The sequence below is a fragment of the Coturnix japonica genome, chromosome 1 (genome assembly GCF_001577835.2).
Source record: "Coturnix japonica isolate 7356 chromosome 1, Coturnix japonica 2.1, whole genome shotgun sequence".
NCBI classification, from domain to species: Eukaryota; Metazoa; Chordata; class Aves; order Galliformes; family Phasianidae; genus Coturnix; species Coturnix japonica.
Genome location: NC_029516.1, coordinates 24,099,556 through 24,243,734, shown reverse-complemented (window position 1 = coordinate 24,243,734; position 144,179 = coordinate 24,099,556). Strand labels below are relative to the sequence as shown.

Below are 144,179 nucleotides of genomic sequence, written 5' to 3'. Positions count from 1 at the left end.
GTGAATGAGAAAGAAACCGTTTTCCTGTAAGTTTTTATTCAGGTCAATCTTTTTGTACCTAAGTGTGGGAACAAGACATGCTAGCCAAATGCTATGGAACTGAATTATTTGTTTTACTCACAATGTCCTGTAGAACTGCTAGGAAGTCTGGGACAGTGTGTGGTGTGGGTCAGCAAAAGAAAGGAAGCAGAACTTTAGTCTGAATGATGAATGTCAGTTTGGCACAGTGTGACCAACACCATTCACCACTGCCAGTGTTGCTGGACCCAGAGTTGGTGTACACACTTCTCAGTGTAATACAGAACGTTATAAAAGGCCTAAATTTAAATTCAAAGAGTATGAAGGCTTTTCACATTACTTCTCAGTTTTCCCTTGAAGCCTTTGCCATTGCCCCATCTTTTAAAAGGTATCAGAGTCTGATTGCATTGTAGTCAATAGCCAAAGCCCTCCTGTTCAGGAGGGAATTAGTTAGGTTTATGATTTATAATTTTGTTGCAAATCTAGTAGTGAACACCCAGAGATCCTGCCTCTATCGCAGCTGCCACCAGCACATTCTTCAATTGCTAAGGTGTGTGTACTTCTAGTATATTTGGCTCCAGGACAAAATCTTCAGGTAATCTGTCCTGCGGTACTTTTTATTCCCAGGTTTCCTGGTTTTGTAGTAGCTGCTGAAATGAAATACTTCATACTGAACAGCCTGAATAAAGTTTCAGATTGGCTGCAAATGTCCTCATTTCTAGATGCTGTAATTTCTCTGTAATAGTAACCTTTGTTACCTAATCAGTCCAGTCTGAAGTTTATATGTTATTTTCTGTTAGCATTCCAAATATTGATTTATTTTTTATTTTTTATTTCTATTTTTTTTACAATTCTGAAATTGACTCATCTTTGTGGCTTAGTATTGTGATAAGTTAGCGGCACTCAGCATTATAAGGTCTCCTTGCTTATTAGAAGGACTGAAGACACTATGATATGAAATAATAAAATAGATCTCACATTGGCAGCAAGTGTTTTTGTTCGCTAACCAGTGTTCAAAGCGCTAGATCTTCAGCTCCTGCAAAGTGGCCTATTTCCATTAAGTCTTGTACAGAAGGCTGCTAAGAACCCATCCTCATAGGATCGCTGCACAGGAAAAAGAGTAGAATTAATTTTCACTACAATAAAATGAACTTAACCAAGACTAAAACTACAAAAAATGATTTGTAATTCTAATCATATGTTTCAGATATTTGAAACTTACTGTCACTTCACTGTTGCCTTGCAAAAACAGGGTTGCCATGAAGAGGCTTTAGATGAGCTCACTAAAGCAACAGCAGCTCCATCGATCCCTCAGGTACATCTGCAGAGGAATTTTACGGTGTGTGCATTGCTTAATATCCCACTCTTTTGTAGAGAGAAAAATATTGTAGGTTTAGTGAACTGGTACATTTTTTATCAGGGAGTACATCAAAACTGTGATTTTTAATACACATTGCCCTGTGCTGTCTTGTAGTTTTTTATCACACTAAATCTATTCTAAACTAAGTGACTGCTGCATCTTAGAATGTAATTACAGCACAGCAAAATCAGATCAGTGAATGCAACAAACAATGCTACTCTTGGAGGCTCAGATCAGACTAAGCTACAAATAATCCATCTTCTGAATATATTAGGTTATCTTCTGTTTGCACATTGCATTAAGCATATTAAAAGTTGACTTGTGAAGGTTTTTAAAATTCTTTTTATAAGGTATTTTGTAAGATAATGGTAAGGAAAGGCTGAATTTCCCTGATATTCTGTCCAAAAGAATCCTGTCATTAGCTTTTGTCCGTAGTGGTCAGTGTTTGTGAAATCATGGCTTATTCCTTGATCCTTCTGATATACTTGGATCCTTTAGAATTAGATAATTAGGAAATTATTTCCACTGTTAATATTCGGTTTATCTTACGCAGTTCTGAAAGCTCTTGTGAAATGTTGTACAACACTTACGGTGTTCACCATCTTCTAGTATTGAGTCTTTGCCATAAAATCCCATTTCTCCAACTTTGTGATTAATGTCTATTGAAGTCAACAACATCAAATAATTTCTACATTCTACAAATGTAGAAATGGATCCCTATTTACGCGTACATTTCCAGAATTCATCTGTGATGTATTTATACTCTCTGATTAAACACACCAATAATGGTAACCTTGCATTGGCTTTGCAATTTGTTTCTATCCTGTAATCTTATTAACTTCTTTTTTCATTTTTTTTTTTCCCTCTGAAGGAGTAAATTGATTTACATGAGCAAGCTGTTAACGTTATAACTCCTTGTCTAGCCCCTTGGGCTCTAATGTTTTTTAAACACAGTACAATTATGGGAAACATTATATTGGAATGACAACATAAATCATCCCCATAGGAATCTGAGCAGTCTGGGGAGTGATCGTGTAGAACCCTGCTGAGGTAAATAAAAAGAGTAATTTGAAATAAATAAAAGACCAATGGTGCTAATGTGGATGTCTCAAGAATAACATTAAATTTGTAATGACAGTGTTTATTTGGTGTAACGATACTGGATGTAGTGTAATGCCTCTGTTTAAATCACAACTTTATAATTCATGATCTTGTTTCTTTTTCTTTGGAGAACATGTCAAGTTGGCTGTTTCCACATCTTTCCTCCAAACACCAACATTTTTTCAAACAGCACATGCACATGTAAAGTGGTAAGATTCCAGGGATGAAATGGGGATATATTTGTTCTTTATTTCTTCTTATTACATTTACCACAGTCAAGATGTTCGAAAAGTAGGGAAATAAGATAATACAAATACTTTATTTGGCATTTATTCACATATGGTGGTGTAGTTTAGGTCTTGGAGGAATCTTAGCCCACATACTCTGAGGATAGCACAAATTGAATAGCTGGGCAGCTTGGGCAGCTGACTGACTTTGCAGTACCCATTTACCAGTAATTAATTCTCATTGATGCTTCCAGATATTGTTTCTCTAGTGACCTGCAGGGAAACTGAAGCATGGGTTTAGGATACAAAAGAAATGAATAAATCCAACAAAGAGATGCTGTAAGGATTTTTATCAGTCCTTAGGCTTTTAATGTGTGCAGATTTACATAATAGAAAATACTTCACATCTATGACTTTTTTCATTAAAAAAACTAGTCCTGCAAAGTAAATTCAGCAAAATCATACAATAAAAGTATTCTGCCCATTATAATATTGAAGAAATACTGTTAGATGTTGCCTTTGTTTTATGTACCACTTAATTCCAACATAGCATAATAAAATCTTACTGTCTTAGAAGATCACTTGACAATACTTCAGATTTTGTCAGATATTTTTTAATATCCTGAGGAACAGACAAGATAGCTTTCAGATGAGTGATGTAACGTTCTTCTAAAGGAGGTTAGTATTCTGTATACTGACTGTTTCACTTTCAAATAGTGTTCTGCAGTACTCTTAGGCCAAAACACAGTTTCTGGGACTATACCAAGCTAAGACTAAGCAGTATGTAGACATTTTTGGTGCCTATCCAAAAAGCTCTGCTTTTCTTCCCAGGAATAATGCGGCCTTTACTAACCACTGTCATTCATCCAAAACTGTATACTTTCTCTCATTACTTTTCCTTTTTAGACTATTGTCTCTTGAACAGAACTAACTTACTGAGCCTTTGGGGATATTTGTCAAGAGATTTGCACCTATTCAGCCATGAAGTGTATGTTTCATCCATCTGTGGTGGCTTCCTAACTAGGTCATGGCTTCCTGCAATGGAACAGTTGTGAAGTTTCATCTTCATCCTACCTCTGGCTGTGGAGTAATATCAGAAGCACAGACATTTCTGAAAGCAGGCCTTTAGAACTGTCATCACTACTTTCTCTTCACATAGGCTATGCTGCAACAAGGAATTTTTCTCCCATCCTGCTTTTAAGAAGAAAATACCTGTCCGTCTCTTGTTATTTTTACAATTTCTTTATTATTATCATTTTTTATAACCAGATATTTCTCTTTGTAGACAACAATTCCTGCATATTTTGATTCATGCTTGCATTTGACAAGTCAGTCTCATAAGACATTTGAAGTGCTTCAGTCACAGATATATCATCTTCCAAGGAAATTTAGAATTTCTGATTATCATCTCTGTGCATTTCATTCAAATATGTTTGATCCTGTAGAGGGCTATGGTGGACACTGATATTCAATTTACACTTTTGAAACAAAAAGAAACAATTTTATCAATACTAAGAAAGGCTTACCTCAAAGTGTTATTAGAAGCCTAAGATTTTAGACAGAAATACTCCATAGCAGTCACTTTGGAATGTGATTACTGGAAAATACCTTATTTACATATCATTTAATTTAGAACATCCCTCGGTAATTTCACAAGTCTGGGCTGCAAGGCTAGAATGGCAGTTCTTTAGTATACACACTACTTGAGTTCTACCTTGAAATTTCCTCTGAGTGTCCAGCAAGAAAGAAAGGTGAGGAAGAAAGTCCTTTTGGAAGAATAATTGACTTATGGAGTCTCTTCTCTGGAGATATTCAAGATCCATTTGGATGCCCACCTGTGCAACATGCTGTAGGGAGCCTGCTTTAGAAGGGGGTTGGACATGATCTCTTGAGGTCCCTTCCAACCCCTGCGATGCCATGATTCTATGATTTGAAAGGATCACATGAGGTAGCATTTAGTCAGCTCACCTGAGGCTTCTAAGAATATACACACAATTTCAGAGTATTCAGATACTGTAAAGATAATGTAAAAGTGTGAGTATTGCATACGCACCCCATTTATATTAGATGCTCTGGTTTCATTGTGAAATGTGTCTAACCATAAGAGAGATATCCATACTTCTATTTGTTGCTTTACCTCATTTGTCCTGGAATCCTGGAAGGAAGCAATACAAGATGCTTGTAAGATAAGGCTGTCCAACTGGACCCTGCAAACTCTGTCTCTGTGATATGAACTCAGTGTTCCAATATTCAGCTTCTATGAGTGTTTAATTTTATTCATTTATCTATTACTGATTCCTAGAAATCATTTATTTACTCTGCTGTATTTATTACAGGAGAGCAACACTCACTTTTAAATATTACTACTAAAATTGAAACAATTCTACATATATTTCTATAAAACATATTATTAAAATATTTTGAAATGGAAGGAAATGACCTTTTAATAGAGAAATATTTGCAGATTTACATTTTTATACCTCAAAATTGTCTATCTTAATGGAACCCTTTTAAGTATGTCAACATGGTTGTGTAGGGTATATCTGTCAAAGCCACTTTCAAGCTACTTAGTTTGAGTACTGGAAAAAAGCATAAAGAATCCTGAGTTTGCCATGAGCTCAGATATTGAGTACTTTATTGCATGAAGACTATACTGAGCATGGAATTGCACAGCTTACTTTCTTATAGCACTTGAACTAGCTGAAGAGAAGCTGTGCGTACAGCTGTGTGTGTGCAGAATGCTGTGGTGCAGACAGACCTTGAGTGATACCAGGTATAAGAAATGAGATTACTGATGTAAACTTACTAATAGTGGCACAGTTACATGGGGAGTACTATCACTGCTTGAAGAGTTATGGCTAGAAACAGTGGGATTTCACAAAATACAAAGCAACCAGAATTGGTCTGGAGTGTCAAACATCAAGCAAAAATGTTGTAAAAGATATTCTTCATATTGGAAATACATTTCTGTATTTCTTGGCACATGCTGATGAGATATATAATGTTTTTTACCAGAGCTGGCTCTGCTAACAAGTAGTTGCTTGATGGTGCTCTTTAAGTCTTCTGTGTACTTCAGAGGCATCTATAAAATCTCAGTCTGCACTCCAGGAAGGTGTAAAATAATCATTAGCTTCAGGATGGAGAAAACTGTGTCTGAGTTGATGCTTTTTTTTACAGGGCACATCCTACCTGAGCTCTTGTGTGGAGTAGTGTAAAGTAAAATCCAAGAGCCTGTTTAGGCTGAATCCTTCTTGTGTCTGTGCTTTAATCATAACAATGCCATCACAACTGATCAGGGCAAAATATGGACTGCAGATTAAAAAAAAAAGCAACAAAATACCATGGCAAGGCAGAGACATTGAGTTTGTTTGGTTTCTTATGCCATGTTTAAAAAAAACACAACACCAAATAAGGCTTTAGTTTAAGCACTTGCATATCTTATCTCAACCACTGTTTATGCTGAAACTGAGATGGACCTCCCATGCTTTTCTTTCTTGAGTTTTTATTCTCATACCATAGGATGCTGGAGGAAAAGCTTTATTTCTGGATAACTTTTAGTTATGACTCCATGTCTTTCCTGTTCTTGGTTAGAAAAGATCAAGCTAAAGCAGAATGCTCCTCAGAACGTACAGCCCTCCCCAGGGGGAAGGTAAGGGAGCAATAACACCTGCCAGAGGTTAGTCACAGTGCTGTGTGTACTACTGTAAGGTATCAAGATACTACTGTGATAAATGTGAAAAAGCTTGTATGGAATAAACTGAGGAGGCAAAATGTAGCAATTGGGGAAGAACTGTACAGAATTATCTGACTGCTGACCATCAGTGTCTGCTTGTTGAACCCCGTTTTATCCACTGTGATCTGCCTGCTTAACAAGGGCTTTCCCTACCAAAGCAGTTCTCTGAAAACAGCTGTCCTTCAGAGGAGAGACACCAGTGCATATTTTACAGTGAACGCAGCCTTAAAGGGACTGAAGGAACAATTACTATGGCTTGAAATCAATAGGAAGATTCCAGTGATCTCCCAGGATGTACCAATATGACTGAGATGCAGAAATTTGAGTTGATCATCCTCTGAGAAGTTTGTATGATGTAAATGAATACCTGCCCAGCAAAATACCCAGCCATTCTACCAACCCCCACTATGGCAGACAAGGTTTTCTAAAATTGTTTTAGACTTCATTTACAGCATGCTTGTACGATGAGAATGGGAGTAAGTTGATCCCGAAGAACCAGGAATGTCTTTTGTTTCTGTCAGCTAAATCCTGTTTTGGTTTCGAGGAGATAAAGAAAGGGTTACAGGTAGGGGTAACAATATCGCTGAAGTTAAAATTAAAAGCACTAAGTAAGTATAAAGACTCGGGTCTACTGAGCAGAATGGGTGTGCACATAATAATGTGCTCCATTGGAGCAGTTCCAGACATTCTTCCAGTTCACAGAGTAAAGCAAGTATCTAACCTGGGTAAGTTTCAACATCTCCTGGCACATCTCAGTATCAGTAAAGAAATAATGCATTCAAGTATCAGAAGATTAATCAATATTAGATTTTATTCTACTTTCTTTTGTATTTTAGGAAGTAGTCACAGGACTTTTCAGCTCTGTATTTGATGCAAATTACTTGGCGTGGGACAACACTGTAACATCATAAGGATTTTTGCAGGTAAGAAACCTGAGCTGCATCCATATGAAACAGAGAACATAAAAATGTAGGAAATGCCTCAGGCAAACCTCAGGCTGGTTTACTGAAGGTTACACTTCTTTTACTACATAAATAATTGATTTATGGAATATTTCTACAAGCAAACCTTAGATATGGCATTCAAATAACAAGATAAAACTTTTCTGCCAGAAATTAGTTTTATGCAGTATCTACACTATTATGTCATATCTTTGGGTAGATAAAACATCAGTTTCTATGGTACCAACATGGTCAATGTTGATGGAGCATATGAAATGTAATTAATCACTCTACAAAGCTAAAGTAATGAAATAATCTTTCTGGCTGGGAACTGAGAATATGATTTTGAAGAGTCTTGCTAAATAAACTGGATGATTAGACTTCAAGAAAAAGAAAACCTGAAGAATATGCGTAATTATAAGAACAAAGGCAATGTGATAGAATTCTGTCTGATTTCAAATTGAAGATACACTACCTGAAACCCATGTTTGAACTTGTGCAAATACACTGGACTGTTTTGCATTCATTTGCTAGGTGGCTTGCAATTTCCATATACTACTGTGTACTGTATAGGATTTTGTTGCAAATCCATGTGTAATGGTGGTTAAAAACACACACAATAAAGAACAGTGAGAAAAACTAAGATGTTCAGTCAACAATCTGCTGCTTTATCAACATGACTGCTCGCTTTGTGTCAGTAGTTCCAGTTAGAGCACTGCTTTGTGATTAAACAAGTAAAATCGGAGTCACAGAAACACAGAATGGCTTGTGTTGGAAGGGACATAAAAGACCCCTGTCCAGCTCATGTCCCCAGCTGCAGTGTTGCAGGTCAGTGTGTTTTAGGCCGGTAAGAGGCTGTGCCGGGGTGCTTCAATGATGGAGTTGGTATTGTTGCAGTTAGGCAATGAGTATGGTGGCAAGTACACGCCTTCTATGAAGGAATTAGCTGCCATAGGGTCCTGGTTAGAGCAGAAAGGGGTGTTGGGTGACCCCGGTGATATTTTGAATCCCCAGAGGTGGGATGAATTTATTTTGGTGCTTGTGCACCACATTATGAGCGTGCTGTTGGGTGCAGAGCTTGAGGCATGGGGGTTAATGTTAGGAGTGTTTAAGGTAGTGAAGAAGGAAGGGAAGGTCATGAGCACAGCCCGACAGCTTTTAGGGCTCCCCATCCCATCGATGCCAATTGAACACTACTGATCCCCGGGGGAGTAGGGAGAGGGGTGGAAGCGATGTCGTGGTAAGACCGCAGTCGCCACCGCCACTCTCCACATCCCGTCCGCTGCCAACCGCTCCTGCGTCCGAGGGATCGATGGTCCCGGCTGAACCTGGTGGAGGCGAGAGACCAAAAGCTGGCAGCAACAGCTCCGAAAGACCAAAAAATGGCGGTGGTCGCTCTCTGACTCATTCCCCCCTTCCCTGAAGGTTCCTCTCCTGCTGTGAGAGCTCCTGTTTTCTTTGGGTGTTATCTTTTGGCCTTGCAGATGGAGCACCCCCGCACATGGGTGTCATCTTGTCCTGTGAATATCTAATCGCCTTTCTGCCAGATGGCCTTCTTCCCCTTGTTTTCCCAGACTCGGTGTCGGCAATTCCCCCTCTCTCTGCCCCCCTTAACATAAACTATCTGTAACTACCCTTTGCCTTGGTTTGCCCTGTGTGTTCTCTTGTCTTCCCTTGTGACCAATTTCCATGAAGTGCTGGAGGGTGTAATGGCGTGTCCATCTGGGTGTGCACCCACCTGTCAGCTTGCTCTCTTCCCTTCTAAGTCATTCATTCGACTCCTGTCCTCCTTAGAATATTTTACAGGTTTTGACTTGGGGTCAGAGATTTTAAGCTAAATATCTATAATTGAAGCCATCTTCAACTGCTTGTTTTGCCACCTGATCGTATTTTCTGTTTTCTGTACAGTGTTACATTTCTGATGTTCTTTACAACATATAATAGCCATTGGTAGATTTACATCATTATGTTTTCCTTGTGTGCCCAGGCAGGAATGTGAAGGGGAGGGGGCGAGCAGATGGGAGGTCTGGGGAGAGAGTGAATGGGATCCGGAAAGAGTGGTTGGGTCAGAGGATGGCTCCAGTGAGTCCTAGTCTTTACCACAGCGGCAGGATCCGTTAAAGAGATGGTAAAGATTTTAAAAGTGCTGGCAAAGGTCGCTGGGGGCACATTGTCCTCTAATAGCACAGGGGTTCATCCAATGGATGATTCAGGGGGGGCTGATTGATTCAGTCACACAGGCTATGGGCCTGGATAAGGTTCAAGCTGCAGGGATAGAGTTACTATCAGCTGCTGGAGCAGGTAATAAATCTGCTCCTCAGCATATCCCTGCTTGGGGGGTGCTACGAGCTTGCCTTCCCAAACTTTTCATGTCGTGGGGTGTGTGGATGGTGGCTGTGGGTACTGTCTGTGGCTTGCCGAAAGCGGCAGAGCCAAGGAATTCGAGCTCTAATAGCTCGGGGGAGAGTTTTCAGCTGCTCTCTGTTCCATCTCAGGAATGCGAAGGGGAGATAAAGGGAGAGAAGAAGGGGGAGGACGGTGTTGATTCTCTGGAGTCAGCACAGGCCTTTTCAGTTACTGAGGGAAAAGCCTTGGAATCCTTGTTTGCAGAGGGGGATGATTTGCCTGAGAGGCTGTTAAAAGAATTTAGGTGGCTTTCGGTTAACTCTAGGTCATTAGCTCAGGCAGTTCAAATTCAGGCTGCACAACAGCAGTAGGAGTGTGGTTTAGCAAAGCCCCTTAAAGATCCAGTGGAGGATTGATATATGACCGTTAAGAACTGTGCACTTCAAGGAGATCTTATCTTTCAACCATTAGAGGGGGGAGGGCCGCTTGTACACCCTGTGGTATGGCATCTTCAGGGACAGCCTGCTTGGGTGATTTTTGAAAGTAAATGGAAGTTGTCAGGACTGGCCCATGGGTTCCAGTACGATATGTTCGGCCTCATCTCAAGGCAGAAACTAGTATCCAGCTTTCATAGTAACTGGGATTGTGTGTTTCTTACTTTCTGGTATTGCTGTGTAACCTGTTATACTGCAGATAACATTGGTGTGACATAATGGGAGAACTTCCAGCATTTCCAGTGCAGTCTCAGGAATTTAAATTATTAGGCATTACATGCGTCATTGTGTGTTTCTTCTATTTTAGTAATAGATTGGGTGTGAATCAAATAGGATCTAATGTTACCAATGCTGGAATCTATAGGAATAAACATTGAATGTATTAGTAATGCTCAGTCATGATGTTATTAGCTATCAATTAGCCTTTTCTTAATTTGAGAAGATGATACCTGGTTCACAGATGTGAGAGGTATGGAAAACCTAACTGCGAGAGAAGACTGAGGCAAAGAACCCACTGAGTACCTCAGCCACATCTGTTGTAGTCAGTTCTCCCCTCTCATTTGTCAAAGGGGGTACACTATCCTTGGCCATTCTCTTCTGACAGATGTACCTATAGAATTAATTCCTGCTGTTTTTCACAACCCTCAACTAGTTTAGTTCTACCTATGCCTTGGCCAGGCCACCCATCCCTGCTTTCACTGCCTGTGCATTTCCTTCTTATCCCTCAGTTTGACCAGCAGGTCCTCACTCAGCCATGAGAGCTTGCTGACTGTTCTCCTTTGATTTCTTGTACTGGGGGATGCAGAACTCAGAAAGGCATCCATTAAGAGCTGCCTGCTCTGCTCCACTCCTTTGTCCCTTAGAGTAGTTTCCCAAGGGATCTCATCCAATAATTCCTTAAACATGGAATTTTGCTCTTCTGAAGTTCAGTGTCCTGACTCTGCTCTTTGTCAGGCCCATATTCTTCAAGACCATGAACTCAGACAGGTCATGGTCACAACAGTGCAGGCTGTCTCCAATTAACTTCTTTAATGAGCTCCTCTGCATTGGTGAGCTCTGGGTCTAGTAACACTTCTCTGGTTGTTTTGTAGCGATTGGTGAAATAAGACTGTGAACCTCTTTTGTTCTCTTAACAGATCAGATCTCTGAATTTTTGAGATCTGAGTTCTGCTCCACAGGAGGTTTATGCGCAACTGGCTAATGGAGTAAAATGCTTTATGAAAGAGTTTATTTCTTTGAGCACATTCTTTGACAAAAAGCTGCTTAATTGATCACTTAAAATGAAAGTTCAGAAACTGAATAATTGTTAATACTCCTGGTAATCCTCTTTTGCATAAAAAGGCCATGAACAATACTGCAAAACAGAACAACGAGTAGTTCTGATCTCCCACAGGAACAGCATTACTAAAAAGCCCAGCCAGGCTGTTACATTAGCAAGGTTTAAGAATCAGCTCGTTTATGCCAGAGAATGGTAACAAGTCATTCTATAAAGCTGGGTACAAATATTGTTCTTTTGTGCCTTGAGAACAGTTCTGGAAACAGTTCTGTTTAAGCTGAAACTCATTTTCATGCTTCTCATATCTGAAAGTTTCTGTTCAGAAAATTGAATGTTTATAGTAAAACTAAATCAACCACTATGCAGGCCTTACGGATAGTCATATATCGTCCAAACCGAAATTGCAGCACTTGTTTATTCAGAACAGAATGAGGTAAGAACAGTTTTATGGTGGTTTTTTATTATTTTTTAGATGTCATGTGTATTATTTTATGTATATTTGACAGTGCTTTTATGTAAGTAAGATTAATTTTTAGTAAAATGGTCACTTGGTGGAGACAGATGCTGTTTCGTCCTGCAGCAATCTTTAATTAAAGGAAGCTGTGCAACTCTGCTGTTATCCTTTGTTGTAGAGAGTTGTTCTCAGGTCTGAATCTTGATCATCAGACTAACGGGTTGCAACAGTTCCTTATGCATAAAACATAATCTGCCAAGGTAATGTGGATGAATTCAGTTTCCTATCATGACAAGTTCAATACACAAATACTCCTCAGCTGTTATTTTTATTACTTTTTAAATTTTTTATTATTTTTCTCAGCTCAGTACTAACATTTTCGTGTATGGTAGATGGATTATATACTGATTTCTATCTGATATGTGATACGTGGTTGCCATGGCTACCATTTTATCTAGAAACTATGGGAAGATCGTGAACAGTTGAAATGAAGCTAAATTATGGATGAGAATTCTGTAGTTTTAATGTTAATCCAAAGAAACACTCTTGTTTACCTCCTAGTATTTGAGAAACATTTATAAAAAAGACTCTTCTGAAAAATGCATAAACACAAGTATCATTTTTGGGGACAACAAAACCAACATTAAAATGCAGTTCACATAGTGTTGTGCAAAACATATAGTTAAAATTTAGCTGTATCAGTACGTGAATCATCTCTATTACTTAGGTTTCAATCTCATGGTTTACCACTGCCTTCTTTCTATTGTTATGGTACAAATATATTTTGTTTCATCGTTAAAAAATATGCTACAAGTAAGAAAAATAGGTCCAGACCACAGCTTGTTATTCTTGGATGCTGTGGTCACCATTGGCACAGGACTTCCAGCAGTGCTATTCTCACTCTTGAAGCTGAACCTACAAATAACACACCTTTCTTGGTGGTACCTCCAGTGAATGCTGGGTCTTTGAACCAAGAATGCCCCAATTCCTTTGAATTCAGGGCTTGGAGCAAATTCAAATTGTCGAGATACTTTTTGTATCTGACTGTGGGAAGGCCAAGACTCAGATGGATCAGTTGTCTGTTCTTTGGCATTGCCAAATTAAATCAAATTATTTTGTTCCCCCTCTCTGGTTTTCAAGTTTCGATGCCTTGGAACAGCTGCTAGAATATGCTGAGAGACATTCAGATTTGGGAAAGCAGTAATTTATGTACACTGTAAGACCTCTCATGATTTAATAATGGGAAGCAAAGCAAGTGAATTCAGTCTAAATGGCTAATTGAATCTAAATCCATTTGCCAGCACAGATTGCTCCTTGCTTAGCGTGCACTCAGCTCAGTGCAAGTCTCATCGGCCATGACGGCTTTTAAAAGGAAGCTTAATTGTGGCTGTGTAGTAAAGCTGCTCATATTGAGGGGGAGTATCTCCAAGGTGTTTTCCCAGTGTTCTGTAAAGAGGATTCTTACACAGTTTTCCATGTAATGGCCATGGGAAACAAGGATTTGAATAGTGGATTCTTCCTTCTTTATCAACTATGACAGAAATTAATTTACCCCTTTGCTTTAACTGTTCAGTTTTTACAAGTGTTGGATTAAGATGGGCACCAGGAATATAGGCAGTGCTGCAGTGAACAAAGGGCACATCGAAGGTGTTTTCACACAGAGGGTGGTGATGCACTGGAACAGGTTGCCCAAGGAGGTTGTGGATGCCCCAGCCTTGGGGGCATTCAAGGCCAGGCTGGATGTGGCTCTGGGCAGCCTGGTCTGGTGGTTGGTGACCCTGCACATAGCAGGGGAGATGAAACTCAATGATCGTTGTGGTCCTTTTCAACCCAGGCCATTCTGTGATTCTATGATTCTGTGATTCTATGATTTTATGATTCTATGATTCTATCTTTCTATGATTTATTAACATTTTACTTGAGGGCCAATGTACATTGTCAGACATGATGATCAATTCTTTGTGATCTTGGTGATATTTTTCCAGTGGTTGTGTTGTAGTACTCCAGATGTTTTTAGCTGCAGTGGGAGAAATGCACAGCAACAGACCGTTCAGAGGCTGGTGATTTATTTAAGTGTGGAAAAATATCTACAGGGGCCTCACTGTTTGTTTTATGCTTAATTTGAATCCATTTGTGCTGCTCCATAGAACTTGACGTTTTTGTTGTTTTGTAGATTTTATGATGAAAATGAGTAACTGTAGCAACACTGTTGTCAGCCAGAGATGAAGATTTAGCAGCTTGGCTAGGATAAAGGTTTGCCTCCTGGGCAAGTGACGGAGAGACTGATGGTGCTGCTGAAGTTTGTCACTGATTAGATGGTTCTAATTCTTGGTAACAAAGCAGGGAGATTAGTTGAAGTGAACGTTCAAAACAAAGGATTGTCTGATTTGATATAAACTGGTGGAATTCCTTGAAACACAGAAAACTCTGCAGGTCCATACTTTGCAGCTTGCTTTCTATTGAATAAGTTGATTTATGAATTAAGTTGTAGGGAAATACTTCTTCATTTTAAACAGTTATGAACATGTGTGAAAAGCAGGCACTTCTTTAAAAGCCAGTAAAATATTTCAACCCTGACAGGCTTTGCAGCAGTACCTCCAAGACTGCCTACAGGAAAGTTAATCAGATTTGCAGTGGATGCAAACACGTTTTAGAAATGAATATCTTAGATCTATGGCTTATCAGGCAGACAACACCTGAGAAAACACAGCTGTTTTATCCCAGCAACATAATGAAGAAGGGGGGCAGGCAGAACAGTGGTGTCTTTTTTTTTTTTTTTTCAATTGATAGTTGTTAGTAAATTTAAAGAAGTAAAAAGGGAACATGAACAAAATAAACCTCAGACCCTTCAGTGTGAGCGAATATGAGAACAACCCGTCTCCCTATTGCCTTCATTGAAACCTGGGAATACTGACTCTCTATAACGACCCTGTGAAGTGTGATACATTTCTTATACAGCCTTAGGAGGCTGCCTGCCGACCTCCTGCCTGCTGCTAGGCCAGACCACACTGCTTTATTTATCTGCAAATAACAAAATACACTATAACCTGCTCTCTATCTCCTATAACAAACGGTACCTTCTGATTTGTGTTGGTATGACTAACCCTTCTCTTTGTTGTCTGTGTGAAACACTGTGGCCATATCATTCTGTCTGTTGGGAAAAATACCTGCTCATGCCCATCCCTTGGGAGAGCAGTAATAGACACAGCAAAACTGTAGTATAGGGTCTTGCTATGAATTAAATAAGGTAAGCAGCGTGAAGAGCTGCAGACCAGTGCTTGAGACTGTCCGAGTCCTGTTGAATTCTCTTATATTGACAGAGATTTTGAGTCTTTCAGTAGGCAGAGGATGCTGCCTCCTGTGCTCAGACTTCACCTTAAGGTATGGATTGTGAATAACAGAAATAAGGATTTTTTGACTGACTGTTTTTAATATTACACCTTAAAATGGTGAAATGTTCCTCACTGACTTGTAACAAAGGATACAGCTGCATTCTTTCCTTCCATTGAGGTGGAGAAATTTGTGCTTTCTGAATATGAACAGATAGGACCAAAAATATGAACTTAAGACTGAAAGGGGAAGACTTGGGTCACTGAATTAGGATCCTTGCAATTGCAGTTATCCACAGCATGTAACCTTTTCATTGGTTGTCGCATTTTTTTCCCAGGATTCCTAATATACACATAAATGTGCATATATGTACATTTCATTATTCTTTCTTTGAATGTAAAACTTTTCTTCTTTACCTTTATTTTTTTTGTTCCTCCAGAGAACACCCCCTCACTGTTTTAAATTCAGGTGTCGCTGCAGTGTATAAGCAGACATCCCTCTTCCTATTGTAAGTAGGTTGTGTGCTGTACTTTTAGTGCCTTTGTTGTGTAACAGTCACCTTCTCTCTGTGACTGCAGAGGAGTCACTTTGCTCAGGTGCCTTTTACTAAAGAGCACTGTGCATACAGAACAATCCAAGTCAAATGCAGAAGGCAGCTTACATTTATCAAGGCTAAACCATATAGAAGATCACTGGGATTAATGAGGTACTTGGCTCACCACCCCACTAAGGTGCCTGAAGAGCGTCTGCTGGCCAAGAAAGGTATCCGACAAGTGGGGAAAGAACTGCTCCTTGCTGGAATGGATGCTTCATAGTGCTGCATTGTCATCTTCTCACTCCTTGTAGTTTCGTTTGTATGTTTTGATTTTTCTTTTTGTTTTCCTGAAAGACTTTATATATTTTTATGATGATTTTTAACTCAAACTTCTAAGGACCCCGATATCAGCAATTCTCTACTTGCAGTTTTGCCCTTCTCATCTTGCCTGGCTTTATTCTGCAGATATTCTTATTCTCAGTTTGCAGTTTCCTCAGCAGTCAGAGTGCAGGTTACAGCAGCAGCACTGGGCCCCGTATCTGCTGCCCTGGTCAGCTCTGGCAGTGGGAAGCAGTCAAAGAGAGAATTACAGCTGTGTCAACACACAGTCCCATTGCATATATGGTAATCAACATTTTCTATGTATATAAATGTTTATATTCTCGGATTCATATTTAGAATTATTTGCATACAAGTCACTGTTCTAAACACATCGAAGATATGCAGATGAACAGCTTCTCCACCAGGAAGTTCAGCCATTTGTGTACGGTACTCCAACAGGTTATCATCTGGCTGGAACTGCCTTCCTAAGGAGAATGTCAGTTGCAGAGACAGAGAAGGAATTGGAAAGAACATCAAATGGTAATAGTGCATCCATTCTTACTGACTGAAAACATGTCCCAGAGGCCTCTTTCTCTTCCTCTGGAATATTCTCTTTACTCATTTTTATTGAGAAGAATCTCTATGGACATACAGAAGTACAAAGTGCTTTTATGGAACATGAAATAGTGCCGCACCCTATCCTAAGGTGTTGGCTGCCTTTGTACTTTATTTATTCATTTATGTTAATTAAAAATACAGGAGGGGAAAATATGGACAGGTAAGCACAGAAAGGCTCAATGTGGTGGAGTTTGGAGGCAGGCACATACATCTGATTGCTAATTCATCATTCAAATGCTGAAACATAAGACAGAGAAGAATTTAAAAACTAATCAGAGTGCAAATGTAAGGTCATTTCTGACGGCTGTTTCTCTGTACTTTGTCTTATTGTGTTTATTTAAGCACTTATGTGGAGGTAAACTGAGATTTTCTTTTTCATAAGACCAGAATATATGAACTCGTGAATGCAAACAAATAGTGAGAAGTGGTGATATTGAAATGTGCCCAGAGGAGGGAATGGCAGTGTTGGCATAAGCCATTTTAGAGGTTTCCTTCTCACTGTTTCCTCTGTATTTTACTGTCATGAAATAAGAAAGAATATGAAACTTTTGGCCATACTAAAACGTGCCAGTCTGTTCAGATTTATGCAGAGCTCTGTAGATAATGGGGATCCTTTCAGGAAACCCAGACAGACAAACTTCAGGATTGCCTCCCTATCCCCCTGCTGCCACTGATTCTATGCTGACAGACCATAGAGGTAACAGCAGATGTGAACTTTTCATTGGAGCAAATACTAATCAGTTAAATTGTTACCTTTGATAAGAGAAATTTATAGATCATGAACACCCTACAGCTTCATCAGTGAGCCAAAATAAATTCTCATCGTCTCATTGGGTGTCTTCCCATTCAGGACCTGATAGAAAATGCTTCTTCTTTTAAATACAGGTTACATTTTGACCAAATTTATTGTAATAGTATTTTGAAACAACTTTCTAAATCATGAATATGAACAGCAATTGCATTTGTAAGAAAATGGGGAATGTAAGTATTTATGTTATTTGAAATGAAAGATTTAAATAACAGTCTACAGATTTCAGGAGTGGTGACAAGCTCCACTATGCAGTGTTTTCATAATGGTTCCTTTAAGAAGGTAAATCACAGCAAAGATAACAAAATAGCATAGATTTTGTAGAAATGTCAAGAATTACGTAAGTATATTTTGAAATGTAGAGTTGCATGAAGAGGAGGACAATGGGTGGACCAAAAATTATTAGAGAAATGCAGGGGTGGGAAGAAGTAGCAGCTTAAGATGGCAATGTGAGATGAAGAGGTGTGATTTCTGGTAATCACTCAGTAAGCTTTTGTTTAACTTGACAAGACAGATTGTTTGGAAGCTGAGTTACAATGGCACGGCATCCCTAAGCAGTAAGTGGGGAACAGAAAAGATAGGTGATTTAGATTCTTAGCTTGAACAGCTTTGGTGAACACTGTTTTTGGTGTTTCTTTAACCAGATCTTCAAAGTAAGTCTTGAGGTACTGAAACGCCAGGTATTCTTCTCCTGACGGAGTTCAGGATTTGATCTACAGGCAGTCTACTCAGTAAGATATTTGACCTTATTAGCTCCATTTCATATTCCAGAAATAAAAAAATGCTGATTTCCTGCTGCCAGCATTTCATCAGATTTACATGAAAGATGGTGAAAAAAAGAGTATTTCCTTGTGCTCAGTCTTTCTTTGTGTAGTAATGCTGGATCCTAAAGAATATTAATGGTGTGTCAACCATCTACTTTATCCTTTAGTGATAGCATTTTCTAGGATATTTAGCATTGATTTGTCTCTTGCTGCGACTTCCTACAGGAGAAGGATAGAGGACACTGAGAGGGCAGAGAGCAGGCTGGAGAACCCAGTGCAACCAGAGGTGGCTGTGCAGGAACTACCAGGCAAGAGTAAAATAGTGGCATAGGTATTGATGCTGCTTCTTATTTGTGTTACTGAGAGGAGTAAGATCGAGGGTGATGAGGCATTTTATTTAATGACTGAGAAAAATTGTTGCTGTCTATGGGAGTAAAAAGACATAATGTGTAGCTGGAGTATCAGCATGTTTTTCCACTGGTAATAAATTTCACCCAGGAGTCATGCCAACTAATTAAATTTCCTTTCAAGTGAAGTTCCACATTTTTATGTTGGAGGAGAGTGGAGAGAATTTTCCAGCTTCATGTTACTCAAAACTAAAATCTTCTTTAAAAAATGCCACAGAAGGTGATTTCCCCCCTACTTTATTTTCTGTAATGATATTTTTGTGACTTTCCTTATTGCTTTTTAGCAATTTCAATCAGAGCAAAAAGTTTAGTGGCCAGTTTGCACATGTACCCATCTATACACATAGATGGACAAATGTGTGTTGTTTTGTTGTGAAGCAAAATGCCTCACACCCAGGAGGAAGAGGAGTTTAATATTCAGATGAAAGGCAAATGATGGCCAAGCATTGGTCCTTGTGCCACAGTCACTAGTTCAGTGATGGCAGATTCTGTTTGACACCAATGACTGTGAGATATATGCTTTCCGAAAGTAATTATGACATCAGAAAATGGAAAGTGCTCCATGGTTTTAAATTCATCATTTGCCTTTCATTGTAATTGACTGAGCCACAACACTTGACATGTAACACTTAAAGTGATACAAAAATGCTTTCTTGTGATTTTAATATTGAAATAGGTTCGCATTTCATACAAAGATGTGCTGTGAGTTCTGAGTTCTTGGAGAAATGTTTAAATTATCCTTTTTTTTCCCTCCTCCATTCACTCTTTCTCCATTTAAAATAATCCAATGCCAAAGCATTTCTGAATGCTCACAGAAGAAGGCTAAATTAAACTGCCTTTGCCAAGAAATTTGTGTTTTTCTCTGTTTTTCTGTCAGCGAGGTGCCCCTCTTTGTTGCTTTATATACTATGTATTTGTATTCTTGATCATTCCCAGGAGAGATCTGAAGAATCCATTTTTCCAACACATTGCATTTGAGATGCTTTTCCAGGCATGGTATACAATTGCACAGAAGGAAAGGAATCCAAACCATGATGTTTTAACAATAGTGAAAAACTCGCAACTAATTACATCACCCTTTGCATGAAACCTGTTTAGTGAATCTTTAGTGTGCAGGCTATTCCAATTTACAGAATAGCTAAAAGCAAAACCAAGTAGCATTCTTCCATCTCCAACTCATCTTGTTCAGTAGAGGTGATGAATGCGTTCAGAAGCTGTGTTGGCAGACAGTGTTGTTTCAGTCCTTAACTTTACCAGTTATTGTTAAGAGCACAGATGTCTAACACACAGCAGCTGAAATGAAGCACCTTAGAAGTGAGTTCAAAGAAGTTTCAAGGATGAGAAAAGAAATACAGAGAAGTTAGAAATATAGGTAAGAGAAATAAGGTTTGAACTTCAACTCTCAAAGGCACTTGCTTCCAATTGGGATTCTTAGGTCCTAATTTTCTTTCTGCTGAAGTAGCTTCATTGTAGTGTGCCTAGAAAGAACTGCAAGGTAACCTTAAAAATGGTGCTGGCTTGTTTACACTGTGCTGTGCTGTGTAAGGCAAACTATAGTCCATTTTCTGTAGTTAAAAACAGACAAGAAAAAAAAAGAACTCTGTTTCTCCAGGAATAAGCACTTTTATAGCTACATGCTTGTTTTCTATTCTTCAGACAGAGTCGTAGAAATACTGGTTGGAATAGATCTTTTTACGCCATCTGATCTAACTTATGACTTGTAGTAGGACTGTTACTAATCCAAATCGTGCCGGCTGTGGCTTCCTCTGGCTGGGCCTTAAAAATCTCCAAGGGTGGAGATGCTATGACCTTTCTGGCTAACCTGTCCCAGAGCTCAGTATCATTCTGGTGAAGAAGTTTTTTCTAATGCCCATTATGAACCTTATGATCTACAAGTTGAGAACTTTTTCTGAACAGTTTAACACAGTTGTTGCTTTTTGTAACTTCCCTTCAATGAGTTCTTCTGTGCCAAGCCTTCATCTCCTCTGTCAAACTAAACAAGACTGCTTTCCTCTACTTGTTGGCCAGGCATCCTCTGCCTTGAGAGCCCACTCTAATACTCTCTCTAGCCTCTTAATTTTCTACTTTAATTTGGAGGCATAGAGCTGGATACACTATTCCAGGCATGCTTTACTAATGTAAAGAAGAAAAAAACGTAGTATCCTGAAGTTTGCTGGCTGTAGTCATTTTAATGTATGTCTGGTTTGCTTTATGCAGGGCCAGACTATTGATTTATATGTAAGTTGAGATCCACCACCATGAGATCCACCACCACAATCCAAGAAGTTTTTCAGCAGGTTTGTTCTTCAGATAGTTGGTTTCCATCTGTCTCAATGCATCTGAGCATTCTGTCCTGGGTGCTGAGCATGGCACTCCTCATTGAACTACATGAGATTTCCACTGGCTTGATCCCCAAGACCTCTCTGAACTAAATGTGACATCTTTCAGGACAGAGTATTTCATTCAGTGTCTGAACTCTAGTTTTATATTTGAAAGGTCTGAAGTACTTCTAGTGGCAAATAACTTTATAAAAGGTGTTTCCAAACTAAATTATTTACTGAGTCAAGCCAGAATTTGCTGCTGTATTGTAATTGTTTTATTGCCTTACAAGTTAGGTCTCATTTGCAGAAATGGTGTAATATAAGAATGAGCAAGTCTTAAAACTTAATTGTAACTTCATTTTCTCAAGTCTTAGAACTATTAGGATTGAATTTGCCTGATCCTAAAAGAAATTTTGCAGAGAGCTGAAGTGATTCAAGGTATCCGAGTCAGACCTAGAACAGTGAACAGTGACAGATGTTTGCAGTTCTGTGAAGAGATTCCATATAAATCAAAAGTGTTCAAATTCAGATTACCAAATTTAATCTCTGTTCATTTCATGTGAGTTCAACAACTTGTGAAGGAGGAGAGGAGAATAAAAGTAACATTCTGGCTTTTTTAGAAAGGTACCAGTGTGGACTGAATCATCACTTCATTGCTAACTAACGTCATTTACCAGCTGGTAGGTAGTATGCCAAAGACTTTGCCTATTGCTCTTTCACAGCATGGTTACAACTTTGTAAAGAAATCACGGATTCATAGAGGCAAAAAAAGCAGCTGTTTAAACTTGTACAATAAGAGGTTTACAAGGAAAAGCATAATTGGGAGTACCAACTATTTTGTCAATTATATATTAACAACAGAGAAATAGAAAACTATGCCTATTTGACAAGACACTGCTTTTAAGGTGTTACGTTTGCATAATGCTTGTCTTTTCTCACTATAGAAAGCAAGAAGACATCATGAAAGAGATACATCCATTATTCATGAATTTAAATAATCTGACTTGCATGCAGAAAACAATTCCCATCCTGATTTCATATTGTTGTAGTGGCCTTCTAAAAAATTACAGGCAATTATTGTTTGTTGTTTTCTTAAACTAATCTTATTTCCTTGGAGGCTGATCCATTGTATGATCCCGCAGTTAGGAAATTAAATATTTTCTTATTAACTTCAGTATAATTGACACCTAGTATGACTCAGAGTGCTGAGAGTAAACAATTCAGGCAGAATTATCCTGTCACATCTGCGGGGCTGATTAGATGCAATCATCGGTCATGGCAATTTAGATTTGCTGTGGAACACGTGGCTTCTCCAGATGCTTCTATACCATACGTGTGGATGTCCACTCAGGCTGCTTACCTCATCTGTGTTTGGAAAAAAGAGATAAGCCACTTGGAGGAAGAGCCATCTTCTTTATTGCTTCATCTTTTATTTTAGGAAAGAACAGCTTATCTCAGCACGGAATTAGTGACCAGGTGTAATCATCAATGGGAGAAGCATAAGCAGACAGCTCTGTATTTGTTTACCAAATAATGTATAAAAGAACCATACTAGAGAAAATAACACCTCAGATTTGTTCAGCTCAGATTGCTTGAATCTCTCTTCTTATCAGCTGCCCTGAATGTGTTTCAGAAACACTTTTTTGTGGACTTCATACTTGTCTCCTGGACATGGACACTTCTCTTTTTTCCAGTAAAAAACTGCCTTGAAGCAGCCTCGCTGTTCACTGCAACAACTCTACATTTGCAATGTGCAACTCTGTGATGCGGATGACCTTCAGTTGCATCAGTTCTAAAGCTCAGCCTTCTCCCTCCTGCAGCCACCCCATGAGAAGTTTGAGCATTTCTTACTCTCTGTATTCAGGCTTTTTTCTTTCCAAATATTAAAGGCACATTTTCAGCTTGACAAAACTCCCTTCGTATTTCTAACTCTGTGACTTCATACTCTCTAAAGATGACGATGTATTTTGAACCATTGTTTCTTCACTTCTTATTTATTCTATTTTGTCCTTCCTTCATTGAGAGTGTTTTTTTCTAGTAGTAGTGTCACTGTAGTTGTGATAGCTTCAGGTTATAAGACAAGAAAATTCATAGGTCTAAGTAAAATCTCATAATTTCTTTATTAGCTGAAATATTCTATAAAGAAAACAAGACTTCTCTGACACTGGTCCAAGGCAGAATGAGAGATGCTGACACAGGACTTGATAAATACATAGTTAAAGGAGGAATATATATTGTCAATTAACATAGCTTTACTGTATGTCATCAGCTAGAAAAGAGTCTTCCTCACCAGTTCCATATTTTTGTGTCTCAGGGATGATTTTCTTTAATCCTTACTTACACCATAGATTAACTTTCTCATTTAATTTGACTAAACTCAATTTGAACCAGGAAAACAGAGAGTTTCTAACTGGTGATGTGATCAGGGTTCTTTAGTACAATCTATACAGCATAGTACCCTTAAGAACTTACTTTTGTTTTGTGGCAGTTACAAATGGATTAGAGATTTAAAGACTGTTTAAATGCCTGCCTTCAGTAGATTCTACAATATGAATGAAGTTTTGAATTTGCCCTGAAAATACCCAGACTTGAATGGCAGTTTTGCATCCACTCCCCGCCAATCTTGGAATCAACACAAGAGTTACCTTGAAAAAGAAAGAATAAGTAGGTAGTTTACAGAAACAGTGACTCAAGTCATGTTGTTGGTATGGATGGCCAAGACAACTTTTCTTTGTAATTCTGTGGGGAATTATATACTGGAAGAAAAACAGGACTGCTTTAGAATCGGGCATTCAGGATTCAGCTGAGGCTTCTCATAACTGCTGCAAGACAGAGAGTATCAAGCATTTAGAGTACACTGAACTGGAATTCCTGCAGAATATATATTAATATATAAAATATATAATATTTCTTGTATTTAAAGAACAAGTATAAGTGTTTGTTTTTCCTTCTTCATTTCATCATCATCTTCTTCCTGTCTCTTTATACTGTTTTTAGTCACATCTGAATTGAAGTATAACAACATTTGTTGTCTTCAATTATCAGTGCATCTCCCAACTTTGTTTTTTAATCAGTTGCCTGACTATCTGTGTAAATGCTTGTTCTTTTTGTGTTTTTTCACTTAGTGAGTCCAGAAAAGCATTGTAGGAGGACACTCCAGTAATTATTAAAAAAATCTTGAAAAACACTCTTACATTTTCCTATTATCTTCATGGTTTCTGACACAGTTTGCATGCATGTCATAGTACATTAAATTGTGTTTTTATTTGCAAGTTTTAAGAACTTCTTGTTCTTTGTTAAGAGCTACACTTAGTTAAAAAATTGACACATTGTTCCTTCTTTTATGCATTACCTTGCATTTGCCAACACTTTACTTTGTCTTTTTGACATGCCATCACTTGAATTACTTTCAGGTCCTCTGGACCTTCTCACATTGAACCTCTGCATTGACTTGAGATTTCATGCTGCGTTTCTCAGTTTAGATGGAATAGAGGTTATGGCTGTTGTTTTAAAGCAGCTTTATTGTTTCTGTGTGAAACACACTCTAATTTATTCAGTTCTGAAGACTTCAGTGTTTTCTCAAAAATAATACCTATTCTGAGAACTGGTGAGTATAAGCTTACATTTATTTAACGTCGTGTTTTTCTCTGAGAGGAAGAAATTGATATGTTTGGGAATCTTCCAAGAAGTGCTCTGGTAAAAAACTTTTCTTCTCAGAAATGTCTAATGTTGTATTTTATATACAGGGCTATGCACATCATAGAGTACTGGGGAGCAGTTTTAGATCATCCTTTTCCCTGATAAGAATTAGAGCTCGTAGGACCTAAGTCCTCAAGAAGACAATTTTGGCTCAGTGAAAGGGCACTCTTAACCCTGTAGGAATTTCTCATTGAAATATCTCCACTTCTAAATGACATATTTAAATATCCTTTGGGTAAGAGTGTATGTTGTGAGGCAAGAATACTACTTACTAAGCAGCCTAATCAAAAATGGAGAATGTTTTAATCACCAATCATGCAATTGTTTAAGTGTCTTATAACAAGATCAAACTTGTACATCTCTTCATTGTGTGAAAATGTCAGAACCTCTGCTCTGACCATTAGTGCCAGATTTCAGTGCAAGATTTAGCTTCCACTCTTGGCACTTAAATCATCACTTAAAACAAAAACATCCCTGAGTTTCTGCATGGTAAAGATGCATCTCAGCACTCCTCTCTGTTCTTTCAATTCCTTGAATGGAGGTCACTGTGAAAATGTTTTATATTCCAGTACAGCAGCCTTAGTATATAGTATACTTCCATATGGAAAATGAAGCTGTCCTACTTCATACTTCTGATTCTAAATTGAGCTGACTCCCTCAGGTTTCTGCAACTCTCAGGTTTTGTTCCTGGAGTAGGAATATCTTTCACCAGAATGTTATTTCCTGTCAGGGTGACTGTAACTTCTGACAACGCTTCAGCTGAGGGCTCGTTGTCCCGTATTTGCCAGTTACTTGGCATCTTAACTCGTATGTGTATCTAAAGTTGTGACTCCAAAATGAGACTACCTGCTGAAAGAAAACACTGTGTGGGTGCTACAGAGCTGGTAGCAGACAGCATCCTCTGGGAGGAGCTGGTGCTTTGTAGTACCACTTTCCCAGTTCATATGCTGTGGGGCGTACCTTTCTAGGGAGGTACCAAATGCTTTTTGTTCTTACTGAACTTGGGAGAGCAGTCTTGGAAAAGAGAAGAACCATCCATTTTGCTTCTATCAAATGAGTTCTCTGAGTGGCACTTTTAGCATTTTCAAACTATGGCTTATTGAAAAATTTTATAGAATCTTTGCAAAATTCACTTTCCAGTACAGAGTGAAAGACTTCAACTAGAAAAACAGCACTGTTTCTGCATTTAAGTCCCTGTGGTAGCACATTAATCTACAGGGATACTAAGCAAGAAAAAATACCTCGGCCACTTGTTTTCATCCAAGTGCAGTTGCAGATATGTTGTTCTAACTACCACAACTATGATTGAAGCACAGCAAAGCCTGGGGGTAATCCTCTATGACTTTGGAAAATAAATAATGTAAAGAGAACAGACTTCTCAAGGCCATACAAATAAACTTAGTGCCTTCATAGTTTTCCTGTCGGCCTTTCAGGTTCTTATTGAATTCCTCCCTGTAGGTACTTCAGACAGCTACTCAGGCTCCCTCTGTACCTGCTTTGGATCCCACACAGGGACAGCTGCTCTTTGTAGGGCTGAGGACCTGTGACCGGTCTGTGCTCTCCCTGCTCCAGACGGCTCTCATGCTGCCTTTGCTCTCCAGGTGCAGTTCCTTCTCCAGCTCCTCTTTCATGTCTCTCATCTCGACCTTAAAAAGCTCCTGCTGTCTTCGATGCACAGTTTAGAAACTACTGTCTGCACAGTTCTTCTCCTCACTGTGGTAATTGCACCAGTTTGGTTTGTGTGGCAATCCCGTATTAGAAGGAAAAAGGAAAGAACAAAACAAACAAAAAAAAAAGACACAGATTAAATTGAATTTTGGCGTAGTTCCCTGTGTCATGCTTTACAGAATGGCACAGCAGGGTGAGACAGTGCTACTCCGCCATAACTGAACATGCCTTGATGTATAAGGCACATTTCAGGAAGCAGAATTAAAACAATCCATATCTGAATCCTCTCAAGAAAAAAAAGATAAAGAGAATTTTATTACACCTGTAGCATTCAGGCTTTGAATCATAGAATCATAGAATCACAAGGTTGGAAAGGACCTACAAGATCATTTAGTCCAGCTGTCCTCCTATTACCATAGCTACAGCAAACTACTAAACCATATCTCGTAGCTCCTCATCCAGACGCCTCTTGAACACTGCCAGTGATGGCGACTCCACCACCTCCCTGGGCAGCCATTCCAGTGCCTGACCACTCCCTGAGAGAGTCTGATGTGGCAGGGAGACACGGAACTACTTGTGACTAATGAGTTCAGGAGCAGCTTTGGCCAGGTACAATTACTAAAAACATTTTAATCCAACGTATTGATGACTTAATAGCTGTGCAATTTTCCTTATCGGCTTTAACAGACAGTTGTGTGTACTCCAGAAAAGTCTGTGACTGAGTGTTATTTACTTCATTATGCAGTGAGTTGTGCCTTTAAACAAAAAGAGAATACTCTGAGGTCAGGCAGAACTGCTCTCAGTACATTATGCCAGCTCTACAAAAAGTCATCTTTAAAATGCATGTATCTCTTTGGTCAGTGTCATCCATTTTTGCCATTGCAATGGAGAGAAATTGCCATACTCCCATTAGATATGTGTCTGCGCTTGCAAGCAATGTAAAATATGTCCAAAATTATCAGGAAAGGGTCTGGAAGTGCTGGGACTTATGTCCCTTTATTTGATTTTTTTCTTCTGGCTGAGGTCTTTTGTTTGTGCTGTTACTTGGTGTGGTTCCAGAGGAGAGCCACAAAGATGCTCAGAGGGCAGGAATAGCTCTCTTATGAAGACAGGCTGAGAGAGCTGAGCTTGTTCAGCCTGGAGAAGAGAAGGCTTCAGGGGGATCTCATTGCAGTCTGCCGGTACTCAAGTGGGACTTACAAACAGGAGGGGATCGACTTTTTACACAATCTGGTAGTGATAGGACAAGTGGGAATGGCTTTGTACTAAAACAGGAGAAACTTAGGTTAGATGTTAAGAAGAAATTCTTTACTCAGAGAGTGGTAAGGTGCTGGAACAGGATCTCTAGAGAAGCTGTGGAGGCCCCATCCCTGGAAGTGTTCAAGACCAGGTTGGATGGGGCCCTGGGCAGCTTGACCTGGTGGGTGGCAGCCCTGCCCATGGCAGGAGGTTGGAACTGGGTGGGCTTTGAAGTCCCTCCCTAATTAATCCATTCTATAATTCTGTGATTCTACCTGAGCTACAAGAACCCACAAGCTCCTAGCTTTTACTCCAATGTTATTGCCTTCTCAGGTGAGTATGTAACAGCAGGAGAAACACTCCAGCTCAACAGGTCACCTAAGATTGTTGTAAATGTTAAGGAAACTTATTTCTATGTTTCTGTGGTTACTGTTTGGCAATTTCAGAAAAAAAATGCAATGTGGCCCTTTGTCAGGGCCAACAACTACATGAGAGAAAATTAGGGAAGGAAAAATCTGGAGCAGCAATGAAAAGAAAAGGAAATTATGGGGAAAAGTAAAGTAAAGTAAAGTTCAGGTAGGGTGTTTGAGGAGAGAAGAGTAGTGGACAGTAGGAGAAGCAGTTTGCAGAGGGAAGGAGTCCACAGCCTCTTACTGTGCAGCAGGATTTTGGAACAGCTGAGATGAGAACTGTACATTAAGGGCAAGGAAAGCCTCCTGTCCAAATCCCCATCTGAGCAAGGTGAGAACAGCATTAGACAAGACAGAGCAGCCTTCAGCTTTTGCCAGCCCCTTCTTTTTTTTTGTTGGTAAGGAATAATGCTGGCAGGCTGCAGCTTCCTGCTTCCTTTGCAGGTGCTCAACATAAAAGCACACAGCCCGCTGTGGGAGCTGCTGCCGGGCTACTGGGGCTGTTCTGTGCTCACCTACGTCCAAACCATCATCCTGCATTACCCATTCTGGGAAAATTCCTGATCATTCCATGTTTGAGGGTATCCGTTTTGTTCTGGTGGAGTCATTGCACTGGGTGCCATTAACTGCCTCACAAAAGTGTCTTGAAGATTGCTTTACCAAACAGATCAAGAGTATGGCATAGCAAATAAATGTCCAGAAGAGCCATCTGTCACCTTGAAACATCCATTTTCCTGTGGCTCTGCAGTGCTTGGATGAGATGGCAATTTCAAATCTGAAAAAGCTTCTTCGCAGGAGTATTTATTTCACATTAAGCTTAGCTCTGCTCACAAAAGCAGCTGCAATAACAATGCAATAATTAGAGTGTGCAGAGTGCCAAGATGGTGTTTGTTCCTCTCTCTCTTTTGAAGGTGCTTGAAGTTCACTGCTTATTGATGCAGTGCAGACAAAAATACGCCTTTAATGTATGACAGTCCTTCAGTTTTGCCTCACAGTGGGACCAAGTTGTCCTTTTGCCTTCAGCCATTACCTAGCTGTGAATGAAACTGTGGGCATTACCTCGACATTCCTGCCATTATCACCCCAGAATTCAGAGGTAATACTCTAGTGCTGTGTTAGCCAAGGAGATCTCCTTGATTTTGGGCAAGATAGAGAGGATGAGAAGGAGCTCAAGAGATATTCTCTGGAAGGGAAACTGAACTGGGATACATCTGGGCTAGCCAGCAATTGTTTTGTTAACACAATGAGGTAAAGGCAACTCACTGAAAAACCCAAACAAAATAAGATCAACAGTTTTTGTGAGCAGCAAAAAACCAAAGGAATTGAGTTACTTGTGGATTTGAACCTTCTCCTTTAAATCTCCTTTTAAGGATGGATTTACTCTCCATTAGTAAGGGCATTCAGGATGTATTCGCTCCTGTTCAGCCCTTCACTCAACAGTGATGCTTGCCAATGGGATGTCTCTGTCCATCTCCTCTGCATAATTTCATGATACTTGTAGGGACCAAATATATTTACCATCAATATCTTGGTGTGAAATGAGATTTATACAGGCCACTGTGTTCAAAATTTAGTGGGAACATATGCAGGCACACAGAGGGTTGTTTTACACCATCTCCTTAGGAAACTGGCCCAAACCCAGACCACCTGCAGTCTTTTATCATATCCATGTACTGACAAGCTGGGTGGAATTTTATCAGAGAGCAACCAGCAGAAGATGCTCTGAGCTGACAACAAAGCCAGGCCCTCAAGGGTGAGTGCAGCTGCTGGGTCACAGGATTGATAAGAGAGAGGTCAAGAGAATTCTGGAATCAGCAGCCAACCTGCCTCTGTCTTAGTGACATTTTTAGTGTGCCACATGCTAGGTTTGGGGGTAATAAAACCTTACAATGAAATGAGTTTCTGGAGCAGCCTGGAAGCAAGGCATCAGTTGAGGTGCATTTGTTCAGTTTTATCACTGGGTTGTTGAGTCGTTACTTGCAGTGGATGACTCACAGGATTATGTCATGATGATAGAGCATTTAATTGCCCAGCTCCACAAGGATTATTATACCCAGCAAGTGAACTTCATACATATCTGCAGGTTACACAAAAGGTACAGCTGTAACACTGCCAGGCACCATTCCCTTCTCATCTGCTCCAGCACATGAGATGATTCTCATCTACGCCAGCAGCATTTTGTGATGGATCAGTCTGCCTGTGTCTTGCTGAGTTCCCATTTACCCTCTGAAACAAGCACATCTGTGCTTTTGAATACTTGATTCAGTCTGCCAATGGAAGCTGCTGCACAGTAATCAGCTTACTCCATTCTAAGAATGCTATTTCTTTCATGGCTTTCCCAAGTATTTACTTGTCAAGACCCTCCAACAGCTCTTCTTCCCATCCCCACTATGATGATGGAAAGAACAAATTCTGACCGATCTTCTTGGTTCTTCTTCTATCCCACAGATGAAGAGGAGATGAAAGAGTCTTCTTTGGAAAGAAGATAGCAACAAGGTTTGGCTTTTTTTTTTTTTCCTTTCTCCTTCCTACCACAGATTATTTTCTGCATAGGTCGTAGCACATTGCATTAAGAACTGAAGGTTGGGTTTGGAGGCCATTCTAAGACAGGATGCCAGCTGAGGGCTCTCTCTCACATGGGATCTTGGTTCTCAAACATACCAGAAACAAAGTATGCAGCAAACTGTAAAACTGGAAACCTGAGATCTCTTAGACATGAAATAATTTCTATAAGCACCACCGTTTAATGGATTACAGTTTTTATGTTTGCAAACTTTCCCCTCCAGTGAGGTTTATCACAGCAAAATGGCTCCTATTTCTATATACTTTTGAAAAGGAGTGTTTCGTATTTCATCTGCATAACTGACAGAGGTTCTACTCAAGATTAGCTTTCAGCCAAAGAAGTTCTACTTTCATACTCAGCAATTTTCATGAGCTACCTAAAGCAAGAAACTCCCTGAAATTTTCATGAAATATAAACGCCAGTGGATAAAGAAATGAATTAAGATCTCACTGAAATACATTGTAAGTTGGGAAGAGTCCAAGACAATACATGCCCACTTTTCATGAAATTGTATGTGTTGCATTGCATGAATTCTTTAGACCACGTGTTTTACAATATTAATTAAGTTTCACAGCAATATCCATGATATTTAATAGCAAGGTTCATGCAATACTAAAGGAAACATTAAAAAAAAATCACAACGATGAGCTTGTGAGCACAAAATTTCTCCTGAGAGGTAAGAGAACAGTCACACCACTTCACTGGTCTTATAGTTCATTAAAGAAAGACAGGCAGCATTTGTTGACAGACTCACAAAATAGGTCTTAAAGTTCTCAGCAGCCATTCATATGTATGAAGACAGCAGAGACACAGCTGAGATGGAATTCATTTTAAACCGTTAATAACAACAAAAAAATGGCTCCTTCCTGCCATGACAGCTTTCATCTGAGGCCACGCAGCCTCCTGCAGAGATTGTCTTTCTAGCTGCTCAGAATTCCTTCCTCTGTCCTTGAAGCAGATAATTTTACCCCTCACAGTCTTGCAGATTGCCTTCAAGTTTTCCCAGTTCATACTTCATCCTCACCTTGCAGCTCATTAGAGCAGCTGAAGAGCAGGATTTGTTGATCAGAGAAGCTATGGAGGAATGAAGTGGGGCTCCAAGAGGAAGATCACCAGCTCTATCAATTACAGCAACTGTGCAAGTAATGGATGCCCTACAGCAGCATTGATGCTGTCAAACTGATCACCGAGATAATACATTTTGGACTAGCAAGACTCCATCATTCCTCAGTGTGGGAAATGGAAAGGCTTCCCTCTAAGGGACATGGTTAGTGGGCACAGTGAGGATTGGTTGCGTTGGTCTCGATGATCATAGAAGTCTTTTCCAACATTAGTGATTCTATGATTCTGATTCTGATGAAAGAAAGGCACAATTAAAAAGAGGAAGCAGTGAGTTTCTTTAATTGTGTCCAGAATCTATCCCTCCCTGCCTATCCAGCTGCAGGCTTTACACCATGGAGCACAAGGCTGTCACCCCCAGACAAGGCCTGGCTTGGAGCCTCTATCTGAGCCCTGACATCCCAGTAGGTGCATCTGTACCAGGCTGTGTGGGTGCTGGCAGTGCTGTGGAGTGGATCTCAGTGTCTGCCACAAGCTCCATGTAAGCTATACTGTGAGTAGGGAAGTGTGGCCTCAGGGTCATTGCTTTGCTTTCTCACTATTTGGCTGTACTTGCCTATCAGTGCCTGAGGATGGCAATACTACATGAAGTGTGTGAAACCACTCTAGGGTATTTTAAATGCTCTGTAATGTTGGAAGCTTCAGTCAGTAAAGGTTTGCTATGGAAGGGAAGAGGTGTATGGGGCAAACAAGGGAGATATGTACTGGAACTGTTTCTGGAATTTGTTCAATTATTACTTTAGGAAATGTTCCTCTATAGGAGTTTGTAAGAAATGAGCTTGTAACTTGGCTCACAATGAACAAAGGGGGAAAGAGAAGGCAGTGCTTTGATCTAGCTTCTTTGGTTGCTCCGTAAAGGAACCCACTTACTTGTCAGGAGTGGCTTCCAAATATCCTTATGCCCTCACTATGCCACTGGGTGAAGCCTTCAGCTTCTCCAGAGGCAAAGACTGTTTGGGCAAGCCAAGGCAGAGCAACATCTGTGGAATAATTCATGTGAGTAGGATGCAATTGAATCCCACACTGTTTTACTACTTTCTGTGTATGAATGAGAGCTCTACTGTTGACATTTGTGACTCAGACTCCAGCACTGACCGCTTTCTCTATCAACAGCAGAACCGCTTCTCTATAAATATTTAATAGTAGTGTTTAATATTTCCAGACATGACAGAGCTGAAGTACGATGTACAGCAGTGACCTGCTTTTTTAATGCGTGTGGTGGCTGAGAGAGGAAAATCTCCTACTTACTACTTGGAAAACAGCAGAACAAAATAACAACCACATGGGCAGGTGGGGAGAAATAGAGTTGTCATAAGGCACCAGAAATGCCTGGAAAGCACAGCTAACAGTAGGATGTTCCTGTGAAGCCATCCTGTGCCAGCTCATTAGAGGGCTCTGGCAAGGATATCTGGCATAAAATAGATTTTATTTAGAATTAGGAACTCCGCTGCCCCGCTCTTGGCAAGAAATGAACTTGCAAATTAAAATGTCTTGTAAAGTAATGACGTTACCTTGTATTATGAATTGTTGTAGAGCTGGAAACATAAGAAATGAAACTTGTGATGTGGAGAAGCATGAACAACTAACATTCAGGGAGCGCAAGTGATGCACACACTGCATGCTATCATAGCACAAAAGCAGTGCTCAAGGACCAGGCCTGTGTTGAACGTTTAGATCCTTTTTGCTAAGGCTTTCAGTTGCTCAGTGGTTGCTTCCATGGTTATCTTTTTTCAGGTTCAATCTCTTTAAAATTTTTTCTTCTTCACTGGACATCTCAGGTGGCTTAGTATTAAAATTTCATACTTGCCAGGGGCTTACTTTTCAATTAGAACACGTTTGGAAAGTCTGGGTGAGGTGGAAGGAAGTTTTAAAAGCAGGAAGGTTGTGGCTGGGCATGTGATGCCTCTCTAAATGTTTGATGAAGCGCAGGGCTCAGTTCTTGCTCCCCATGGGAAAAAGACCCACAAGGATGGTAATGCGTTTTTGAAGCAGCTCACTGCGTGCAGGTATGGCTTATTTCCTAAAGTGGATTCAATGCTTTTGAAACAAAACAGCAAAAAGCCTAAGTCAGTCTTCAGGGTTGGTGTAATGATTATAAGAAATTGATACATTTTAGGTAAGATCAGTTCATTTCCCTCAGCACAACTCAAACTCACAAAGTTACAAGTGGAGAGAGTTTCTTTGATATTTCCTTGTGATTATTGCTCTCTCAGATCAAAGACAGCATCCAATCACCTGAAGAAAGCCAGGTCATGGAGCACTGCAGCTATTTTCCTCCAACCTGAGCATACAGGATTGAAGTACGCTTCCCAGCATGTGTTGTGCCTCAGCATTCACGAGCATCCTCATGAAGCCAAGCTGTGAGTCAACGCAGTGTCAAACTACAGGGAAGAAGAATATCAGTCATATGGCATTCTTAATCACGAGGAGAAATGGATCTGACTAAATGAATATGTAAATGCCAGTTTACAATTAAATCATGAGCTCTCCCTGATGTGCAAAATGCCCTGGTGAAAAATATGTTACTGTATCGGATCTGTGGTGCTTGACCTCAGGAGGCTGTCCTTAATGAAAAGAAGAACAAAGCAGGGGGGGGGAAACCATAGCAAGAAAATGCACGTAATTTAATTTCTTCTTACGTAGTATCATTCTCAAAGCTGCTGGTATTTTTCTATTTTGAAGCAGTGCAATCGACACAAAGCTTTTACAGCACACTTTGACATTTAAAACACAGCTTCCTGCGCTTGCATTCATGCGTGGTTTCCTGAATGAAGGGTGGTAAGTAAACGCTCACTGCTGTTCTCCTGCGCACAGGATGGGATTTGTTATACACAAGGGCAGGTTGCTTCTTGAACCTGAAAACCCCTTGCCCTAACACGTCAGCAGGTGCTGGGAAAGGAGGCAGGGCTTTTCCTTCTGACCCAGATTTGGTATTTAGAGCTATTGGCCATGGTATGGGAGGGGATGGCTTATGTCCTGCCACTCGCTCAATGAGAATGCCCCCTCCAGTGTCGGAGCAGTGCTCAGTGGAGCACTTGCCTTGCTCTGCAGCTCAGTGTTTCATTTTGGTGTGGTGGGATGGGCTGGCTCAGAGAAGGATGCCATGCTGTACTCCAGATTACCACTATTTCCAAAGCGGGGAAGGCAAAACTTGAACAGCTTTAAACTCTGTGCTGAAGGAACTGAGATTGCACAGCTGAGACCAGACTTCCACCATCCTTAGTGAGCACTTGAACCAGTCACGTAGTTAGATGGAAACACATTATTTCATCTCTTACCGGAGCATGTGTTTGGAGATCTTGTCTAATCACAAGGCCAAGCACTGCAAGGAGGAAAAGGTTCAGACCCCAAGGGGTGCTTGTGAGGCTGAGCAGGGTGGTCCACAGGCAGAGCTGCACTTCTTCCATGGAACTTCCAGCCATGACAGCAGCAGAATGGAAGGGGACATAAATCCCTTTAACAAATGCAGGCCTTGTCAGAGTTCAGATCTCAGGAAAGATGAGGTGTAAGCACCAGATCTGCATCAGTGAACTGGGCGTTGTGCGTGTTCACAGCAACCTGCTCTGACTGCTACCCTTGCACCCATAGCTGCCTCATGGCTAACAGTCCCACTGTTCTTGTCTTCTCCTCCTTAACTCAGTATGTTTTAAAAACACTATTTTAATGGTGAGGCGAGACTCCAGAGGTTAACTCAGATGTTCAGCTTCAGACAAACTTCACAGTAACAGTCTGAAGCTGTGTACCTGCCTATGCATGGGCTTTCTGCCCTTCCTCATGCTTCATGACTGGTGCCCTGCCTGGCCTGCAAGCCCTGCTGAGGAACTTTGCTTTCTTCTGGGTCTGGAAATTCAGAATCAGGGCACCACCAAATACTCCTGCTATAGCAGGAAGTGGTAGCAGCAGGGGGGCCTTCACCTGGCCTCTTGCTCACAGAGGCAGGGCTGTGTTAAGCAGAGCCTAGGCTGGCTGCACAAAGCATCCAAGGTTGGCAGATAGCTCTGGCCATGGAAGTTGTTCTTTCTGTGCATGGAAGAAAGCCTAACTGAGGGCTTCAAGCTGGGCTGGACGTGCTTAGATGGCAGAACGATGTTGGGTGAAGTGCTAGCTGCATCCTGCTACCTATCTTCTAAAATCCTGAGTTCTAAAGTATGTTACAGCTGTCCTTTGGCACAGCTTTTTGGTAGAAAGCCAGTAGGCAGAGCTGTAGGACACATGGATTGTTTGGCAGAAACAGCAGCAGGGCTGTGCAAAGCTGCGATGACACGGAGTCCTACATTCATACATCCCATGGGTGCTGAGGTGCTCCCAGCTGCAGCTGTCAGCTCGTTGTTGTACCCCAGCCCATCACCCTGCCATCGAGTGGGTTTGGGGAGAGCCCAGTGCCGTGATAGAGGAGCTGTAGCTGAGCCAAGAACTCAGACCAAGAATTCCTGCTGCAGAGATGACAAGCAGAGAAACAAATGAAAAGTGAAAGATGGATGAGCCGGAATGAGCTGTGAAGTGACAGCTTTGTGGCTGGTTCCGCCTTATTTCCTTTTTGCCATCCAAAGCTGAGTGCCTCATAAATTCTAAAGACATCAAAACTGTGACTAACATATCAGAAACCATCCTAGATCTCTGGAAATTTAAGGAACGGTGACTGTAACCAGAAAGGAAGAGACAGCGAACATGGAATGAGTCCCTTCACTGGTGTGTTCTTTGGGGTATTTATTTCAGCTTTGACGCTGGAGGCTGAGCCAGCACACTGACACACTTGTGAGCTCTGGGGATCACCCAGAGACTGTAGTAAATTCTAACATGGACCTACAACTGAAAGCCAACCCACAGTGCGTGACTGGATGTTACAGATGGCTCTTCAAACCCCCGTGATCCTCAGGCAGATGGTTGGCACGGCCCTCATGCTCCACAGCCATAGGCACATGGTACCCTGGTTTGGCAGAGGGCTGCAGGCCGTTATGGGGGAACTTAAACTGAGAGCAGCTGTGGCAAGGCCTGCAGGGGAGCCCACCTAGAGCCATGCGGTGCTGCTGAGTGCCTAAAGCTGGGAGAACAGTGCCAGGAGGGTTGTAGGCCAGGGGCTCCTGTATCTCCTTAATTCATGCCAGCATCTGCAACAGGTCCTGGCAGAGCTGGTGATGCTGCAGAGCAGCTCCTGTGCACGGGGTAGAACTGATGAGCTGAGGAGCCCCTCTCTGTCCCAGCTCTGTGAAACCTGCTCCTGGCCACAGCCCTGGGCTGGGCCTGGCTGTTAGCATTGCTTTTCCTCCAGGCTTGTGGGGGTTTTTTTTCAGCCCTTTCCTTCCTGGAAAAAAAGTAACCTTTCTCTAAGGATAAAATGTTTATACTCACTTGCAAGGCGGGGCTTTCAGCTATATAAACTCATTTCTCAGTTCCCCTCCCACCCCCAACCCCCCGTTATATCTTAATGGATCTCATATGCATTTATAATGCACTCAGTACCACAGTACCTAGGGACCTTATGCACAATTCATGAGGCAAACCTTATTTTTTTTGCAAAAAGTTTCAGCTTCTTTTCTGTCTGTTGCCGATCTCCACCAGGCAGCTCTCCTCAATTTGCAAAGGATGCCCACAGCCCGTGTCACAGGCTGACAGATTGCCTTCCAGCATCCTGGCCTTGTTTGTGGGATGGCTTTGTTAGCAGCTATTACCTATCGAACAGCCTGTCATCAGCAGAACTTGACACATTTCTCTGCCAGCATTGACATGGGCAGCACTGGCAGCTCCCTTGCTCAGCAGAGTGGTGTCTGAGGTAAGAATCCAAAGTGTTTCAGTGCGCCTTGAGGCGGTGATACTATTGTTGTGGAGAAGATAACCACTAGTTAACGAGGATTGAAATTGCCATTTTTCCATGCCAATGGCAGCATGCAGCTGCATGCATGGATTTGGAATAGCTTTCTGCTTGGAGCTGAACAGTGCGCCAGCCCTTCCCAAGGCCTGAGTTGTGCACCTGGCTGTGTGAGGAGCTGTGCTCACGCTGGCCCTGAACTCCAGAGGTGAGCTCTGTAGGACTGGCAGCCTTCTTTTGGATCCAGTTTTCCCACCTGTAGGTTGACACTGTGCTGAGAACACGTCTGTATTTCACTCCATGGTGGTAACCGCTCAACATATTCAACAGCAAAGGGACCTCATCTGAGGGCTGCTCCATAGCAAGGAATCAGGATCCAAATTAATGTGCCTGATCTTCTTCCACTAAGAAGTGGTTTTGTTCATTTTTTTGAGGTTTAGATTGGATATCAGGAAAAACTTCTATACAGAAAGGGTTGTTAAGCACTGGGATAGGCTCATCATGGAGGTGGCTGAGTCACCACCCCTGGATGTGTTTAAAAACTGCCTGGATGTGGTGCTCAGGGACATGACTTAGCGGAGGGCTATTAGGGTAGTATGGTTGGGCTGTGGTTGGACTCCATCATCTTTAAGGTCTTCTCTAACCTGAGCAATTCTACGATTCTATTTCTCATCCTACAACTAGACAAGTGTAATCAAATCCTGTCTCTTCCACAAGCCTGTTTCATCTTTGCTAATCAACAACTGCATCACTTGAACCACTGAAGGTTTTTTGAGAACCAGACAATTTTCAGACCACTTAATTTGCAAAGTGTTTTAAACTGTAGCACAGTAATGGCCTCTGTAAAACCTCTTTAGTAAGTATGCTTAGGTTATACTTATTTTCCAGCCCAAGTATGTAACAGCACTCAAGGAGGATTGGTTTTTGAACATTCATACTGACTCTATACAGCTCTGCTTCTCCTGCACTTCCCCTGCAGTCTCCACTCTGCAGTTCACCGCCCAGCCCCAGCTTAAGAGAAACACTGAGACTGCTTCAAGAGGAGCGAGCACAAGAACCTCCCCAGCAGCTTTTGAGAGGAATAACTGTGCAGATTTGACCTCTTCAGCATTACACGGTATCACAGTTTCTCTCTGCTTTGTAATCCCAGGCTTCATCTAGCTCAGACAGGAACCTTCATTACCTTTAGAGTCAGATCTTATTGAAAAGGACAAGGGGAAAGGTGTGTTAATAATTTAAGCAAACATTTATCCTTACAATTAAACCGTTAAACTACAGATAATCCTCAGAGTGTTTTTAGGAATCGCTGCTCTATCTTCTAACTAAAGAAACACCTTAAAACAAGCTGCAGGCACACAGACGTAATTCAAGAGGGCACGGAGATTCTGGAAAGTTCTGGAAGTGATCAAAGAAGCACAAAATGGAAATGAGCATCCAAATCAGCAAAATATATTTAAGTAATGTCGCAAATATGCACACACACACAACATCTATTTACAGATCTAAAATCAGCATGTCCAGTAAAAATCCTCCCACAGAAAGGTATTTAGAAACAAGAACTCTAACCCAGTTACATCGTCCACTGCTGGTGACAGAGATGCTTACAGCTCGCACAGTGGTCAGCAGGATTCAGCAAAGTAATGGGAAAACTTCCTGAAATGGATGAAGTTATTTCTAGGAAAACCCTGACCTGAAGGTCAGGACAATGACAACCACAAGGCATAAAAAGCACAATGAGCTGCAAATACTTAACTCTGGTAGTGCAAAAAAATACAGACGATGGCCTCAGCCCCACACTCATTCAGAGAAAAACATTGTGAAGTTCTGATGTGAACTCTCTTAAAGATTCATGTTTGTAGGATTTAGTGCATTTCTATGTTTGAGCAATGTCGATCCTGTACAGGAGGTAAATGAAGAGAAGTCAACAAAAAATTACTGCTGTGATACAAACTTACGGCAACCTTTATAACAAAATTTCTGACAAGCACCTCAAAAAACCCAACAAAGTTCAGCTTAGACCACAAGTTAACCTGCTCAACCCATATAATAAATTCTTGAGCCTGTCCCCCCCAATAAAAACAACCTGTATGCAAATGACAACATAGGTAACATTCTTTGGAACTGGGTTTAAGTTTCTCTCACTCCACGCAGGGCACAGCACAGAGATGATGCCCACCGCCATGTGGAGCTGCTGGTGTGTTCTCAAGGTGCAGAGAGCAGCGATGTGCATCAGCAGAGGCAGCTGCACAGAGTTCTGCCCACACCTGGCCCTCACCTGGGAACATGGGCCATGGTGTACAGGTGGTGAGTTAATACTGCTGAGATCCTGAGGCTCATCAACCCGCACCCTGGGTTTTGAATCATAAAATACAGTCTCTTTGTCCAATAAAAGGCCTCATAGTTTTAAATGGCTGTAAACATATCTTTTCGATTGAAGTGGCATTTGTACCATGCCTTTGCTGTCAAAAACAATTAATACAAGTCAAAAGAAGGAATACCTTGATATTAAAAGTGTTACAAATTCAAGAAAACCAGAAATCTGAGGATGCATGATCTGTTTTGTGAAGAATCTTGTAGCAGACCAAAGAGCTGACTCCTCATTTACTATACAACAAACTGCTAACAACCGCCCAGTCTGTCCTATAGAAAATCTAAGTCTGATAAACATCCTGGAAACCATTTAATAAACTGAGGCAAGAGATCAGCACCAAATGTTTTTTGTTCTGTACAAGAATAGATGTGTGATCGCACTGCAAAACACACCATTCGCATTAGGATGCTCAAAGATTCAGAACAGGTCTGAAATCCCAAGCTTTCCCATTCCTCTCATAGAAAGATACAGGTTAACAGTCGTAACAGTGTGACAGTGGTACAAACAAAACAGGATGCACCTGTTGCAATTAGCAGAAACGCCAGTGTTCAAAACCTTTCCAAAATAAAAAGGAGAAACGTTTTGATTTTCAGATGCTTACAGGCCAACTATCAACTATTACAGTACTGCTGGAAAGGAACTTTGTTAAAACTTCATCTTAATTAGCGCTCCACTCGGAACAGTTTATGATATAATCAGATCAATTTTACTGAAATAATGATAGTTTACAGGCCAAGCAGTTGCCTTATTGCAAACTTCTTTTCTCCGCACTCAGAGGTATGGTTGAGAAAGGCTTCTGCAGAAGAGGTAGTGCCGGTCCTTGATGGTTGCTGTTCAGCCTAACTGTAAGTATCCAAGTTAGGTGCATGAGTGAGGAGCTTACATACCCAACGAAGCTCCTGAGGATGACCTACAACAGAAGAGCTCTAAAGTTATTTAACGCAAGTAAAGGATTTGTCTGCTTGACCTTTGGCATGTGAAAGTAAAAACAAGACAAAACCATTAGGCACAACCAGTGGAAATTTTGCTTCATCCTAAAACAGATCAAATGAGTCTTTCTCCAGGAACATTTATTCCTCATTGCTAATGAGCAATGGAGCAGTGCAGGTCGCAAGTCTAATTTTCAGGCAACTTAAATAAGACAATACATACCCCAGAGTCTCCCTTTAGGAACTTAAATGGCATACATGAAGCGAGATGGTGCCATTACTCTCCATTCACCCCTCTGCGTTCGGTGACAGAGTACCAGTGGCTCAAAGAAGTAGAACTGAGCCTTAGTAGGATGTCAAATTTCACATCTCATTCCTTTATCCACTTTCCACTTTTTCAGAGATGGAGAAGCAGAAAAGGGGGGTGGGTGCAAATTACTGTGGCTACTTCAGATCTCATCATTTGATAAAACTTTATTTTCATGAGTTACTAACAGATATCAGTTAGCAGAATCTCAGCCTAAGAAGGTCAAATGGAATGAGGAAAGCCCTTCAAAACAAAGACTTACAGAACTCCTAAAAATATGTGTTTAATTTAAAATACGATTGCTGTGCCATCTACCACCTGAAAGTTCTAATAAAATACTGATGGAAAAAAAACAAGTTATTCTGGATTGTGCATGTGTGTAACAGCACCAATTTTACTGTCTTAGTGGCTTAGTCCTTTAACTCCTGACTTACTGTACTTATGCAAACAAGACAAAAAAGCTACGCAGCTTCTCTGAAAAGCATTGGGACAGGCTTTCTGGAGTCCCATCCAACTTAACAGGAAGGATTAAGACCAGCACCTTGTGGCTGGGAAAGCAGAGTTAAAGAATATTCAAGGTTCAGTGCTAGCTTAAGAGAATAATCTTTCTGATAAACTGCTTGCTCATGGCTTTGATAGGTTTTGGGGTGAGCTCACTGGTCTAATCCTGGATTCAACATTTTACAGGACTGAGGATTTAGGTGCAGATAAATGAGGAAGCAAGGCAGCACTTGTACTTCCACTTATTATCTATAGACTATTTTCTTGGTTAAATTCCTTGGGGTTTGCTTCCTCCCCAGTCTTAGTTTCTTCAGAACAAAAATACCACTAAGTATGAACCTGAAAAACACAGAATCACCCTGACCACTGAGGAAAGAACTCTCTATGCACTTTTTATTCCATCAAATACCACGTGGTTATCCGATTTCCTCTGACAAATTTCTTCCACTGATGGCAGTAGAGAATGAGGTGGGAGCTGAAGACGTAAAAAAAGAAAACTATAAAGACTCTTGCAACTTATCTACAATGATTTTTTCATTCTTCTCTTTTAATTTTGGCTCAGTGCTATAATATCCTTGAACCCGCCAAATAACTCCAAGGACATATATTTTGATTTAAATATTAGCTTGCTTCCTTTCCTGTATTTGGATCCTACAGTGATATAAATGACAGACAGGCATTCTCTAACATTCTTATGAGCTGTTGTCTTTCACGCTGTTCATTCTGAACAAAGGCTGCTTTAAATAGCACATATGAACATGCAAACTGTTGCCAAGATGCATGGTCTTGTTAAATCTCTTACATATGTATATACAGTCCAGTAACAAAACACAAATATTATAGTCCTACCCTCTTCTGTTTAAGACTGCAGTTTCTAACTGTTGCATATACTGTAGCTGCTCAAAGAGCCGAACAAAGTGAGTGCAGCAGATTTATTCAAAGAAAACAGTCATATAAAATAAAACTGTGAGGAAGTTCCCAGAGCCCTCACTTCATTTTCTCTTTGGTTCCTAATTAGGATTTGACAAGTTTGAAGCCCTGTCCTGTGTCCAACACTGTGGGAAGAAACCAACTCATTTTCAATCTTTTCAAGCACCTAAAACATGCTTTACAGACCCAGAACATATTGAGACCGCAAAACCAGTTTGCCAAATGCACTAATGGATAGGTAACACGTGGGAAATATATCATCCAGTGTTTGGCAACATCACTTCCTGTTGGCAAGTGCAGAGTATAATCACTCCAGCGCTTCGACACGCCATACACTGCTTTCACTGTACGTCCCTTTTCTGACCAGCTGATGTTACTGTCAGGGTTACAGTTGTACTCAACCCATTGCCTGGTGAAGTCTCCAAGCTGTGGTGGGTCTGCTTCCTCAACATCTACAACTTTGGCCATCTCTGCTCCTTGCACTGCGACATATTGGTCGTTTACTTTTCTTACTTCTTTGACCCAAGGCTGGGAGTTCTCACAGTCTAGAACAATGATGAGTCGAGAACAAAAGGTGCCGTTCTTTTCTCTCCACCACTCCAAAAGTGTGTCAAGTCGCAAAGCATCACCTCCTGCCACAAGGAAAACACATTTAGTATCAGCACGAAGAAACAGCAAATTCTGCAGGACGTTATCTGTGGATTCTGACACACCCGCAACTCAAGTGTCACAACTTCTCACGTTCCATCTCAGCTTATGCTCCAGCTTTGCTTTGAAAGAGCACATCTGTATTAAATAAAGTTACCTATGATGGGGATTCCTTCTGCCTAAGTGTAAGGGGTACTGCAGGATCTATGTACCTTTGAAAACTGAACTACTTACTCAAGTGTTTAAGGGAAACATCTTGCAAACAAGTGAATAAAACTCCACTGGCTCCACAGTGATTATTAATGAAAGGAACTGATGTCTACATGTTGGAGGTTGGAACTACAGATTTACAACAAAAACACTCTGATTTGAAAGCATTTGCTTTAAAAAAAATAATTAAGATGACTTACAAGAGAAAAGTAGGAAAATATGATTTAAAATAGCAGTATTTCAATTCCAGAGTGATTTTCATTGTGTAGCATAAGTACATTTAGCAAACTTTAAAATCTTGTTAACAGGAATTGAACTGCACAAATGAATCTCAAACACAATAGCTGCATATTCCAGCATTCACATTTCTGTCTGTAAGGGGTGACAAAAGAAGTAATTCAAGTTAATAGCCTGGAGTTCAAGCTTTGAGCACGACACTGCAGTTAAAGTAAAATCAAAATTAAAGGGCTACAACTTTCACTAAAATGAATGCAAACTTGGCAAGAAAATAGTACCAAAGAAAACCTTAAGAGTTTACAACAGTAATTTAACCTTGGTACACGATCCCCAGATTGCTGTATTTCAGTGTATTTACAATAGAGACTTGTGTAGAAGCCAGCTTCCTTTTGTTTTTCCTAGGTAAGCCCCCTCTGCCAGCTATCAGTAAAAATTTATTTGTTAACATTTGGAAGGCTTATAAATAAACTTTACTTCAATGTAACTGTGCACGGAAACAGGAGATTTAAAAACAATATAATTGTTACAACTGTCTGAAGAAAACCACCTTATCCTTCATCCATAAACACACCTTCCCCTTCCAGTCCTACTAACCTCAACAACACAGACTGATGTCCAGCACAAGATTCAGGCACCAAACTGTGAGAGAAATCTATGCATCTGGCCACATCTGGCTCAGGCAGGTTTCACAAGCAGCTGGGCTGACAGTTTTAGCAGCAGAGATGAAGTCTGATTAGCCCAGCTCTTGCCTTGCATTCACTAGGAAGAACATGACCTCCCAGGTCGTCTGACTGCTCATGCCTTATGCATGACTAGTTAACAGGTTTTTTTATACACCACTGTGCTACATCCCACCTTCCAACTACAGAGAAACATCATTACTGAATAAATTCAGAAAGGCTTCTTTTAAAGATGTCATTAGAAAGCACAGACTACACTGCTACTGCTGTGCATTATTGCTGCATAAGTCAAGAGAAAGACATTGCTTTTTCTATTAGATGCAAATGATGTATTTCCTTGTTACCATCTTTTTAATCCTCTCCAGAGGTCAGAGGATGGTACACATTACAGGAGCTAATGACCAAATGTTCCATCTGTCACAAAATGCCACTGCCCAGTACAAAGTACGTGCTGTACCACCGTATAACCAAACACCCTTCATCTTTTCAGTTTATACTCCAGGTTACTCACAGAAGCAGTGCTGTCTGAATGGACTATCGAGTTGCACCCCATAATTTATCTAACTCTCACAATAGGAAACTAATCCCAAAGTGTATTCAAGGCAAGTTCTAACTGTCTGTTCCCTTTCTTTATATGACTACACATTATCTTCAAGTAGAAACTGAAGATGTGCTTGGAAAGATAACTGAAAAGGAACTGGTTAAAAGGGCTGAAAATCACTGCATTTACATATTGCAGAAAACTTTATTGCAACTGTTACCTTGTCTGTTTTCCAGAAAGTAAAGACAGAGTTTGGTACTGGCTACAGCTACCTGAACAGGTGCACAGACAGCCTAGCTCCTTGCTCCATGCCAGCCAAATGTAAGTCATGATCTAGATGCTGTTAAATTTCTACATCAGTGTTTGGTCATATATACCCTAGTAAACTAATGGTACCTATGCTGCTGGCTGGAGCACTGGCAGGAGGCAGAGCTGTGCAGTTTGCAGGCTCCACACAGTGTGTGGACAGGCTTGGCAATCATATGGGGTGGCAGCTGCTCTCCTGAATGCAGCCACCTTATTCTCAGAGAAGTAATTCTGCCATGCTGGCACACACCATGTTACATCACTCAGTGACTATTACTGCGGCTTTTTTATTTTATTTACTGATACAGATGAAGCCTTTGAGAAAAAAATACGCACTGCTCTTCAGCAGGTGTAATAGTTCAGGAGTGGAATTGCACCAAAACAGGTGTCTGGCCTCAGAAAGAAGACTGACCTGTATCTGAACAGCTTATCATGCCCGTACGCCAAGCTCAAACCTGTCTACTCTGTTCAAGAGCCCATATCCTGGTAGATGGCTGATGAGCAGCCAGCAGCTCACAGGCACAGTGCTGTCCATGAAAACTAATTCTGAAAGCTGTTTTCTCCCTGGGTCAGAGCTATCATTACAAGATCCACATTTTGCACACAGAATTATCAGAAGGCCAGTTCCATACAGCAAGAGAACAAGGCTAAGCCTACCACCAATGTGAGAGATTCACAGGTTTACTTTACAATCATTTTTAGACAGCTGATGTAGAACAGCACAAATCAGAGAGATCAAAAAAGGGACAAAAGGGAGGAAAATGGTTTGTAATCTTGAGGCTACACTTTACCTACAATGACTCCCAAGCTTTAGGACCACAGCAAACCTTCATTTTTTTCAGGATACAAGGCTTCCTTAGTGTTTGAAGGGCTGCTTTTCTAGTGTGGTTGTATCAGCTTTTATTAATTTTCTATTTCATAAGACACAGAATATATCTTAAGGACACACGCAGTCCTTCGTGACAGCCTAGCTGTCACAGTGACACACAGAACACTGTATGATTCACTTGTAAGTATGCTGGCTCTGCCATGTCCAGGAAATGAGAAGAGATTATGTTTGTTCAGTACAGTGAGCAAATATTCATCAAAGTACAGGGGAAAACTGTAGTTAAAGCAGGAGGCTGTCTTTTCCACATTAATTTGCTGGAATAAAAAGAAGTGATCTTTAAAGGTTACTCTTCAAATTGTAAGTGGAATAAGAAACTATTTAAACTTGTAAGCATACATTTAGGGCCAACAATTGCAAGAACAGATAGATGCAAAAAGGTTTTTATCAAATTGACAAAATACTAAAAATGACAGAAGATGATCAGGGGGCTGGAGCACCTCCCCTACAAAGACAGACTCAGGGATCAGGGCTTGTTCAGCCTGGAGAAAAGAAGGCTGTGGGGTGACCTCATTGCAGCCTTTCAGTGCCTAAAGGGAGCCTATAAATAGGAGGGGAGTCAACCCTTTACAAGGGTAGATAATGGCAGGACAAGGGGAAATGATTTGAAATTGAAGGAGGGAAGATTTAGGTTGGACGTTCTTTACTATGAGTGGTGAGGTGCTGGAACAGGCTGCCCAGAGAGTTGTGGATCACAGAATCATAGAATCATACAGGTTGGAAGAGATCTTAGGGATCACTGAGTCTAACCATGACCTAACGATACTACTCTAACAGCCCCCTGCTAAATCATGTCCCTGAGCACCATATCCAAATGGTTTTTAAACACACCCAGGGATGGTGACTCCACCACCTCCCTGGGGAGCCTGTTCCAGGGCTTAATAATGCTTTCTGTAGAGAAGTTTTTCTTATCCAACCTAGACTTACCCTGCTGCAACTTGAGGCCATTTCCCCTCATCCTATCACCTGTCAAGAGTGAGAAGAGACTAACCCCGCTCTTGCTGTAATCACCTTTCAGGTATTGGAAGAGTCCCTAGAGGTGTTCAAGGCCAGGCTGGATGGGCCTTAGGCAGCCTGGTCTAGTAATAAATGTGGAGGTTGTTGGCCCTGCATGTGGTGGGGGATGTTAGACATTCACGATCCTTGTGGCCCCCTCCAACTGAGGCCATTCTGTGTGATTCACTGTGTGTGTGATTCTTTCCTGCTAGGAGCTCACATGAACTTGTACTTTAAAGATGTGTTTCTTTGCTATTCTGGGCTATAAGATCATGTGACTTCAAAGTTTTGCAACATATTATGAATTTTTTAAAGCAAGAATTCAATGATATATCAATGCCAAAATTACCAACAGAAATGCACAGAAGTTACCTGCCAGTGCCCATTCACCAGAGCCATGTGAGTGACCACTGTAATATAAAATATATGTATCATGTCTGGGTCCATCTGCAGTCCGAAGTTCAAGAAAAGACTTGATCTTGGAGTGAAGGGTATCAAAGGACAGTCCACTTGTAGAGTAGTCACAGCCATATGTCTCAATCATGTGATATGCAAAAAATCTTTGGATGGCATTAAGCATGCCTGTAGACCTCAGGTTTAACTCTTGCACATGATCAGGTGGAAGAAGAGTTGGCTGGCCATCGGGACTAAAGAGAAGAAAACACCAGTTCCGATCAATAATTACCTCAGGTTTAGCAGACTTTCAGCAATTGGCAATTTCTTTTCTTCCTGTGGCATATTTTCTCTGCAATGAAGTTCCACTATTGTAAATCCAAATTAACTTGAAAAACAGTTTACAAACAATACGAAACCCTGTGTTTCAGTGAGGAGCCATTATCTTCCCCTCCCTTTTGTCACACTTTCTCCACTTCAAAGTATGAGCCTTTACTCAGCCCCACGCAGCTGACCAGCAGGGAGAAAGAGAGATAGTGTCTCTGGACTTAGATTCACTCTTGCCCGCACTCTGAACTTGCTGGGTAAAGACAAGCAGTGATGTGAACATGTCAGGCTCCAGCTATTTCATCAAGTCCCACTGAGAGAGCCCTGCCTTCAGAAAGGCACTTCTTCACAGACAGCTGGGTGCAGGAAAAATGAGTGCTGGTTTGCACAAAAAATATCAAGCAAACTAGTTTTCAGCAACAGACTAGAAGAAATGCAAGTCACAGTTTACTCTGGTATTTTGAATTCACGTATCTCTGTTCCAAAATAGTCCTTATGCAATATGGTACTCCCTTATGCAGATATAATAACCCACTTGCGTGTGCTGGTTGAATGCTCATCTTTCAGCCTAAGAAGTAAATTTCAGACAACAGTGCTCACAGCTTAGAAAATGAAAGTTCTAAGAAAATGATGAACTGTACCTGGAACAAGCCAAGTATATTCAAACGTGTGGGTATATGTACCTGAATAGGTAATGCAAGAGCCTCAGGATTCCAAAATGGAAGCTATTCATTAATTGTAACAGCAAGATATTTGGTCCTTCAAGATACCCAGTGGAGTTAGTTACTCGTTCTTTTAGAAGGAATACAAAAGTACCTAAGTAACAGCACTGGACTGCCTCTATTTTCTAACAATTCAGTTACACCACTGTGAAGTTGAAGCACACAGTAACTATACCTGCAGAAGTTGGTGGGAATCACAACAGCGTACCCGACACACGTTCCCCCCAGGCAGTTTCCCAACTCGTGGAACAGCCCATGAGCCATGGACTCCAGGGGCAGAACAATGAGAAATACACTCATGAAGATCCCATTGGTTGGCTAGAAAGAAAATAGATAGATTTAGGTATTGCATGAAAAGTTCTTCCTGTACACAGTTTTAATGTATTTTCCCTGTATTTGATCAAACATAACATGGAATGAGAGTTATTCTATGCAATGAATACTTAGATCTTTACACATACATTAAACAGTGTGTACACTAAAGACAAAGGAAAGGTCAATTTGGAGGTCTGGGAAGAAGGCTGGTGGTAAGCAGGGATCACTCTTCTGAAAAGAATGCATTTGAAATCACCGATAGCATAGGATTTAGGTTTGAAAGCCCTAATCATAGCTTAAGCTTTACCCATTTACGTAGTGATATCAGATGCCACAAAATTAATGTGTACAAAAGAAATACTTCTGTAAATATCAGCAGGATTGGGACTTGATCAGTAAAATATTGCACACAATATTATACACCTAGCACAAGATGACAATGTACTATAATGCAGCATTGAAAATATCTGTTACACTATTCTTACTTTTTAATCCTAAATAAATATATATATAAAATCCCTTATTCATATGTATCTCCACAGCAGGGTACAATTTAACGTGTTGCGCAAAGACACATTAAGAACATTACTGCAATTATTACATACTGTATTATTGTCTTTTGAAGACAATTCTTTATGTATCTTGATACATAGGTATCACAAGAAAATCTACTACAGGACTTCATAGGATTCACACAGCTGATATTCTACATGAAATTTTCCTGTTTTGTAGCTAAAAAGCAGTTTTGGAAAGGATTACTTCAGTAACAGTGAAAAGTAGATCACTTCAATGAAATAGGTACGGTTCCAAAACTCAGCTGCAGCCACTAGTATCAGAACAATAAAAACAGTCTGCTGAAATGTCAGGTATCAGCAAGGGGCAGATCAGCCTCAGGTTTCCCTTATTTATTTAAATATGATGTGACTGGCTTTAATAAGGCATAAAATGCTTTAGGAAAGGTAGAACGATATAACACATAACCAACCAAGAACATTAATGCTCACGTTAAAATTATCAAGTACTCGTGTTCATTTTGCAGCAAAGGAAATAAATTCATGCCAACAGCCTCCTGTCTACGGCCTCCCATCACATTTATTGTATGTGTGCTCTCTGCATAAATGTACAGCATTAATATTTGCTTTAAACCTGGGTTGTGCTTTTCTATTTAACGTTTTCAGTGATATAACTGGTAGTTCAGCTTAACACGCAGAAAAAAATTAAAAAAAATCACAATTTGGAATATAAATCAAACTGAAAAAATGAAATTCAAAACCAACTCCATTCTCACTGGTGCACAGTGCTTGTGCAACAATATTCAGTTTTAAAGAACACTGAATAACTTCCAAAGAAAAGCTTTACTCATCTCCCGTGCTTCCAGCCCTAAGATACTGAGGTTTCTGAATGTCCCAGTTTTAAATAGTGGTCCATTGTAATTCTGATAGGATTTCACCAGAGTCCTTGAAATGGTGACAGCAATACACCTACCACAAATAAACACCAGAATCTGATATGACCTGATAACTAACTGATAACATTATTAACTGATAGTTGATAGCACTGCTCTCAAATAACTGATAACTGTCAACTGATAACATCGTTCTCAAATTCCACCACCTGAAACCACTATAAAATTGTATCCAGATCTGACTAAGCTTTAAAGAATTTGTTACCAATGAGAAGTTTATTTACCTAGTTTCTAGCGCTGAAGAGCGAGGCCATGACGCTGAGCAGACATTCTACCATGCCATCAGTAACCAAGGAGAGCTTCCCTTTACCTGCAGCACTGCACACCTCATCAGAAAAGTGTGTAATATGCTGTGACTGACTAACATTTGAGCAAGAAAATCAGTATAGAGGCTGTAAAAGGTGATAATTCTCTTGATAATAAAGCTATCAGATTCCGCGTGGTGTAATGTGATCTTATATCTGGTGCTAATAATTTGAATCCATAAGGAGCAATGCCTGCCTACTGAATGCACGTACGTTATAGGAGATTCATAATCACTTTTATGTGTGCCATTTTCTCAGCCATCTCAGGAGATATCTCCATCATCCCAGAAACATTCCTTACCAATTATGCCTATTGCTCAGCAGGTCAGGATCACCGGGTGAGTTAGGAGGTGGGAAGTACTCACAGCAAGTACACCAAAGCACCTATGAAGCAACTCTCAAATTCTGTGTCAGATCATAAGGATTTTCAGAGTAATTTCCCCAAACCACAGTGTAACAATTATAGCATAACCTCAACTTGCATTGTTGAAAATAAGGAGAAAAAAATAAATCTAATTAAGTAATTATTGTTATGTAAGTCTTAAGGTGGGTCCCTGTTTTAAGATAGCAGCTCAGATGCCAAGAGGAGACTAACTAAATCCAAAGGTTTTGATGACTGCCCTTAAAGGAGCAGATGGCTGTGGGCTCACAGGTGGGGCCAGAAAGGGATTTTGTTCTTTCAGTAGTTCAGCCTGTTCTCACTCTGCTGCTGACGGCTCAAGCAATCTCAGCCCAAAGCAGCTCTCTGTACTGCAAGTGCCCACTGCCCCCAGACAGTGCAAAAAGCAAGCAGAGGACAGGGACCATCTCTGCACTACCACTGAAATCATAAGAAGCTTTTTTATCTCTTGGCTTTTGGTGGTTTTGTTTGGTTTTTGCATTTGTCTTCGTTCTTCTCTAGAATATTTAGTAAATATATAGTGCATTCTCCTTTCAAATAATGCAGAGAAGTGTTTAAAAATACTTCTTGCCTTTGGCTACTAAAATGACAGACAGTGAAAGATGAGTGAGACTTGCTAGGAGCACAATCCTCTGCCTTCATTTAGCTTTTAAAGCAATTTTATGGTTAAATGTAACTCTGTTGAAACACCAGAAATTATAGGTACCTTGTATCCAAAGTATCCTATTTTATATTTGTGGATAGGACGACTCCATTCCCAAGGAGAAAACCACCACTGAAACAATTCCAATAAAGCATTTCACAACTGAGCATTAGTGACATACAACTGATGAAAACAACAAGGAAGAAGAAAAAAAATAAAGAAGCATTAAATTAAATCGGAAGCCAGTTACAAAGACTCATCGAAAAGCCTTTCTGATTAAATAGAAATTCATAAGCAGATGTCAGCTCAGATTATCACAGAGCTGCCAAATGGTGAGGCTGGCAGGGTCCTCTAGAGGTTATGTGCTCCAGCACCCTGCTTGGGAAGGGCCACCCAGAGCAGGCAGCCCGGGATTACCTGCACCAGAGAGACACAACCGAGGAGGCTTACAAAGATGGATTTGTAGATTTGTAAGGAAAAACCCTGCTCTGCATTTCAGTATCCAAGATGAATAGTAGCTCTCTGGTTTTACCTATCCCTTTTGTGCATGTTCTTACAGGGAAATAAACAAGTAATGCTGCTGAGCTCCTCTCCAGTGGTTCTGCAGACACAAAACCAGATACACTCCAGGAGAAAAAGAATAACTTGATAACTCAACTATGAAGGAAAGCTTATTCCAAATGAAAACATGAGGTACTCTATTGGAAAGAGAGAAAACTTAAAAGACAGAATTTGTGAAGTTCAGCTACCAGAAGTAACAGCTTTACAACAAACTATTTAATGAAAGAATAGTCTCTGGAGAACAATAAATAATCCATTGCTTCTGACTAACAAAACAGAACTGGGAAAACAAAAAAGATGGTTTCAGAAAACAGCCATCACATGCACTGTCAGACAGATTTGATGCGTTGTGTCCCACCCCTGATCTCTGCTCTAATCATAGGAAAGCCCATCTCTCAGCCAACATGTGTTTGTAACAACAAAACCAGAAACAGTTGTCAATTTAAAAGCATATCAACTGGAATTCTGAGTTTTTTTGAATACAAAAACTTGAAATCTGCAATTAATCAGACTGACAGTAAAGCTTTAACATAAATCAGACTCTTCAGACTAACAACAGATAGTTTTTAATCTTGTCACAGAGTTAACACACCAGTGCTACCCTCCAGCATTTCACCAAACTTCTGCGGAGCAGGAACATTAACTCAGGGTTGAATTTCAGCTTGGGATGCATTCAGCACGACAGGAAGAATGGAACCAATCACTCCTTATTACACTAGGCTCAGGGCTGAGCCTAATTCAGCTACCAGAAGCACCCAGGCTCATCTGAACTCTATCCTCAGCCATCCTCCTCAGACAAAACAGATACAGTGATGAGCAGCAAGAGCTCTGCTGCTGCTCCAGGGTGCCCTCCATGAATGAGGGCACCTTGGCTGTGGGCAGGCACCACGTTGTACCCATTGGGTTGGGACCAGGGGTGAGGGTAGCCAAGAAGGGCTTGAGCACACATGGCACAGGTAAAGACTGGTAACAAGTATGTTTGAGAAGGGATTAGCAATGAGCAAGTGGGATTTGGGATCTATCTGATAAGATGGTGAAACGGTGGGGAAAGAGGAAATAAGGGGGTTGCAAAAAGCTGAGTAATGAGTCTGTAAATAAACAGTGAGACAATTATGTAAGGCACATTATTGAGGGATAAAAGGCGATCAGAGAAAGAGCAGGAATGGTGTGGCTACTGGAGAAAACACGTGGAGCGCTGCAAACCGAGCTTTCCAAACCCTTCTGCAAGATGGTCACACAGCACTAAGAGTATAAAAACACTTAACTCTCCCCCAAACAAGAAAGTACTCACATGTACAATAAACTAACTTTTCTTTTACAAACAAATGGAGTTCACATTACTGCTAATTCAAGTACAAGAACTCACATCACACTCACAGTATCACAGTCTGGTGTGGGTTGGAAGGGACCTTAGAGATCAACGAGTCCAACCCCCGGGATTCGAGCCCCTGTGTAGCAGAGCGGCACTTCTACCACTTGCGCCACAGGGGATTCGAACCCGGGCTCCGGTGTTGCAACACGGCATTCCTACCACTGCGCCACCAGAGGCGCCCATATGTAATGGATATTATTATTTTACTAACCCATCAAGTCCACTAAAAACAAGAATAGTGAACTGAAAGTACTTCATTCCATTACTTTACCTGTCTCTGACAGAGTTCATTTTTCTCTTGGTAATACTAAATACAGGTCTACCAGCAATAATAATTCTCTTCAGCCAGTAGTTCAGCAAAACCGTGCTCTTACCTTGGCATACAGAACTTAAAAATCTGATTTTTAGTTTCTGAGAAAGACTCCAAACCTTCCCCAGATCTTTGCTTGCAAATTCCAAGACCATCAAGTGTAATATTTTCATCATTTTATTAGCATCTGAAAGAAGTAATGTCTGAGTCATTTGCATGTCTTCTGCTGGATTCTGTTCCAACCAAGAGCCTAATTACAGACAGGCACATGAGTAATTGCTGAACTGAGTAAGTGCTATTGGAGTTAAAGAGGCTATTGATCTGACTAAAATTATTTACAGAAACATAAAGGCAGTGAAGAACACTTACTGCAGATTTTTTGCAAGAAAAATTTCCGTGGGTTTCTACTAACAGGTCAAGGTGTCCTTCCTTTCCAGCAAAAGCAGGGATTATTCTCAGCAGCAGACCATGTCATTAAGTCCCACTGAAAACCTGCTACTCAATTTTTGAATGCAATCACCTTTAACAAATTACTTTTACATTTCTTGTGCTTCCTGAGCAAATTCTCTGACTTCACGTAGACTCTTCACATTTCAAGTCTGATCTGTTGGAGAGAGAATCTGCTTAGTTCTTCCTAAGCACATCCCAAAGCCCCAGAAACAGAGACAGCCCAAAGCTTATTGCAAGGGCTGAATTCCCCTTAAAGAAAGGTCCATGGCTAACAGAACTTCCATCCTACTTGAGTCAGAAGCAAATAGCATGACATGAAAATGTAAGGTTGGCTGTATTAGGCGACACCAAAGGTCTATCTAGGAGAACGTTGTCTCTGCAGAGTCCAACCGGATGCATAGGTAAGACTGTAAGGACAAGCGTTCATGTCTCCTGAGTACTCCAGCTACTGGTGGCATATTTGCTCCTAAAGCCAGATACAGTTTCTTATGAGAACAGAAGCCTCAGAGAATGTGCCCCCATTAATTCATCCAGTTTCCCCATGAGCCCCAGTGACCACTTAGTGCACACTGTGATGTGCACTAAGTCCAAGCTAACCTGACAGTAGAGGGAACTATTCCTACCTGTCTGCCTCAAATTTGTCTCATGCCAACTTGACTCTCATCAGCTTTTGAGCTGGAACTTACTTTCTGATATGCACAGTACTTTATTTTTTGGTATTCCCACTTAGCTCATTTTCATACCAATGCAATCTCATTTAGCCATTTCTGTTTGAAGTCTCTAATGAATTTCATCAGTCTTCTGCAAACCTTCTCCTGTTCTCTTATCTACTGGATGACAAGGAAGAATTATTCAATTACCGAAAATGTTGAAGCTATGGATTTATACAGTACATAAGAATACCTTTAGTTCTTTCCCAACAATTTCCAGTATTTAATTTGCTTTTTTGAACACTAATAAACATTAAGCTGATGGGAAGGCATCTAGCCCTAAAATCTTTTCCTATTACATACTAACATCAGCAGGTTTTTGTGGTTTTTTGGAGCAAGAGCTTCTAAAAACTACAACACAAACAATATATAAAGCCCAATTTATACTGGTAAATTGTCTGCTGATATATCATTGCTTTCTTACACCTAATTATTTTGAAAGCTGACATTACCCAGGAAGATTCTGAAGAGGCACAGCTTCTTGCAGTTCCTGTAACTACCAAAGTATCCATTTATTAAGCCACGCTCTGGCCAGGTCTGATAAAACACAGCCTTTTCTGAGAGCAGAAGAAATAGGCAGCGTGATGTATCTGTGAGGCAAACATCACCCCTCTGAAACAGAAATGCTTTTAGCTTAAGACAACTGCATCCATAATCTTAAACTAATTCATTACTGTAAACACACAATGCAAGAAACACAAATATACTAAAATAAATGTCAACAGATTATCTCAGAAAATAATTAATATTATAATAAAAACGTATTTCCGGATGAGTATGTGGTCCAATGCCTTCCATTTCTGCCACTACGATTACTCCTCTTCCCACTCAGTAGGTAAATATACAACCCATCAGACAGAGGTGATGAGTGACAGCTTATCTTATTTACGTACACAGGATGCTAGAAACTGAGCTCAGCCAAAAATGCTAAGGTTTTAGCTGAATCGTCAGCTTGCCTCTTGTGAAATGTCCTGCACAAAGCATTTCCAAGCACAACAGCACCTCCCCAGAATTAGAGAGGCCTGAGAATTATCAAACATGTAACAGCTGCAGTTATTTTGGGGTGCTCAACGGGGATGGGAAAAAAAATAGAATAACAAGGAATTATCAGCACAAAGAGAAAAAAGTAACAGGATGAGTTTGAATCCAACCCTCCCTGCTTATGCAGGCAATCCATGCTCACAAAGCAGCACTCTTGAGGGCAGGGCTGTAACACTTTAGTCTTATTGGTGGGAAGGGGGAAGCCAGCCCTTAAGGGCTCTGCACTGGAAGCCACCACAATAAATCACCGCCCTCAGCTACCTGGTCTACTTACACAGCTCATCTGTTCTATACAAACTGAGTACAAACAGGGGGAGAAACTCCAGCCGATCCATTTCTGTAATTATTAACCAAAGAATATTAAAGGAGTAGAGCAAAGATAAAGAAACCAGCAAAGAAGTTTGAGAGATTGTGAGAAATTTGCTTTTACTGAAGCAGTCATCTGGCATACCAAAATTAAAGATCTGCATTCTGCTCAATAAGAATCACAGAATCATAGAATCACATCATCTGCAGAAGAAAAAAATATGGAACTCAACAGTATTAATACACTGATATTCTATATTTACTGCTTTGTTTCCCCATCTGTTGTTTCACTTCTTTCAGTGCATTAGCACTTTCACCTTTTGTAAACAGGATCACAGAATGGCTTGAGCTTGAAAGGAGATTCAATACCACCTCATTCCAACCTCCTTGCAATGGGCAGGGCTGTCACCCACCAGCTCAGGCTGCCCAGGGCCCCGACCAACCTGGCCTTGGATGCCTCCAGGGATGGGGCATCCATAGCTTCTCTTGGTAGCTGTGCCAGGGCCTCATCGCCCTTTGAGTAAAGAATTTCTTCCCATCATCTTTTAGTTTAATGCTGTTATGCCTTCTCCTATCACTACACTGTCTGATAAAGGGTCCCACCCTTTTCTTTCCTGTTGTCCCCCTTTAAGTACTGGAAAGCTGCAATGAGGTCTTCCTGGGTGTTTCTATTCTCCAAGCTGAGTAGCGGCAACTCTCTCAGCCTCTCTTCATAGGAGAAGTGCTCCAGGCTTTTGATCATTCTCCGGGCCCTCCTCTAGACTTGCTTCAGCAGCTCCACATCCTTCTTAGGCTAGAGCTGAATGCAGTACTGCAGGCAGAAGCTCATAACGACAGAGCAGAGGGGGGACATTCGTCTCCTTTGCCCTGCTGGCCACCTCTATTTTGATGCATCCCAGGATATGGTTGGCTTTTTGGGCTGCAAGTGCATACTGCTGGTTCATGTTGAGCTTTGCATCAACCAGCACCCCCAAGACCTTCTCCTTAGGGCTGCTCTTAATCTATTCTCCACCTAGCCTGCATTTGTGCATGGGATTGCTTCAACACATACGCAGGAAACTGCACCTGCCCTGGTTAACTTCATGTTATTTTGATGAGCTCATTTCTATTGAGCTTGTTTAGATCCCTGTGGACAGCATGCACAGCATCCCCTCTCCCTAACACATCACCTTCATCACACCACTTGGTGTGGTGTCATCCATAAACTTGCTGAGGTGTCATCCATACACTTGCTGAGGATGCATCGAATCCCACTGTCCACATCGCTGACAAAGACGTTAAATAGTGCTGGTCCTAATACAGACCCCTCAGGGACACCACTTCTAACAGGTCTCCACTTGAACACAAAGCTGTCAACATCAGATCCTGGAGCTCAACCATCCAATCAATTCCTTATCTACCAAGTGATTTATCCATCAAACCCACATCTCCCCAATTTACAGACAAGAATGTTGCATAATACAGTGTCAAATGTTTCATCCAGGTGGATGATGTGAGAAATATATTCCGAACAAATTTCTTCTCTATGTTCTGGGGTTCTTTTGTCCTCCCTGCAGGTTCAGGCACTGTAGCTATACGTGCTAATACTTCTCAAAGAAAAAGCAAAACTTCCTACTCTTTGTGGCAAGCTTGTCTACTAACCTCTGATGCTCCTAACAAAGGATAAAAACTGACATCACTCATACCAACCATTTGCTGGTTTGTCATCAAACCCCTCATTTCCCACTAATGGTTAAATACAAAGCAAAACCATTGAAAAATGCTTTCTAAAAAACCAAGGTATACCTTGATTCTATTAAAGCAGTCCATAAAATAAAGTCCTCAATAGGGTGTGCGTTAGTTGGATCTGACGCAGTGATTTAGTTTTTAAACAAATTGTATGGCATGAGTAATCTGGAGGCAAAATCATTTTGTAAGCAGGTAGATACTTCTTTTACCCTGGAAACACAATCTGAACTTCCCATTCTGGTCATGAAGAATTTCCAGTTGTCTTCATTAGCCACAGTCAAGGCAACACAAAGCATTAAATCAGAAGAGGAAGCTTTTGAAGCCAAAGGTTCCAACACTGAATTACTAAGCTTTGATAACACCGCCAAATGACACAAGAATTTTAAGAAGCCAGCAGTTCTCAGGGACACTCTCGTGAGGGAGATCAAAATAAAGAGATTATTACTTACTTGCCAAGAAACTGCCCCCAAAACAGCAGTTGCGAGAAGGCTGAAAAATACCAGCTGTTTTGAAATCAAACAGAAGTGACGCATTCCTTTAGATGCCATAACTCTGTCAAGGCTGTTGTTTTCTGCACAGTGGGTATAGTACACTTTATGACAGTCATTTAACTTTGTGTGAAATCCCCAAAGAGTTATAAAAAAAATCACGTGACAGATCATCCAAAAAATTCCAAAGATAGAAAAACCAGGTATCACAAAGTACCAGAGATCCAAATCCCGTAGCTTGAAGGCAGCAAGAATGAAAAAGATAAGTTCAATGACTCCAACTGAGATGACAGAAAGCCGCCTGCAGATTTTACCACGGTACAGGTAGGGCTTCCATCGTTCTGTAACCGAAAGTCCACTGAAGTAGACATCGAGGAGGGGATCCGAAATCAGGCAGCTGAAGAAACAGGCCAAGGCAAAAGGGTTTGTGGGAATAATCAGCGATGGAAAAAAGAGCAAGGATGCGATGGCTCCAAAAATAGCCAAATTTGGAATTGCCAAAAAAGACTTCATACGTAAGTCAATAATCAACATGGCCAAAGCCATAACCAACAGAATAATACTCATAGATTTTTCTACCAGCATAGTTGTGCTGGCAATTGCAAACCCAACTAGCTCCAAAAATTCAACTGTTGTCAGCAGAGTCGGGCGATGATGGACGCATCCACAAATCCTCTCAACCAAAGAACATAATACCCTCAAAACGATGGCAGAAAGGAGTAGATATTTAGTAGCTTCTTCTTTCACATCGTTTTTGAAAGCAGAATTATTGAGAAAACAGAGAAGGCCGAGCAAAAAACCAAACCAAAGATTGGAGAGACTCAAACTTGCTGTTTCCATTGAAAAGTAGTAGTACAGAATGCTGGCAATTCCAAGAACAAACAGTCCGAGAATAAATATTACCAAAATCAGCGCATCTGCAGTTTTTTCCCATCTGACATAAAGGCCCATACAAATGGCAACCAGTAAGTTGATTCTGGCAAGATAGCCAAGATATCTGACTGACGAATGCATGTTCACTTCTCTGTTTGCTTCCTCCAGCCTTGTCATTGCTGCATAGAGACAATGACTAACGCAGTAACGCAGTGACCCACACATGTAAACTGCAGTTAGGGGGTTCTACCCACTTGAATGAAAGAAAATAGTTGGGTTTCATCCAACAAATTCAATGTGACAGCTGCTCTCTGTAGTATCATTTCGGCAACAGCGGTCCAGAATCACTGAAGTTCCTGGAAGAGAAATTTTAAAGAACGTTAGTGGCAATTAACTCCCTTTAATAGTGTACAGCATAAACACAACACATACCTTTAACATCTGAAACACAAAACGAATACGAGACAAGTGTGTTCTTCAAGGTCACAGAATCACAGAATTGTAGGGGTTGGAAGGGACCTCTAGAGATCATGGAGTCCAACCCCCCTGCCAAAGCAGGCTCCCTACACCACGTCACACAGGTAGGCATCCAGGCAGGTCTTGAATATCTCCAGAGAAGGAGACTCCACCACCTCCATGGGCAGCCTGTTCCAGTGCTCCGTCACCCTCACCGTAAAAAAGTTCTTGTGCACATTCGTGCAGAACTTCCTATGCTGTACTTTCATCCCATTACCCCTAGTCCTATCCCCACGCACTACTGAAAAGAGACCAGACTCACCACTATGGCTCCCACACCTCAGGTATTTATAAACCTGGATCAAGTCCCCTCTCAGCCTTCTTTTCTCAAGGCTAAACAGACCCAGTTCCCTAAGTCTCTCCTCATAGGGGAGATGCTCCAGGCCCTTCACCATCTTAGTGGCCCTCTGCTGGACTCTTTCCAAGAGATCCCTGTCTTTTTTGTACTGGGGAGCCCAGAACTGGACACAATATTCCAGATGAGGCCTCACCAGGGCAGAGTAGAGGGGGAGGATCACCTCGTTCGACCTTCTGGACACGCTCTTTTTAATACACCCCAGTATGCCACTGGCTTTTTTGGCTACAAGGGCACACTGCTGGCTCATGGTCAATCTGTCGTCCACCAGGACGCCCAGGTCCCTCTCAGCAGTCATTCAAACTGACATAGTTATTAAAACATAACACTGTTTTCACATAAATTTTATTTCATAATTTGAACAAGAAAAAATTTAAACCAAACCTGGCCAGTGCAGTTTTGCCACGCGAACTATGTACTGGGTGTTTATATTGCTTATCTATGGATATCCAAAGCATTTCTGTTATATCCATTACCTTATAAAATATTTCACAGTTTAGTTTTACTTTACCTGGCATTTTTAAGTTCTGCTTTTACACTAAATCTTCTCAGTATGTTTGGAAAGTCTTCTTTTAACCAGTCAAATAGCTACAGAGATCACAAAAAGAACTTCACAATCAGTTAACAAGCTTCAACCCAAAATAAATCACGAGAAAGGCAATTATCATTATCTCCACTTCTCAGAAGGGGGAACAGTTATTTCATTTATCAACTGATTTGGCACTCCCGGTATTCAGAGATAAAATTCAGTCTTTTTTAATATAAACTCAATGCTTTCAGTTTTACCTCTGAGACATTTTTCCCCACAAAACAAACAAGAAGAATGAAACAATCAAGATAAACACTGCATTTAGAATGCAAACTCTTCCTACCCAGACCAATTTAATGGCCGTGGTTTTCTTTTCAATGTAGAACCACAGAACAGCTCAGGTTGGAAGGGCCCTTAAAAGCCCCCTGCTGCAGGCAGGGCTGCCACCCACTGGATCACACAGACCGCCCAGAGCCCCCATCCAATCTGGGCTTGTAAACCTCCAGGGATGGGGCATCCACAACTTCCCAGGGCAACCTCAGCGAAAAAAACCTCCCTGACATCTAACCTAAATCTCTCCTCTTTCAGTTTAAAATCATTCTCCTTTGTTCTATAATTATCAAGCCATGTAAGAAGTCTGTCTCCCTCTCTTATAAGCTCTTTTTAAGCACTGGAAGGACACAAGATCATTTTCTGCAGACAAAACGAGCCCAACTCCTTCCCTGTAGGAGAGGTGCTCCAGCCCTCTGACCATCTTTGTGGCTTCCTCTGAACATGCTCCCACAGCTCCACATCTTCCGTGTACTGGGGACCCCAGACCTGGGCACAGTACTCCAGGTAGGGCCTCATGAGGGCAGAGTAGAGGGGAATAATCACCTTCATCGTTTCCAACTCAGCCTGGGAACCCATGGTCGTATTTTAGGTGAGATCTCTGCAGATCTCACTAGAAATCACCAGTATTTTACAGGACATGCTTCTTCCTGGTCTGAACTCAATTTTGAAACACGAGAACTACTGCAATCCAATTGGTGTTTAACCTTACCAAGTTTACACATAAACAATATCATTCATTTCCATAATTAGAATTCCCTTGAGAACTTATCTTGTTCTAAATGCAGAAACAACATTTGATTCCCACACTACTCACAAGGGACGGCTAATACATGATGCTTTGTGAGTTCTCTGGATTTCAGCAATGCATTTCACAGTACTCGTTAATGATTTAGATATATAAACTGAATTCATAACTGTCTGGACACTTAAGATCTAGAAATATTTTGCCTCTCACTCATTAATACAAGTGCCTCTAAGTGTTTCATTTGTTCTCTGCTTCACACAGATCGCACAGCCCAAATTTAGCTATCATGTTTCCATATCTGATATGTGACAACATATCAGATATTACAGCTCTGTGCTTACTCCTGTATTCTAGTAACACAACCAGCATTCACTTGGTAGACAACTCAAGCCATCTATTAAACTACCACATAACTCCCTCCCTCCACACCAAGCCTGCAGTTAGCCCTCATTCGAGCCACAAACACAGAGGAATAATTTCATGTTCTCTTCCAACTCTCAGCACTGATGTTTGATGGCTGCTACCACTGTAACACAGCAAATCCAGTGGGGAACTCCTATATTGGATTTATTCTTCAAAATATAACTACTTGCTGCTTTTGTCACTCATCTGTGTTTAAACTTAGAACAAAGGATAGCTCAAAGTTTGGTTTTTACCTCAAACTAATGGCCTCTGTGTTTCAAGATGCCACTTTGATGTTAAACAGTTGATCAAATCAAGCACAGATACTACGTAAATGGAACATGTACATTTCTTTTTAAAGTACTCTTTGAGTTTGCAGACTTATGAGAACCAGGAGCCTGAAAACAGTTTCAAACACTCAACTCTTCAAGAGCTTTTCCATATAAAAAAGCACAGTGCTCCCAAAACAGACTGTGCTGCTATTAGGCAGAAAGAAAGAAAAACAAATTACACCTAAAGTAGCATTAAGGGTGGTTCGTTGGTTACAAGCCTGGGTGAGGCCTACCTACATTGAATTCACAGAATCACAGAATTGTAGGGGTTGGAAGGGACCTCTAGAGATCATCGAGTCCAACCCCCCAAAGCCTGTTACTGGATCTCATTTTCTGCCACATTCTCCCAGTTTTGCACGTACTTGTAGCAAAAGCGACTTACAAGAAGAAAAATGCCGTTACATTAACACGCTAATGGAACAGGCTCAAGCCTCACAATAACGATTCCGCTCGTGGTGAAGCAGCAGCACGTAGCGCAGCTCGTAGCAGGCCCCGCCGACTGCCGGCACCGTGTGAGGGGCACCCGCCGTCCAACGCCGAGCCAACCCGGCGGCACTGGAACCCGATGCGCAGCAGCCGCTCCGTGCAGGGGGCGGCGCCCCGGGGCTTTAAGCCGTGAACCCCTCGGTCCCGCGCGGCCCGTGGCCCCGTCCCGCACTCACCTCAACACGCGTCCCACCAACTTCCTCCCGCCGCCGCCGCCATCTTGAGGCTGAGGCCCCGGCTACGGGCAGCGCCGGGGCCCAAACGGCGGCAGCGCAGAGACCCGCCGGGCGTGGAGCGGGTGCCGGGTCGGGCCTGCTCGGCGCTGCGGGGCTCGGCGAGCCGAGCTGGGGGATGTTGGCGGTGGGAGCGGTCCCTGGGGCGGCGCCCGGCTGCGGGAGGACGGAGAAGGGAAGCGTTCGGAGCAGCGGCCGCGGCTGAGCCTGAAACCGAGGCGGGGAAGGCGGGAGATGCAGCGTTGGCTGCACCGGGAGCGGGCCGCTGCCTGCAGGCCCGGCGCCGTACTGGCGGCGGAGCGGGCTCCAGCCGCTGGGGAGGGGCGTGCTGCGTGCCCCGGCCGCCTCCTGCCACGGGAATTGGGCAGGCGATGGGTACGGGGCCGCACAAAACGCAGCGCTGACGGAGCGGGAGAACGAAAAGCAAAGGCGCATCCCGTTATCGGTCCGCCGGCGCCTGGCGCACAGAGAAGAGAGGCCAGGCCGTGCCGCTCTCGCCGCCCTGTTATTTGCTGGCAGCCGCGTTCTTCAGGGACAAGATTCAGAGCCACAGAAATAACGTCCGTGTTTCACTGCGCTGCACAGCGCAGTCGGGTGGGTAAGAGAAGGAAGCCTGAGGATCTTAGTTAGCTCCACTGCTTACGCGGGCGAAATAATAAAGAGTCTGAATTTTAGACAGCCACCGTACAGCGGCTCTTTGAATTGCAAGACTGTGCTGCAGGTTTCTAGCCCCTTTCCTGCAATCCATTCATTGTAATGCTGTTGTAGTAGGCGTGTACGGACGCTCTGGATGTGACGTGACAGGACCTCCCCTGCTCTGTGATTGGGCAAATATTACGGGCGCATAGCTACACACAGCATAGCGGCGTAGACGAAGCAGTGCACGTATATAAGCAGGCGCCACGAGACCATAAACGCCATTTTTCTGCCCACCACGCTGGTGTCTGTATGCAGTTCTTGGCCCTGATAAGGTATCGGTCAGCTTTGCAGGCTAGAGCAAAATGAACAGTGGTAACGACTGGTGCCCCATGTGAGGGTTGCTCTAGTGAAGCCTGGTAAGCCTGCGGAATAATCGTGTTGCTGTGAGGAGGTGGTGGAACAGGCCTGCAGAAGGCTGCAGAGTGGCAGCAGAACTGTGTACAACTTCTGTAGCAGCTGAACTGCGTACAACGTGTGCCCGTGGGACAGCAGGACCTGTGGAGCGGGGACAGGTTACCCACGGAAGGGCGGGAGAGCCATGGAGCGCGTTATCAAGGTATTATCTCAGTTCTGCAAAGACTATTGTGGAGAGAATGTTCCTTCCAAGAAGGACATTACGGCAGTTCTGTCCTGCCTGGAACAGGAAGGGGATCTTGCATCTCCCACTGACATACTTGACCATCATAGGTGGGATGTACTTACCTCTGCATTAGCGCAACATACTATGAGTACACAGGAGGCGGGTGAGCTTAAGACTTGGGGCTTGATCTTGGGGGCTCTTAAAACAGCTAGAGAGGAGGGGAAGGCGGAAGACGTTGCATGCTCGCTACTAGGGCTTGGCCGAGGTTCGGGAAGCGCTCAGCTTGGAGGGGAGGGGGGGGTACCTCCCTCTCCTAACGCTGCAGGAGAAGATGGATCCAAGATGGCACCGGCTGCCCCGTCTCCTCCCACGGGGTCATTGGAAGATAAAGGACAAGATGGTGCCAATACACCGACTGAGCTCAAGCCAGACGAGGGCATCTTATCGCAGACCACTGATGCTCCACCCCCCAATCCCCAACAGCCATTGTATCCTTCATTGTGCATTGTCAACCCCTCTCCCATCAGTGGTGGGCCTTGTCAAGGGGGAGGGGAAGACAGCCAGAAGGGGTCGTTTCCAGCCGTCATCTCCCTCCCTCAGAAAAGGAAGGGTGATGGGTGTGATTCCACCCAGGAAAGCCAAGAGGGGAAGAGCGTTCAGCCTGCATCTAAGATCAGGAAGGCTATAGAGGATAAGGGGCTGTCAGTCCCCACGGATTTATTTCCAGGTATTATCACAGATGATGGAGGCCCCCAGTGGGCCCCCTTAGATCCAAAAGGGATAGCTCGCTTAATAGATGCCATTGAGAAAAAGGGATTGTATTCGCCATCGACCTTGAACGCATTGGAGTCATTGACAGCTCAATCTCCTATGCTGCCTCATGACATTGAGAACCTTATGGGTATGATTTTAAAGCCTGTTCAGTACACCCTTTGGAAGGAAGAGTGGCTCGCGCAGTTGAAAAAGACTGTAGCAGCTGCCCAAGGTGATCCAAACCACCCGGTTCATGGTACTACCTTACTGAGGTTGACAGGGGCTGAGCCAGCAGTGGATACCCCTTTAGGTCAAGTTGCTTTTCTGCGGCCAGTTGAGCTGCTCGCCACCACAGATGCTGCGCTGGGGGCATTTCGCACGTTTGCTCGTAGTGAGGAACCATCTACTCCGTGGTCAGATATTACACAGGGCCCCACGGAATCTTTTCAGGATTTCGCTGATAGGTTGATTAAGGCAGTTGAAGGCTCTGAGCTCCCAAGCGCTGTTCATGGCCCGGTCATCATGGACTGCCTTAAACAAAGATCTCACGAGAGCGTGCGTGACTTAATCTGCGCTGCCCCCAGTAAAATATCGACTCCAGGGGAGCTTATTAAGTATGTTCTAGATAAAAAGAAAGCTACCCCTCTGACCAGTGAGGGCCTAGTGGCTGCCCTCACGGAGGCCATGGCAGCCGCCCCAACCCTTGCTCAAGGGAAAGCGAGTAACGGCCCATGTTTTCGCTGCGGGCAGTTAGGCCATATTAAAGCACAATGCACCGCTAGCAAACCTGGACAGAGTAAAACACGGGTGATATGTCAGTTTTGCGGCAAGAATAGCCACAATGCACGGCAGTGCCGGTCTCTCCGGGCCATGCTGAAGGGAAGCAGGGATGGGAGTTGGTCTCAGGCCCAGGGTCCCTCCCACTCCCCATCGAATGGGCCAAAAATGACTCCCAGGACCAACCCACCGCCTCATGCAAAGCCACGTTGTGGCCCCGCCCCACCGACCAAACCAGCCCCCTCTCAGAAATTCACAACCCGCCAACCGTGGCCTTAACTTTGGACTGTTGCAATTGCCCCCTGGTAAGGGTCCATCTAATGTACCTCGGGGTGCCTGGAGATCATCCAGGCCTGTACTCAACCATCATCACAGCCCTTATTGACTCATGCGCTGACGATTGACTCATGCGCTCACATTACTGTTGTCGCCTAACCGGATTGGCCAGACCACTGGCCAGTGGGTCCCTCCCAGATGGTCAGAGGGGTGCGGGGGAAGATCCCTACTGTCATGGTTTTGTAGTGTTGCTGTCAATATTCCACATCATAACATCATGTGCAGTATGGATCATTAAAAGGTTCATACTCCAGTTCCGTGGAATAACAACATCCTGAATACTCGGCTCTCAGAAGAAAACTACATATCCCAGGTGGTCTAGTGGTTAAGGATTTGACTGCGGCCTGGGTTTGGTTCCCAGTCAGGGAGCCATCCTCTGCGAAGTCCTCTGAGATATGGAGTATGAACCTTTTAATGATCCATACTGCACATGATGTTATGATGTGGAATATTGACAGCAACATTACAAAACCGTGACACCCACAAGTAAATCCTTAGCAGAGGTGGAGATTGTTGTGATCAACAGAGATGGCTCCCTGGAACGCCCGGCGTTACTTGTTCCCTTAATAGCTGGGGTACCGGGCACTTTTTTGGGGTGGGACTTTTAAAATTCAGTGGCCCTGTTATGATCAGTTGAAAGGTTCAAATCCTGAGGAACCCAGAATGTTCACTGCAGAGATGTCTGTGGCTTGGCAGGAAATTTTGCAGGCATGTATGGAGAAGTCCCTGGCCTGTTGGGACCCCTCACAGGGTGTACAGATTGCCATTTGCTGATGTGAGGCCGGCGCTGCAGTGATTGCTGGGCAATCGCTTGATGCAAAACCTGTTTTTTTTTGGTTTGGTGGCTGTTCTCCGTCCAGCCTACCTGGGCCTATACGCCCTGGTTGGAGGTCTTAGCCATGTTGCTACAGAAGTCTAGATTGCTATTATACAGGGCAGTCCGACAAGAACCAGGTAGAATTTATCTGCCGAGTTCTCTGCAGGATATCCAGCCCCTTCCTGAACCCCTCTTTCTGACACTGGGTGGATATGGGGGGTCGGTTACCTTTTCAGATTCACTGCCCGTCTTCGATCTAGCAAAACCGCTCTGCATTTCAGTAAAGGTCTGGATGCATACCTCCCCGCTGGAAGGGCCCACCCTCTTTATGGATGCCTCTTCTAAAACTAAACAGGGGGCTGTCGTCTGGCAGATAGCTGTATTCACACACCTGGAGGCCAGTGTCCAGTTGTTGGAAATTATGGCAGTTGCAGCTGCGGTTTGCATGTGGAGAAGCATGACTTGCAATGTTGTTAATGATTCAGCTTTTGCTGCTAGGCTATTGGCCCGGATGGGCGTTACTGGAGCACCAAGGCGGTGGGCACCCTTGAAGATGTCTTGGCTCTTCGTTCTGCTCCTGTCACTATCCTTCATGTTCACAGCCATTCAGAAGTACCTGGGTTCTCTACAACTGGAAACGCTGTGGCAGATAAGGCCGCAAATACACAGGTCTTTACAGGAGGTCCAGGACCTACACGCCAGCATACACAGTGGCACCCGGGCACTAGCCCGCACATGCTCGATTCCTATTTCAGCAGCGCGTGATGTAGTCCAGGCATGCCCTCATTGTGATACCACCCCAGTTATAGGGGCTGGGATTAACCCTCGGGGGTTAGCCCCGCTTCAAATCTGGCAGATGGATTTCACATACGAGGGCCATCTTATCCCCCGAAAATGGTTGGCGGTCACTGGATACCTCAGTCATTATTGCTACTCAGCAACTCAAACCTAATTCTTCTGCTGCACAACAATATTGGACAGTGGCCATTGCCATCATTGGAACTCCCAGTCAGATAAAAACGGCACCTGGAGTGGCAGCAGCACAAGCATTGCATAAGATAGAGAGACTTGCTTGTTGGTCTGTTAAACAAACTAATGCCACCATGGAAGTGCTTTCTGAGCTACTCCTGGATGTTGACAACATCAGACACGTGGTCCTCCAGAACAGAGCGGCCATTGACTTCCTTCTACTCACTCAAGGACATGGATGTCAAGATGTGTAGGAGGTGTGCTGCTTTACCTGAGTGATCACAGTGAATCCATACATAAGAAGCTGGACTGGATGAAAGAACACATCAAGAAGATTGGGAAAGTCGATGACCCTTTTTGGGGACTGGTTGCGCAGTGTCTTTGGAGGTTGGGGGTCATGGTTTGTGCAAGTTTTGAAGGGATTTGGTATTGTATTGTCAGTTTTTGTGTGTTTAGCTGTCTTTGTAGGATGCATTCAGCAATGCTTAGACTGCATGATAGTGAACATTTTTGATCAACGAATGGAATATCGTAAGATTTGCGATATGTTATGAGACAGTAGGATTAGAATTTGCGCTTACGCTGTAACGGGGCATGGCTTTATTGAGCACGGGGAGAGGGAGATGTTGTAGTAGGCGTGCACGAACACTCGGGCTGTGACGTGACAGGACCTCCCCTGCTCTGTGCTTGGGCAAATATTACGCATAGCTACGCATAGCATAGGGATGTAGATGAAGTAGTGCATGTATATAAACAGATGCCACAAAACAATAAACGCCATTTTACTGCTCACCATGTTGGTGTCTGTACGTAGTTCTTGGCCCTGACTAGATGTCGGTCAGCTTCGCAGGCTAGAGCTTTGGCTTTACTGAACTTCCGCATAAACCAACTGCAGAAGGAAAAAAAAACTCCGAGGTTTTCACTGTTGTTTTTTTTTTTTCCTTTTTTTTTTTCTTTTTTAATAAATGTGCTTTGTTCACAAAAGGTAGTGGCATAAAGACAACAGAAATGCAAATACATTTTTTTTTTTTCCTTTTCCTTGCCAGCACCTTAAGAATGAGAGATGTTCATCATCCCTTGCCCAGTCAAAATTTTCAGACATTTCATAACTTAGAAACATTTTCTTTGCACCAAAGCTAAACAGCCAAAAACTCCCAATACCATCAATATTGTTCAGGGTTTTCTAAGTATTTACATAAATCCAACTTTCCTCCTTCATGACAATCCACTGTCCCTTACATTAATGAAAAAAATAATTAAATAATAAAAAAAAGAACACTTAAGGTATTTAGAATAAGCAGCAAGAAAATCAAACTGTTATGAAACTTAGGTCCCTAAACCACAAATAGAACAGTGTCACCAAGTTGCCAGGAAGGCCTATACTCCCAATGTTAATATTTTAAACTTTTTAAGGATATGTCCTGGTCTGAACAGCTTAGCTGTATGCATCACAAACCAATTTACACTGACCAATGTCAATGTGTCTGTTAACTGGTACAGATTATTTTTTAAATGAGAATGGCAAAATGGTAGGTACACTTGGAAGTAGGTGCAGATTAGCTTTTTATTTTTTAGAACAGCTGAATGTAGAGCACCAATATTTTAAGCTTTAACATGAGTGTTGCTGGAGTCAGTGAAAAATGAGAGGTTCTGACCAACTATTGGACTCTTAGTTAAAGCGATGTTGTAAAGCATTAGATGACAAAACCGAGTTATATCTGACTTTGAATCCACTGTGTATTTCATTAGATGAATAATTCTCATAAAAAAATTACACAAGCAGTATAGCTGTTTGGTTTGCATCTAACCACATAGTTCAGACTGATTAACAAATTTGAATCAAATCTTAGGGGACACTTTATGAGAAGAGAGAGAAAGCTTATGTTAAAGAATAAAGCACTGCAGTCCTGTTCACAGCTGTGTGCAAGTAGAACCAGTGCAGTATGACTTTCTGTAGGAAACTAGAGAAAAAACCAAACAGGTCAAACTGACACTTCAAGTGCAAAATTTCAATAGAAAGGAGAAGTTTCATTTTTGCAGACACCACTGTAAAATTCACACTTAACACTTCAGTTTGTCTGGTAACTCCTGTATGATGAATACAGCACAGCTGAATACAGCGTGATGTGTATTTCACCACAGTCACCTATGAAACTACATATTAGTATTTTCTATCGTGTTGCTGCAGTCAGTATTAAATCCATGATGGAGCACCTACTTCAAATCGTTTGTCATAGGCACTTACATACCAATTTAAAAGCCTAACATTGAAATTCACAAATTCAGGTCATTAGGGCAATCTAAGCTAAACTGATACTAGTTCCTCTACTATTAATGCTGAAAAGGTTATTTTTTTTTCCTGCGAAATACTTACAAATTAATTATACAAGTTAAAAAATTTCGTAAACATAAAATGCTTGTTCCACCTTCTTACAGTGCAGATCAGTTTTCAGATAGCTACAGAATTTTTATTCATCTAAACAGAAGACTAAGGTCCAAATAAGCAAACAGAACAGTGTATGTTAACTTCACATTTGTGGTCTGAATATGACTGTGCAAATGCAGGTATCCCTCGAAAAACTTGTGTGATTATGTTCCTTTTAACAAAAACTGGTCTGTAGTTACCATACAATTGTCCTAATTGTAGACTTCTCAAGTTAAAGGAAATGTTGTTTTTAAAACACATAAATAATTTACTTTAAAACATGACAGAAACATAAAAAACACTACCCTGCTCCTCCCCCAGTCCCCAGAAATATCCACCAAAAAACCCCAACCCAACATCAAAAAACACAACCCCAAAACAGTTTGAAAAGAATACAAAACACTATTATCAGGGAAATACTGTTATATGTTAGTGCTTGTACACGTATATAACCACAAAATCATGTTCCAGCTCTGAGGTGAAACATAATCGTCTAGACGTACCATACTCCTCTGTTTGTGCAGGGCAGCCTATTCAGGAATCTCACGTCTGTCAGCTGTTTATGCAATGAAATTACACAGCATGTGTAACTTTGGATTAACATATTCAAGTGTTCTGGTGTGATCTCCAGAGGGCAGCAATGAAAGTAAAATCAAATGTTCATTACAGTTTCTCCAGCCCAGGCCTAAGCAGAGTGAAACAAATTTTGGAAGTAAGTTTTGTTCTGTAATTAAGTAGGGACATGTGTAACCAAGTGTCTTAACCTATCTGCACATTTAATTAAAGTGCAAATTAGTTCTTCCTACGTTTACTTCTCAGAAGCCAACCAACTCCAGTGCCTTACGCTCAATCACATTAAGAGTTAAAATATTGAAACAACATTTAGCAAATTAAATAGAATTCACACTTCACAGCACTAAAGGAAAGAATGGTACCATTCTGGAAGAAAATTAGTGATATATATTCTAAAGAAAGTAACAGCAATTTATGCTATGACAAGAGTCACTTGCATAAAACTTTTTTTCTTTTTTTTCCACTCTTATACAAGAATATATTTTAAAATTCAAAAGTAGAAAAAAATAGCAAACTCTGTAAACCTTTGCATTTTCTTTATGCAAACCACTGTTGTGTGTTGAGCCCATGTTAGTATAGCAAAATTAGTTAAGCAAGAGGTTTGACTTAGTATGTCAACTGCTACATTAACTTAGAAGCAATACAGGATCTTCGAGCTCATAAAAAGGAATTGAACTAGACTGGCTTTCTCCGGAGTCTGAGTCGTAAGGAGCATCAGGTAGCTCCATAAAACCGTAAGCTAGCTGTTCATCTTCCATGTCTGATCGAATGTAGCATGAAGTGTTGGAATACTCCTCATCCTCTATACTGTTGAAATCCTGTGGGATATACAACATTCCAGGGTAGTTCCTGCTAACTAAGTCACTTGTTGTTTGCAGGGAAGTTTTCCTAAAAGCCATCAGGTGCATATGAGAAAACTTGGAATACTTAAAGCGTTTAAAGCCCAAGGATTCTATGGCAATTTTCCAGCTTTTCATCATCATAGCCCGACGATTCTGATGAGATGAATCAGGAGTTATCACAAGCAATAAGCCATTTAATACGAGAAGTTCATGTGCCTTCTTGCAGCATATCCACCGCTGATAGGGTGATGGAAAATAAGAGAGGAGGAGTGAAAAAACAACAACGTGGAATAATTCTCCAGGTAGAGAATCAATGGGATTTTTCAGTTGCTTAAGAAAGGCATCTATAGCATCTTGTGCCAGCTGAAGAGGTTGCTGAATTTGAAGGTTTAAGAAGTCACATTTGTATACGCTCTGGTGGAACAGAAAAATCCAAACAAATATCAAGGTTAGTTTAAAGAGCAAATACACAACTCACAATCAGAGAATGAACAGTAATATTGTCTTCATTCCCTCAAGGAAATTTCAAGTCCCCCCCTTCACACTATTAAGTCAAACATAGTAAAATGGCAATTTGAAAATCATGGTTATTACTGGCTTTCACAGTTGTCAACAACTATTTGAAATGTGCAACAACACAGTGGAGGTTTGATAGCTGGGAACTGTTTATTAAGTGTTTATTAGAAAAAATAGGGGAAAAAAAGGAGACTTAAGGTGATAGATTCTAATGTATCAAATATTTGATACTAGAGCTTTATATCCCAACTGATTTTTAAACAATTGTATAGGTGTACATTGCTTTTGTTTTTCCAAAACGTTCTATGCTGGGAGCATAGAATATCCCCTATTAACTGCCAAAATCCCATGCTTTTGTAGTATAACATGTATTGCTAATGAAGTTGGCAAAAGGGTGAAAACAGTGTGAATCTAACAATTCAAATCTAGATTATGGGTGTTGGTTTTTTTTGGTTTTTTTTTTTTGCTGGTTTTCAATTTTTTAAAATAAACCTGAAATCAATAAAGTTAATTTAAATTTAATACTTCAGTATTTCCAACAGATCTCTAAGGTATCCAAAAAGCTTAATAGTTTAGCATCACTTGGAAGAAACTGACCTTCCTTGCACAGAAGAAGTCAGCAAGGCACCCTACCTCAGAAAGTTAAAGTACACTTAAAGTATACACTTAATAACAGAGATGAATGCCCATGTTTTAACTGTCACAAACACAGAATTTAACCATTAAATTATTAAAAATCATCTTTTAATCATTTGTGAGGTCAAGCTGTCAGATGGAAAGTGACACCATGATGCAACATACAGAAGAATAAATTTGTAAAACTTTCAATCACACAGCACTCAAAAATAATGTCAACTTATTTACTGTGTGTAAATTTTGATACTCCGTATTCATCCAAATCTAGGAATGACTTCTTGCAAAAATAAAATGCTACTGAGATACAAGGCTGCAACAAGATAGTAACAGATGTTGGTGTTAGTGCTTAGAGTGCATGCAGCAAATAAGAGGAGAGCTGAGACAGACAATTCTGCAGTGAAATGTAGAGGCAGACCTGTTGTGTTTTCATATCCCCTCAAAGTATTTATAGCATGTTTTATGAAGTAATATTAAAAAAGAACAAAAAAACAAAAACCAAAACAAAAAACACCAACAATGTAAAAATATTTCTAAAACAATTGAAAAGTAAATTTGCTTCGAAATAGAAAATAACATTATTTCTGTGTATATAAAACCACATTTTCTTCAGACAACATGCAATAAATGAGAAAGAATAAAGAAACATGCAAAAAAAAAAAAAAAAAAAAACAAACCCAAAATAGTTGTGATTTGCTTTTCAGTAGTTCTAATTAAAGGAAAAAAATAAGATTGTCATTACTTCAGCTTGATCAAGGAATTTCAATTACCACTATTATACCTGCAGGCTTACATTCTGCTTCCTTTTAATATTTCAAACAGGAAATTAACAGTAGTAACTTCAGGATATCTAGGTAAGAATTTCAGAACAAAAGTTCTGTGGACTTCAAGGTTTCTTACATCACTGAAAAAAATTAGACTGAAAATATTTCTCTGTAGTGGAAAGATATTCACAGAACAATTAAGTAGAAATAATGTTGAAGATGATTTCACAACTAAAGTACATTGCAAGTGGAATTTTAACTCTGCAAGGCAGTTTTAGGACAAAAATGCTGCTATGCTATTAAACTGGGGTTTGCTATTAAAGTCTAGATGTGCAACTCTTTAACTGATCTTAACAGTGAACTCATATTTCAGTGCACAAACTGACATTTAAGAACTAAATCCTGCTCATCTTTTTCTTAAGTTTGGTACCATTCCAGACTTCTTTTTCCCTTAGGACTATATTTACTCCAATTCAACATCTGCTGCATATTCAGCTTGTTTTGCAGCAGTAAGAAATTCTGTCGGGACTTTCACAAAATTGAGATTTGCTGTTCATTTCAATTTTGCTGTTCTCCCTTCCTGCACCAAGCAGACAAACTAAACTCCTAAAAGAAAATAACAGCAGCTAATTATTCTCTGGAACATCTGCCAGAGATACACTGTTTGAAAGAGAGGCCAATGAATACACTAGGAAATCTGTTTTACTTCTCTTTTAATGCAGCTCCACTTAACCCGCCCCCAAATGAACAAACCTGAACTTTCAATAGAAACATATTTCCACATTCATATCTCAGTTGCACATCACAGTTTCTGTGTATAAAACACGCAGATTCTAAACAGCTGGAACACATTCTTTTATTAAACAACACTTCAGCTCCTCTCCTAGCTTTTCCTCAATTATTCTCAATACTCCTCAAATTAGCTGAAGTACTGTACCCAACTACTACACCGATATCTGAAGAAGTTACATTAAGAAAATGTATTAACCCATTTTTAATCAAGGAAATATTTAACCCTCTATTCAACATTATTTAACAAACTGACCTGAAAAGCCTCTTTCATTTCCATTTGTTTCAAAAAATATTTTGGTATCAAAAATATCAGATAAATCAGAAGATTTTAAAGGTTCTATCTTCAACTTCAATCGCTAAGTTAATTCACTGATTTTTTTATTATTAACTCCTGAAGAACTTTCTAGCTGGTATTTTGAAATCTTAAATAAGCAGAAGCAACTGCTGGATAAGAGGTGAATTAATTCAGTAGACTATGGTGCTGATACAGTTCAAAGCAGGATTAATTCTAGTAGTTTGGAGGTGGGCCTCAGCTTACAACAGCAGATGTGCTTGAGTACACATGTCCTTTTCAAGAATACCTTCCACTAGATTTTTGTTTATACATTTGGAGATGAATTATTTGTTAGTGGACTAAATCTGGCGACCAGAACAAAATGCCAAGCAAGTAAGTCACACTGCAGCCAGGAACACAGCCATATTCATAAGTCTCCACATCTAAAAAGCTATATTACTTTAGGCTGCTGATTCTCATTTTGAACTTTTAGAAAAATTCAGCATAAAAGCTGGCAAGATATGTAAGGTCAAAGACTTTATGTTATCTGACAGAAATGCATTCCTTTACATACCTTTTCACTCTACTCTGCTTTGTCATTTTACTTGGTTAGTAAATGCTATTAGGACTGACAGAAGTCAGATTAAGAAGGAAAGAGATCAAGAAAGGGAACGTAACTGCAGAAAAAAAAAAAAAAGCATTTTGGAATCTTATTACATAGAGAAACAATTTACCAGAAATGTATTACTTACCATAGAAACAGCCCTAAGTGCTAATCTTGTCCTCAGGACTGTGGTTTAGTATTTGCAGCAATAATCTCAAAATCCCCTTCATAGTGCACTTCTAGTTACTAGAACTCTCCACAAAAAGACTCACCAAGTGCAGGCAGTGATTATTTCTTTGACAGAAAATGTAGCTTACAAGAGCTCCATGCCTAAGCATAAACCAACTCAATCTTTATTATGGCTTTTAAGACACAAGAACTCATCTGAGACTCCATTACAAGACGACTACTAAAGTTTTCCCAATATTAAGAATCACAGTGACGATGTATTTTTCTTCTTTTCAGAACCAAACAATTACAGCTATTATTTCTGAATCACTGGGAATCAGTTTATATCAAATATAGCAAATGTTACATACCTCAACAGCTGGAACAATATCTATGCCAACCGTCAGAAATTCTTCAAACTTCAGGAATGGATTAAAGCAGCTACCAACATCAAGCAATCTGATTTTTCCCAAGGAGTGAAGCAATCTAAGAAGCAGCAAGAACTCAGTTTTATCAAATGTTATTTTTGAAACTATATTCTGAATTACAATTTCAGATAACGAATGCAAAAAAATTCTCGTAGAGCATCTTTGTAGTGATTAACAGAAGTGAATGCATTACTTGAACTGCTGAGATACTAAAGAATCAAGTTTGGTCAGTAAAGCACATGATCCATAAGCTGAAGAGTTTATGTTAAGAGCACCTTTAGTACCATACTTTGTGTACTTACAGTAATACAGTAGAATGGTAACTTCTGTCTACTACTTAAGCTGATCATTTTGTTTCCCTATTTACTTCTTTGTGGTACTTACTGGTGTTTAAATCATACACGTCATCAGAGTTGAAATTTCAGGAATACAAAAGATAAACTGACAACACTTCATGACCTACCTACCATTTTTAAAGGGCATCTGCAGTCAAATGTCTTAATCGGTTTAACAAACACAACTGCATTCCAAGGAAAACAAAAAACCCCTAAAAATGAAAACAATTAGATATGCCTTGCAAAATATCTTAAAGTACTCTTTTATTTTAGCTAATATTTTTGAGAATGGATGACTGCTTGAGGTTCACTCCAAATTTGTGTTCCTCCTAAAACTCCTCCTTGATTGACAATGATCCACTGCAGAGACCCTGTAACACAGTCAGTACTGAGCGAGACTTCAGAAAGAAGATGATAAGCAACATTTCCATCCCCTCCCCCCCAGTGTTTGGATGCTAGTCATGGTTTAATCCATGTGTCACATGCAGGAGACCACTTGGGTCCTTACGGCAAACAGGCTGAAGCCAAGAAGTGGCTTTTTCTGTGTAAGGTTAGCATGTAACTTCTCAGAAGAGCAGTCCTTGTCTTGCAGATGCAGACACACACAGCACACTTTCTCATTCAAACGCATATCAGTTTGCATGCATGCATTCTGATGGTAACAGCAAAAGAACTGAGGACCACAGTAAACAACAAAAGAAACACTCTGACTCTGTAGTTTAGCACAGAAAGATTTCCAATTAAAGAAAAAATAAATAAAAATGAAAGAGCAACAGCCTGTAGCAATCTTAAAATTTTCCACTTAAAGGGTGACATTAAGTACCTGAACAGATTATAATTAAGTAACAGAACTGCTCTCTAACTGGGGAGAATGCCACTGGTAGAGTGAAAACAAACAACCAAGCAATGCTCATTTATTCGGTTTCCTTCTCTTATAAAACTTGCAGTCTTGGCTGCAGTGTTGCTTCTGACTCAGTGAGGAGGGTGAACATCTCAAACAATGTCTGACAGCACACTTTGCAAAGCTATACCTCTGGATCCCAAGCTAAGCAGAAGCCAGAAACTCTCTTCTATGCCAATGGACAACAGATCCAAGACATATGACAGGGCAAACACAGGTGTCCTCCTTCACTATAAAAGGCATTCTCTCTTTTACTGAAATAAGGCCACCAGACTCTAAAACCAATGCAAATATACTTTGGGATCTTAAGAAGCAGCAGATTCACATACTCATGTTTTGACTTTCCTGCTACTTGTCAGGTTTCTCTGTCCCCCCAAATTGCTGATTAGCAGTTCTTAAGCTGCCAGTTATAAATGAGAACAGGATCCTAGTTAGGAGCTTTAAATAATTGTGAAGTTCTTCAGCAGCTCAGACATCTGCTTCTTTCAGCATGGCAGCCCTCAAGTCAGATTCCTCAGTAAGAACATAACTGTCATCTAGGTGACAGTCACTGATCCAATTACTGTGTTACAGAGACAGTCATGCTAAATTCATTGATAATCACCTTTCAAACTCATTTTCTAACGATTTTCAGTCAAGGCAACTAACATTAAAAGCAAGGGATAAACTCTGCACTGTAGGCAATCTCCAAGCGCACCTTGAAATCAGAGAGGTTTTGGAATTTCCTTCCTTGAAGATACTCAAAACCCACACAGACACTTTCCTTTGTAACCTATACTAGGGATCCTGCTTTAGCAGAGGGTTGGAACAGACCTCCAGAGGTCCCCGCAACCCCTATGATTTATGAATGCACTCTTCTCTAGTGCGTTATATACAGGAAGAAAAAGAAAACATGAAAACTTCAAGGGCCAGACTCCTAGTTTGCAGTTTTTGATTACTAAGATACAATTTATCCAAGGATGGGAGGAGAGCTGAAATTCAGAGGTCCTTATGCTATTGCCAGAAGAGCAGAGCAATACAGCTGGATCTGAGTGGCAGCACAGTCATGTCCCAAAGTTTTCAGTGCCATCCACACATAAAGGTGTCCCATAGGAAGGACCAGCTTGCTGAAATACATTAGGAAAGAAGGAACAATGGTTTGACTGTCTCTTAAGATACCACCTAACACCTGAGAAGAATCTATACCATAAAGGATAAAAATCAAGACCGTTTAACCTGAGGGAAAAAGGAGAGAAGCAAAATTTAAGCAGAACAAACAGCAGATAACATTCACTTTTATCTTGCAAGACTGAACCATTTCTAAGTCCAGCTTCACAACTAAAGGTACAATGCCATAAGACGGTGTTCCTGGATGTGAGATAGTACTGTGGACAATACATTACCTTCCAGTTCTTCTTCACTTTCATCTCTATGTCCATATTAGTTATTTCTGTGAGATCCTCCAACTTCAGTCTTGCAAACAGGCTTTGTTATATCTATAGAAAATCCCAAACTCCTGAACTTACAAATCTCAGTCTTAGCATTACATGATCAGAATGGAGCGATGCTATTTCAACTGGCAGGAGTGCAAGCTCCTCTACAACCCATGCCCCAAGATTCAAAGACTTCTCTAACTTATTTAGCATAGGTGTGATGCAACAGCATTTCAAGAGGAAAGTATGCTTCACTTCATCAACAGTTCATTTTCATCCAGAAAAAATTAAATTTCTTCTCTGCCTTATAGTACAACACTTGACTTTTATGGGTGATAATTTATAACATCTTGGCCTTGTTGCTATAAGGTCTGTATAACTACTAAAATCCTTAATATCATGTGTTACTTACTCTAGGAAATATTAAGAATCCTGTATTTGTCAGATATGTATTTCCAAGTCTTGAGAAGGACAATGGAAAATAGGTTATGATATTGATAAATTTTAAGTGATGAAATTAAAAGTTCCGTATAAAATACTTTCTGTACACATGAATTAAATCAAAAGACTACAGATTTCTGGTAGAAAGATGAAGCTTGTGAAGTTGGCCCTGCAATGGCCATTATAAATCCTGTACAGAGTATGAAGATAAAGCATAAGCAGAGAGAAAGCTCATGCTTTATCATAAGATCTCACACTAAAAAATGGGTCAACTTCAAGTAGTATATGATCAAATCTAGTGATTTAAACAAACAGTACTGATCTGCCACATGTACTAACAGGAACATTTTGCATTAACAAATGCTTGTGCTTTTGAGATGGTATGAGGAATTAACATCTCATCAACCCTCTGTATCACAGTGCCTGGTAGTTGCTATTAAAAGCACGTATTCATGTCTATGCTGAGTTAGCAAAATGAACACAATGAAGAGGAGAGGTAAGAAAGAGCTGCTTATGGGAAGCCACTACTCTCATTTTGGAAATATCTTCTTGGTTGCTCAGAACACAGAAAGACACTGGGGTCAGCATTTTAACTACTCAAAGCACTTAAGCATTTGAGATCTTTATGCCTTTTGCAAGTGAAAAACCACATCATTTTGCAACATAAGAAACCACAAAAGATGCCATCTGGTAAGGACAGACATCTGCAAGTAGCGTGAGTAACATGAGTAACATGCTAGTAACTAATATTACATCTGACTTAAAGCTTAAGAGCTGCTTACAAAAGACATGCTATCATCATGAGAAACTCTTCACGGAACAGAACAAGCCACTGCTGATAGTTGTTGGAACTGGTCTATGAAGAGCATGAAGCAAGTTGTAAGCATAAATTTTAACAGAAAAATGCATTCTTTATTCCATTATACTTACACTGAATTAAATTATTCTCATCACATGTGGAATAGCCAAATACATGACCCATATAATTTAGAAAAAAAACGGGGTAGGACTGTAAGTGGACAAAAAAAAGCTACTAGTGAATGCCAAAAATAAAAGTCTTACTTGAGTGAAAAAACAAAAAAACAAAATGACAACTGTGTTAGAGAACTACCTCAAGAATACTCAACTTTGCAGAGCCAGTCACCACAAAGCTACCACACTTAATTTTAAGTGTTACACTTCAAAAGCAATTTTGAATTATATAATTGGAATCAAGAGTTTCTCTGCAATTATTTACGAACAGAAAGTTTTAAGCACTCTGTTATTTACATTTGGCACTTAGTACTTGCAAAAGCAATTGACTTTTCAACAATACTGAACAGCCATTAGATTCTAACTTAATTAACATCTGCTTTATTTCACCTCAAGCTTTAATATAAATTGCACTGCACAATAATGACATACAAAGCAAAATTACTCTAACACTTAAACGATGATGACTAAGTTGTCATTCTTGAGCAATCTTTATGGCATCCACCATAACTTACACTACAGTTCAATTATCCTTGAAGCACAGTTATATTCACAAGAAAATCCAACTTCTTTACCATTAAAAAGAAAAAAAAAAACGCATCAAACCAATCTAACATTATAATGTAAAAATTTACAAGAATCAAAAAGGAAAAAGAAAAGTCTGGAAAACAAGTAGAACTTACTCTTCTGTTATAGCTTCATGATTTGTCAAGCCAAAGTTTGGTAAGGGATCTTCAATCTTGGGAGGGTGGGAAACATTTAAGGCTGGAGTGGTTGTAGAAGCAAGAAGTGCTCTCTTTTCATCTTTCTCAAGTGCTTTTCTTTTCCCTCCATTCTGAAAGTATTCCCGGCATACACTGAAAATACAAAGATTCCCCAGAGAAACAGAATGATATTTTTGGTCACTGCAGTAAGACGGGACACAAGACAGAGGGATTAAGAAATGTAAGTTCTAAAAGCTTTGCAATAAATCTGAGTTTTACTGCATCTTTGGGTAATCAGCTTTAGGTAAAGATGTAACACCCAAAAGACATACGTCAAGTTGACTTTTTTTCCCCCCAGAATTAGGCCGATAGACAGTTATGTAAACAGACTCAAATTATCTTTATCTGCATAGACTTTCAGAGCAAGAACAGAACATTAACTGAGGATAAATGTCAGCTGACACTTAAGCACTATGGTTATTTATTAGGGCATGCTTGCATGCATGCACTGATAGATATTAATTACAAATGTAAGCACTTTTGAAACGTGCATGTCTTGCAGGATACTTAAGGAACCCAGGAGGAAAAGAAATAACTTAGGCTTATGGGCTAAGTTCATTATACTTGATTCTAATTTTGAGTTTGCTTTTTCCCTCCCCCCCCTTTTCCTTTTTAATAACTATCTTCAGTAGTTGTATTGTTGCTAAAGACTTATTTTATATAATTTTCATTTTTTATTCCACTTAAGTATTTTACTAATATGAATCAGAATAAAATAATCAGTCATATTTCTCAGAAAGGTTTTCCAGTATAAAGGAGCAAATGCAAAACCAAATAAATGTTAAATTGCACATGCATACTTCAACCAGTAGTCAGCATAACATATGAGATGCAAGCATTATGTTCCAGAGAATAACTGAACTGTTTTGGGCAGAACTAGAATTGGAAACAATTTGCTGCTGTGAAATTAAAAGCCTGACTCACTCTGTACAAAAAAGTATTTTCATTAGACGCACCAGCCAAGCATCTGCATGAGAAGTTTAACAACAGCATTTGTTCAAATTATGTTTTCACAAAACATTTTTATGATACTTTCTTGAAACTCATTCAACTTCTGTTTAAAAAAACAAGCAAACACTGCAGAGGTTTGAAGGTAACATTCCAGGACATAAACGCAAACTTAGTTTAATTGCATCCTATATCATATTATTTCATTTTCTAGACTCAGAAAGGATATGTTGGTATAAATACTGCCTTAAAATCACAAATAGAGACAAGGTCTTGAAATACACAGGCCTGATGGATGTGCCAAATATACCCAGCCTCCCCATCACATATGTTGTAAAGGAAAAACAAAAGAATGTGTCATCATTCTTAAGTTTCTCTTTATGAAACATATATCAAACAGGCACAGATAGAAACCACTTTACTCCAAACAGTCAGGAAACGACCACTTTGAATCTGTAAAATGTATAACTACAAATGCACATTATTCATGTGTCATTTTTCACCTTCAAGCACAAATGAAGTTCTGTTGGACACCCTCCTGTGCTGACATACTTGCATGGCCTCAATATCAAAACTGATCTGCGTCCAACAAAATCAAAACACAAGCAAGTTTTACCTGCCTGAGAAGGCCTTATGTATTCTCACAATAAATAAGTAAAGCTGAAGATGCAGACAGTAACCTTAGGGTAGAATACACAGCTCTATGAGAAATAAACATAGTAAAAAACACATTCATAATCAACAAGTTTATAGTTACAATTCTTTGGTAACCAAAGCTATTTTCAGATGAAAGGGAAACTAGGTGGAAAAAGAAATAAGATCCGTATCTTAGCAGTATTGAGCAAGATCACAAAGAAGCAGTAACAGAAGCCCAGGCTGCAATATTCCCAAATACATTAACTGTGAAACCATACTAAGTCTGTTAGAAATTCCACATACAGAAAGACAATGATTCTAAAATTAACAAAGTTAAAGTCTGTAATTTAACTAAGCAAAAAAACACCAAAGAAACAAAACAAAAAAACCCAACAAGTTGAAAAACAACAAAAGAAACAAAACAGAAGCCCAGAACAACACCTGCATTACTGTTATGCTAATAAAAGTCATATTTTATGCTATACAAAATTATTTGTTCATAAGCGTACAATGAGTTTAGAGATATCTCTCTTTCACTAAATGATGCTCAACTCAATTATAAAAACACAAACCCTCCTCCTCACGCTGTTAGAGCCACCTTACTACTTTCTTAGTATCTTGCTCTGTGTCTTTAGTTTTGCTTATAAGTCTTTTTCCTTGTTATCCCTTTTGAAACATTCTGGTTAAATAATGTCATACAGCTATTGACATTGACAGGTCAGTCGTAACAAATCAAGAAGCCCAGTAATTTGGGAGGATATTTATTCTTTTTGCTCCTGAACTACTGATGTTATCAACTTCTTCCTCTTGCTGTTACGTTGCCCAGCCTAACACACAGAAGAGCTCGTGTACGAGAACCATCTACTTTTAAAATACAGCCTAACTGCTTTTGTCACTATGAAGAAGCCATTTCTACTTCACTGTTGGTACTGCTCGAACTCAGTAGTTTTCCCAATTATTTTGCTCCTCCCTCTCGTGTCAATTAAGTTCTGATGTCATAAGACACTATTAAAGACAACTGTGATGAGAAGCATCTTCTCCTGGATTTTCACTAGCAGACAAGAGAGGCCAGAACCACAAGAAGATTTACTGGAGACTGGGTAAAACTCCTCGAGTTCAGATTGCACACCTATGCAGTAACACAAAGAAGCAAAAAATACCAAATCCAACCATCCAAACACGCAAACAAAAAACCCAAACAGGTAAGATGGTATTTTATAATCACCTCAAGATTATACACTATCCGTTTAAAGCAGACCTCACACATGATGTGGTAGCAGTGATCAGATGGGCATTTACTGCTCAGTACCTAATAAAAGGCAACACACTCAGCAGTTTACCTCCATGGTAACTTGCTGATGTAGCCACATGCTTACATTTATTAAAACCCCCATCACCAATCACACTGGTTTTGAGTATGCAGTTATGTATAACTATATTTAACAATGGTCTCAAGTAATGAACAGAGTATCCCCTTATTACCTACAAAGAGAAATAATATTAAGTAGTTTATTTCAAAATTTTGAGAGTTGCCACAATGTAATTTGTGGCAAACATCCCTGACATTTAAGCTTCCACTCTAGTGATATATTAGCTCCGCAATGAACAGACTTGTTTACTAAGAATTGTGCAATACAAATGCTACCTGAGCTTACACTTGCTACAGTTTACACAAACAACAAAAATAAACATTTCAGTTATGAACTGCTGAAGTTTGCTGGCAGAGACAGGCGAAGTTTGCAACTCATGTCTTATGAAAAAAATCCCAGATATTTCCGCAGTTTAACTCTTTTTTTCCCCCACTCTTCATATCTTAAATGAGTTTTCTCAAGATGTCTGCTCCTGTCCAAACTCTCCTGCCATTTGGGCTGGACACTTTAAGAAACCCTCAGCAAAAGCCAGTATGAACATATACTCAGGAGATAAATTGTTTGATAACAGACTTCAGCTAAGAAAGAGAAGCTCCCCTGTAGAATGTACTAACCAAAACCATGAGTGTTTCAATACCATATAAAAAATAATGGGGGAGGGGTTTCAAATTCTCAGTTGCCAAAGAAACATTAATTTTAACAACATCAAAGAATCAGCAATTAGCTCTTCTTGCCAAGCAACAACCAGCAACTAACCAGCTGGTCACCTTTCATCTTGACTAAAAAGCAATCTCTGATAGCTTTTATGAATGATCAAGAGTTTCAAGCAGACAGGTCAAGAACTGGCACAGTCCTTCTCTTCAAAAAGCAGAAGGAAAGAGCAAGCCTGATCTACATTCCCCACTGTATTTATTAACCCAAATCCAATATTGAAGATGAAGTTCAGTGAGGGTATAGCAACACACTTCACAGAATCACAGAATTGTAGGGGTTGGAAGGGACCTCTAGAGATCATCGAGTCCAACCCCCCTGCCAAAGCAGGCTCCCTACACCAGGTCGCACAGGTAGGCGTCCAGTTGGGTCTTGAATATCTCCAGAGAAGGAGACTCCACCACCTCCCTGGGCAGCCTGTTCCAGTGCTCCGTCACCCTCACTGTAAAGAAGTTCTTGCGCACATTCATAAGAATCCCTTCAGAGCTGAAGGAAATTCTAGTTTCCTAAAGTCAACTGAAGGAACTGCTGGCCTGAAAAAAAAAAAAAAAAAGCATAAACTTCTCTACAAGTTTAATCTCCCCCTGTCTGTTCTGAAGTAAATCAGGGAAATGAAAAGTTTTCAACATTCCCTTGGAGGCATTAATCATGAGGGAGGACTGGAAAGCATTCTGCCATTATCAAGAGTGCCCAGATTTCGGTTAAGGAAATTATACATTCAGCAAACTTTACAGCACAAAGTATTATAAGTTGTTAAAGTTCAATGCAAGAAGCATGCATACAATTAATTCACTTTTATTTTTCATACTTGCTTTTAGTTCTAGAGATCTGAGACTTATGCTTTTGGAAAACATGACTAGGTCTGGAATCAGATGTTTCTTCTGTGTTGTATCTATCCTCCCACCTCAAACCGAGTCAACACCCTTCATTACCAGATGATTCCAAGAACGTGAAAACAGACAGCAGTCATCATATAATCAAAGCTCTAATTAGTTTTAACATTCAACGAACAGATACAGTTTTGTCAGAACAAAGTATTATTTAGAAGGAATAATAAATGTTACCATACAAACATGCACAATGAACATTAGATCTTTTTTCTACTTTAAATAGTTCCCCTCCTTCTCCTTAACCCACCTCCATTCTAATTCCATTGAAAGTGAATATCTCAGCTAACTGCATTCATCAAGAAAGCTCCAAAACGGCTCTGCAGGGACCTGAAACATTCATTTACTCTGTCCTCCACTCCCAAACAGAGCGTGTCCAGTTATCCTCAAAGATCCTGTAAACAGATCACCTAGATTTTACTCCATTTGACCAGACAGCTCCAGATTCTAGGAAAAAACATGGACAACATTTTGTGGAAAATAAGATTCCTGAACTTTAACCTTTTTTGAAGTTCTTTTTGCTGATGTTTTTTTAGTTGTACATGTATCGTATTAAGACAAAAGCTTAAAAATATTTCAGATACCTTGTGGACAACCTCATTAACATACTCCAAGATGTTTGTCTTTCTTGGAAAAGCATCCTGAGATTGTTTCATATTCAGCCTGTGGTTTGCTTCAGAATCATAGAATGGGTTGGGCTGGAAGGGACCTTAAGGATCATCAGGTACCAACGTCCCTGCCACATGCAGGGCCACCAGCCTCCACATTTAATACTAGACCAGGCTGCCCAGGGCCCCATCCAACCTGGCCTTGAGCATCTCCAGGGACAGGGCATCCATAACCTCTCTGGGCAGCCTGTTTCAGCACATCACTTCTCTCTTGGTAAAGAACTTCCCCCTGATATCCAACCCAAATCTTCCCTGCTTCAATTTAAAAACATTTCCCCTTCTGCTATTATCTACCCCTGTAATGAGTTGACTCCCCTCCTGTCTGTAGGCTCCCTACAAAAGCTTTTCTAAAGGACAGACAAATAACCAATTACTTCCTTGCCTGCATTTGTATAGTTGATAGTATTTGGTACAGTTAATATCACTGTTAATTTCAGTCCAGCTCTCAGAGTGTAAATTCTTCCTTGCTTAGTCTCATTTGCAAATTTAATGAGCAGACTGCATTCTAGTCGCTTGCTAATGAAAACACTGATTAGTAACAGATTCAGGGATAGAATCACAGAGCCCTTCTCAGTAAAACAAATATACAACGTAAGCTTTTAACATCCACTCTCCACATTTTTTTTTCCAAACAGTTGTACATTCCCTTAACAGCAAACTGACTAAGATTGTATTTCTTCAGTGCGCTGAAAACTCTCAAAAGACTTTTAAAAAAACACTGCAAATTTAGATGATGTTGTGTCACAACTGCTATTCCAAGCTGGTTAGAACTGCAGATTCTGGTTGTTTCATTATTAAAAGAAAAAGAATCGCCAAGTCAACACAAGTTGTAACACTGATGTAAAAGCAACAGAAAGAAGCAAATCAGCTGGTCTAGCTTATTTTGTCCTAACTAGAACCAGAACAGGCTGGTATTCATTGTCCATACAAAGGTTCACCAGGCTACCTATGCCAGCAAAAATTAGAAGTTAGGACAACTAGAGTAAACAATCTTACTCATCCTACTTTGGTTTAAGCTCTGTGTTGAAGTAGAAATTACATGAAACAGGTGTACATTTCTAAACATCACTTGCTACTCTGCATTCAATTTTCTGAAAATATAAACAAAAGAAAGACAAAAACAGCTGAGCATGGTCCAGGCTTTCTACAACATCACCTGAGGCTTAATTTAACTGCATCTGGAAGGGGACAAGGCTTTGAGTCCTCTCTTCCCATGCTAAAAATTGTTTCCCTTGCCCTCAAACAAAAATCAAACCACTCCTGTACAGTGCAGCATATGGTCAACAGCACAGTCTGCCACTTAGAGCCTTAGCTTTCATGTTTTCTAAAATCTGCACGTGTGTTATTCAATAAAAAATTAATTAAGTAAAAGAGAAGGTTTTTTTCATCTGCTTTAAGAACCAACGTCACAAGATGTGTTTGCCCAGTATGTTCAAGATATACCTTTTGACAAGGATTACCCTGCAAGAAACTTAATCTTGACCCTGAAAATAAGTACACATTCTATATTCTCTGATTCATTTTTCTGGATGTTTGGTTATACAAGAAAAAAATAATGAAAGATATATATATATATATTTTTTTTCCTAGCTAGTATCACGTCTTAAAAGACCTTCCTTAAAAGGAAAACAAAAGCCTGAGCTATCCTTTCATCAACACAGATACACAAGTGGTTCCCAAGTATTTTCAGCATTCCGCTCTCAAATGAAACTTCATTTAACACATCAGCTACCTTCCTGCTGCCATGGTGACACTCAGTTAAAGCACTCAACAAAAGCTTTCAATGAAGTTTCATGCAAGTGAAGTTCTCTTGCATGCAATTAAACAACTAGACACAAGGAGGAGTAAGGACAATGGGGCCTGCCATCTGTGTGGCACACCTCCTGGCTGTTGTCAAGGAACAAAAAAATGCACGAGACAAAGTTGATCTGCTGTGTTCTAGTATTTAGCCGTTCAGGCCCCAGTTTCCACAAAAGGAAGAAGTAACCTTTTATTATTATTATTATTATTATTGATGTGAATCTCCTGGCCCCTGAATGTTGCATGCAGAAAAGATCCCGGCTTGAATTGGAGCTTTACACTGAGTACATTTCAGTGTTTCCTATTGGTGGAGTCTATTCTTAGCATGAGGTCACGCTCGCAGGCCCAAACTGGATATTTATTTGTTTACTCTGTAAATCTTATAAGAACTACCATAAAACCACCATAAGAACTACCATAAAACCACCATCCCACCAAAAAAAACCCCAAAATCAAACAAAAATACACAACACCCAGCAAACAAACGAGACAGCCAATAAACCTCAGTATGCTTCAATTGCTCCTCTGTTGTCAACATGGAACATTATCCTGTCCTGCAGGGAACAAAACCAGCTTACCACAAACTAAGGGAATGCTAGTTAGCTATTCTTTTTTTTTCCCCAAAGTTCCACATATCAATTAACAAGTTATAAAAAAATATAAAGTAGTGTTCCTCACTGTTGGTATTGCTGCAATTCAGTATTTTTCCCAATTATTTTACTCCTCCCTCTCATGTCAATTAAGTTCTAACACCATAAGATGTCTGGGAATCAGTCCTGGGTCCAGTACAATTAGTATTTGCACAGATAACCAGAACACGAGAATAGTCACTACTTCTCTAAACTGCTCTGCAAATGATGCCAAGTTGGACAGAGAAAGAAGATGTAAGAAAACCCAGAATTAGAATTCAGTATAATTTAAGGGAATACAGCTTAGTAAAAGAGAAGTACAAAGGTCAAAGTTTCCACAGAAGTAATGAATAGCACAAACACAGAGCAACTGAGAAAACCTGTAAAAAAAGATTGGCAGTTGCGGACCATGAGCGACCATAAATCAAAGGCACATCAGTACAACACAAAGAAACGAAAACAATAAACAGAAAACCCACCCAAAAAGATCAGCTGCATAACAAGAGTTTATTACAATCTCAATAACTATTTCTTCAATTTATTCATCTCTGACAAGGCCTGTGTAACACTTCATCCAGTTTTGAATGCAGTTTGTTCAAACCGATTCACCTCTTCTGCAACTGGAACAAGGTTACACAAAACATGCCCAAGAAAGGGCTCGTAAGAAACAATTATGTTTACTTCAGTTAAAGAATCAACTGGGAGCCGTCTTGGACAGAGCAACCACAAAAAAAAAAAGTTAAGAGTTCTCAATCCCTGATGAAGTCAGGAAAAGGGTCAGCAAAACTGCTACCGTGGACTTCTGCAGGGCAGACTTTGAGCTGCTCAGGACACTGGTAGGGGGTCTCTTAGGAGTCAGTTCCGAAGGCCAACTGTATCAGAAATAGTGTGGCCAGCAGGAGCAGAGAGGTGATCATCCTCTTGTACTCAGCTCTGGTAAGGCCACACCTTGAATGCTGTGCTCAGTTTTGGGCCCTCCACTACAAGAAAGACATCAAGGCTTTATAGCATGTCCAGAGAAACACAATAAGGCTTGTGAAAGGTCTGGAGCACAAGTCTTACAGGGAGTAGCTGAGGGAACCGGGACTGTTTAGTTTGAAGAAAAGGAGACTCAGGGGAGACCTTATTGCTCTCTACAGCTGCCTGAAAGAAGGTTGTGGTAAGGTTGGGGTCAACCTCTTCTCTCTCATAATGAGCAATAGGATTAGAGGGAATGGCCTCAGGTTGCACTAGGTGAGGTTCAGGCTGAATAGTGAGAAGACTTTCTTCTCAGAAAGGGCGGGTAAGCACTGAAACAGGTTGCCCAGGGAAGCAGTGGAGTCACCATCCCCAGAGGTGGTTAAGGAAAGGGCAGATGTAGTACTCAGGGACATGTTTTAGTGGGCAATAGCAGCGGTAGGTGGACATTTGGACTAGATGATCCTGGGAGTCTTCTCCAATTTTAATTGTTCTATCGTTCTATGAACTACTGATACAAAAGGAATGGTTTCCAAATATTAAATAAAAGCCTGCTGTAGAGAGAAAGAAAAAAAGTTATTGAGTTGCTCAACTTCCAGCAAGCACAGAACACCTCAACTAAACACCACGTTGATGTATTCGATATTGACTGTTTCACAGCCCATGCCCCTTCAACCCCTTTCACCTCCCCCCCGATTGCTTGTTTTACAAGATCCAAACATCTCTGCAATAAAATCAAATGAAGTGATGTCATCCTTGCTTTTCTTCTTTCTTTTGCTCATTACTTTGTATCAGTCACGTGTAGAATGACTATTCCAGGACTACAGGAGAGTTGTAATCTGTTAATATTTAATCTATTCAGTTTTAATCTACAGTGACTTTCAAAGATTCTAGGGAAGCTGGAAACCTCCACTGCTGCAGCATTTTAAAAACAGACTAACAGATACCAACAAAGACTTTATCACATGTAATTGACATATTTCCTCAACGTTGGATTGATTAAAAGAACTTTCGTATCATGATGGGAAATGTGAAGTTTTTTCTATACATCTAGATATGCAGAGACCTTACTATTAGACTTACATCATCATCTTCCTCTGTCTGAAGACATTCCTAAAGGCAGGACTAGTGCATAAATTCTTTTTCAGATAAGATTTCAACAGGCTTTTGTTTTATTCTGCTGTACAGGTTTCACAGTACGCCTCAGATGCCAACCGTGTGTAGGGATCCTGAGTGACTAACACTTATCCTACTTTAAACCTCAGTTTTCTCCAGGATAGAAATAGCTCATCTGAACTCAAATCAGGATTTTACTATTACGGCATGCAAGAAGTTTAAAATCCACGTACTTACATGCTCAAGTCAAACCCACACCTCATTCAGATATGCTCGTTGCATTAGTTCAGTTTGGATTCAGATTAATGCATAATATTACTTCTTAAAATTACTTACAGCTTCAGCACATGAAGAAAAGGAAGTTGTTTGCTGAAGCTGCTTTAAAAAATATATAAATCTAATTCTGGAAGAAACTATTTCATTACAGATTTATAGCTTATAAATTGGAATGGTAAGAAGGTATTTGCTTTAGGAACCAATACATCATTAACATCTTACAGAAGAAATGTTAAAAATTAGCAAATAAATAAAACCGAATGGTATTATAAAGAATTACAAATAGAAATGTGCAATCACATCTTTCAAAGACGTTAGGACTTACCTGCAACACCATTCAATTCGGCCTTCCCCTTCACAAGTTTTTGCCCAGTGATTATCTGCGAGGTTTTTCATTGCCACAGCATATTCACAGAGAGTTTCCTCATCCTCACAGTGTTCACGCCAGATTTTATCAAAGTCTCCCACTGAGCAAAACAACAATAAAAAAAACACTGCACATTAGATACAACGTGTCTCATTATCTTCATGGCAAAGTCCCCATCTTCCAATTAAAGAAGTTACATAATGCTGTAAGAGATTACCTGCATTTAACAAACAAAGTGAGGTCCCCTTTCTCTAGTCAAACACAAAACTTCATCAGGGCTCTGGAGAAGGGAATATCCTGTACTTGAGAAGCTAGCAATATTCTCAGTACGCTGACTTTGTTCAACTTGTTCCGTGAAATTAAAGTTACTGGGAAGTTCTGCTTTTAGGTTTCTGTGGACGGGTATTAAACATGACAAACACTTATAGAAATGAAAGACTGAAAGGTCTCTTAGTTGCATTCATGTTTGCAGCAAGTACTCTGGGTGATGAAAAAAATGCTCAAATGAAAGTTTAATCAAGACTGTAGATTTCTTTGGATACACTGGAAAAGGAATTCAAGCGTTCACTGGTATCTGCCCACGAACTCAATAAATTAACTTCTAAGCAACAGTACTGAAGAATCAAACCAATTGCAGTGAGGGAAAAACAAACAAACAGACAAATTTGTCTGCCATTTTCCACTAACAGCTTTATCTTCATGTTCCTCATCTTGCTAAGAAAGTCTTGCAGGTTAAATTTTAACACTTTTAAGTAATTAAACATGATGATTTTCCCACTTCTGCAGGGATGTATCCACTTCTTCTAGTTTGCTTTACATAATGTACTGCCAAACAAAAACAAGGTGAACACTTGAGGCGCAAGCTATAACTCCTATTATGATTTCTACTGCATGAAAAGCTTTGGTACACTTTACTAAAATACTCCTCTGCCATAAGAAAGAAAGATACATGCTCACTGGCATGATCTTCACTAATTCCTATTATGTTTCTTAATCACAAACGCACACACACATCTAGTATAGATTTATACATAACTTCAGAATAAAAATTATGCATTGATTTTGCATGCTCACATTGATACAGCTAACAGCAAGTTAGTAAAGCTACGCTCTGAGTTTTGACTCTGAGAACAAATATTTAACAGCATGCTTTCAGAACCAGTCTTGTGACCCCTTGATACGACAAAGAAATACTTACAAAGTGCATCAATCATAGCTGACTATAACATCTGCTAAAGCCTGAAAGTAGCTTATGGTATAACTTGTCCTCCTCATATCAGTAAGGTATTTCTAACTCATGAATGAGAATCCCTTTGATGTGCTTCATTTTAATTAGCAGTAACAGATTTCTTTCCACGGCAACTTTTTCTTTTTGCACGCATGCAAAACAGTAATAATGGCTGCTTACCCCATCTGTCCTCCAATTACAGCAAGACTGGGTACAAGAGGCAGAAGACTGAGAAGGCTTTAACCAGCGATCTCAGTTACTGCCTCTGTAAGTTTGGTATAGGGATGTCACAACTATTTGCTCTCCAAAAATAATCATCTGCAATCATCAAAATGAGTCATGTTTCAATGAGGTGTTTACACTGCCTTGCATGAGACAGCAATCAGGATGGAAGGCCAGGGAGTGGACGTGATACTATTTTAGTTTTAACACAACAGAGAAGCTGAGCAAGAAATCACGTATTCTGCTTGCTGTGAGACAAACACATGAGAAAGCTGTTAAACTGGACAAATAAGTGCAGTATCATATTTGAGCAGTATCCATCAGTACTTCCCAAGTGATCCAAGTTCAGGGAGACACACTTTACATCAGAAGGCATCAGCATGGTCCCCAGCTGCCCACCAGCACAGGGCACATCTGAGCAGTGCACACTGGAGCCACAGCCCTGTCAGGGTTCCTGATGGAACTTAGGGCTCGCTTTGCCAGAGCTGCTCTGAAAGCCTTATGTGGAAGTGATCGCACAGGATACATCAAATCCCATTGATGAAAGAGAGCAAGAAACGGTATAGACAGTGTTCTACCAGCAAAGGTAGCAACAAGCACAATCTTTGCTTCCATTTCTCATAACAGAAGTGCTGAACCTATGCAGACAGCATCAAGACAGAAAGCACTAGCTAAGCTTAAAGTGTATCCTCAATAGCTATTCAACTGTGATGCGATTTAGATATAGTTTCATAGTTCTTCTGCCTCCTGACACCAACTCCTTTTATCTTCTTCTGAGCAAAGTTGAGGATGTTCACCTTTCCAAGGGCTGAATGAAGGGCAAACTAGACCACAGATGCAGAATGTGAAATGCAGATACAGAGCAGCAGATCTGGAGCTATTTGCACCCCAGGATAGGAATACTGAGTTACAACAAAATTGCCTGTGGCAGTAACAGCTTTTTGGCACTGAGCTGAAAGGAGAAAAGGAACGATGCACACCATTAGAAGAGACGCACAGAGCAAAACTTTAAAAGCCATGAAGTAATTCCATCACACATCCTACATAAAGCCAACTCCACATGCACTTCTGGTTGGTCTTCTACCCAAACAGATCTAGAAGTACAGAAAACAGCAACATAGGACAGACATAGCCCAGTTTCTGTTTGAGGAACACCTCAACACACAGGAAAAAGGTAGATGAAAGCACAAGAGGACAGATTCCCACACGTGCATGAATGACGTGGGCAAGTTAAATATAAAACAATGCTTTCTTGTTCTAAGGCGTTCAGAAAAAGCATGAAAGGGCAACTTCAAAGAAAAAAAAATATGCTCAAAATGCATAATTAAAGTTCACATAACTTGGAAAACTAAGGGAAGAAAATTCATGAAAAGCTCCAAAGATGGCACTTCTAATTCTGAAGTTCCTACACCATGAAACTCACTGAAAGATGGAACAGTAAGCAAGTGTATGGTAATACCTGTGCAGCACTTCTCACACAAGAACCTGCTGCTGACCCTCTGTCAGTGCTGGGTGTGATGCAAGGACCACTTGTCCGCCCTTTTTTCAAACAACTGCAGACAAAAGGTTTTCTTAAGGGACTGACATAATTGCGCAGCAAGTTTCAATGAAGCATTTGAGGTCCAGTTTCCCTTAAGCAAGAACCATGGCAGCAAGTTATTTTAGCATGTTTTCCACATACCTTTCCAATGTGAGTAAAAAGAAAACACAGAGAAGGGCATTAGACAAATGTACAGGAGCATAAACTGCAGAATCATGCTCCAGTACCGTCCACACCAAAAATGCTCATAATGACTCCTATCTGTTGACAGACTCTCTGGGAGTGACTACAACAGGTCTTGCAACTTCAACCGGTACCCAGAAAGCAGCAGAGCTGTGTATTCAATTTCACAAAGAATATGTTACAATCCATGTACAAATATTGGATTTAACGGCACTAAATATTTATTGGTGTAACCAAAAAGACAGTAAAAAGCCTGCAGAAAGTTTCCACAGCAAAGTCAATGCTTACTAAAACAATAACATCTCCTGTTAGGCCACCACTAAGGCTGGAAATTAAATTAAATCTCTGGTAGCTAATCTAAAGGATTTAAAAAAAAAAAAAAATCACATCTTTGATCACATCTTCAAGTTAATATTTGGTTTCGTGCATTCAACTTTTCATGTCAAATTCCCATAACCATACAGTCACAAAGTTTAAGGCTCCCTGACAGCCTTACTATGACTTACTTACTATGGCTACATTACTTGATTATTTGTTATGCAACTTTAAACCTGTACTGGGTATTGACTCTTCAGAGGCTCAGAACTCCACAGAGGAACCCGTGACACTGAAATCCAGCTTGAAAAACGTCTTATATATAAAACTGGCATAGCACAGGAGTTTCACACACATATCAAGTCATTACAGTCACATCATTTTAAACTTATTTAAAAGCCTGCTAACCTCTCTATCCGAAATTGCCTAGATAATGCTCCTCAACTTGAAGGCTAACTACCAAAAAACCAAAGCCCACCTCTTTCTAGCATGTCTGCCAGTCAGTGAAGAAATAACTGACCAACTCGTAAGTTCTCCAAAGCACATCGTTTTCTAAAACAAAACCAAAAATCCAGTAATATTTACTTCGAATGTGTGAAATCCTCAAAATAACTTCCACTAACATTAATAGTGTGCATAGAATAATCAATCACACCACCAAACTCAACCACAGAGCAATCACCTGCCACTGAAACCTGTCTCAAAGAACAAGTTAGTCACGTAGACGTTATTTTTAAATGACCCTAATTACAAGACGGTTTTAATTTTGGGGAACAGCAATAAACAGGTAATGTTAGCTGCAATTCTAAGGACATTTTTAGTACTGAAAAATTACACAAACTCAGAACACCCCTCATTCTACACTGAATTATAAGAACTAAAGGTCTCCACAGTACAGTGGGGGAAGACCAAGTCTGCCGTTCTTGATGGGCCAATCTCACACTAACTCCTCTCTCCCAATGGTCTGCTTGTTAAAATAAAATCCTGCTTTCTTCCATCCTAGATTCACTGCTTGGCTTTGTTAAACTTTAAAAGATTATTCTTCACAGAATGTTAAATACAATTGCTACTTGGGGTACATTAAATGAATAGGAAAATTAATAAGTTGTTGTTCTTCAACTAAGACTTCTGACAGAACATTTCAAATCAAATGTATTTTAAATACTGTTTTCATGTAGCAAAACAGAGGTCAGCTTTGCTAAAAACAGCACTTTTCATTTAAGCCCGGGATAAAAACTCAAAACAACTGATCTGATTCATTTTCCTTCAACAAGTCACAAAACAGCAGAGTCATGTGGAGTTAGGTGCACTATCCGCACCCAGGAGACAACTCTGATAATGATGCTTTCCCTTAATTCCCTTGCTGCCAAAAAGAGATGACTGCACTGTCTCAAAACCAATGCTATCTTTTATACTTTGCCTGTCACCAAACTAGATCTAATATCCCTAAATGTATCTGGAACTATACCCTTAAGATTGAGGTAGATGCAATGTGGTATTAGATTCTCCAGAAGAAATACTTTGTTAGGACTTGAGGAAGTCTGCAATTACACAGCTATTGTGTTCTTTTGGTAAGTTACACATTTCTGAATTTAGAATTAGCTGTAATGAAGAAAAAAAATAAAAAATAAGGGTTTGAACTCCTGGCTACCTACATGATAATATAAATTGGTAATGGCAAAAGATGAAAAGGGGGTGGGGACAGGATCTATTTGATGGCTCAAAGCCTTCCTGGAGCACACCATTGGCTTCTATGGAACAGAAAAAAGAAAAGCTTAACACACTGACTAACACCGAAAGGAACAAGTGACATGCTCATATTTGTCCAACTGTGTTAATAAAGCTCTGTGAATTGCTCACTGTTGAAAAGGAACCTATGCCCACATTTACAAGCACCAATGACAATGCTGGCTAACTTCAGCTGACAGGCTGCTAGCCAGGGCTCTTCCTAGCAAGCAAGATCTTCCAGCTTTCCTTTTTGCTGTTGTTGATGCCAATGCACTGTGGAATGAAAAAAATCCATCTCATTTTTAGCCTCCTAAGACTGCCTCTCACTTATTTGCTGGAAACAGGAAACATGCTTCTCCAACATGCCTATCAGTACACAGGGAAGGAAACCCTACGTCGTGCACTGGGCTAAAGCTGAAATCAAATTCCTACAAATCCTTAACGTGATAATATTTCTTTATTAACAGTAACTCATCAGTTGAAATTCAGTTGCACTAATAGATATCTGGATGCTGTGGCAGTGATTAATTACACAAGGAATATTAGCTAACACTCTGCTATTTAAAACTCTCAGTGCATACAAGCCAAACCAGAAACCTACTAACATCTGTCCTACTGAAACAGCACATGAAAGATGCTTGGTATTTCTGCTTCGCTGCTGACCAGTTTTACACGTCTGGATACAGAGTGTGAACTTCAACTCGGACAAAGTTCAAGCAAACAAAGCCAATATTTCTGTCTTCTCTGACTTGTGTTTAGTTTACATTCCTTAAGATTTACCTGAAATGTCTCACAGGAAAATCCTATTTGACAATGCAAAAATATTGCAAACATATATATATATGTGTATATATATATATATATACACTTCTGCATGCACATACATATTAACATATATTGATATATCTATATAGATACTTGACAAGGTCACTTGTACAAAATCACAAGTGGTAAAAGTTCTAAGTGTGAATCTAATATCCACATCTTCACGTGAAACAGACTTCCAGGATATGTTCCACTTGCTATTTAGGGTCAACTTTTATCAACCCAAAGAATGATTTGTGTCTCCAACCCACCATAAATCACTTCAAGGACTGATGGCTGTCACGCGGATGTGAGGAACCCGTTAGCAATGGCTGAAGCAATTACTGCCCCAAGGTGCTGACTGGCCCTCTCTCTTCCCCAAACCTCACTGAAGGACCAACTACATGCAGCATTTAACATCTCCAAAGAGGTAAACACATTCACATGGTACTGATTTTAGATTTGTGTAAACACAGGGACAAAAGCCTGAAGCAGCTGAGGCAGAGGTACAGATGCTGAACGTGCATCAGGAACATCGTCTTCCCCGCAAAAGTGATAAAAAGGAGCTGAGAGAGAGGTCACATACAGCTGCTTGTTCAATGGATTCCAGTCTGTGCTGTAGCTAGTGGGCATCCATAACCTGCAGCCTAGCTAAACAATACCCGTGATTTTATTAAATGCCCCCATTGTCCTGTAAAATATTATGAGATTCCCAATAAAGCTTTCACTCAAACTGTGGCGTACAAGCTGTAAAGACAATTGTATTTTCCCACCTACATCATAAAATAGCATCAATTTTCATTTCAAATGAAGTGGCATTTGGTTTCTTGATTGAAAATGTAACAGTATCCCCAAATGTTTCTTTCTTCCAGAAAATTAACACAAGTGGGGAAAGATGAATGGAAATCTCTCTCTATACATACATTCCTCCAGTAAACCAGCTTTAAGTTTTCATCAAAAACGGAGCAACAGCTGTTAACATACCACATAGAGCTCAGTGACAGCTTTCCTGTCCTGTGAATAAAGTGAAACAGGAAACGTTTTGAAATAGTGACATGAGGGAGAATTTAAGTTTTCTCAAGGCTTTTTTTTTTCATGAAAAACATGAGAGGAAGAGATCATAAAGCAAGTGACTTCTAAACAACGCTTCTAACATCACTTACATACTCAAGGTCTTCGCTGTTGTACAGTCAGATTCTAAAAGTTCTTCTAAGTTTTCCAACAGGAAACAGTATCACTTTATGATTCAAATACAAAGTACAGTATTAATGCAATACCAGCAAAACACTTCCCAAAACACTTCCTAAAACACCTTCGCAGATGCCTCAACATTCTTCCACTTGTACTAAGTGTAGGTTTCCAGGGAGAAGCAGGCCACTGCAACACATCTCCCCAAACTATATATGTAGCTTCATCACTGAAGGCAATGCTGAACAGAAAATGTTTATTTCTGTGTGATTACAAAAGGAATAGAAAGAAAATGCTGTCTCTGTATGAAGAAGGGATTTTTATACCACTGTAAATCTTAACCCTGCTTGGCTATTATAAGCAACTGGGAACAAACAAGCTACTATTACGTTGCACATGCTCAATAGATCACTCTTGGCTCCTGATAAACCACTCAATCTGCTCTACCGAGCCTGTCTGTGAGGCCTGACAGGCATCACCAGGCTGCAACCAACACGGTGATGCAGGTACCAGAAAGGTGAGCATTGGAAAGCCTTGCAAACTTTGGGTCAGCTGTGCTACCAGGAGACAGAACCACAAGCAACTCTAATCCTCCAATCTGTCAGATTTTTCCAAATTTGGGTTTCAAAAGAACTACAACAACCAAACAACCCAAGCCCTAATTTCTGTACTTTCCAAGTGCTTATGTCAAGTACCCAGAACTCCAAAGATCCCTGTGAGCAAATAGAGCTAAGCACCTGAGAGCTGTTGTCTCAGCTTTTGGATTTCACTCTGGTGTGTGGAGTAATTAAGACTCCACTAATCCATTTGGATAGGAAACAGAAGCAGCAGCACTCCAGACAAACATTCTCCATGCTAATGAGATAGGTTCCTCGGTGAACACTTTCCACCTCAGTGTGCTTGTTCTCACTTGAGAATGTTTTCTTTAGGCAGACAATGCTTACAGGCTCACCTGAAGAATGACGTTGTATTTTTAGGAACCACTAGACAGGTTCTGGCTGTGTCTATCACTGCCTTAAAGGAGTCTGACACAACTTTTTAATGATCAGCTAATTTAGCTGACACATTCGCTTAGCACAGAAAAGAATTCAAGCTGATCCATTTCAAACACAGTAAATGCCTGTCATAAATACACTGGCATGGACCATGACATTACATTGTCATGGTAAGATTCAGTTTCAACTAATTTCAGGAGTTTGTGGCTTTTCATTATGAAAAGACTGCCCAGCCCTTGAGATGACCTGATGCTGACTGAACTTTCTTCTACTGACTACTCAGACTTTGGGGGGGGGGGGGGGGGGGGGGTGGGGGGGGGAGAAAGAGTTGTGATGAAATGCTAGTTCAAAAATACTGCTTTTGCACTTGGATAAGTATGTGACTTCTTTAGAGAAGCATTAGCTTGCCGTTTTGAAGCACACTGCCCTAAGTTTGGCATTTTCCAGTAACAGAAAGAGAGAACTACCGTGGGAAATAAATCCAGCAACTGTGCCGACCATAAGCAAGGCAGGTGATAAATACAACACAGGCCTTGCTAATAGCAGCAAGGCAAGTGAATTCTCAAAGAAATCAGCTATTAAAATCAAAAAAAATGGCCGTATCACATCCACCAACAAACTTCTCTATCTCTCAAAGACGCATGTAACCTCCTTCAACACTTCTAGCACGGTAACTTATGATCATATTACAATATTAAGTGTTCCCCTAGACCTATTCACACTATGTAACATCATATACCCTTCAGAAAGATACTGAACATGCTTTCATTTTCCCTCCAACAAATTAGTACAGATAAAGTACCAAAGTCCAATCAACAGCAATTCTAATACTGTTTGCTTACTTAGATGAAATGGAAATTAGCTGCATAGAACTGCAGTAACCATGAGAAGCAGTATTAATTAAAACAAAACAACAACTAACCAATACAGGACTGGAATAATGCAAACAGCCCTGTTATTGCTCGATATGGAGCTGGATGTACTGCATTGTGGAAGCAAGAGGCTTTACCTGCATAATGAAATGTAAGTACATAACCAAGGATGAGTTTTGTTCATTTGTTTTTGGTGGGTTTTCTTTGGTTTTGACCTCAGCTTTTTCACACACTTGCTTTGAATTTGAATTTTACCAAGAGATCACAGATTATTCAGCCACGTTTTACTTCTTCAGCAAACCAGCAGCTTTGATTTTGTCACAGTAATGTACTTGCCAAGTCCTGTACTACAATACAAGAAAGAGGAGAAGGCACTTCAGAGGTCAAGAGCATCACAGTATCGTGATTTGACAATGATACTGAAGGAATTTCAGAAGGAAATTCTCAAGTGTGCTTTCAGAAGCAGAGAAAAATGCGAGGAGAAAGACTCAGAACTTCCTTCCACAAATGAAATTGAAACAACCTAATGGGTGAAGCACTCCCACGAATCATAGGCAACTTGTATATGAGTACAATGAGTACAAAATCCATGGATGCTTCCCTGCTGTGTAGATGTGATTTGATTACCTGTTTTCTACACCCTGTCCATGGAAATACTCACAATGCTGCTAAATTAGAGTGACTAGAAAATTAAAGTTTTCAGTATCTTACAATTTACAGGACCTACAAAATAAATCAGACTATTACTTTTAATCAATGACACTGAACTAAAGATAAAGCAACTTTGCATAATAACCTGCCCTCTGCTGAAAAGTATGCTCAAACTTACTTGAGCATACATATATATATATGTATATGGCTTTATATTTCCATATAGTATAGGCTTCCATCTAAAACAATTCAGTTGATACAGAGATTTCTCAGTTTCTTTAAGTTAACAATGCCAATGTTCATCTTTTTTAGTCTACATATGTTCCAAACTAACAGAGCTGTGACCTGCAGACAGGCAGACCCCTTTGCCAGGATCTGACTGTTTAAACACACTGTGTTCCCTCAACCAAATATCAGGCAAACGCAGGAGATCCTTCCTTTGGTTTTGGCTCACAGTAAGGCCAAAAACAAACAATGACTCTTGATCAGTGCCTCCATAGGTAGTTATCTGCACCCAGATCCCACAGACAAGCTGCTCATGTGGGGATTCCAGGGCCGGAAATCAGTCCAACCTCATTTCTTTACCAATGTGTCATGGGAAGACACGGAGGAGCTGCAAGAACTTGTGTCTAGAACAGTAAGAGTTTCAGTTTTACTTGTGTCCTCCTGGAGGCACAGAACCAGCTGTTTGCCAGGCCACAGAAGAGCCGTGGGCTCACTAATGGAATGAATGGATGGTTTTTTTGCCATCAACCTGAGCAGCCCTGCCTGTGGCTGAGGGGTTAGAGCTTGATGATCCTTGAGGTCCTTTCTAAGCCATTTGATGATTCTATGAAAAGGCTACAAATATTCCAGCAGGGAATATAAAGATAACAACAACAACAAAAAAAACCCCTCAACTCTGGCACTCACGTTAAACCATTTCTGTCCCGTTTTAAGCACTTCAGTACCACCCAGAAGAACCTCACACACAGGCATTAATACTGATGACCAGCTAGATTTTTAAGAACACAAAGCAATCCACGTTACAAAGCTTGTCCCAACTCTTTCTCTCAGTGCCCCGGCTGAGGAAAGGCGCAGAGCCACAAAGCCTTCCCAGCTCACCGTCCATCTCTCCGACTCCCGACCCGCTCTCTTCATTCCCTCAGACCCCGCAGTTCGGAGATGGATCCCCGATGCGAAGCGTCTCCCTGGAGCCACGGGCACCGAACGGCGCCGCTCACCTGCCCGCAGCCCATCGGCGGCGCAGCCCATCTGGAACCGGGCGGGCTCCCTCCGCCCCCCGGCTCATCCTAAGGACGGCGCTGCGGGAGGAGCGACCCTCGGGACCCCCGCCACCCGCCTCCCGTAGCCGGAGCAGGAAGCTGCCGCGGAGCCGCTCCGAGCCGCCCCCCCCACCCCGTCACGCCCCCTTCGGCGGCGGCCTCGTCCCGGCCGTCCCGCGGCCCCCGCCGCTCCCGCCGCCCGCGGAGCTCAACAGGGCGGCCCGACCGGGGCGGCGCGGAGGGGGCGGCCCCCCTCCCCGCGGTTACCTTCGCGGTACTTCTTGCGTAGCCGTCGGTGGACGCTCTTCACCACCCCCGAGAGCTTCTCCTGCTCCAGCTTCCGCTCCTGTTCCGGGGGCGGTGGGGGTGGCGGAGGCGGCGGAGAAGCGGCAGCCCCGCCGGGCCGAGGCCGGGACCGGGCAGCGGCCTCCATGGCTGTACCGCTGCTCCGCCGCGCAGCCCGGCCCACGGAGGTGTGAGCCGGGGCGACGGGACAACGCGCATGCGCCGCCCTGCGCCGGGCGGCGTACCGGGAAATGGAGTCCGCGATGGCGGGGCTGCTCGCTGGGCTCCAGAGCTGAGGTGCAAGTCCTATAAACAGGGTAGGTCCAACACCCCCCAGCTCATAGCACGGACATCTGTCGAGCAGCTGCCAGACTGTTCGGCTTCGCTGGCAGCAGCTAATTGTGCTCTCTGAGGACGTTCATAAGTGCTAAGAAGTTAATTGCAGTTGCAATTAATTCAGTGACAAATCACACGGACTTGGGCAGGGTCAAGGTTTCATCCCCATGAGAATTCAGTGTGATGCACCACCTTGCCCTGTGGGCTGTGTGACAGTTCTATCAGCTCTGTCTGTCCTGCCAAAAGGATTATTACGTGTCCAGTCAGAGCGCGGCATCGTTCTGCTCTTCCGATAAACTTCTAATTGAAGATGCAATTATGGAGATGAAATAACTGTCCAGACAAAAGCTTTTCTTTCATATCCCATGTAAAGTCATCCCTTAGTCTGAGCTGCGCAGGCAAACCCTGCACTCCCTGCAGGTGGGCTGTGTGCTGAGAGTAAAGGCCCAGCTTCTCCAAGCTGTGCAAAGTGCTTAAAGAACTGCAGTCCACTTTGGTTCTTCCATCACAAGCTTTACTGTGTATTCACAGTGTATTTTGCTGTCAAGATATTGTGGGCTCATCCCCCCACCAAATCCCTCAAAACTCAGGAATGTCGTAAAAAAGAATTTAAACTTGACGCTGATGATGGCAGTAAGTTATTCTTAGTTACTAATTTCACTTCCTCTTGGAAGACATCTGGAAACCAGTGTCTTGTGCAGGTGATTCCATTTCATAGTCACAAGAAGATAAATTGGCATTAGAAAGGATGCTCTGTGCTGTGGCTCTGTCTTAGCTTGCTATAATGCTTCCAGTTTTATATATACAGGCCACATAAAAACATGAAGTCAGCGTAAAAAGGGGAGATTGAACTGAGAGCTACTGGGGACTTTTTGCTCATAAGGTCAGCCTACACAGTGGTTAATGCTCCATCCGCTGTAAGTTGTGTAGGATTTGGGGAAGCACAGAATTAAGAAGAAAAGCATGAGTCAGTCTCTGTGTGTGGTATATTATCAGGAAGCCACTGGGAGTACTAGAGGGACAGAAAAGAGATGGAGGCATTTGGAGAATGCCTGACTTACTGCTGTGGGATCAGCCCTACCGCCCACAGCCCAGAACCTCTGAACTCAGAATTGTAGGGTACATGATCAAAGCATGAGTGGATCTGTGATCTGGAAAACTCTATATCTGCCTGTAGAATTGGATGGTTTGTTCTCTTGCTCTGTCACCCTCAAAGTAAACAAGTTATTTTTCATGTTCAGATGGAACTTCCTGTGTACTGGTTTGTGCCCATTACCTGTTGCTGGGCACCACCGAAAAGAGCCTGGCTCCATCCACTTGACTCTCACTCTTTAGATATTTATAAATATTGATTAGATTCACCCCTCAGTCTTTTCTTCTTCAACCTCAGCTTTTCCTCTTAAGGGAGGTGCTCCAGGCCTCTCAACATCTTTGCTGCCCTCCTTTGGACTCTTTTTATATACCTGTCTTCTTTGAACAGAGAAGCCCAACACTTAGTGCAGTACTCCAGATGTGGTCTCAGCAGGGCAGAGTTTACGTTCTTCATTGCTAAAGAAGTAAATTATAATTTTAATTTCAGTAAGCAAGTAAAAGAGCATTACAGGATTACTCTGGAGTACACAAGGAAGAGGTTTGATACTTCTAGAACATACAGATCCTTACCTTAGTTTGACAGTGGAGTCATGCTGTAAATTTCCTTGTATAGTATGTGCGGTGAGAGTTAGCTTCCAGCAATGGAATCTGAATGCAAAGTTATCAAAGGAGGAGCATGGTGATACCAGAAGGTGTTGGCAAGCTGGTGATTAAAGCAGGACTGGTTCTGGCAGACCTGGAGCCAATGATCCAGTGATCTGACGAGGCAGAGAAAAACAACTGTGCTGAATACACTTCTTGTACACAGTGCAGGGAGAGTCAAGGAACAAACAGAGATGAATATGAGTCTTGTAATTGTCCCTGAGGCAGGACAGCAGAACTACTGATAAGGATGTGCACTTCCTTCAGAGGAATAAGGCAAGTTCTTATGTCCAGATGGAGACAGTGGAGTTTCACTACCTGGGAAATAATCTTTTGAGCAGTTGTACCAGCCTCCTTTAATACAGAAAATGCCTGAGAGATCCTTTGTGTATTACTTGCTTTTTAGGACAAAAGAAAGGAAAAGAAAGAGGTAGATTTAGGGCAAACTAGGATATGTTTGGGGTTTTATTTTGTTTTGGTTTTTTTCTTACTGTTGTTGTTGTTTTTTAACATTTCTACATTATTTTAGCACCCATCTCTTTTCCTGGATGGCTTTAGAAAGACAAGCCTAGATTCACAGATTGGGAGGCCAAATTACCCCTTCTCTATCCAGCACTCAGGTGGATGGGATGTTGACTGAGGGTGTTGGAGAACCAGTTCACATCCCTGCTCTGCCTACAGGGATCTGAACCCACATCTTCACTATCCAGTGATACAAAGGGGAAGTGCTTTTCCTTTGTTCCCTAGGGAAGGATGTCAGTAGTCTGTATTTTCAGTCTTTCTTCCTGGAAGAAGCATGGAAGAAAAATAACATAAAAACATCCTGATATGAGTGGATCAGCGATGCTCTGTTTCCATTTCTATTTCAGTGGCATTTTAACAATCAAGTCTGCCCAGCTTCTTCATCCCTTCTATCTTATTGTTTCTGGTAGTTGGAAAAGGAAACAAAAAATGACACAGCATCAAACAGAATAAATTTTTATGGATATCACTCTTTATCCACTGTGATGACATCACTATAAGAGTCTCTAATGCAATGCAATCTGCAAGAGTATTTCCAAAAGCATGTAATGATTTTAATGGAGTATTGAGATACTGAGGTAATTTACAAGGAATAAAAGGTTCCTTTGTTAGATGTGGAGTTATTTTTGCTATGTATACATGAAGGGAAGATAACCAGGATTCAATAACATATTTGCTTTGAATTTCAGATTTTCCTTGTTAATTGTGGTGTCCCATAAGCCATGAAATACAGGTAACTTGATTTTAAAAGCGGGAGTCACATCTCTAAATTTGCACTGAGGCAATTATTAAGAGGTAGTCCATTATTACATTTTTCTAGACTACACACTTTAGTAATTTAGTAATTAGAAATGCATAATAATTAAAACTGCTACCCCATAACAATAATTTTTGAGTTATAGAACTGAGATTCCATTCCTGGAGGTTGACACCTCTGAAAGAACATTTACATCAGCAGTTCCATTACTTAGGCCCCAAAAATAGGCCTGATAATGACTACAGATTGCATCTGAAATCCCAGCATCTACTGAAATATAAACTTTTCTTCTGGAAAACACAGGATTCTTCTACTGAAGGATCTATTAATGTTGCTCCTTACGTAGCTGAAGACACTCAACTTAGTGACAAAGGCTGAAAAATCATCACATTTGGTCTCATTATGGAGTCTAACCACGTATTCTCAAGTCCGCTAGAATTAGACACTGATAGGAGATTTTATTTACTGAAATCACATCTTCTGCTTGCAAGCTTGTGTTGCAGTAAAGCAGGAATAATTTTATCAGTAGCCAGCATTTCTGATAAGCAGTGCATTGGCTGCCTCTGTTCTGGTCAGCGGATACCAGCTATGTCTGTCCGTGAGAGGTTGCTGTTTCTTTTGACATAGGAAAGAAGAAGCTGAGGATGCTGTAATCACTTCAGTTTGTCATTTGTTTAATAATAATCAGGTGAATTAAACTATTGAAATGCTTACTGAAAATGTAGCAAAGCTCCTTATACCTCAGTTATTTTCAGTGCAGAAAGGAAAATGATCCTTTAAAGTTGAGAACAAATTATGCATTTTTTTTTAATAAAAGCTCTACTTTATAGTGTAAATTCTTTGCAGCGTGTGGGACGCAGTATATGTAATTCTCTGTTAAGAAAGATCATCAAATATAAACACAATTTACTGGAAAATAATCTTCCAAATTCCTTCAAAAACCTATTTTTTTTTCATTGATTTCAGTCTGAGCATATTCTCCTGTTATTTAGAATGAATAAATTATTAAATGAAGAGTGTCAGTGTAGCGATTGCTTTAACAAAGACTACCAGCTACTCTTTCCAGGCTGAGTTTCTTAGTAGCTGATTTCTTGTTACCATAAAAGATTAACTCATAAAATCACTTTGATTTAGCAAGGGGTGTCAAAACATCCAGCAGGTCTGACTGGTTTTCTTCCTATGTCAGTCAAAATACTATGTGGTTTTAGCACTGATTCATGTTTCTGTCAGCTGCTGTGCACAAGATTGCTGAGTAATCAGTTCAAACACAGTGACTTGAACAAAATTCAGTGCTAGTAGGAAAGCTTTAATGTTTGATTATTTCTATATCTAGGGAACATGGTAGCACGAAGAATGTTCTCAAACCTGGAATTCAAATTCAGACCTTCCCAAGTGGGTCAGATATGTACTATTACAGTTCAGCTCATAACACTGTAGCTGTACATGAGGTCATTCTGAACTTAGGAAATACTGCAGTATCTCTAATCTTGTACTGTAGGTATGATAGCCTGACTCATAAACTAAACTGGCTTCACAGTCTGATGGAAGCTGCAGGTACAAAAAAGCACCCAAAGAAAGTCTAAGCTGTGTGTGAACTGTTGAGACAAGGAAAAGAATCTATGAAGAAAAATCTGTTTCTCTGATGCCATGAATAGATCAGGTTATGCTGCATCATTTCACTTTTCTCTTTCTTTGTCCTTCTAAGTAGTGAGGGGGTGTGTGAGAAGATATTTTGGGTATCATTAGATATGACCTATAAAGGAAATGCATCCCTAGTACATGTAAACTATTCTTGCCTAACCCAGAGATGGCCCAACTCCTTTTCATCTCTTCTGTCTCTTGAACACTGGCATGTGGTTTGTGTGGGACTTGACTGAAGTTCAAGTCAAGTTTTTGGAAGGTGAGAGAAGAACAATGAACCCTATTCATAGAACACCAAACAGAACTCTGTCTTCAGGATGATTTATTGCAGGCAGTATGATATACCTCAGGAGGAGCAAGGAATGTTCAAGCTCTTACCCTGAATACACTTGCACCATATATTCAGCCTGTGCATAGTTCACGTTTTAGGGTAGGGTAAGATTGGCTCCAGGGACACTACTGTCTAAAATGTTATCAATAAAATCAGAAGGGTTAATACTCTTTATTGGTTTCAAGGGTCAAGACTCAGGAACTTGGAGAACAGTGGCAGGACACGCCAAACTTCAAATATTAATGCTGCTTCAGAATTCATGGCACTAAGCACAACAGAACCTCACACAAGTTTTCCCACATGAGCACCATAAACAAAGATTGTGTAGTGAGACGAATGATCTCTCTTTACTCCAGAGCATCTAATAGAACAACTGTGACACAAATACCGTGAAGTGATTTTGTTCTGATTTTGTGGCTTTTTTTTTAATTCTGATCTCCTATTGCTATGGATTAAGAGCGATCTGTTAGCAGCTGCACTGAGGTTTGAACATGACAACAGTCTGAATAAAAGAGAGCATTTCAGGGAAGTTTATTTAAAGGGCTGTGATAAAATTATGTAACCATTGAGCATACACTGGTAAACTGTTGGTCATACGCTGATAAACGGACTGATTAGAGTCAAAAACTAGGAAACAGAACAGAAACGTACCATAGCAGGTAATTCATGTTTCATACTTACATTCAGATTTTATTTAAGATGAAGACTTTCATATTCCTTTCTAACAGAAACTTCTACAACCTCTCCTACATGTAGGATGTATTGATTTGTCACTGGGCTCAACTTTAACCTTACTATCCGCAGTGGGGGGCAGGACTTGTGCCGAAGCTCAGCTTTGCACTCATGCAGAGAAACACGGTGGTGAATCATCCACTGTACACCCATGTGCCCAAAATGGCAGATGACGGCCATTTTGATGAAAGAGAAAACACGGGATGCAGGCTGAGGAAAGGCTGCCATCTGCCTCACGGTGAGGCTCAACCAGCTGCAGTCAGAGGAGCTGACAGTGCTAAAAGTGAGAAAGGCTCACTTGTTCAGGGAGGATGGACTCATGTGGGAATGCCAGGTGTGAGAAACTTCTTGTAGAGTATGGAGGAGATTGTGCACACACTGGAAGTTATGGTAGCCACCTCGTAGTATCAGTCTTTGTAGTTTGAGGTGTAGAGAAGTGCTGTGTTATCTCTGAGGGCAGCTTCAAAATGTTTCAGAGTTTGACCATAGTGTTGCTGGAATCGTTGCAGGACTGGGAAGTGCTTCCAAGTCGCACACAGCTACAGCTCATCTGGCTTTAATAGGATCTCAGCTCTGTGATATAAACAGCACAATAATTAAAACCACAAAATATTTTTCTCCCCATACAGCTATCATCCTTTTTTCATTCATTAGAAAAAGAAAGGGAGAAGGAGGGCTAACTGAAAAGAGTCCATTTCTACTAAGTCTTGTTGTCAAGCAGAATCTCCTGCAGAAAACATGGTTTTGCTTTCCAACAGCTAAATTGCGCTGGAGATCAGGTGTTAAAGTGTTCATATTTGCTGTTCCTTGAAACGCTTTGCACAGAGATCTTTGTCAGACAGGCTTTCAATCTGATGCAGATATTCCTCACAACCGTTAATGGCTTCATTAGGGGAAAATGATACTAAGTGAGCTTTTGTAACAAAAATATCAATTTGGGGAGCTAACATTTTCCTACTCTTCTACCAAGGAGAAGATGTGTTTTGGAAGGTGTGCTGGGGCAGATGGCTTGCCAGTGTGCTGTGTTGTAATGAGGGCTTAAGAACAGGGGACAGAACCTCTGGTTATTGGTATGTACAAGGTGGGTTTTGCTGAATGAAATCTGGATTAAATGGCCAGCAGCTCCTGGATCGTATGCTCAGCAGGTAAATAATTTCATGTTACAAAGTTTACTATTTTCCTCCTGTGGAGCCTGATGGGATCAACAAAATGCAGCACGAGCCTTATGACAGGGCCTAGCAGCTACTTGAAGCAGTCCTGTCTTTCATTTTTCAGAAGCTAAAACGGTCTCCTGGAGGCTATTCGATGTACATAGAACCAGCCTTTTATTAGAAGACATAGAAATCATTCTGAAACGTCAAAAAAAAGTAATTGTGGACAATTTTCTTACATAACTCGTGACCTTTCAAGCTCTATTTGTACTCATAAAGGTGATTTTTGTCCATCATTACTTAAAGGTCCCTGAACCAGAAGTGAAATCATGGCCAAAAATGCTTTTTTAAAACTATTCTGAATCTTACTTTTCTTGAACTTTTTTTCTGCTTTTGTTTGTTTGTTTGTTTCCACGAACAACACTAAAACTTATAAGAAAAGGTAGGAACAAATTCTTCGTGTTAAAGCATTTCAGGTTACATTTCCCTCTGGTAAAAGGCTGCCTCTGTTCTCTTATCCTTTACTTAGGGCTGAATTCTGAAGATCCACAGTTAAACAGACTGATCTAGATGGCCTTACAATTGCCGGAAGGTTGTCTATGCATGTGTTTGTTTTTACATTATCCACTCTTACAAAAGAAGTTGCTTGTAAGCCTGATTGGATACGACAAACAGAATTCTGCTTGCCTTTGAAGGCTCGTTTATGAGATAAGTAGCGCAAACAAAACAGTGTGGAATAAATGCTTTGATTTCATTGGTGGTTTGGACACCAGTTATATTTCAGTGATGCTTAGCAGTGAACTCCTGGGGCACTCAGAGTTTTGGCTCCAGCATGAGGCATCCTATGGATCCTTCTTGACAGATTTTTTTCCGGCTACCAAGAAATCTGATCTGCTCTATAGCCTTGACATTGTCTAAAATGCTGAGGAATACCTGGCATCCTCGTGCATTCCTGTTTGTGCATTATGCATGATGGTTTTCCTTAACATTAGCCTGTAATTTATGGCAGCCCAGCAGTTGTTGCCTCAGCTGAACCAACCTTACAATGGGGACAGAAACCTCTGAACAAGGGGCACGCGTTCAACTGTGAACAGATACTTCAGTTTAACATGTCAGAGCCCTAAGAGAGGAATAAACATTCAGAAGGAGGGAGAAGATAAATGGCTATTCTACTCTGAATTCACACCTGGCTTGTTTTGCAATAGCTTCTTCATGTAGACAAACATAAATGGGACTCTGGCCAATTTTCTTTTGCTAGAGGAACATTTTGCTCTCAGGGATAGGATGGTTAAGAGCACTACATAAATGTTTCTATGACGTGAATCACCCTCACCTCTGAATCTTTTGTGCTTGATGTTCTTTAAGTTACATCACTTCTGAAGGACAGGAACTGGATTTCTTCCTGAAGAAGTTTAACTGGAAATTGCACACCAGTGATTGTTCTAACACACCCCGAAGGTAACTGGAACATGTAATCTATGGGCTGTTGAGCAAGAATACAGAAGTTTATCCTGTCATTATCTTGAATTATGCTCCAGCATAATTTCCTATTTCATGCTGAATTATAGAAATACTAACAAAAAGGTGAGTTTTTAGAGTTCTCCATTGCTCAGACTTCTACAGAAGTGTTAGAATTGCTTTTTGTTTGTTTGTTTGTTTTATTATGTTTTCTCTTGCAATCTGAGAAACTTAATGAGGTTTTTAGACTGTAAAGAGAGGGAGTTTCCAAAATGCCTGTGCTACCAGTACAGTGTGAAAGACTTCTGAAAGTGTAACCAAATCCTCTGTGAGTCATCTTTTAAGGGAATTTTGTTTTAAGTCCATTATATTCAACATTTTCTCCACTCCAGGGCAGGTGCTCAGTAACTACAACACTTGCTTTGTTGATATTTCAACTTACCAGGTCATCTGTAGACGTTTTGGAGATTCATCTTCCCATAGAACCTGACACCAAAATGAAGGTGACATGCAAATGGCTATAGTCTGAAGTATGCTCTAGTTATTGGGGATTACTGAATTCACATACACTTGCTGGATCACCGAAATGACTGACGTAAGCAGCTATCACTTCTGACAGCAATTGCTTATCAGGTCTAAATTTGAATCTCTCCAACTGCATGGTAAGGCCTGTGTCCATATGCTTAGCAAGTGATTTGTGATCAATATTACTCTGCGTGTGCTCTTTTCACAATAGTTCTACAATCACTTGGTTGGCTCCAAACCAATGTAATCTGTCTATCCTGTAATACAAAAACAGTAATGGCCACTAGATCATGTGCTGGCAGCTGGTGTGTAAACATGCAAATCTTACTTGATAGGTAGGTAAAATAGCTGCATAGTTTTGGAAGCAGCTGCAGGTCTCACTGCAGGAACATTAGTCATTTTTCTCAGCAGAAGTACTTTCTCACTTCAATCCTTCACTGTTTCTTGTGCGATTTTATCATTTCACGTAAAATTCCTTTTAAACATACCTGCTGAGTCCTTAAATAAGAAGTTCAGAACAGATTGAAACCAGAAGAGATTTGTAAATCAAATAAAGCTGAAAATAAACAATCAAACTTTCAATATAATGTATAAATTAATTGGCACAGCGTGATACTTTTTGTCATTAATGGAAATTTTTCAATGTGGTCAGAACTGCTATCGGAACATTTCCCAGACCTCAAAGTTTGTCTCACAGCTGCTGTTTAGCAGGTATTCAGTGGCTTTGGACTCACAAAACAACTCCCACCATACTACTGTAACCCCTACCTGGATCCACCATTCCTTAACTTTCATAGCAAAAAGTTTGCCACGCTTGGTTATCAACATGAAATGGAGCACTGTATAGTAGATTAATGAAATGTGGACACTGATGCAAGGAGTCACAAGACGAAGACCTATAAAGTGAAAGTCACACACAATCTAGAAAATCTGATAGGTCTATGAATAAACTGAAACTTATGGCTGGATCTGGATTAGGGCAGAATGGGCTCTAGGTAGGCTATAGCTATGGCTATAGATCAAGTGCAGTTTCACTCTTCAGAATGGTCCGTTGAGGCAGTTTATGGGAAAAATATCAATGCATTAATTCCTGGTTACGATTTTGAAACATTTCTTAACAAAAAAACAGGACTATGTTTTTAATGGTATTTTCTTGAAAAACATAAGACACTGATGGAAACTGGTCACTTAACACGTCACAGGTGAACTGGCCTACAACAACTGTGTCTCGAGATAGTCCTGATCTGAGTATCACTTTTCTGAAAGGAGGTTTTTTAAAGGTGTTCAAGGGAGAACTGTGTCCAATTACATTGTTTTCCTTAACTCAAGAGAACTGAGATATCTGTTTCCTGTCAAGTCACACACATTGTGTAGTCACCAGTGCACAATGTACGTGCTGAGGAAAAGACACTTTGCATCATACATCAGTTAGACAACATAGCAAGGACAAACAGATCAATGGTTCTGTCTTCAAATGAAAACAAATGTGCTTACTTACCAACATTTGCATCTTTGCTTAGGATAAGCACAAGCTCCTTTCGTATCTGTCAAATTCACAAGTCTGGTTGATGTTGCCTGTTTTTTTCCTAAAGAATTACTTTTGCATTCACTTGTTTGCCCTTACCTGACCTTGGTAAGTGACTGGATGTCAGAAGGGAGTCAACTGTTGATGTCGTGCAGCTTTCTTTAGAACATCTTACAGAAGGAAATTTGCTCAGAGAACTTGTTCTTAACCCTGAAGTCACAGATTCAAATCTGTACAAATTGGAATTAAATACGATTAATTTCTCTTGAATGCTCTTCAGTAGCTTTTTGTCTGGCAGGGATAGTTCCTGATGGCAAGTGTTTGTATGGCAGCTCAGTCACTAATGGGATCTATGGGTTGGTTTAGGAGAGAAAGGAGCCACCACAGCCAATAGGACTAATCTACCTCAGTCACTGGAAATTCTGTGATACACTTACACTTCAGGATATACCAGAAGTTTTCCTACCTCATGTAGAACAGTCAAAGATTGCAGCACTCAAAATAAAACTGAACTAGGCTTGAAGCAGAAAGCGTAACACAGGGACAGTCTTCATGGGAAGGATGGTGCTAACTTGGAGTAGAAGTACCTCTTGCACTATCAAGGAGCTGTATTCTCTAAAATGGAGGAGGAAAATCCCAGGAGAAGGAAATGCACTGCCACACTCTGAGCCACTTCCAGAACATGGTGAAGAAACATCCAGAGTATGAACCTGGAATCTTTCACCAGCCCTACATTCAGTATTAGGTCATGTGGTTCGTTTACTGGTGAATTCCACAGGAAATACTGTCAGTCATAAAGCCTGTGCAGTGTAGAGATGGTTCTTTTAAGCTCTGAGCTGTGCAAAGCAGACATAAAGTACTTTCCTTCTGCCTGGTGTACAGGTAAACAGTAACACGATGTATTCAATAAAGACAGGAAAAACAGGTATGTTGCTTACAAGCTTGAGCAATCTTGGGGATGCTTCTTAAATCATACTTTCTGTGAAACATTTTGTTTCAAAAACAATCACTAGCATGATTGGTGATTATGATGGTATGACCATAATGATAATACATTCCCTCCCCTCAGAATCCAAGTATTGTGCTCTTAGTATACCCCAGGGTAGAAAACCAGCTGGAGCCACAGCTGCACTGGCAGCAGATGTCACAGCCATAATGCTTATTGCCTTTAGGTGTAAGACCTATGAAAACAAAATCTGTTTACATGGGGAATCAAGGCAGTAGTACAGTGCTATTCGAGCTACAGGGACTAGCTTTCAGTGTCCATAGCTGAAGGCCATATGAAATGAAATTCAGCTCTCTGGCTCTAATAAATGTGCTAGTAAATTTAGCTGATGTGCAAAAAACATCGGTTCTGCAAAACGCAAGTGAAAGACTTAAAAAAATAATGCTCATTTCAAGATTCTGTCTGCCTATTAGTCTGAAGGAGCATAAACAGCATTCTTTGGGTATAGTATTGTGAAAACACTAAGAGAAAAATGCTGTCAGCACCTCAGTGCTTGTATGCAACTGTGATATATAGTCACTGGACAAAAATAAGTTCATTGCAAAACCATCCTCTGAGCTGCCTTTGTTTCACTGTTAGCTCTGGTTTGCCAGTTGCAACTCACAAGGAAAACTATGGATTTTGGTGTGTAGCATACCTGGCAGAAGTGTGCAAGAGCACGTATTATAAATTCTCCTGCTGGAGATGGGTGGGAGTAAAGGTTAATGGCATGCAATGGCACTCCGAGTTCTGGGAAGAAAGGTCTGAGGCGGCTGACTGCAATTCATAGCAGCTGTGGGGTGTGAGTGCTGGCATTCCTTCAACCTGCTCTCCTGGCTCTGGGATTTTAGCTGCATTGCAAATGTGACGTTTCAGTGATCGCTGTCCTCAGCTGTCCTTAGCGTTTCCTTATTGACAAAGCTGCTAGGAAGAAGTCAGGCTCTGTGTTTCTGTCCGCAGCCGTATGGCCCAGGTCAGGGCTCAGAAGGCAAATCCGCCCGGCACTGACAGGAGCAGCATGCGGAGAGTTCATTGCTTGCTGTGAGTCACCCGCCTGAGCTGCCAGAGAGAAAGAGATCTTTTGTGTTTTCTGCCTGCTCCTGGCTCTCGTTACTGTTGGGAGACAGGAAAAACAAGGCATCCTTTGACTATTTTTATTTTTAGATGTGTTTTTGCCTCTCCTGTTACTCAGTACTTGACATCTTAAAAGCACTGAGATGTAACTGACTTTCCTGCTAATTTCACATGAAGCATTGTGTGGAAAGGATCCTGTGGTCATCATCTGCCCCATCTCCTGCTGCCAGCAGACCCCTTGCTGATGCTTAGTCAGAGCAGCCCTGGCTGTGTTTGATGTTGATTGGAAAATGCCTGAGGGTGCAGGTCACACAGCCTCTCCACAGTGACTGCAGTGTAACACAAGTGGGAACAGGTGCTGGCCATAGGCTGCTGTTTTTCATGAGTTTGCTGGTTGGTAGGAATGCAATCAGCAGAAGAGAGAATGAGTAAACTTTCTGTCACATCAGGAAGCCAATTTTGTAGCAGTTAACCTTGATGCGAAGTCCATAAATCATGCTGTAGTGTCATGCGTGATTTTTCTTTTATTGTGGCGATTTTTACAGAACATCAACTTTTAGAATGATATAAACTAAGAACATCATCTTACTGTGCTTTATGTAGAAGTTTCTAGAGGTCTTCACCACAGACGTATAATTAAGATGTAACTTCAGCATCCTCCCATATTGTGAGTTGTCTTAGATCTAGACTTTAATGCAAAGAAGAAAATGCCCAATTGCCATCAACAGTTTTCCCAGCTCTGAGGGGATGTCTGAGGGGACACCTGAGACTGCAGAGAAATGCTTCACAGGGAGGTGCTCAAAATAGAAAGGTGCTAAGGCAGATGTGATTATAATAAAACTGCAACTCTTGGATCCACCCTCAGGTTTAATGAGTGGTAGATGTACATCCAGTACCTGCACTTACCTTTTTGTGGTAGGACTGGAGCCTCTGCGTGGTGTTTTATTTTCTTTTCAATTTCCGCTCAACACACAGCAAAGCTTTTTTGAGAAGCCATTATAATGGAATTAGTGTGTGGTAGGAGGAAATGTGTTTGTTTGCAGCACAACTAGGGAGGATGGAGTTTGGAAAGTAGGAGTGTTCTCTTGTCTAAATACTCACAGTTCTGTTTAAGGGCTCACAGAGACGGTTATTTTTATTTAGGGCCTGTTTACTAATCATAAGTTTAAAATGCAGTAATGCAGAGAAAGTCCTGAGGGTGATGGACAAATGAGACAAGTTCACAATGTGATGAAGCTGCAAAATATGTGTGCTGTACCGGGTATATAAATAGGGCATGACTTTTCAGGACAGGAAAATCATTTTCCTTCTTGCAGCTTTGCTTACACTCAAGAATACTGTGTCCGGGTTTAAAAAGATTTTGTAAATTTGATGGAATCCTGGACAGCTGACAGCAATCCTAAGGTCTGAAGAAGTGATTCCTGTGGAGGTAACAAAGGAGTTCAGATATAGGAGGAAAAAGCTGAGGCTATGAGGAGCTCCTCATCTGAACTGACCTATGCTATTTCTGTCATGGGAGGCTATTGCTGGTATAAAGGAAAGGACATGCCCTGAAACCAAAATAACTGCCCCACTATTTAATTCTAGTTGAGGTTTTGGTGATTTTCCCTGTTTCATGAATGGCTGGAGGCACCAAACTCCCCTACATCAGCTTGTCTGCCAGCATGGCTTACGCGTACAAGTAACTCTGTTTTTTCCAGAATTTTACAGCATGTGAGTTCTTCTGAGGATGAAAGATTTGTGTTCCTTTCTGTGTATAGCCACGCACAAAGAGTGTATCAGACATGGATATTTATGATTTATCTAAAAAGCTGGGCCTAGAAACAAGTGTTAGCAGATGAGTAGGTTACTATGGACCAACTGTGCTAGTGCGAGGTACCTGGTCATTAGCTTAGATTGGTGAGCTGTGAATGTATTGGGATAAAAACAGGCAAACAGCTGATGATGTAATTAAGAGCTGTCAGACTGGATGTATCTAATATCTGCCATTGCAAATGGCTGCAACGATTTCACAAGCTGCTTGTTTACAGTGCTTTTAGTGTGTAGTGCATAAAAAATGCTGGATTTGTCTATAATATGAGAAAAAAATAAAAAGCATAACTCTTTTCTGTAAGTATACAGGTGAATTATACAGTCTCTGTGTTTGTCCAACTAGCTGTCAACTGCATTATAAGCCTGGGAGAAGCAGACCTTCTAGTATCTGACCTCGGATGTGACATCTCCAGCTCATCTTCTGTATGTAGCAACATCCTGGATGTCAAGTACAAACAGGATGACGGTACATTTTGATGCTGTTTTAATGCATGAGTGGAGGCTGTGTGGCTAAGGCCAAGAAAAATGTATGTTCTTTGAATCACTTCATATCATCACCAGGTTTGTTTTCAAACACTGAAGAGACAAAACAGCTGAAGGAAGTGATAACTTTTTTGCTTCTAGAAATAAGTGGTTGATGAATTAATCTCTTATTAAATGTCCAGTGTGAGAATTATCAAACTATTTTACTGCTCTCCACATGAGAAAAACAGCATATTCCTAAAAGGGTGGAACAAAGGTGAAAGGGGGGACAATTTTTTCAGTAGTTGATTGCTCCTTGTGAGGTGGTTTGGTTTTCTTTTTCCTAGAAAACAAATATTTATGTACATAATTGTAAGCGTTCTTTCTTTTCTGTTGCTGTAGAGATGAACAACATTAAGTTAGTTTAGATATATTTGAGCTCTGCTGCCATCCTACTCCCAGCATTTAATCTACTGCACACAAGGTACAATAAAGCCAGGGATAATAATGTCATGACATCCATTTCTGGTGATGTGAGTGGGAGTTTGCAGAAAGCGAAGAGTGCTGCTGTTCTTTAGTGTTCTGTGCCCTTGGGCCACCTTTCCATCTCTGCTGATGAGCCCCGTGCAGAGGGGCCTCCTATAGTGCAAGTTGGGTTCTCCTGACTTCTGCAGTGTTGTCACAAACATCATCAGGTATAGAAATATCCATAAGCACATATGACTCCTGTAAGGCCCTTACAGACATTCTATGGTTATGCATCTGGGTTAAGACAACATCTGACTATCACCGTCAAAGAGTCAGTGTGTGAGGCAGAGATCTCCTGGTGATGGACGCAGGATCTCTTCTTATCTCATTATTTTCTGTGCCAGATAGAAAGAAAACTTGAGGCCTGCCTTCATTAGAAAAGCTATCATACTTGGTGGTGAATGAATGCGTATGCAGCTTTTATCCTTCTTCAAGAAAAGTAGGATGGGCTCTGTGCATGGCACATGCTGTCTTGTTTCTTTAGGTGGCTGGTTTTTATTTCTTGCTGTATTATGATTTGAAGGCATGCATATGTAGCATGAAAAATGACATGGGAACCTGAAGAGTGCTGCATAGCTAGGCTACCTGTAGCGTAGATTGTTTTGTTCTAAGGCTCAACTTAGGTCAGAAGTAAAGGTTTTATCACATATATGTGTAAAGATCTATATATGTGGATGTATCTCTCCTCCTTCAGTGTTTATAGGGTCCCTGTGCCCAGGAAGGCCAACACAGATCAGTGCTGTAAGGTTCTGTTTGTATGTTTTGGTGCCTTTTCACGCACACAGTTTTCTGAACATTAATCTCATAGTTATTTGCTGTCCTTTGGCACAAATGGTTTGCCAATATTTGGAGCTTTATTTGACTTCTCCCTATCAGTAGCAGAATTTGATCTTCCTTGGGTGTTTATCTGTTGCAGCGTTATCTGCTAAATTCCTATCACACACTATAGAAATAGACTTCTGTGACCAACTTTTCAGCTTATGATGGTCAAGTCCGAATTTCCTACTGGTCACACAACAACAATCCTTTCTTCTGCTCTGTATCAGAACAATTTGTGCCACCTGCTGGGTTGCTTTTAGCTCTTACAGTTCTTACAGCCTTAAGAACAGAGCTAAAAACATATCTACCTCAGCTCATGGCCTTACAATCAAAAGAGGAATTAGAGAACCCTATTGACCTAACTGGCCTAACTGCTTACTGTACTGGTTTTGACGCTGGTCAGGAGTTTCTGTTTCAGGTGTCATCTCACGTGAGAATATCTAATTACTTCTTCCTTCAGACTGAACGAAGGTACTTACCAGACCTCGGCAAGTAATGGATTTTGTTGTGGAACAAGCATAAAAATCAGAATTGTTTGGCTTTGTTTTACATTAAATGTATCATTTTGACTTGAACTGAAAATATCATTTTGGAATGAACTGTCTTTTAATTAAAAAGAATTAAAATTGTTGCCTTAATCCATTCTGATTGTAATTCTTTCCAGATTTGTCTTTGCTCAGCATAATTTCTGATGTCTGAAAATGCCTCCCACCTCTAGTGTTCAATATCCCCATTCACTTTAACTGAATTGGTAGATCAGTGACAGCCTTTTTTATTAAGACTAAAAGTAGACTCTGGGAGATCATAAAAGTGTCCTTTTCCATCAGAGGTCAACTTTAAAAGCTATTTTTATTTTTTACATTTATTTTCTGGCTCTTCCTTTCACTGATTGCTCTCCTCAGATATTGAGCAGTGCAGAAAGCTGCCTAATGCTTTTTTTTCCCCAGCACTTTATCCACATAAAGGTCCTCGTGTTTTCCTTTACTTGCATTTATCTACTTACATTAGTGGCTCATCTTCTCTTACCGCATGCTCTGACTTATTTCCAGACTATATTCAATATCACAGTCATTTTTGAATCATTGTTAATTTCTGCCCTGGTCCTAGACCTATTTTTTCACATATGTACTTGGTAAAGCTCCTCGTAATCCTCTTACCCATTTGCCCAGCATTGCTAACATGAATTATTTTTTTGATGTTCTTGCTTTCACTGAAGTCCTTGAAATTCACTTCTTGAAACACAGCCGTTTACAGCTGAAAAGAAAGATCTTTTCATCTTATGCCAAGAAAAGTATGATCACTATTTCTTTAATTGGGATTAGTTCTTCAGCAAGGTGGATTCTCTTGTGTTTGAAATCTTTGATTTCAGGATCATAAACCTGTAGCCTGTGTAATTTATTCTTTTCAAAGCTTTACGTCTGCTTTGGTTCAGTTCTCCAGAAAAGCACGCAGTTGGAGGACCCACAGCTAATGCCAATTTCCACAGATTTCTGGGGAAAGGCGTAATTTTTAGATGTCTTGACGGACGAGATGATAGTGCTGACTGTGCTATGAGGGCCTATGATGGTTTTGTTTTGTTTACTGTTTTCTGTCGATGTGGAGTCCCGGAGCCTTCCTGATCTGCAGGTGATATTTTGCTTTTTGAAGCTTTGTTGTTTCTCCTTTTGTAAGTGGTAAAGCTGTATGCTCTGAAGATGTTATCTGATACCTTTGATTATGCACTCAAGAAGACAGGGTTTGGGTCACTTTGCATGTTAAATTCTGTATAATCTCAGTGTACTTTATAAACAACTCATAATCTAAAAAGAATTGAGACGTAACGTTAATGTATAATTCATGCATTCTTTTATACGGGGTGTAATATGCACATGCTAGCGGTTTCCTCTGGGGCCTGCAAACCAAACTGAAAATTGTTTTGACTTGTGCTCAGTGTAGTGTATAGAATAGTAATTTTACAAGATATATCTTAATTGTCAGAGGAAGAAGTGTATTACTACCCAAAGTAGAAAGTAGGACAAGAAATCTGTGTCATGTCACAGTCATTAGTCCAATCAGAATATGAGCAAAGAGGAGGACGCATAGAAACATTAACCTTGACAGACATAAAGGAGAACTACCTTAAAATTAAGATTAATCTCATAGTGGTTATTCAGATATTATGAATATCTTCTTTCACCAACTGTTGTCAACTCTTAAGAGTTCTATTCTATAAAATACATTAAAAAGAAGAATTCTAGGGGATGATTAGTGGGCAATAAGAAGGAATAAAATAGTTTTGTATAGAAATCCTATTAATTTAGTCTTCAAATCCATGGGGCTAATGGGAAAAAAAGAGATCAAAATTCTGTTCTAAACCTCATGTAATACTTTTCTTGGTTTACAAGATAGGGTACTACATTATGCCCGCACCTGTTTAATAAGGTTTTGTGATATTTAAAGTACATGAGAAATAGGCACAAATTAACAGGAGCAACCAACTGAATTGTTGTCGGAAAAACCTCCTGTAAATATTTTGGAAACCTTTTCATTTTTGTTTTGTTTGTTTTCTTTGTGGTTTTTATTTATTTATGTTGAATTTACTTTAATTTTTTTTTTCCTTTACTTTTCAATTATCTCCTTTCTGAGAAGGATTTCCTTTTATTGGCTATTTTTCCTTTCACAGATATTTTTTCATACTCTTTCTTGTCCTCTTTCTGGCCCTGTCTTTCCTTCCCCTTGCAGTGATTCTTACTCCAAGGGCCTTCTTCTCTGTAGCATCGCGTCAAGGTCAGGCTCTGCCGTCTCCTTTCTTTTTTCCTTTCCACTTCTCAGCATTTGTGATAATTTAGAGATTCTTCCCTAATTTCCATGATGATTCATACCTTATCCATCAGTGCTAAAGTCAGTAGAATTGTTTAGGCTTTGACAGGGATTTACACTGTTTGTTCTGCGCTGTAATTACCACATCAGCACAATGTAGGCAGACATCTGTTTTATGGATGAGGACTCTGGGACAGGAATTTCATTGCTGCAGTAAGAGGCAGAACCCAGCCAGAGCTCGGCTTGACAAGCAGCTCCCCACCACCTACCTATCAGTCTGTATTCCTTTAGACTGAGTGGTGTCCTACCTTCTCAGGTCACAATAAAGGTCGTGTACAGTCACAAGCATCTCCTGGCTGCTTGAACAGGGAGAATGTGATGGCACTAACAACACTGAAAATTTCCACATTTGTTTAAATCTACCTCCAAGGAAGCAGAGAAGTCACATAATGGGTCACTCTTCCAGCCCTGCCTGGCTGTGTGCAAGAAACTTACAGAGACTAATTTTCCAGCGGTGAGATCTCTTTGTTAAGAGCAGAGCATTACAGAGACACTCAAAAAGATTCTTGCAGTGATTTTCAACATTTCTAGCAACTCAGTAACAGGAGAGTAGTGAGATCCCCAGGGCAGGTCTGGGGGGATGTGGGACCCCCACCTCCTTGTCTGTGTGCACAGATGCAGCAGCACTAACACCACAGGCAGCAGCCAGGTTTCTTGCACTGCAACAGAGAGCAAAAGGATGCATCCGAGTGCTTTGGAGATGCATCTCTGGGGAGGTTTTGTCCCAGTTCTGCTTCTCTTGTTGTAAAGGGTTTTTTTGTGTATGTATGTTTTTTTTTTTTTGTTTTTTTTTTTGTTTTTTTTATGAGCATAACCATTACAGTGCACAAGGTGACAGCATTTAAGAGCGAAGATCCTTCTTATACGCTTCTCAAAAGGCTTCTTTTGACCACAGGCTTTCCTCTTCCTGCTCATGTCAGCAGCACCAGCATGATACTACCAGTATTAGGTGAATATGTTAGTATGGTGCATTAACTTTAATGAGATGGTGAATTTAGGGCAGCACGTGACTGTAGCAATTTAGATGAATTAGAGATTTGAGCCTCTTCACTGGAGCCCTCTCTGAGGTTGTTCCTGTGCCTGTGTTGGTCGATGCATTCATGCTAATGCCAGCCTCATGCTTGCTCCCATACAGCCGTGTCAGCTTCTGCTGTGCTGTCCCACACACTTCTGCCTTGGGAGAAAGCACCATGGGGAGCAAAAGCAGAACTGCACTTGTGAAAGCAGCACAGCCTGAGGGAGCCCTTGATTGAGCAAAGCATGGTCCATAAACCCTGCTCTGGTCAGCGGGGAAGCACCTGAGACACCTGCACAAGGGGATAGTAAAAACTGGGTATTTCATAACCATAAATCCCCTAAATCAACAATGTCCCATAAACTGTTTATATGTAAAATGGGGCACAGAAATAAAATAAGAGCACAAACTGGAGTGAGAAAATACTAGTTAGCACAATGGACAAAGGTGTTGTTATCGGTAAAATCAGCTCTTCATCTGGGTCTGGTGGGCATCGCTGAGGAGGAGAACTGTAGATTTCTCACCTTTTACACTGAAATGTGCTTCACCAAGGAGGGTTGTCAGATTTCTAAAGATCTGGAATACTTTTATTCTGAAATCTGCTTGTGAGTGAAGGAGGCAGGAAAAAAAACCTACAGAAACCTGAGCCAGAGCCAAACAAACAAGGCTTGCTAAGTTAGGGAAGGGGAGAAAGTGGCAGAATATTAGAGTAGAGGAGTTCAATGATTTAACCTGGAAAGACAGTTAAATGAGAAGAGCTGGTATGAAACAATCACTCATTACTGCCCCAGCCAGCAGGAGGGCAGCAGGATGCCAGCTCTGCAGCTATCCTGGGACCAGCGGCAGAGCATCTGTCCCACCCTGTGCTGCTTAAGGGCTCTGCCACTTCTGTGCTCTGCTCCCACCTGGACAGAGCTGTTTGCACTGCATACAGACAGCGTTGGGGCCCCAGCACCTGGGAAGGCTGTGGTTTGGTATTTTTCCACTGTTCACAGCTCCGTCTCCAGTTGCAACTGCCGGGCGCTCTCTTGGCCCTTTTGTGATCCATGCAGAATAGTGGGAAGTACTGTCGAGCAGAAAGGCACTTTCTGCCCACTTTACCCAGATGTAGTGACTGTGCAGAGTCCACAGAAGCAGAGAACAAGTACGCCGTGTTCTGAAAAGTAATTAGTCACTGTATGCGAAATATCAGTGGAGCCTTTGAGGGAGAAATTGCTAAATGAATCAGTCTTGAAAAAGTACACTCATTTAATCAAGTGGATTTAAAAATCAATCTGGTTCATCTGGTGCAAATCTCTAATGTAGATTTCTGTTAATCCTTTTAACCCTTGTGTATATCGGTTTGGCTCGTGTCGGTAAGTTACTGACTGAGAGCAGGTTTAATAAAGGGCTTAGTTCCTGCGTTTTAAGTGATCCACTACCCAACTCCTAAGTGCTGGTACCTGGCCTGAAATCCAATTGGACTGTAAAGCATACAGGCATGCGAAGAACTGATCATAGAATCATAGAATCAAAGAATGGCTTGGGTTGAAAAGGACCACAACGATCATCCAGTTTCAACCCCCTGTCATATGCAGGTTCACCAACCACCAGAGCAGGCTGCCCAGAGCCACATCCAGCCTGGTCTCAAATGCCTCCAGGGTTGGGGCATCCACAACCTCCTTGGGCAACCTGTTCCAGTGCATCATCACCCTCTGTGCGAAAAACTTGCTCCTAATATCTAACCTGAACCTCCCCTGTCTCAGTTTAAAACCATTCCCCCTCTTTCTGTCTCTATCTGCCCTCGCAATCAGTAGTTCCCCCTCCTGTTTATGTGCCCCCTTCAAGTATTAGAAGGCCACAACCAGGTCTCCCTGAAGCCTTTTCTTCTCCAAGCTAAACAAGCCCAGCTCTCTCAACCTTTCCTCACAGGAGATGTGCTCCAGCCCTGTGATCATCTTAGTGTCCCTCCTCTGGACTCATTCCAGGAGCTCTGCATCTTTCATGCACCTGGGGCTCCAGACCTGAACTCAGTACTCCAGATGGGGTCTCACAAGAGCTGTAGAGGGGGACAATCACCTCCCTCTCCCTGCTGGCTGATCCTCTTAATGCAGCCCAGAACACAGATGGCCTTCCAGGCTGCAAGCGCACACTGCTGGTTCATGTCCAGCTTCTCGTCTACCAGGGACCCCCAAGTCCTTCTCCACAGGGCTGCTCTAAAGGAGTTATTCTCCCAGTTTGTGTAAATACCTGGGATTGCCCAGACCCAAGTGCAGAACCCTGCACCTTGGTGAACCTCATTATGTTTTCATGGGCCCACTTCTCCAGCCTGTCCGAGTCCCTCTGGATGGCTTCCCTTCCCTCCAGTGTATCGACTACACCATTCAGCTTTGTGTCATCTGCAAACCTGCTGAGGGAGCACTCAATTGCAACATCTGTGTCATTGATAAGGATACTGAAGAGCACCAGTCCCAAGACCAAACCTTATGGGACACCACTCGTGACTGACCTTCACCCTGATGGCCTCAGAGGTGTTTGGACCAGCCCTTGTACAACAGGAATCTCCTCCAAATTAGGGGCATGGGATGGTGAGCACAAGGACATTTGCCCTTTTCTAGTGTGTCAATGCCAAGTCTACCAAAGGGGATGTGAAGCTGTATTAAAGGCTCAAAATCCCGCTGGTGGATGTCTTAAAACATACATCATTTTGTCTTCTGACTTGTGCTCCTACTTTCTGTATAACCACCTAGCAGACGGAGCCTGTGTGCAGGGTACAGGGACATGCCTGGGCCCTTGGTTTCCTCAGCTTAAAACAGACTTCTGGCAGCTGCCCACTTTTTCAGGGGACAGATGGTTCTTCAGAGGCACCTGCCTCTTCCCATGTACTGCACTGATGCCCCTGCACCTTATTCTACATTGCCTTTTAGAAACAAAGAGGGTACAGATTGCATTTCAACGTAGCTCCAAGTTTCTTCATTCAGACCGAGCTTTGAGGCCTTGTCCATGCAGACTCCTGGAGCTGCCCTTTCACACACCACTTCACGCTGTGCCTTCCCTTTGTGAAGTTAAGTCTCTGCTTCTAGGCAGCTGAGAGGAAGGGAGTGTGCAGGAAGGGAAGCACAGGGCATAACAGGATTGCTGCTTCCTGGTTTCTGGTTCTTCATGTACTTGTCTGAAGCACCCTGTCAGGAAAAAGGTAGGCCTGAAAGGGAATAAGGTAACAAGGTCAATCTCACGCTGTACCAAACACATGTGCAGAATTTCTGGTCAGAATGGATGAGGCGCCCAGGTGATGAGCTGAGGAGTTTACAGGAGCATTTGGCCTTCAAGGAGAAAGTAAAACTCTTTTGATTATTGCAGGCATGCACTACCTGACCTCAGCAAAGCAGTCTGATTGCTGTTTTCATCAAGCTCATGAAGAGTTTTGCTTAGAGACCTGCTTGGAGAAAGCTGGATTAGGCTGGTGTCTAATTGAGTTACCTGAGTCTAATTCTGTTGTCATAATTGCCTGGGGGAAGCAGAAAGGGCTGGTTACCAATTAAGATTTTAATGTTTTTAATTTAAGAGAGTTTGAAGGGTATATGTGGTCTAAGAAATCTATCTAATTGATAGAAAAACAAGTTAAATATCCTACTGCCTCAAACTCTAGCTGTATTCTCCATCCAGGGAATTCAGTTTTCTATTTTTACATTTGACAGGTCAGGCCTTTGCAGCCTGCAGGAAGGCTGGAATAGCCTTGTAATGAGAAGCTGACATCCTAGCTGCAGCTCTGCTGCTCTACAGTGAGGGCCCGGTGATGGATGAAAGGGGAGGCACCTTGTCTGCAGAAGAAGGGCTGTATCTTATGTTTCCGACTGCTGTGACATCAGTGCTTCCATCTTCCAACAGTCTAGTTGATGTCTTCTGGCACAAAGAATAACAGAAAAAGAAAAAAAGCTAACCAGAAATGAACAATAAGGACTGAAAGATTGTTTCATTCTTCTTTGCACTTTGCTGAGCTGAGATTCTAGCAGACATATGAGAAATACTGTTCAAAATGCTTGCTGTAAACTCGTGTCCCATTCATCTCTGTAAACTGCAGCTTGCAACAGAGCTCAAGCACAGAGTACTGCACAGCTACACAGGGTGCTGCTAAAATCTGGCAGCCCTGTCTTCTCTGACAGATGCAGACTGGTGATGAACTGAAAGGCTGCTCCAAGATAACACTCAAGTTTGTAATAATGGAAAAAAAAAAAAAAGTGATTAAGTATTAAGCTTTCTCCTATTAATTCTTTTTAGATTTCTCTTACACTTTTTACATGAGAGAGAATTTGAATGACTACTGATGTTGTAAGCTGCTATCTTTCTAGTTATTTAAGGTGCAAATAGCTTAGTAGGTTTCTTATTGACTGTGCTAGCTTTCCAGATGCTAAAGCTCATTCCAGCAAGTTAGCAGTCACTTCCTAAAGAGCAGAATGATAGTTTAGAAAAGCAGCCAGAGTTCGATTTCCCAGAGTCTGACACAGTGCAGGTCCATCTTTGTAATCCGCTGGGACTCTGCTCGTCTGACCCAGAGGGCAGAGCATCATCTACCCATCTTCAAGAGCAAGGCGATGACATCAAAGCAGAGCTCTGCTTCCTTAATGGCTTCTTTGAAGCTGCAGCAGCAGAGAAGGCAAAATACAGCAGCTCCCTCTCTCCTTCTGAAGAAAAGAGCACAGCACGGCTCTCCAGAAATGACATACATAAAGGCAGAGAAATTGAACATAATTTTATGGAATATGCTGCCTTTGGGGAGTTCCTATTTCTGCTGAGTGACCTTATTTGTCCCTGAAGTTTTAATTGTAAAGCTGCGCTCTGCTTTTGATGGTGCTTTCTTTCAGTACAGGTGGGGAAATCTTGTGCTGCCTCCTCTACCTTTCCAGTCCTTGTATTGTAACTTGTACAAGCAAAAATTGATGCCTCCCTCAGTACCTCTGTGATTTCCATGTAAAGGAATATACCATGGGAAAAACAACTGAGAAAACTGAGTAAAGACTGGATGAGGCCCCCCTGTTCATTATGAAGCTCATTTAGGCTTTATTCATACTGTTTCAGTGATCTCTTTCTGCAAAAAACAGCAAGTTTGCTAGTATATGTGACTGCCAAAATGGACACTGGCTGAAGATCACAAAATGTTGGTGAAACGTATTACTGAATTCTTATCTTATTTATGCAAGTTTATTGTCTGATTTACATCAGTGCAATTGAGTTGAAAAAAAAACCCAGTGAAGACACACGATCAATCTATCAGAATACTTCATTTTTAAATTCAGACAGCTGGCAGCAAGCTACTTACTAACTCACTTCCTTCAGCTACTTACTAACAAATCTCCAAATGGGAATTATTGTTGAAATGAATATTTGAATAGTTTTGTATAATATATTGAGAAATTACCACTGTTTGCAACATATTTCAAAGCAGAAGGAGAATAAATTAATTTTATGTTATATTCCTTATGTAAAAGCCCTTGGCCCTAATAAGCATTTCATACTGGTCTTTTTTTTCATGACAAGACTTACCTAAAGTAGAAATAATATAAGGAACTTAAGGGAATGTTCTACTAAGTGCTTTGCCTTAAGAAATAAGTACTAAGCCATCAAAATAAAGGACCTCTGTTACTTAGTGTAGGTCTGCTCTAGTTTATATTCAAAGGTAAATCAGCTGCTGATATTCCTCTCACCAAATCATAATGTTCTGTGTATTTTTAGTATCATCTTTACTCATTTATAGCGTTTTATTATCCCACAGTAAAATGGTTAGAACTTATTTTCAGAACTGAAGAAAACGTTCACTTTTCTCCCCAGTTGTGTTTCACCCTGGTATAGTCTACTGATTCAATGCAGAAATGCACTGCTTGTTCAAAATAGCCTCTCGAGTTCTGTTTATACCTGCAGACTTTAGTCTGGTTGAGCTACCATTTGCCTGGGGTGCAAGTTATATGAAGGTCTGGGCAACAGCTCCTAGCTTGATCCACAACCAGCCTTGTAAAGCCATCACTTCAATTAACAGCCGAGGAACTACCTGCCCAATGGCATCACAAGCACTTAAAGATTACTTTGAATACTGTGATATTTGTATGCCAGTAAAACATAATATTTCTGTGCTTTTCATAGCTTCATACATGAGGATACTGATGCACTGGCATACTGCATTTCTAAGTGGAGCTCCTAATGGCAGAATAGATGTAGCACATATTCTTTTGTGCATTTAGTGCCCCAGCTTTACCTTCACTGATGAAGGCTGAATGTGAAATAAACCCACTAACTATTTGGTAATGTTACATTTTTGTTTTTCTTTGAATACACCTAATTGTGCACTGCAAACCAAACCTACTTGTAATTTTCTTGGGCTTTTGTAATTTGTTATTGACTTTTATAGATTATTCAATAAACTCAAATTGCTTTTTGTCTTAGATTGAGTCTTGTCTGCATTCTGCACTGGTCGATTTTCAGCCTGCCATCTAATGTACTTTGTTGTGCCTCAGTAAGGCTACAAGTTGGCATGGTGGTGTATAACATTTATTTTACGCCTCATATTCCCCTCAGCTTGCATAGAAAAAATGACTTTATAATTAATGTATTTTGTGGTTGTTGATGGCAGATGCCAGTTTTCCAGAGTTAAATGTAATGGGGAGAACGGTTTTTTGTGACAACCTTCCTTCAAACGTTTATTTTTTCATCCATCATCTACTTCACTGGGAACTTGTTGGAAATCCTCTTTAGTGACTGTAATGCTTTTCTCAAGTTTGAACGGAGCGTTGCAATTTGCGGATGGGGGTGTTTTGTTGGCTCAGAAATCGGAGGTTGCTGGTGTTCAGTGGGACCATTTGCAGATTAATGAACAAGTGTTCATATGCATCACCAGCTCAGGCCTCTCCCACGGCTGGGTCTGTTACTGGTTTTTGATGCAGTTAAGTAACTTCATTTATGTTATTCAAAGTAAATGTTGTTTGGTGGGTAATAGACATTTTAGATGGCCCTTTTCAATTACAAGAAACCTGCTGATCCATTTTCTAAAAAGGCTACAATCTCATTTCTAACTTCTCACTGTTCTTAGGACCCATTAATGTGAAACTCAAAAAAGATACATCAGAGTTTCTGCGTAGGAATCTTGCTGGTTCCATTTGATTGCCATAGAAGGACCCAGAGATTTATGAAGAGAGGGCTGCAGAGGTGGGTCAAACACAATTGGTTATAGAGATGTGCCTTCCCTGTTCTGCTCAGCTGCCTCCAGCCAAGTTCAGGTTATCTCCCTGGGCACTACGGGCATAAGGAGCAAGTTGTGGATAGGTGGTGAGTTCAAGGCAGTCCAGCACCAGACAGCTGAGCTACAGAACGCTGTACTGATGCCTATTCGGAAAGGGAAAACCTGCCATTCCTTCTGGTTAGGCTGTGCCCTCCATGTCCTGTTGCCTGGAGCAGAGCATGATGCATCTCAGTGTCCCTTATCCAACATCACTGCACATAAAAGGAATTGTCTTTTTTCGGACAAACAAAAGTGTGATCACATAGAGGTGCGGGGACTCTACTGAAATTCTCTGTTGTTTCCTGTTTGGCAGCAATTCCATTCCAGCAGGATGTTGCCTGTGGTTTCTACCTTCTGACACATCCCATCAGCAGGGTGTGATCTGAACCCTTACTGGGTCTCTCAGTTCAATAGAAATCTGCATGTGAAAACGTCCATCTTTTGCCAGCTGTGGTTACATGGTAATGATCAGATCTGTCCCGACATCACCTTTTCCACTTGCAGTGTCAATTTTTCCTTTCTTGCTTTTGCTTCAGCTATTAAACTGTCAAATTGAGCCAGTGCTTTGTTACTGTACTGAAGCTGTATTGGAAGTTTTGTGGGAATGCTTGGCTGAATGGCTTTTTTTAACTGTTAAAAACTGCAGTGTGTATCTTTCAGTTTCCTTTGCAGTATCTTTTACTACAAATCAGTTGGTGGTTGCATGGCTACATTCTTCCACATCTTGTTAGGAAACTTAAAAAATGGAAAATCATACAGCTAAAACTTGTTCACCAAAACTAAGTTCAGACTTAAGAGCTCCATATATAAAACTGAAACATTCTTAGAAATACTATCAGAACTGTGTGTTCATGAACTAGGAATATACATGATTTTAAGTTGGTGTCGACAATATACATATTTTTTCATGTTTATGTGTCCCTGCAGAAATAAAATGATGCACTGAAAGTATCATTATTAATGACCTACAAGAAGGTATAGAGGTTATATTTGTGTGGCCCAAAAATAGAATTGAAAAGGAGACCTAATTTTATAGTGCTGATATGGAAGAAACTCATATCCACTTTTCTTTGGCAGTACACCATCTTTATGTAGATTCATTATGAAGTTACTAAAACAACACTGTCTTATCCAACAAGCTTAAAACTGAGGAAATATCTAGGCTTTGTAATGACTACCAGCCACTTTAATAGGATATAAATATCATACACAAAGTCATCACAGGACACAAAGCCAGCTATCCTATAAACCATGTATAATGTACCTATATACCATGTATAAATAGTGTAATGTACCGGTGAGTTACATCTGTGTATTTTATAGGTCTTGTCATATGCAAGCTCAAATTAAAACAACTTGTCTTTCTATAATTAACATGTCAAAGGATATGAGAAACCGAAATGCAAATGTAAGAGTGGGATTTAAGATGTTGTTTTAAATTTCTGTTACTCTTCTGAGAAAAAATATTTCACAAAAATGCTGTTTAGTCTCCCCACACCCCACTACGTGCTGTTCTAAGCCTGCGAGGAGCAGCTGCTTCACAATTTGTTTCTTGCATTACTATGGATTTTGTGTAAATGTGCAGTCATCTCTTTCCAAACTACAGGAAGTTTGTACTCAAACTACCCAGAGGGATTTTTTTGTAAAGGATCAATTTTTCAATGGAATATTACTGTACAGTTTTAGCTAATTATTCTCACATATCTTTTTTGTTATTATCTCCTCTGTTTAGTGACAGCAGGTGTGGCTGTCTGCGATAGCATAGTGCTAATTCTCCCTTTATTCCTGAGAATCTCAAACTTCCTGACTTTCTGTGACATTCATTCGCTATCTGGTATTCTGGAACTTCTTCTGTCCAGAAACCTCAAAGGAGAGGTTCTTTGTTGGCCCCTGAGGATGGTAGTGTGGTATATTATTGGACATGGAGGCTGTGAAAGCCTGACAGATCCCATTCTTCAATCTATTTGAATTTCTACTGACTTCTCATCTTCCTCTCTCAACCAATTGGAGTTGGAGAGGAGCCACTGAAACAGAGCTATGAAGTCAGGAGTTTATGGTGTTCTAATTCAAACACGCCATAGTACAGGGATACACCCTTTGTTAAAGGCAGCAACTAAGGGAAGAAAATAACTTAAAAAAAATAAAATAAAGGAAAATGATAAATAACTGATGAATGGGGAAACCTGTGAAATGATTGATCTGCTCAGCCCACATTGCTGCAAACAGGAAAGCTCTCTGAAAGAAGTTAGAGGAATGCTTGCTTGTCTTGTTTGAGGATTTGTACTCGTACACCTTGTTGCAGCATGTGAACTCCAATAATACTGTTTTGTTCAATTGATTCTTTTGCACTGTTATGTCTGGCTTTACCAATAAATTAAACAGAAAATAGCTGGGATTTTAAGAAGTTCACATCTCTCTGTGAGCAACTAGAGCAGAAAATCTTTGTAGTAATTGACCTGCTGAGACTAATTCAAATATTCAGTGGCTCTAATGTCTTCTGCCTTATTTCACCAAAGCCAAATACAGCAGTCTTCAGGAGTAATTAGAGGAACTGCTGCTTTTTCCAGGCAATTATTTTTGGGTAAAGGTAGAGAGGCAGGGAGAAGAGAGGCAGAAAAGACATACTTGTGCTAAGAAAGCCAATTTTCAGGCTTGTTTTGTTATAAATATTCAGGGTGAATCTGTTCTTCATTTAAAAAGAGCTGCTGCACTTGCTTTACTACATCATCTTGTGTAAGAGTCAAAACTGCTTGAGCACTTTGTGTTGGATGCCGTGTTTTTGGCTGCTGCTATTAATCGTTTGTGTACCTGCTTCTACGACGTTCTGCAATCCCTGAACAGAGCAGGATTTGTAACCATGTGTTGGGGCCTAGAGGCAGTTATGCTTTAATCTGTTCCTCATGAAATTGCATTTTACTGTGTTCGTTGCTGTCTCTGCTGGCACCACTGATGGTTGAGCTGGGGGCCTGAGTCTGCTGGGCATCAGCTTTCTGGAGCCAGCCATGGAGCCGGGGGCCTCTCCCGCCTCTCACATCCCTGTGAGCTGCAAAGCGATGCTGTCCCTAAGGAGGGGGAGGTAGAGAAGGGGTGACGTGGGGATGCTCTGCCTGCCCTGTGTCATCTGAGGACACTTGGTGAAGGAGCCCTCGGCTGTCCCCACAGGGCCGTCTCTGGCCTCATGTCAGTGTTCTGTCAGCACAGTGCTGTCGTCGGTGATAGCAGGGGCTGACTGCCGCCTCCAAAAGTGTGTGTGAAGCATTTCTGACAAGAGCAGCTGACAAGACCTTCATTAGCTTTTGTCAGTGGCCTCATTATACTGAGTTTGGTGAGCATTGGGCCTGTCCCTGAGCATGGACCCCTGCCCTCCTTGCCCCAGGGCACTGCTGTCAAACAAACCAAATGCACTACTGAGTGGTTCAGTGCATCTCATAGTCCCAGACCTGTGGCTGTGGTCACCAAAACGGTCCCTCTTGCAGCTGTGGTGTGCATGGAGATCTGAGTGTATGCTGGCCCCTTTAACCTTCACATGGTCCCCAGCCCTGGCTTCAGGCTGCCCAGGCCTTGTCTCCTGCCTCAAAACTTCTTTGGAGTTTCTGCTCCTACTTGAGACACCAGTCCCTTCCTTTACTGTTTGCAGTTTTTTTCTTGCATCATTCCTCAGTCTCTGACCTCCAGACTGTTCTGTTTTAGGCCTTCTCAGCCACTGAATGCACATGCTGCAGCTGGAAGTATGACTCAGAATCTCTCAGTGCAATGCCTGAACCAGTCTGTACTCTGGTGCCACTTCAAGGCACAAGTCTGTAAGGCCAAGCTTTTAGACACTGGTTTGATAGGGCCTGCAAGGCAGAGGAGCCACTGCTAAGGCTATCAGATTCTAGAGAAAAAGTAAGATTTCCTGTACCTCATGTTTAAATACCATGCACGAGAAGCATAGGTGATATGACTTTCCCTTCTGCAGTTGCAAGACATCTGAAACAGGAGCTTCTGGGAACTTGCATCTAAGTGACCTTGTACCACATACACAAATCAGCTTTGCCTGCCCACAATGGATCCTTATGCCAGCAACAGTGTCTCTTCCATATTTTCACAGTAAATCAGAAATCTGCTAGAGACTATCGCAGACAGAATAACATTATCTCTGTCCTAAAACAGCAACTCAGCTTAATATGCTAAGTATTTACTGCTCCAACAGAGAGGGCTCACTTTTGTTAAGTAACACCCAGCTTGATACAATTCACCACAAACTTTCTGAGTTTTTGAGAATCTCAAATTCCAACTTGTGTCTAGGGTGAATCTGGACACACAGCCCTGATAAATTTCAGGTGGGAATTGGGATTGTCCAAATTCTTCCTCCTGGATATCACACATGCCACAGGGAATAAATGTTTTCTGTCATGGAAAGGGACCAGGACGTAAATGGAAAAGGAGACAGAGGTGGAGTATTTACTCAGGTGATGTAGAACAGCCAGCTGATTTTGCAGCGATTCACCTCTATTTATAATGAGCTTCTCTTTACCATATGTAATTTGAACCTCAGTTTCTTTATTTTTATCCCCATGTCATATGATGTTTTCAGCTGATCTTGGCTTCCCTTCACCATCTTTTGATCCAGTGGGTTAGCATTAGCTACACCTGTAAGCCTAATAGATTTTCAGGATTTTAAGTTCCTACAAAGGGCAACACGCATCACATTTTTCTTGCAAAGCTTTCCCATGCCTGAGCTGAGCAGAGTAGAGCGCTTCTCCTTGAGTCATGTGGAAACACAGGGGCTGAAGGTCTTTGGTGTGCTGAAATCCATGAAGCGCCCTGCATGGTATTGAAGTGCTGCAAAGAGAAAGGTTTAAGAAGGAACGGAAAGAAGTTGAAGCTAAGGCACTTCAGTTGTAAGAAAAAAAAAAAAAAGGAATCAAAGACATTCATTCTGCTGCTCATAAATGGTTTCTTTTCATTTTCCCTTATAAGAAATATCTCACTTCGTTTTTTATTGTCTTCCTCAGTTCCTTGTGAAATCCACAGACACAATAATCACTCTTCATTTCCTTCTGTCAAACAGAAGGTGACAGATGGAACAATTACGGATTTTTGCTCATAATAAGCGGCAGTGTTTAAAACAAGAGAAAAAAGACTCAATTTTAAAGTAGTTTAGAGAGTGAGAGGACAGTCTGCTGTCACAAAGAAGCCAGGTCTTAATCTATAGAGAAGTAGAAGCTTTTTCTTCTTTATGACTGTGAGGTAAATTATACCACTCATGGATTTTGATTTTCAGTATTAACACTTGCCATGGGATCTAATCTACTTTCTATTGTCCCAACCCAAGATGATTAGCGATATATCATTCGCTAAGACATTTTTCTCCTATTAGGAAAGCTGTCCTCAATGAATACAACCCTTTCTCGATGAACTCACTCTCAATAGCACCCTGGCTCAGGCCGCCTGTGCCTTCTGCTACTCCAAAACCAATTACAGAGCTGTCAGTGACAGACAGGCTGTGAAACAAATCTGCACATGTACTGGTAATTCCCTGCACCTTGATACATCTTACAGGGTTGGCTGCTTCAAAAACCTCCATGTCTGACCTGAAAGGCCAATTTTACTTATTTTTCACTTAATGTCAAGTCTTAAACAGCTCAACACAGTAGTAGCAGCTTCAACAAAGCTATAACACATGATATGAAGAAAATAATATTCCAACTGATAGATCAGTCCAAAATATGCTTTTCAACTTGGTTAAGAAAATTTTGAGACATGTTTTCCTCTCAATTTGAGCATGATAAGGGGAAAAATCACTAAACTTGAAGTAACCTTGTGTGAATGGCAGATGAGATGCAAGTTAAACATGTTGCGATAAATAAATACACACTTTGGGTTCTATAATTTTCCATTGCATTAATTTGTCTGAATATATTTAGATCAGTAATTTAGACTGGAAATTAAGGCTGTTTATGGCAACTGCTGTATGTCGATGGAAATATCGTTTGATGTGCTGTATTTTATAACCATGTCATTGACTTTTGAAAACTGCTTCAAAGTTAAATGCACAAAATTACTTTGGCAAAATATTTTACCATTCAATTAAAACATAAAAGATGAAAAGTTAAAGAAGTTAAAGGTCCTGCATATTTTATGCATAAGATTTAATTTTTCTAAGAGCAATTTAACTGACCTGGAATTGCTTCTATAGAAAGACACTGTCTGATGTAGTCAGACTATCTTATACAAATTCTGCTTTCTTTCTTCAGTTTTAATTCTTCATTTATTAATATATCCACTAGCTTAATGTTTGGCATCTTAATTTTTCAGAGTCTAATTTAACCATCCCGTGGCTAGAGAATAAAAGCAGAAATAGCAGGATTCCTGTCCTAGGAGAACATGCTTAAATTACAGGTTTTGCTTCATGGCATCCATAGGCCACACCGGAATGACAGCTCTCTTTGCTTGTATGCCTACAGTTGAGCTACCTATGTTCTTCTGATTAGCTGCCCCGTTTTTGGTCAGCAGTAGCAAAACTTGCATAAAACCTTTGCTTTCTGGACGGTCCACTGTTAGTGCCAGCAGTAACGTCAAGGATTGGTAGCTCTTAAATGAATCAAGTGACCAGAGCAACCAAAGACACAAGTGAGCACTTTCTGCCAGGATATCCTACCTCAAGAATGACCTTCACATGTAGAAAGACGTATTTTTTATGCTCCTAGAAATGAGTACCTAGTGGAAAGGGGGTGTGGAGAGAGATAGCAGGGATGGAAACCATCAGGCTCCCAACACTGCACACAGTGACAAAGGAATGATTCTGGCAGAGGTAGGGATTGTATTTGATGGGATGTGAGGACAGGGAAGTGATCATAGTACAGATATTGGGGTAAGAAGGTAATAAGCATAATATAACAATCAAAATGAAACTTTAATAGTTGTAAAATTGAGTGCAGTTTTTAAAGTAACAAGTAAAGCTTTGTTGCATAAAAATTCCATGTCACCTAGAAAGAAAAGAAGAACGAAGAAGGTGAACTTCTATTAAATACAGAGAGAGCTCTCATCCTCTAATTTCAGTCATTGCCTCTGAAGGGCTGTTTGGATGAAAATGAAACCTGGGTGACTACTTGAATGCTTACAGAATCCACATTTCCTCTTCCTAATTGAAAACCATGCGTGGCAAAGCCCCTGACTGAAAGTCAACACTGACTCTGAGTGTCCGTGCTCCTGATTGCCTTTCTGATACGTTTTACATTAAACAGGCACCACTGGTAACTTGTCTATAGATCCAAGAGCTGGAATTCCATGACTCTTAGACTACTGTAAAGAGTATCTTTCAGCATTTCATAAAATTCAAGTTTTGCAGACACATTCCTCACCCTAAACATTTACTCGATTTTTTGCCAGTCAGAAGTCATCTCTGTTTTTTTACACTTGACGGCACTTAGAAATGAATATGGAAATCCTACATCAGTATTTCAAAAGTACGTAGAAATGAAACATAGCCTAACAGATTCAACAGATTTAATGGTCAGATTTAAAGCACATGCATTTTATTATTGCTTCCACAAACTGCATTTTAGAAGGTTAGGGCTCCCTTAACTAACCCTTTTTGGGCCCCATTGAGCCATGGTGTTCCAGTGGAAATGCTGTTCCAGAACTGCAGCTTTGCTTAGCTTTTCCTTCTAGTCCTTAGATGTATGTTTACACATTCCTTCTTATCTCCAGGTTGAGAGCAAGTCATACTCACTTGTTGTGTCGGTTTGTTTTGTGACTTGGTAGTTCTTTTCCCTTCCTGTTGTTTATCCGTGAATCATATCCTCTGATTTAATTACCAAACCAGTTGTTTCTGATATGATAAACTGGGCTTCTCTCATCATTCAAGCACTCTCCTCTGCATCCATCTGCTGATGCTGAGGACCAAGTGTCCAAACATTCAGGAGGTTTTCATTCGGACTTCATTAATCACCCTCCTCATCTGGACTGAAATGCTGCTGCAAACACGCCCTGAGAAATCCATGACAATTCCTTGAGAAACAGGGATTTTTCCCAATACTTCTTTTCCACCCCCCAATACTCTTCCTTTTCATTCACTACACACTGAGAGTGATGCAGGAGAATTGGTTGTTGTCCTCCATTTCTGTCTGTTAAAATAAGCACAACATTTTTTAACAAAGAGGAACATGGAGATCACCATGGGCAATTAACAAATATGCCACTTCTTTCTACTCCAAATGGTTTTTTGTTTTTGTTTTTGTTTTTGTTTTTGTTTTTGTTTTCTCTTGTAGAATTAGCTAATTAAAAGAAAAGACAATTTATTATGAAATAGTTTTAAAATGCAGACACTAAAAAGAGCCATCATTTATACACTTCAAATAAATGCGCTTCTGAGCTTTTGTTCTAACAGCTTCTTTGTGTATTTTTTTGGCTGGTCCAAAATGGCATGATTTTACTAGGTTCTAAATGTGTTGAAAGGCACATTAACCAAGAGAGGGGGAAAAAAAGAGCTATATATAGTTTTACTGTCCCTTTAGGGAACCATTGCTTGAGCTTCATTAATATGCATTTTAGCACAATCTAATTTACTCATATGGCTGGCCCCAGGTGTTTGGAAAGGCAACCAGAGGAAAATCAGATCATACTAAAATTAGAGACAAGAAATATTGAATGTCTTCCCTTTTAGGTCCTTGAAAGGCACATATTAATTATAACTGGATGAATTTATGAAAACTAATACTATGAACAGATCCAATAGTAATTATTTTTGAAAAATGATACCTACCAACATGTATATTCTGATCAAAGTGCACAAAAATTGTCTGTTAACGAAAATATGTATATACTACCCCCTCCAAACATTAAATATTTAGAACAGTGCCCCCATGTCATTCCTTTGATGTATATTTATCCACTGAAAACCGCGATACAGAACCTCATTCTTTGTCTGCTGCTTCTTGAACAGCTTCTGATGGGACAGAGAATTTGATCTTGATGTTTTTCCCAGTCCTTCTAAGGAGAATCCATCTCTGCTGGGTTACAGAGAACCAGTGGCACTGGTGTCACAAAACATGACCAGGTGCGGGGAGAAAAGGTTAAAAGTGACTCTCTCTGCATTGTTCAAGTGCTTTGTGCTTTCACTGTGTCAACGGGAGGGTTTGGCAAGCAAGCCTTCACAGCTGGTCTCTGAACTGCTAACAGGATGTAGTGGTGCGATAAAGGGGCTTTATATATTAATTTCCTAAGTGTCTTCTTGATTTGCAGCAGGAAGCATAGGCAAAACAATGTCAAACAAATTAGCCCTGAAGGTGCCTTTGGAGCTGTGCTCAGTGGTCTGTCCTTGCCTGGGCGCTCTGAACTCTTCAACTGGGGAGGTGCTTGCCTGAGGAAGAGACTATTTCAGAATATATCTGTAGGGCTGAAACAGCCTGAATTACAGCTGGAACAGGCTACTGAGGACTGCATATGTTATGGAAACACTTAGTCATCTCCAGCGAGATTCTAATTTGAAATATCTGACCTTCCTATGATTCAGAAATGGTGAGACTCCAGCACAGAGGTTGGAAACAATGCAAGTAGTAACACAGAGACTTGTACTGCTTGTGCTTGGGGAAGTGCAAGGAATGAGGAGAGTAAAGGAATGAGGAGAGTAAAGATGATTTATTCACACAGAGAGAAGGAATTGCACGCTCAGGGTGGGCGTAAAGGAATGAGGAGAGTATCTCCTCTTAGGTGCTCAAGATAATTTTAGTCCTCTTATCAGAAATTTAGTCAGAGATTTTGCTGTTTCAGCTTGCAGACAAGTTTCTTCAGTGGTATGTGGAGACAGGACAAGGGGAAACGGACATAAGCTGGAACATAGGAAGTTCTGCACGAATGTGCTCAAGAACTTCTTTACAGTGAGGGTGACGGAGCACTGGAACAGGCTGCCCAGGGGGGTTGTGGAGTCTCCTTCTCTGGAGATATTCAAGACCCACTTGGACGCCGACCTGTGTGACGTGGTGTAGGGAACCTGCTTTCGCAGGGGGGTTGGACTTGATGATCTCTAGCAGTCCCTTCCAACCCCTACAATTCTGTGATTTCTTAAAGAAACCACATTAATTCTGCTTCAGATTGAGTCTGATTTCAGGAGAAACAGCACTGATGCACACTCACTTGCAAATCATCTGATGTTTGTCAGATATCCTCTCCATCATATCTCAGTAAAGTACCACAGACAAACATTACTTTGATGTGATGAGCAGGGTGGTATTAAAGGTGAATACTAGAGTGTGCTATTAAGATGGAGCTTAAAATGTACTTACTGAAAGGAATAAAGTCTCCACAGAGGGTGCCATTTAAGAATAGTCCATCTAAAGAACATTCTCCTAAAGCAAACATCAAAGAGAGAATGGAAAATATGTTTAAGGCCAGGATTCTTGAAAGAAATCAAAGACATATGAATTTCATTAAATTGCCAAGGAGCTTAAGGAGAAGTAAATTCAAAATGTACATGAAAAAGATTGCAGAAAGTGAAGAGGGAAAATAAAATATCCAGTGACCCGAGGGGGGGTGAGGGGGGAGCCCACAGAGAAAAAAGATGAAATAGGATAATTCAGAAATACCTTAAAGAAAGAAGTTACACTGCTGAATGGAGTGACATATGGGAAGCAGATTTGCTCCTATTTGGCCAGAAAAACAAGGAAAAGCCAGTATCAGAACCAGCTTATACACAAATATCATCTTCCAGACTTGACAAACTAATTATGGGACCTTCTACAAAGGGGAAAAAAAAAATGATTGAAGCCTTCTTCTATCAGTACTTGTTTCTTCTAGAATGAGACTATGAGCAAGTTCACAGGAATGAAAATACCGCCTTTAATCGTTTAACTACCTGTTAGCAAAAGTAAATGTTTTTGCAATATGGCAGTAAGTCATCCTCCTCTGAGTGTCTCAATACCATTGCTACACAGGTAGGAATGACCATGGACCTTAACGAGAAGATGTTTTGTTCTGCCCTGGCATCCCAGGAGCCACATGTAAGACTGGGACCATGTGTGTGGGACCAGCTGAGGCTCATGGCATTAAAAATCAACAGCAAATGGGGAAAGCCAGCTTTAAAGGGAAGCCAGGGCCCTGCAAATGTTCAACTTATGTGCTTCCAGCAAGCTATAACTGGAACAGCTGCAGTGTAGCATGGTCTCCACTCTATCTCCCGTCCAGTTCACCCCACTTTTGTTTAAATTACTTCTTTTAAACCAGTGGTTGGAATGCTGATGTTTCTGTTCTTTGAGCCAGCACTTTGTTTCACAGTGGGTGAAAGTGGGGAGTGTGCCGTTACATGGCCAGGCTGTTCAGGCTTCTGTAGTGCTTTTTTGTTAAACACAGCCAGACAAGGCGCTATGAATGCTGTAGGAAAATACATGAGCAATGTTAATTATATCTATTCCACATGACATTTCAGTGAATAAAATCATAGAAAAGCAAGGGTATCATCCAAATTATATTCTATGTGTCATCATTACAGATAGTTACATGGTGCCACTGATAAATGTGTTTCTGTGCATAAAATTAGATCCACTAATAAGTACTTTCACCCAAAAATGTGTCAACAGCCGATGGGGTCAGGGAGCTGTGAGCATTAGATCCCAGATGAATTGGACTGTGGGTCTATGCACACATTGTCCCTTGGTGGCCAGTTAAGTGTATGTAATCCTGATACTGTATTTTGGCTAAGGATGGGCCATCAAAGTACACTGTGCTTAAAAACAGGGATATTTAAGCCAGTCGTGATACTAAAGAGCTTTGATTTCCATTCATTCAGATGTCTGAATTATGGGAGAACTTAAGAAAGGAGCTGCTTCTGAAACAGGAAAGAGAAACAGATCATAAAGAAACAGTCAGGATTTGGATATTTGTATTACTCAAACATGGACAGAAAAAAAATGAGACTGAATTCTACCATATTCAAACCTGAGTTGTTCAAGTTTAAGTTGTACTGGCTCTGGTGAGAGGTTATTTATTAGCTGTGCATCTTGGCATAAACAACTGCACGATTCTGCTGCAGAGCTGGGAAAATAAAATTGTTGGGTTCTTGATCTCTCTGATCCTGAGGAACCTATGCAAATTTATACCTATAAATAAACTATGCAACTGTTATTATTAGCTAGTCATGCTTCATTGAAGTCTAAAATTCCCTGCTTGTCACATGCCAATGTGCTGTGAATCAATATTACTGTGCTCTGCTGCAAACTTTGTGTCCAAAACATCTTTGAAGAGAACATCTCTGCCCTTGCCTGATCCTGAAGATGTTTGCAAGGTCAGTCTGAAAGTTCCTTGGGCATGTAAATACAAGCAATAACTTCACTCAGGCATGTACAGAACCTATTTCCTGATGGGCGGCTAAAATGCACCTTAATATTCAGCTTAGATATCCTTTTTTTGGATTAAAGGCTACTATTTCCTGTCTCATCACCACAGACCTGGGTAACACATCCTTCTTTCTTAGCAGCAGCCAGGCTTTTAGATACCCAAGATTCTGATCATGCCCCGCACCAACAACCTGAACTCTTCCATAACATTGCTTGCAACATACAGCATTGGGACACTGCATTCCATTTTTCTTCCTGTGTTTTCTGTTTGGGTCCTATCATCCATACAGAGTAGTGACAACAACTTGACACTGTACTGAGCAGCTTAGCCCTCTGCGCTGTTGAATACTTGAGACAAAACCCGGAGGGCTTGCAAACAACATTGCTGTTTAATTCATGAACTGACATGGTCATACACCTGACATTTGGGAGCACTTACCAAGGAGCAGGACACTCTGATGTCTGGCCTTTCCTGAGCCTCCAAGTGTTTGGTTCCACACTGCACCTGACCAGGAGAATGCCCTTGAGTCTGGCTGCCCTGGGGAGCTCTGCCTTCAGCTGCACCTGATCTGCTTTGCAGCCAGGCAAAGATTTTCTTAGTCAGAGGAAAGAAGCTCAAGAGAAATGCAACAAATGGTGCTGGCATTGGGTTGGGAATGGCCTCTGGTGTTAATTAATTTTTATGCTTTACATTCCTCACTCTTACATAACTTCATTGCCAGTCTGTTCTGTAATGTAACTATAATATAGCACTAACTGAAAAAAAAAACACCAAAAACACTGTAAGGGTTTACTCTTGTTTGTCACACAGACACAGGACTGATGTGCCCCATTATTCTTATTCCACATCACTGAGACAAGCATGCCTCCATTTCCTAGAACCTGCTGTATGTGTGATTCATGTATACGATAAAATTCAAACATAAAAAGCCCATGCATATGTACTTGCAGGATAAAGACCAGAGCCTTGGCCATAATGAATTTCCTAGGAATTATCTTTGCACAGGAGAACATATTTGGAATAAGAAATAGCCAAATAAAAATCCCCATTCAAGGCAATGGAAAATTACATCACACACACTGTGTATATATATATATATAGGCAGGAAGGCGTGTGTTTCTGAAAAAGATACCTGAGTTCTAACCTGAATTAAGGTGTTAAAAATAGTAGGATCCTGTTTAGCAGAGGTGACACAGGAGACTTCCTTAGTCCCCTGGTCTCCCAGCAGTGCACATTATTCTTTAAAGTAAGACTACACTATTTTGATCACCAGTGCATCATCATACATTACAGTGCTTCATATCTGGATCTCCATTTATTCCTCAGACATTCCACTGTATCATTCTGCATTCTGGGCCAGTCGTGCTGCTTTTGCACATCATCCTTATGCACTCAGCAAAGATGATTTATTCACACAGAGAGAAGGAATTGCACGCTCAGGGTAGGCATGGAGTGTGACACACCAACAGGGTGCCCTTGTAAAACTCGGTGTTACT

General features: G+C 40.8%; 2 protein-coding genes and 2 long non-coding RNA genes across 9 annotated transcripts; 2 read left to right on the top strand and 2 right to left on the bottom strand.

Annotated features, from left to right (window-relative positions):
- Window positions 1-6,924: 6,924 nt before the first annotated feature.
- Window positions 6,925-35,452, top strand: LOC107309308. Its single transcript, XR_001553152.2, has 4 exons — window positions 6,925-7,164; window positions 7,276-7,362; window positions 30,519-30,566; window positions 33,966-35,452. It is a non-coding gene; the product is annotated as an uncharacterized LOC107309308 (long non-coding RNA).
- A 3,533-nt stretch (window positions 35,453-38,985) lies between these two features.
- Window positions 38,986-63,493, bottom strand: TMEM168 (transmembrane protein 168). 4 transcript variants are annotated; one of them, XM_015853916.1, is made up of 6 exons: window positions 63,384-63,493; window positions 60,892-60,968; window positions 58,598-59,865; window positions 48,718-48,860; window positions 47,473-47,747; window positions 38,986-43,228 (listed from the first exon to the last, which is right to left on the bottom strand). In XM_015853916.1, the coding sequence occupies exons 3-6, from the start codon at window positions 59,732-59,734 to the stop codon at window positions 42,681-42,683; spliced, it is 2,103 nt and encodes a 700-aa protein (XP_015709402.1). In that variant the 5' UTR covers window positions 59,735-59,865; window positions 60,892-60,968; window positions 63,384-63,493; the 3' UTR covers window positions 38,986-42,680. The 4 variants fall into 4 exon arrangements, with proteins under 4 accessions (XP_015709402.1, XP_015709411.1, XP_015709395.1 ...); XM_015853925.2 differs by lacking the exon at window positions 63,384-63,493 and adding an exon at window positions 63,104-63,320; XM_015853909.1 differs by lacking the exon at window positions 60,892-60,968 and having other exon boundaries at window positions 63,384-63,492.
- Window positions 63,494-69,317: 5,824 nt separating this feature from the next.
- Window positions 69,318-103,081, bottom strand: BMT2 (base methyltransferase of 25S rRNA 2 homolog). Of its 3 annotated transcripts, none has more exons than XM_015853961.2 (5): window positions 102,839-103,081; window positions 91,539-91,680; window positions 81,135-81,308; window positions 76,334-76,448; window positions 69,318-72,625 (listed from the first exon to the last, which is right to left on the bottom strand). In XM_015853961.2, exons 1-5 carry the CDS (start codon window positions 103,002-103,004, stop codon window positions 71,996-71,998), a joined length of 1,227 nt encoding a protein of 408 aa, XP_015709447.1. In that variant the 5' UTR covers window positions 103,005-103,081; the 3' UTR covers window positions 69,318-71,995. The 3 variants fall into 3 exon arrangements, with proteins under 3 accessions (XP_015709447.1, XP_015709456.1, XP_032298885.1); XM_015853970.2 differs by lacking the exon at window positions 102,839-103,081 and adding an exon at window positions 102,411-102,621 and having other exon boundaries at window positions 69,449-72,625; XM_032442994.1 differs by lacking the exon at window positions 102,839-103,081 and adding an exon at window positions 92,989-93,009 and having other exon boundaries at window positions 69,449-72,625.
- A 19-nt stretch (window positions 103,082-103,100) lies between these two features.
- On the top strand, window positions 103,101-129,535 carry LOC107309302. Its single transcript, XR_001553151.1, has 2 exons — window positions 103,101-103,173; window positions 126,800-129,535. It is a non-coding gene; the product is annotated as an uncharacterized LOC107309302 (long non-coding RNA).
- Window positions 129,536-144,179: the final 14,644 nt, after the last annotated feature.

What these genes read in the sequence shown, in the direction of transcription:
- TMEM168 (XM_015853916.1), bottom strand. Translation starts at nt 59,734, where the DNA reads ATGTGTGGGTCACTGCGTTACTGCGTTAGTCATTGTCTCTATGCAGCA. An exon ending in TGGGGGCAGTTTCTTGGCAA is followed by an intron (nt 48,861 to 58,597) that starts GTAAGTAATAAT and finishes TTTTCTTTCTAG; the next exon opens with CCAACCAATGGGATCTTCAT. An exon ending in TGGTGAATGGGCACTGGCAG is followed by an intron (nt 43,229 to 47,472) that starts GTAACTTCTGTG and finishes TCCTTGTGGCAG; the next exon opens with GAGGTGATGCTTTGCGACTT.
- BMT2 (XM_015853961.2), bottom strand. Translation starts at nt 103,004, where the DNA reads ATGGAGGCCGCTGCCCGGTCCCGGCCTCGGCCCGGCGGGGCTGCCGCT. An exon ending in CGAATTGAATGGTGTTGCAG is followed by an intron (nt 81,309 to 91,538) that starts GTAAGTCCTAAC and finishes TTGTATTTTCAG; the next exon opens with TGTATGCCGGGAATACTTTC. An exon ending in CATGAAGCTATAACAGAAGA is followed by an intron (nt 76,449 to 81,134) that starts GTAAGTTCTACT and finishes GCTGCTTCTTAG; the next exon opens with ATTGCTTCACTCCTTGGGAA.